Consider the following 144,179-nt stretch of genomic DNA (forward strand, 5'->3'; position numbering starts at 1 on the left):
TCGACTTCACAAGTTTCCAAATCTTCCCTTCTCCCACTTCAACTCAGATCCAATCCTCCAACTCAGCACTACCCTCTTAACCTGTCCATCTTCCTTCCCTTTATCTGCTTCACCCTCCCCACTGACCTTTCACAATCATCTCCCATCTGCATCTATCTATTACCTTCCCAGTTACCTTCCACCTACCCCCACTCCCACCTTCACCCTCCTATTAGTCCCTCAGCCCCCTTTCCCCCGCCCCACACTTTCCTTATGAAAGATTCATGCCCAAAACGTCAACTCTCCTGCTCCTCACATGATGTCTGACCTGCTGTGCTTTTCCAGCGCCGCACTTTTCAACTCTTGTGATAACACTACTCTGACCTATCACCAACACATTAACATCCTTCCTTAAACAAAGTGACCAACACTGTGCATAATACTCCAGATTCAGTCTCACCAGTGTCCTGTATAATCAATACCCAACTCATATACAAGGACACCTAGATCCCTCTGCATCTCAGAGGTCTGAAAACTCTCAGCAGTTTGATAGTATGCCTTTTCTTGTTCGTTTTGCAAAAATACCAAATTTCACAATTTCCCAGTATACCCTATTTGCAACAACTTTTCCCACTGACTTAACTTTCCTGTTTTTTTTTATAGCTTACTTATATTTTGTCACAATTTGCTTTCATGCCTCTCTTTGTGTCATCAGCACATTTGGCAACCTTCTGTCCCTTTATCCATGTTATTCGTGCCAACAGTCAGGACCCAGCACCAATTCCTGTGGCACACTAATTGTTACATGCTTCCAATCTGAAGAAGACCCACCTCTTCCTACACTCTGCTTCCTGTTAGCCAGCCAATCTTCTATTCATGCCAATTTGCTACTCACTACACCATTAGCCTTTACTCTCCATGTACTGCTTCCTCAAATAGCTCCAATAGATTAATCGAGCATGATTTCTCTTTCACAAAGGCATGTTGACTCTGCCTGATTACCTTGAAATTTTCTAAGTCTCCTTCTATAATGCATTTGATAATAGCTTCTAAACATCTTCTGCCTGATAGTTAATCATCCTGGTGTCTTGCTTTTCGAATAATGTTTTGAATATTTGCTATTTTCCAATCTGAAGCATTCTTTCCCTAATCTAAAAAGCTTTGGAAACTTAAAACTAATGCATTGCATAGATCACTAGCCACTTCTTTTACAATTCAATGATGACTTGCGTCAGGACCCAGGGCTGTGTCAGTTCATACCTCCTAAAATTTGCCGAGTCCCACTTTGCGGGTGATTGCAATTTTCTTGAATTCCACCTCCCCTTCCATTTCTTGATTTATTTGATGCTATTTTTATTTGCTAAACTAAATACAAATGCAAAGTATCTGGTCAATTCACCAGCCACCTTGTTATTTTCCATATTAATTCCCCAAACTCACTTTCTATTAGACCAAGGCCTTCCTTGTTATTTCTTTTCCTTTTCAAAATATCCATAGAAACTCTGGTTCCCTCAATTTTTATATTTCTAGCAAGCATTGTCTCACTTTATTTTCCCTTTGCTATTCTTCACCATTTTCTATACCCTGCTCAATTATCTGACCTGCCATTCGTCTTTGTGAAATTATATGCTTTTTCTTTAAGTTATATTTTTTAGGTAACATGTTTGTTAAATGAAAGCAGCAGTCAGAAGATTAATAATACTATATAAAGATGATATATAACGGACATCATAATTGCTGGACAAGATAAATAGTCAAAGCAATGGTTTTATCTATATTGTGACTCCTGCATTATCTTCTAAATTAGTCATTAATTTAATTTTGGTCCCCAAAGTGATCTCCTAATGGGAAATATCATCGGTATATTTCACAGATGTTATAATTTAATTGATGATAACCATTGCCTCGGGTTGAGCTGTGTGCCATTTTCTGATTAGATAGTGTTGTGACCAGTCAGTGAAACAAAGTAGTTTTAAAGCAAATAATCATCTGATATTTCTCTTTTGATTAAGCAGCAGAAGCTTCGTCAAGACTGCCTCTAAGCAGCAATTAAGATTCAAAATATGCAGAGATACATAAGATATCCATAGAACAAGCGTAAAAACTAAAGCAAATAAGAAAGACTGAGAGTAAAATGCCTCTTTTCTGGTATTTTCAAGGGAAAATGTAAAGACCTGGCAGGCAAACTTTAACTATCTTTTTGAAACCTTAAATTTAAAATAATCCTGTTTAATCTTCCCTTGAAAAGCTGAATCTCGTCAGATATCCTGAACCTTTCTGCAAGTAGGAAAGTACAGCTTGGCTTTGCTCAAGGATTTGACACCACCATGCAATTTTAACACTGTTTTGGTAAATAGTGTGAAGTTCATTAATATTCAATTTCCATGACTGTGAAAACAAAATGAGAAGAATTTGAAGTGTGTAGTAATCTCCCCCCATTTTTAAGCAATGTAAAATGGTTTGTAGACAGTGAAAAGGTTAATCTGCAATTTGGCAAAGTAAATTAGGGAGTCATAGAGATGTACAGCACGGAAACAGACCCTTTGGTCCAACTCATCCATGCTGACCAGATACACCAACTCAATCTAGCAGTCGGCACCTGCCAGCACCTGGCCCATAATCCTCCAAATCCTTCCTATTCATATGCCCATCCAGATGCCTTTTAAATATTGCAATTGTACTAGCCTCCATCACTTCCTCTGGCAACTCATTCCATACACGTACCACTATCAGCGGGAAAAAGTTGCCCCTTAGTGTCTTATATCTTTCCCCTCTCACCCTAAACCTATGCCCTCTAGTTCTGGACTCCTCCACGCCAGGAAAAAGACCTTGTCTATTTACCCTATCCATGCACTTCATGTATTTATAAACCTCTATAAGGTCACCCCTCAGCCTCAGATGCTCCAGGGAAAACAGCCCCAGCCTATTCAGCCTCTCCCTATAGCTCAAATCCTCCAACCCAGGCAACATCCTTGTAAATCCTTTCTGAACTCTTTCAAGTTTTAGAACATCTTTCCGATAGGAAGGAGACCCGAATTGCGTACAAATTTAACAAGTTTAAAACTGTTCCATAGAAATGACATTTTTTGCATTATGCATCTAGATTGAATTTGGTTTGTAATGTTTGCCTTAGACTAATAGTTCAAGCGTGCACGGAACAACTTGTAAACACCTATTCGCAATTTCTGGGGCAAAAGCAGTTTAAGTTTTTGTGAACCATACACTTTTCTGAAGCAGTCTGCTCTTTCATAAACATCTAGTTATGACGAAGAGAAATTTTCTCTAGTCAATTGAATCTTTTTTGTCCTGTTCCTTTTCTGGTTTTCAGCACCTTTTAGAACAGCACCGCTCTCAACCTAACTTTGTGCACATATCTTAAAATAGACAGAAAACAAAGAAAAAAAAATTGTTCATTAATAACTTGACATAAGAATGATATTTATAGCAACAATATTATTCATTCATATTTGGAACATTTGTGTTGCTCGGTTTGTGTTTTTTGATGTTTTTTCTTTACGCACCAATGCCTGCCGTACTGATATGAACAAGAATACTTAGCATCTCAACTTTGTTCTGTTCATTGAATGAGATCATGGCTGCCCTGCAACCAAACTCCATATAACTATTCCTTTTCTCTATTACTAAATGATCAATTGACCAATTTGTTGGTGTAAAATAGGCTCCAAAGGGTTTAATGGTGAGATATGCACAAGCTGATTCTGCACCACAAGTGCATTTAGTCACCATAGAGTCACAGAGATGTACAGCACAGAAACAGACCCTTCAGTCCAACTTGTTCATGCTGACCAGATATCTTAGGTAAATCTAGTCACATTTCCCAGCAGTCGGCCTATATTCCTCTAAACCCTTCTTATTCATATACCCATCCAGATGCCTTTTAAATGTTGTAATTGTACCAGCCTCCACCACTTCCTCTGGCAGCTCATTTTATATACACAACACACTTTGCATGAAAAAGTTGCCCCTTAGGTCCCTTTTAAATATTTCCCTTCTCACTTTCAACCTATCCTCTGTAGTTTTGGACTCCCCACCCAGGGAAAACACCTTGGCTATTCACCCTGTCCATGCCCCTCATGATTTTATTAACATCTCTCACGTCACCCCTCAGTCTCAGCTGCTTCAGGGAAAACAGTGCCAGCTGTTCAGCTTCTCCATAAAGCTCAACCCTACAATCCTGGCAATGTCCTTGTAAATATTTTCTGAAGCCTTTAGAGTTTGACAACATCTTTCCTTTAGCAGGGAGACCAGAATTGCACATAGTATTCCAAAATTAGCCTGACTAATGTTCTGTACAGCCTCAACATGACCTCCCAACTCCTGTACTCAATGCACTGACCAATAAAGGCAAGCATACTAAATGCCTTCTTCACCACCTTGTCTACCTGTGAGTCCACTTTCAAGAAACTATGAACCTACACTCCACGGTCTGTGTGTTCAGGAATACTCCCCAGGACCTTACTGCCCCGATTTGCCTTTCCAAAATGCAGCACTTCACATTTATCTGAATTAAACTCCATCTGCCATTCCTCAGCCCATTGACTCATCTCATCAAGATCCCATTGTACTCTGAGGTAATCTTGTTGGATGGGGTTTATCCATGGGTACCCAGAGCATTGCTGATAGCATTGAAAAGGCTCATTACACTATTTAAATTGGAAAACAATCTGCCTCATTAATTGCACCTGGTAAAAGTGCTCAGCAACACGCAGGACGGACTTTTCGCTGTGTTAGTTGAAGGGATACAACAAACGCTGTTTTGATCATTTAGGTTGGAAAAATGAGAGGGTGGATTCTGTCAGGTTGTTTCCCTGAGCAGACTGCCAAAGTAATTTGTTAGAATGCCTCATCACCAGAACTTTCCAATAAACACCACGATGCAGCTCGACTGATGATGGGAAGGGCAGTACCTGTAAGATGCTTTGTGTATGCCCGGAATCTCTCTGCCACTGCACACTGCCCTCAAAGCAGCTGCAGTGTGAAGGTTGAGTAAAAGACTGTCACACATTTTCTTCTGGAATGAGCCTTTGCAAAGGATGTCTGGAGAGAGATGCAGTAGTTTTTGCCAAGGTTTGTCCCAAGAAGCTCCGTGTTGCAAGATTCTGTGCTCTAAGAGCTGCTCCCTGGGACCCAAACTGAGACAAACATTGACTATGCGTGGAGGACCAACAACTTGGTGAAAGATGCTCTTTGGTCTGCCTGAAACTTGTTAGTCTTCTAGTGCAAATAATTAGCCTCGACCAATGTTGCAGACTGAGACTTTCCCAGGTCCAGGACTATGTGCTGAGGGATGCACTAAGGTTTGGGACAGCTTCCGCCACGGCGCAATGGAGAAAGACTACTGTCTAAGGTTTTCTGTAAAGGTACAATGACAGCACTTTCAGTTATCAGACCCTTTCTTTGCTTCAATATATGTAAATAGTGTCCCACATGACTTTGTTTTTTGACAATTGCAGGGAATGTCCAATTCCAATATTCCTTTCTTCTTTATATAGAAAGACTCTACAGAAGTACACGTACATAATTTTTTATGAATAAAGAATATTGTTGAATTTAAAACAATTGAGTTGTCGTTTAATGCCTGGACGTTTTTATTTTGCCTATTTTCTGTCCTTTTTTAAGTGATTTGTGAATTGTGCTATCATGTTTTGCTGTTCTATTGTCATGGAGAAAGTGAGGATTGCAGATGCTGGAGATCAGAGCTGAAAATGTATTGCTATTGTCATGGGTGATTTGGTTTGTCATTGTCTAAGACTGCTGAAAGCAAGAGATCACTCAGGAAGAACTGGGAGAGGAGACTGTAAAGGAGACCAGGGATATTTTTACTTGCTTTCAAATGAAGACAAAAAAAAAATGGTGGAGGGTAAAACGGTAACATATCCACAATCTTTTTATTCGGCAACAAAAATATGGACCAGCCACTTTATATTATCTTTACCTATTCAAGCACAGAACAATAATAGATCTTGCTAATAGTAGCCAGATTCAATGTATATCATTGGTAGTGTTGATGCTTTTAATGAAAATGAGAATCTGACTAATTATCTAATCACTATCACATTTCTGTCTGTAGGAGTTTACTACACAATTTACAGCCCTACTTCATACATTACAACAGTGATGACAATTTAAAGCTCTCCATTGTCTGCATAATACATGTGCAAGTCATTTTCTTCTGTAAAAACAAAAAAAACCCCGAAAAACTGCGGATGTTGGAAACCAGAAATAGAATCAGATGCTGCCAGACCTGCTGAGTTTTTCCAGCAACTTCTGTTTCTGTTCCATTTTTCTCTTTCTCTTTAATTAGGCTGTTTTATTAGTACAATAAACACTGAATTATAGGGGGTATATTTTTAACAACCTGTAACTCTATTTTTCTTTCATTCATTTCATAGCCCTCTGATAGAGATAACAGGATAAAGGAGATCAAAGCAAACTGCATAATCCTGAGCAATGCTGCTTTATGTATCAGCCTGCAGCAGATCTCCTGTCAAGGATGAAATGTTCAGGATGTCAAGTTTTCCCTGGGTGGCTGGACCCTTACCAGCTAAGCACTGACAAAATCAACTGTGAATGAAGCAACTGGGTTTCAGTGTTACTTAGCAACAAAACATAGCTGTCCGAAAACGTTCAGTGTATCACAGGCCCATGCCACAATGTGGACAATATCTTTCATAAATATGTAATCATTTAAAATCTAAAGTTCAAAGCATCAAGCACTTTATCTATTATTGACTGGGAACGTATAGGTTTCTCTCTACAGAACTAAATTTGCAGATACAAAATGTAGATTGATATTAATAAAATAATAATGTAGATTAAAAGAGTAGATATTTGAGTTTTAGATCAGACATCATTTATATTTCTACATTAACTGGATATATTAACTAATGTTCCATTTTCACAATGTATTTAAAATCCCAATCATCCATCCTTTCCTCTCCAAAGTCTTTGAGTGAGTGTTGTTACCTCCCAAATCCATTTCCATCCTTCCGAGAATTCCTTGCAATCAAGTTTCTGACCCTGCACCAGCACCAAAACAACTCTTACCAAAGTCACAAATGACTGGTGTCTCTCTGCTCCTGCACTATTACTTTTGCTTTCCTAAGCCCCAAAATTCTACATCTCTCCTCCTCTTCACTTTCCTTTTTTAAGACAATCCTTCAAACCTGCTTCTGTGGTGAAGCTTTTGGTCATCTGCCCCAATATCCCGTTATTTGATTCATATTAAATTTTGCCTTATAAAACTCCTGTGAAATGCTTGGGAACTTTCTATTCTGCGAACGGTGCTTAATGAATACAAGTTTCAATACATCATCCATTATTCTGTTATCCATTACTACACAAAACCCGATCTATAATCAGATATGAATATTTACAACACTTTTGTCCAGACATTAAGCCTAAGATGTCCAAACAATATGGATTTTGACAGCATTAATGTATAATGGATTAATTATAAAACTCCATTAAACTAGGCAAGCAATGGCTTGTTGTTGTTGACTACTGAGGTCTGAAAGTTTATGCTGCATATAGCTTCATTCGTAATGATGTTTCATAATTCATCTTAGTTTTCATACTGAATTTGTCAGCAACAAAGAAAAGATTCCCATAGAAGTAGAAAAGTTCCTCAGCAACCTTGTGTTATTTTGTTTCATGGTTTAATCTGCATTTGTCATTCAATCAGGGAGTGAACATTTCGTGTTTGTTCCAAGTCACTTATAGCAGCACTTTCAAACTCCTGACTATATTGCCTATAGGCATCCATTTACCACAATTCCTCTGTCTCTCTCCATCTGCTCAAACACCCCCTCACATCCTCTTTAAGGGTGCCTTTATCTTCAGTAAAACCTTAATCTCTCCAATCTATTTGTGCCCATTTTCAACAGACTCCGTTCTCACCCCCTTAACTCCAAACATCACAGATACAAATGTATAAAGCCCAACTGATTTAGCCATTGATCACTGCATTTGTTTAAACAGTAATAATGGATCCAATTCTCTCTGTCTCCTATCAAAACTGAGTACTAGTGCAAGATGATCCTGGAACACAAAGACAAGGCCAGATTATTTTCTTCAGTGCCAATCATTTCTGTAAACCATTCCTTCCTTGCCCCACCAAAATCATCTCCAACAAGTGCAGGGAACCCTCTCATTTCTTTGTCACACAGATTGAGACCATTCATTCATTTGCCTTCATCACATCTCCTGTTCCTTTAGCTCACTAAGCCAAACCTTGGCTAAATTTTTTCCTGCTAAGCTCCAAATCCACATCTATCTTTAGTTTCTCATCTAAACTGCATCATGCCTTCTGGAACCATATCCTCTCTTTGAGGCCTACTTCTACTAAACTGCTGATCACGGTATGTCTTTTTGGTTTTCATGATGAATGGAATGTAAATACCTGACATGTTACAACAGCCAGAATAGTAACAGCAAAGCATGGGCCAGCCCATGAAACTGAATTGGGGGTTGGCAGAATTTGGAGGAGATTTTACTGGCAGCAGTCAATTAAGAAATTGATGCCAAGCCCATTATTCCATTAAGGATGGGAATCTATTTCTCTGAATTGCTGGTCCTATGTGAAAGCTTGCAGCCTTGGGCCACAGTGATCTGTGGGGAGAGCTTTTGTAATAAGCTTAGATTTTAGATTTGACACTTACTTTGCTTAATCTGATAATGTTTACAGGCTTTTTATAAAAAACTGTCAAGATGCCATTTTGAACTAATACTGGAACCATTTTGATATTAATCAGTCAGCAGCAATATTAGAAGAAGCTTTTCAATTGTACTATAATTGAAGAATAGTTAACTAGTGATTAGCAGTGAAATAAGGTGGCCATTTTATTATTTTCTACTAATTAAGTTATCAGAATTCTGGGCTAAATGTTACTTTTTTGGGCTAAGTCCAACTTGCTTTAAGTTTTATGAAGGGTTTCTGCCTTCAGGCCGAGTATATTTTCTTGCCCTATCTTATCATTACCTACACTGTCCCATGGCCTTCCTCACATCTGATTTCCATCCTGTTTTACCATGCACAATTCACAGAACAACTTACCCATCATAGACAGCCTGGAATATACAAACCTCCTTTCTGCCAGCTTTAAGGCCTATTGTGCACAGCTGTATTGCATGGTTTCTGACATATGGCCCCAGACTTGACAAACAGGGAAATCGGTGCCCTGTGGGTAAGGTCCTGCTGGACGAGGTACTACAGAGGCTGGACTCCTTCTTCCTCCAGGACCAGCAGTGGAGGCCACGACACCAGACCATGCCAGCATGGCCTGAGATTGCCACCTGACTTACAGTAGTCAAAGCCATCTGGAGGAGTGACAGCATGTAGAAAGAAGGTCAAAGTCTTTCTGCATCCTGTCGATGTAAGTACCACCATCTTCTCTCTGATACCTCACACTCACTGTATTCTCTTTGACTATATCCACCTCAAAGACCAGCTGGTATATGACTATAAGAACTTCCACCATAAGCGTGATAGCTTTCCTGGCAACTGCCATAATTCCCACAGCTTTGAGCAGTCCAGGTCTTCACTCAGATCTTCAGCAAACCTCCAAAAAGAAAAACTGTGCAATGCATCCTAGGGAACAATGAGTATCTCTCACAAACGTGGCTACTCACTGATCTACCAAAGAGCCATTGGTAGACACTGAGGCAATACAACTGATGCCACCTTCTCAGTAGAACAACCATTGAGTAGTGCTTTGGGCTTATGAAGATGCGCTTCCAGCACTTGGAGCAGTCAGATACTGGACAGTATGCTCATTCGAAGACCTCAGTCATTATGGTGATCTGCTGTAGTCTCTGTAACATGGCTGTCCATAGATCTGTATACCTATAGGACCATGAGACCCTGGAGACTGACAGTTCATTGGGGGAGGAGCAGGAGAAGGCAGTGAAAGACAGAAAGCAATTGGAGGTGAGGAAGATGATACAAATTGAGAGGTTTGTTGCACAGCGAGATGCCTGGTTCATGAAGGTGCCACAAATATTAGTGACCTCGTAACTCAAATATTTCAACTGAATTCCTCTCACCCAGACTAAGGACATGACACAGAGGGTTCTTGGAGGATCCTGGGTTAGCACATGCAGGGAAAATACAGCTTGAGCATCAGTTAAAGAAACAAATCTACCCCAGAGACTTTTTTGTCCACATCCTGGAGGCTCATATCACTCTTCATCCCCTCATATCACTTAAACCTGCACAGGCTAACTTAGAGACTAACGCAGCAGACAGAGACAACAAGACCCATACTTCCAACTGCTAGCTTCTGGGAGGAGGACTCCCTCCCTTCTCTCATGCTCTCCAATACTCCATCTAGATCTGACACTGGATTTGGCTGATCTTGTTGCTTCCAGACCATGACCAGTACCTATGGATGCAGTTGGTATTTACAGCTTGCTCATCGTAAGTAAAATGATGTCAGTGGACCAAACTAATATCCCCAATGCTGTCAGCCTCTTTGGTGATAGGCACAGACTGAAGCAGGACTGTGCTCCAACTTAGACACAATCCTCAATTCCCCCCATCTACATATTTCTAATTATTCATCTATAAATCATTCTATCATGGGTTCTCTTTATGGAGATTTTCACCATTTCAGTGTTGTGAATACTGCACACAGCAGACAGAATGATAAGAAGGAAGAAAAGATAAATACTTTAACATTGGATGTTTTATGCTTGACAACTCATGAATATATCTTATGGCATTCAATTTGTAAAATAGATTTGAGTCTTATTTTAGTGGATTATAGGACTGTGTCAGATCATATTAGACCCATCACTAATGAGCCTAAATGTCAGTGAATTTATTATGATTGCAGAACCAAAAATATAGAGCAATTTTAGCAAAATTGCTTTCAAAATTGATCTTAGGTTTTATCTCTGCAACTATCAAACAAGGATATTGAAGACACTATCACTGTAAACCATATTGCTTTTGCTCACGATAATGTGAACGATCACACTGGTAGAATACAGTCGTTGCGTTATTCTAATTAAATTTTGGGAAATAGGTGAGGCTGCAAAGGCAGACATTTGTTTTGGATGTAGGCTTGCTCACTGAGTTGCAAGGAAATAACATCACCACAGGAAATGACATCACCAACCCAAAGAAACCCAAATATATAAATAGAAAGGTGGGATTTTCAGCATTGCTTCACCTGAGGCCCACTGAAGATGTTACCTAGTAGGGTAATGAAATGTCTGGAAATGAACCTTGCAGCTCAGTGAGCAAACCTACATCCAAAACCTCAACCTGAGCTACAAATCTTCTCAAAACTCACAGACATTTGTTGTCAATCCCTAATTTTGTGATGAGGTGGTTATAGAACCTATACCCATAACCCTGTTACGTAGAGAGTTCTAGCATTTTGATCCAACAATGACGAGGAAACTGTGATACATCCAGACAGTGTACATCTTGGAGGGGAACTTGGAGCACTGATGTTACTAATCACCAAATGTCCTTAGAACATAGAACATAAAACAATACAGCACAGAACAGGCCCTTCAGCCCACGATGTTGTGCCGAACATTTGTCCTAGCTTAAGCACCCATCCATGTACCTATCCAATTTCCGCTTAAAGGTCACCAAAGATTCTGACTCTACCACTCCCACAGGCAGCGCATTCCATGCCCCCACCACTCTCTGGGTAAAGGACCCACCCCTGAAATCTCCCCTATACCTTCCACCCTTCACCTTAAATTTATATCCCCTTGTAACACTCTGATGTCCCCTTGTAACACTCTGTCCTTGTCCTTCTAAGTGGCAGAGGTAAAGGGTTTGGAATGTGCTGCCAAAGAAGTTGTAGCAAGTAGATAGACTGCATCCTGTAAATAGCAACACTGCAGTGCTTATCATTTTCTCAGACAGTCCCTTGGGACTGGAGGTAATGGCCTTCCATTTGTGTTGTGGGTCCTGAGATGGTGAAACAGTTCATTTGCTGGACCTGCACACTCTGCCACAGCTGGGGTGGATGGTGTTTGAAGTGGCAGGTCAGTGGGATACGTAGGATTTTTCTCCTCCTTCCACTGTTTATATTTAACCATCACAGCTGATGGATACTTCCACAGACTCCTCTTCCCCAGACTGGGCAGCTTTGGGCTAGAGAGTCCCATTGGGGTTATTACATGCTCTCAGGTACTTCCTGTTCCCTCCTGGTAGTGGCTTATTGTAACAGATCCTGGTTTTGGAAGTCTTCTGTCAGGCATGTAGGCAATGTGGCCTGCCTGATGCAGCTGATTGACAGGAAATAGTGCCACACTGTTGGGGATGTTGGCCTGACAGAGGACATGGATATTGCAGTGCCAATCATGCCAGAGATTTGCAGGATTTTTTGAAGGCATCACTGGTAACATTCCTCAATGTATTGTCTGCTGTATTGTATCCATACAAGAGGGCTGGTAATACTGCTGATCTATAAGCGAGGACCTTTGATTGGAGAATGGATTTAGGGTTGGGGCAGTCAGTGATGGAGGAGGTGGATGTTTAGGCTGGTGGATATGGTTCTGGCAAAGTTGGCATTGGGTATACCAAACTAACATAACTGGTCTTCAGGTGGGCCAAAAATCCCACTTTTCAGCAGTCCAATGTTCCTTACAACTATTTTAAGGGCCCAGTCATCTGAGATATTGAGAATGGGCCGATCTAGAACAGAATCCAGGAGCTTAGCTCAAGAAACATTACAGTAGGAGTTCCTCAGGATAGTGTCCTTGGTACAAACATATTCAGCTGCATCATCCATGATTTTCCCTCCGTTATAAGGTTTGAAGTGGGGACGTTCACTAGTGTTTGCACAATGGTCATGCCTCAGATATTGAAGAATCCTGTGCTCAAATGCAGCAGGATCTGGACAAAATCTAGGTTTGGGCTGATAGGTTACAAACAACATTTGCACCACATTAATGCCAGGCAATGACAATCTCCAACAAAACAGAATTGAACTATTGCCTCTTGACATTCAATGGCTTTACCATTGTAGAATCTTCCACTATCAACATCCTGGGGTTACTGCTGACCGCAAACTGAAATGAATTTTACACACTTTGTGACAAGAGCAGGTCAGTATCTCAGAAACCTGCAGTGGGTAAATTACCTCCTGACTCTCCAAAGCTTGTCCAACATCTACAAGTGAAAAGCTTTACACCACTGAATTGGTGCACCACCCACAAACACTCACCTGCTCCATGATTAACTCTCAATATCAGCAATGAGTACCATCAGAAAATGCACTGCAGAAATTAGCAAGACTCTTTCGATATGGGACTGCCAGGGTGTTTGTATGTGTGTGTGTGGTGGGTCGGGGGCTCGGCGGGAAGGCCCGAAGATAGTCTCCTGTACCTAAACAAACCAGAGAGGAGTTTCTTGGCACGGTCATCTAAACCTAAATGAACATGAAAGAGAGGAGTGGACATCAGATAAATCAATGTGAGAAGCAGAGAAAATGTCTAAATTGACAAATGGAAAGAAAGAATGTATAGGCACAACAGAGGAGCTGATTTGTTGAAAAACTTCTACATTTAGGTATAATTTAAGGTATAGCAGGGCAGGGCAGCCCATCCAAGCAGACCATCCTGTGGTCTGTGGGGAGTTGCATACTCTTCAAGAATAATCAATTGATGAAGAGAGGGCTTTAACTGACCAAGAATGGGCTGGGTTGGACTGACTTGAACCAAAGTTTTCTAGTAAAGCCAATAGCTGAATAATGGACTACTTGTAAAGAGTCGATGGTTTCGGTACAGTCAAAGTACATACTCTGAAAAGGGAAAGACAGGACAAATGAATCCAGAGCTCCATGGATGTCAGAGGAGATATAAATTCAGTTTAAAAGAAAATGTGCCTATGACAAGTGTCATTTAGTAAATACCGTTGATAACCAAGCTGAAAACAGAAGGTTCAGAGGGGAGGGGAAAAGCAAATACAAGAAGAAAAGAGGGATTATGAAAAAAAGACATGCAGCTAACGTAAAAAGAAATCCTAAAATTTCTGATCAGCACATCAGTCATAAAAAGGGTGGTGAAAAGAGGTGTAGGGATGTTTCGGGACCAAAATATTGAATTAAACTTCTAGGCGAGAGGCATGATGAAGTGCTAACTTAATACAGGGCATCGCACGCTACCTAAAAGATAGCTGCTACCCTGGTCATGTTGACTTTGAGTTCCCCCCATCACTAAAAGGGTTTAAAATTGTATGGGAGAAGTTTTTGGATAGGCTGGCTATTTAAAGTTGAGATGGAACCGGAAACAAATGAGACGTATCAAGGATGTTGAAGGAGGTAAGAGTGGAACAAGAACTGAAATTGATAGCAAAACTCAGCAGGTCTAGCAGCACCTGTGAAGAGAAAACAGAGTTCCGAGTCCAGTGACCCTTCTTCAGAGGTGATAGCAGCTGGGAAAAAAGTGGTATTTATGTTGAAGATGAAGTTGGGGAATGGGTGAAATAGGTGGAGTTGGAGCACATAGAGAGAGATAGGGAGAGAGAGATGAAAGAGGTAGGCAATCAAGGGGATTATTAATCGTAAGCAAATTGCAAAGGCACTGATTTGCAATAATATTTTAATCTTCCTTGGGCTTAGGGATTTGCAAATATTATGGCCTTTTTGAAAGAAAAAGGTTGTGAAGATTATTCAGTCAATTACAGGCCAGTTAGTTTAGTTTTGATGGGAATTAATTGCCATAGAATTAGTAACATGGAAAAACATGCATTGATTTGGAACAGTAAGCATGAATTTGTTAAGGGAAATTTGGCTCTAACCAAATTGCTGGGGGTTTTGAAAAGGTATTAGAGAGGGCTAATAAGGGAAAGACTTTTGATGTGCTGTACATGGACTTCAGTATAGTGTCATTCAATAAACTCCTGAGGAAAGTGAGAGGTCAAGATCTAAAAGAGTCAGGAGCAACTTGGATACAAAATAGTCTGAGTGATAGGAACCAGAGTATTGCTTAATGGAATAAAGTGGAGGTCTTTAAGAATTGGGACCCTCGTATATTCTGATATGTATAAACGATTGAGTTCTTGGGGAGAGTTTGTGGATTATACATAACTTAGGAGAATTGTGAATTGTAGAACTTCAAAAAAGAACATTTGCGAGGTAAAATTGGCCAAGAGGTGGCCCATGCAGAGTTCAATGGAGATAAGTGTGACCTGATGTACTTTGTTTTCAAGGATATGGAAGGACAGTATAAAGTCATGGGTTTATTTTCAAGGGTGTGCTGGAATAGAGAGACCTGGGTATAAAACTGGCAGGACAGTTAGAAAGAATTACTGGTAGAATGGTTTTCTCCATTTCATGAGCAGGGGCAGAGAGTACAAGAGGTGGTGATGATGAACTTATATAAGATACTGGTTAGACCCCAATTGGAGATCCAACCAATGTGCAGAAGAGGTTTATGGGAATAGTTCCAGGAATGAAATCTTTCAGTTATGAGACAAGATTTAAAAAGCTGGAAGTATTTTTCTTGGAGAAAAGACTCAGACATTGATTGATGCTTTCATATCATAAAGAGGTGTAGATAGAGTGGATAAGGAAAATTGTTTTCACTGGCAAACAGATTGAAAGTCAGGGGGCACTGTTTTAAAGTGTTTTGCAAAAGAAGCAAATGTGAATCGAGAACTCCCTTCTCAATCAGCGAGAAGTTAGGGTCTAGAATGTACTGGCTGTAAATGCATTGAACACAGGTTCAACTGAGGCATTCAAGAGGCCAGTAGATGATTGTTTAATTCTAAGTAAATCATGTGCAGAGTTAAAGGGAAAAGCCAGGAAATTGGCACTAAGTTAAAACACTTAGAAAGAGAGTGCAGACACAGTGATACTCTTCCTACCAACATGGTGAAGGTTCACTCAATGGAATGCATGACTTGAGAAGGCAGCTCATTATTACCTTCTCAAGAAAAACTAATAATGCTGGCCCAGCCCGTATCGTTCATGCCTCATGAATGAAAAGTACTGGGACCCAGATTGGGTCCTAAAAATAAGACAGCCTACAGGATCCAGGGGATGTTTCAGGGTGGTGGGGAATAGTGAAAGGTTTATTCAAAACTCATCTAAAACAAAAAAGTATTTGAGGCAGTGATGAGGAATCTAGAAGTTCTGAAGGAAGTAACAGCTTCCAGGGATGTGGGAAGCATTCCAAAACACTCCCTCCTTGAGCTGTGTACCTAATGACCAGGGTTTGAATGATCAGGAGCTGAGACTTTGCTGCAGACTACCCAACTTTTGACCTGTTCTGGCTGCATAATACCTGGATGGCTGATCAATGGTGACTTTGAATATTAATAGTAGGGAACTACAGTGGAGTAGATTACGGTGCAACCAGAGATCCAACCTAGTTCTGTTGGAAGACACGTGAGCCTAAGCCCAGTTGCTGTACTTATAAAATTACATATAGAATTCCTAAAGTATGGAAGCTGGCCATTTGGCCCAATGAGTCCACACTGCCCTAAGGAAGAAAATCTCACCCTAACCACCTTACATTGTAGGTTGTACTGTAACCCAACATTTCCTATGGCTAACCCACCTAGCTTGCACAACCCTGGACACTACGGGCAATTTAGCATGGCCAATCCTGCCCTTTTTCAGTCAATGGGAGGAAAATCAGAGTACTCAGAGGAAACCCACACAGACACAGTGAGAATGTGCAAACTCCACAGTCGGGCAGTCGCCTGAGGCTGGAATCGAACCCAGGTCACTGGCACTGTGAGGCAGCAGTGCTAACCACTGGGCCATCATGCCACCCAAATCTTGAGAGCTGGTGAATTTTGAGAACAAAGAAGAGCAGAAAGGGAAAACTACACAACAAGAGCAGCTGTCTGAAGAGGGAGGCGATCACTGCATAGGGGACACATCTTCATGGCATATACAGGGAGCACTGCAGGAAGCAACCTTCTCCTCCTGCTGGAGCTAGCTGTCTTCTAGCATGAGCAGTGTTGCTTTGGTTGTCAAGGTCACTGTTCCCAAATTTTACCATGAACTCCTTTCACGTTGCAACAAAGAGCATGAACACATCTCATGATTTGCAGTAGACTGATGCAGCTGGTAAATCACAGTGGTTCTCTGTACCAGGAGGAACATTTTCCTACAAAAAGGAAAAGAGAAAAAGGAAAGAACAAAAGTAGTGACCACCAATGCTTCTACCTGCCATGTTCTCAACTCAAAGATCCAGATTTAAAATCCTGAAGGACCTTTGCCTCCCATTCTCCATCTTCAAGAATTCCTGAATCCTTATCACTCTCATTAGAACCACATCCACTTGTCATCTTCATTCCAGATCCACAAGTTTTGCCCTGACTTCATTATAAAGATAAATATCAAACAAAATCCAGAAGATAAAACAATTCATCAGACAAATATTCTAATAGCTATGCACAAAATGATCCACAGTAAATGCAAGAGATTACTCTTCACCCTTTCAGCTCTATGTTGTTCTTCTAGCTATGACTCTATTAGGGATTTAATTAGCACTATGTTTTTGAAGAGATGATTGAATTAACTGCAAAGAGGAGAAACAAACATATTTAAGACACCTGAGGATGTTCAATCAGCATGTACTAGAGCGTCTCAATTAAGATAATCACAGTTTTCCTTGGTGGCAAGTCATGGTAATATTAAAACAGACATCAATTATCATGCTCTATCAAAATCTATTTATTAGAACATTATTGTCACTGGCTCCATGTTAAAATTCTGTTTTTGACCTGGGGCATCATTTCAAGTATCAAACTGGACATCATTCAAATATTACTTCTTTATTTTGAAATTTTCCAAGTGCATTTATTTGTGAGATATGTAAGATATAAAGAAAAAGATGTTCCAGTGTAGTTAGCACTTGCAGTGAAATAAATCTTGTCAGCAATTTTGATCATCACTTCGAGTTTACTATTAATGCCTATAGCACCTGTGCAGTGTTATTTATAACGTGAAAGTACTTTCAAACAATTACTTATTTTGAAGATGTTGTTCTTAGTAATTATTCATGACAGAGATAATTGTATTATTTTAGTCCCATATGATTTGAGGTTAAACATTGATCATTGCATTCCACTTCACAGAGTGCCCACAATAACCTGTTCATTGAAGTGAATGGGTAGAAACCACGAGATTGCTGAACTCAGGACGGGAAAACTCCAGCTATTTCCTGAATACAAAGACACACATTTTTGACATAACAACAAGGAGAAAACTCTTCTGAAGCATTCTAGTAACCAGACCTACCCCATTGCAATTTTATTTTGCACTTTGGCTTTCGTCCATGAGCACTCGATAGGCCTTCCCTCCTTTGCCGCATCACATTGTAAAGAGTTTCCACGTGGCTGTCACTAAAATGTTATGCTGTTCATTTATACCTCAGTTCAATGTATCACTTCCTTCTTTTAGGGGTTCCTGCTAAAGTTTCCCAATGAAGACATGGTATGCAGCAAAATCTCCCATGAACCTTCAACCTCATAGATGCCACTGACATAACTCATTACTGCAAAGTCTTTAATATTTATACGTTGCATTTCCCTCCATTCCGGGCAACATCTGTCCTCAGCGCTCTCACCTTGCTCCATCCCCAGCCACTCTAACCCCAAGCAACAAGGGGGTTGTCTTTATTCATTTTCTAAAGGATTGGCAAATGAGCAGACCACACATTTTATGAGAAGATTAGCTCTCAAGATGATTGTCTGGTAGAAGGTGTCCTTTGGGACTGATATCAGTTTGCATCATGCATTTTATGTATTACTGTCCTGAGTGTCATGGCATTGTGTTTTACAGGTGTTGAAAATAAAGACAAGATTTTAAATTAATCAACTTCAAAATAATCAGACACTGATGAAACCAGATCTGCCATGCACTGATTTTCCACATTGCCTTAACAACCAAATAGCATTTTAATTCATATCTAATTAATGCTATTGCTAACGTTCTTTTAACTTCTCTTTATTTTTATTCCATTTGTGGTACAGCTTTAAACTACTAAGCTGGTTCCAGCTGTAAACAGCTCATTATGCGGGGAGTGCACCAAAACAAGTTGGTGTATTTAGTGTTGAACCTCTGGCCACATGTTGGTGCTGAGCAGTACACAAGCTAATCCAAAACCTGCCTGTGCTCAATTTAAGAAGTATAATGAATCACAGAAGTTGTTTTTTTCTCTGCATCTGCTCTGCATACACAGAACAGCCACAAGAGTTCAAGTTTTCAATGATTGGTTTAATGACCACCATGTTCCCCATTTACCTGGCAACTCAACATGATCCAGTTAAAAGGATCAGTGTTGTGCAGCTTAGAGGTATGAAGCCACTAAAAATTCAGATCAAAAGTGAAAATCAATCATTTTACTAAACTGTGTAGTCCACTTGCACTGCAATTAATTCATATTTTTATAATTGCTCTAAACTAAAGAAATCTTACGTTAATAACCATCATTCTTGCTCACAGAAACTTTTTTCACATGAAATAGCAATTTATCATCACTTGTATTTATGAAAATACAGTGAGATGTGTATATGGCACCACAATTTGGCCACCAGCTTAATTACAGAAATTTTAAAGAGAAGTTAGGACAAAGTTCATCTTTTGTTCTGTCCGCAGCCAATCAGTGTTTGCGAAATGGCTATGGGACTCCATCACCGAAGCCACCTGAGGATGCCGAAGCAAGGATTTCCAGGCCATACCCGTCACACCGCCACCACTGAAGCTGACACTGAAGACATCGCATTGCTGCCATGAACAGGAGGGACAGAAAGGACCTACCGATGCTGAAGCTGTTGCTCAAACCATTGCCACTTCAGTGGCCGCCCGAAGCTGACACATTGCCGCCATAGCCAGAGGAAGGAACTGGAACCACCACGCTGTCACTGCAATAGCCATCGTTGAAACCGCCGCACCACCACGAACATGAATGGGCCAGACCCACCAATGATAAAGCCTTCAATAAAGCCATGGGCACTATGACCACAAGGAATGGACATCCTGATCCACCATGTGACAGGCCCTCCCAACCACCTTCCTCCACCACAGCCGTAGAAAAGAAGAAAACATTGATACAAAAGAGAAATGAAGAAACAAACAAATAAGAAAAACAACAAAGAAGAATGCGGCCACACGGGTGAGTGAGAGCAACAGCATATGAGCACACAGCCCAAACACTTCTGCCGCTGCTGCCAGATTTAGAAGCTGCATTTGCAAGGCATATGTTTGGGTTAGGCTGCTGTAACTTCCAATGTACCTCAATTTTCATTAACTTTATCGTATGGTTTTTACTTTATTACAATTTAATAGACTTTTGATTCTTACTGCTGCTTCTGGGTGCTGTGATAATAATGAAAATGGTCTCAATCATTTGCATGACTGAGATTAGTTAACTCAGAGTTGGTTTATTTAAAACAAAACATTTTATAAGTTGTGAAGCAGGCATTACACCAACTGATTTGTTTGTGTGTGTGTGTGTAGTTTGTAGACTCACAGTAGACTAACTGCCAAACAGAGTTGCAACATTATAACACATGGAGTCCCGAAAGGCAAGCGCTTAAACAGAAGGTGCACGTACAAAGTTCTTCTTTCCAAAATAAATGTAATAATTCGCAATGACAATGAACATACAAGTCTCAATAACATTTTGGTAAGTTGCTGGTATATTCAGATCTTGTAAAGATAACGTTATCTGGAGGTCACTCATTCTCACTGGTCAGTGATATGGTCTGTCTTCCTTGTTTGTAGTTGTTATTATTTGCTTTTCCATAATTTGCTTATCCTAATACACCACAGCCACATTTTCTATTCCAGATTAGCATATAACTTGAAAAGCTGTTTGAAGTGATTCAAATCTTCATGGCATTTACTGCTTTCTTCCTTAGGAGCTTTCAACTAATTTTAAAGTTTTTTGGTTTTGCTACCCTGGGTTCTTCTAATGGTCCTATATATTTTCACATTCAAAACTTGCTTTAATAACCTTCAAATCTCTATTTTCCCCTCCTTTTTGCCTTTTGGAAACCCGGACTCTTCCATTTGCTCCTTCTGTGGTTGTTGGTTTTCTTTAACTTTTGGTTTGAGCTTTTTCACTAGAGAATCATTGCTGGAACTTATTTCTGAAAAGCCTATTTCATGAGTGATTTTCAGCTCCCTGTTGTGTGCATTTGCATCTCCACTGGTTTTTACAGATGTGATACTTTCTAAAGCAACACTTTGAATTGAAATTGCTGTTTCTACAGCTGCTCCTGCGGAGTCTGGTCTGTTATACATGCAAATTGCTACACATCTTCCTGGAAACATGTAAATCACCCTTTTTCAATGATTTGACGATATAAAATTCGTAGCCATCCTGATTCTTTATATCCCTTTCAGATCCTCATTCATCTTTAGAATCGAGGCAAAGGAACACCTACAAACTTATCATATTGTCAAGTTTCTATGTATTCTAAGTTTAACTGTTCAGGCATTTCTTCTTGAACTTTCATTTTCATCTCCACAGCAAAGAACTGATTTTGGCTCCACTAATTCAGAAATCTGAAACTCCCTATCTAATTGGTACATCAACACTACATGGCTTGTAGAAGACAGCTCACCACCTTATGCAGGGCAATTCAGGATGGGAAATAAATGCCAACTTTTCCCACAATGCTTATGTTTGAACGGCATATTAAGAGGAGGAATAAATGCAAAGGTTGTCTGCCAAGTCTCAATACAATACATAAATTCCACTGTTCTCCCAATGATATGGTGTGGCTGGTAATTAATGACCACAGACTTTCTATACATGTCAATGGCTTTATTGAGAAGGAGTTTCTGCTTTCTTGGTAGACATGTTTTCATGATTGTCAAAGACAATCCCATCTCTGATGAGGTTATCTTTCAGTTCTCCCAATTCAAAGCATTTAGTTATATGTGTCCATGGTATCACAAGCTGATCAACAGATTATTTCCCCGAGTTCTGATGTTGAATGCATACCATTTATAAGTAACAATAATATGGGTCCCATGTATATCTTCAAAGGATCTACTGTCTGGATGTCCACTGCTCCGGCGCAATATAGCTTGCAGCACTTCCACCTGCGCTGATAATCAGGTCAGTACTCCTGTTTACTCTGCTATTTTACTTAATTTTATAGTTATTTCATAAATTTGCCATTAAATTTTTTTTTAAAAATCCAATTCCATCCTACATCTTCAACCGACCATAATTCGGTTACATTTACAATAGCAATGGGCAGGGATAGGTATATATCACAGGGAAAGAGGTATAACTGGGGGAAAGGCATTTATGATGCAATTGGCAAGATTTAGAATGCATATGATGAGGAAGACAACTGCAGGAGATGGACACACTTGAAATGTGGAGCTCATTCAAGGAATGGCTACTGCAGGTCCTTGATAAGGGGGCTTATCAAGGCAGGTCCCCCAACCCAACCACCCTGTGGCTCAACACTTCAACTCCCCCTCCCACTCCACCAAGGATATGCAGGTCTTTGGACTCCTCCATCGCCAGACCATAACACGACGGTTGGAGGAAGAGCGCCTCATCTTCCGCCTAGGAACCCTCCAACCACAAGGGATGAACTCGGATTTCACCAGTTTCCTCATTTCCCTTCCCCCCACCTTGTCTTAGTCAAATCCCTCGAACTCAGCACCGCCTTCCTAACCTGCAATCTTCTTCCTGACCTCTCCGCCCCCACCCCACTCTGACCTATCACCCTCACTTGACCTCTTTCCACCTATCGCATTTCCAACGCCCCTCCCCCAAGTCCCTCCTCCCTACCTTTTATCTTAACCTGCTGGACACACTTTCCTCATTCCTGAGGAAGGGCTTATGCCCGAAACGTCGATTCTCCTGTTCCCTGGATGGTGCCTGACCTGCTGCGCTGTTCCAGCAACACATTTTCAGCTTGATAAGGATATACCTATCAGGCAGGGAAGTAGTTGTCGAGAGAGGGAGCCATGGTTTACCAAAGAAAGTTGAAGCTCTTGACAAGAGGATGAGGCGTGAAAGCTCAGATAGGGGGCTGGAGGTTCTAAGTTACCCAGAAAAGTTCAAAAGAGAGGGCTAAGAAGAGCCAGGAATGGACATGAGAAGTTGTTGGCGGATAGAATTAAGGAAAACCCTAAGGCCTTCTCTAGGTATATCAGGAATAAAAGAATGACCACAGTAAGATTAGGGCCAATCAAAGATAGTAGTGGAAAGTTGTGTAGAATCTGAGGACACAGGGGAAGCGCTTAATGAATACTTTTCATCAATATTCACATTGGAAAAGGGCAATGTTAGTGAGAATACAGAGGTACAGGCTACAAGATTAGATGGGATTGAGGTTTTCAAAGAGGAGATTTTAGCAATTTTGGAAGATCTGAAAATAGGTAAGACCCCTGGGCTGGATGGGATTTATCCTCAGATTCTCTGGGAAGCCACGGAGGAGATTGCAGAGCCTTTGGTTTTGATCTTTATATCATCATTGTCGACAGGAGTAGTGCCAGAAGACTGGAGGACAGGAAACGTTATTCCCTTGTTTAAGAAGGGGAGTTGGGACAGCCTTGGTAATTATAGACCAGTGAGCCTTACTTCGGTTGTGAGTAAGGTATTGGAAAAGGTTATAAGAGGTAGGATTTATGACCATCTGGAAAGGAATAATTTAATTAGGGAAAGTCAACGTGGTTTTGTGAAGGGTAGGTCGTGCCTTACAAACCTTGTTGAGTTCTTTGAGAAGGTGACAAAACAGGTGGATGAAGGTAAAGCAGTTGACGTAGTGCATATGGACTTCAGTAAGGCGTTTGATAAGGTTTCACATGGTAGGCTATTGCACACAATACGGAGGTTTGGGATCGAATGTGATTTAGTGGTTTGGATCAGAAATTGGCTAGCTGAAAGAAGACAGAGGGTGGTGATTGATGGGAAATGTTCATCCTGGAGTTCAGTTACCAGTGGTGTGTCGCAAGGACCTGTTTTGGGGCCACTGCTGTTTGTCATTTTTATAACTGATCTGAATGTGGGCATAGAAGGTTGGGTTAGTAAAGTTGTGGATGACACTAAAGGTAGGCAGAGTTGTGGATAGTGCCGAAGGATGTTGTGGTTTACAGAGGGACATAGATAAGATGCAGAGTTGGGTTGAGAAGTGGAAAATGGAGGTTAATATGGAAAAAAGTGTGGGGTAGTTCACTTTGGAAGAAATAACAGGAATGCAGAGTACTGGGCTAATGAAAATGAACAGAGAGATCTCAGTGTCCTGTGCAGAAGTCCTTTGAAAGGTGCCACCCAGGTTGATAGGGTTGTTAAGAAGGCATATGGTGTGTTGGCGTTTATTGGTACAGGGATTGAGTTTCAAAGCCATGAGGTCATGCTTCAGCTGTACAAGACACTGGTAAGGCCGCACCTGGAATATTGCATGCAGTTCTGGTCACCGCATTATAGGAAGGATGTGGAAGCTTTGGAAAGAGTTCAGAGAAGATATATTAGGACATTGCCTGGTATGGAAGGAAGGTCTTACAAAGAAAGGCTGAGGGAAATGAGACTGTTTTCATTGGAGAGAAGAAGGTTGAGAGGTAACTTAATCAAGACGTATAAGATAATCAGATGGTTAGATAGGGTGGACAATAAGAGCCTTTTTCCTTGGATGGTGAAGGCTAACACGAGGGGACATAGCTTTAAATTGAGGAATGATAGATTTAGGACAGATATTAGGCATAGTTTCTTCACTCAGAGAGTAGTAGGGGCGTGGAACAGCCTGCCTGCAACAGTAGTAAACTCTCTGATGTTAAGGGCATTTAACTGGGCATTGGACATACATATGGATAATAATGGAACAGTATAGCTTAGATGGACATCAGATTATTCTCACAGGTCGCGCAACATTGAGGACCGAAGGGCCTGTACTGCGCTATAACGTTCTATGTTCTATCTCCTTTCTTTTCCACTGCAAAATCAACCTGATTCACACAGTACTTCAAAGTGACATACTGTTCTTTTTAGTAAATTAGTCTTTCTTTCTTACAGAAGCTGCTGCTCTTACAGCTTTGAAAAAATGATGCCTTTTTTTAAGTATTGAATGTAACGGCTGTCACAACTAATATGGAAGTAAGTTCCAGCAAAGGCAGAGGTCAGATGACTATGGTGAGTTAGCAAATATACTATGTATGAAAAGACTTCTACAAACATATATCCTAGTGCATTACTAGCCAGTTGCCCATTCACATACTGGGAGTATTCCTTTCTTTCAAAATATATTTTCACAAGAAACAGCCAGAATTTGGACACAATTTAGACAATAATAATGGAAATGTCACATTCACAGGTCAAAAGTAAAGACTTCAGTTGACGAGAAGTATTTTTCTTTTCTATCAAATTATTTACACTTTTCGCAATTGCTGCATCAATATACACAATCTGAACAAACCTGAAACGGAAATCAAGAGGATTACCAAAAGTAATTGCAACACAGGCAAGGACATTTATTTTTACCGTTGAAGCTGGATAAGATTAGAACAACTCCTTACTCAAAATATTGACTACAAAGCTATGAAAGCAAAGTCACATTGCGCCTTTTGCACCAAAACATTAATAATTTCCATCTCATCTGTTGGAATTTCCCAATTCTCCAAGGTACACAAAATAAAAATGTATTCCATGTCAGTTGTATCATTATACTGTCAGATGGGTTATGGAGCATTAACATGAAATTTTTGAAATGAGCTTGATTTGGTGTTAATCAGTTACTATGTCCCTTGGTGATAATTAAAATAAAAATCCCCAAAATGGAGATGAACAGGAGGAATTTTAGAGTGAACAATTGGACCTTTTCAAATTGCACTCAGTACTATGCAGAAGTGCACTTCTATCCTGTCAGCATGACAAATTTACTCTGCAGCGAAACAAACAACAGAAAATCAGAGTTAGACATTGTAGCATAAATTCTCTGTATGAATAATCTTAGCACAATAGCAGTGATGGATCAAGAATATATTTGACTGCAATATAATGGCATTTATCTTTCATTGCAGTTAGATTATCGCTAAATGGAAACTAGCCTGCATGGATAACCAGCAACAATCTGCCTATACGAGTCTCGACGTAACTAGAGAAAGGATAGACTGTGCCTCATGAAAATATAAGCAGCTCCTATTTAATGGTCTTTCATTTGCATTATGATTTTCAGTGATAAAACACTTGGATACAAACTTAACTTTGAATTGATTAGATTACTTACAGTGTGGAAACAGGACCTTCGGCCCAACAAGTCCACACCGACCCATTCCCCTACATTTACCCTTTAACTAACACTACGGCAATTTAGCATGGCCAATTCACCTAATCTGCACATCTTTGGACTGTGGGAGGAAACCGGAGCACCCGAAGGAAACCCACGCAGACACGGGAAGAATGTGCAAACTCCACACAGTCAGTTGCCTGAGTTGGGAATTGAACCCGGGTCTCTGGCGCTGTGAGGCAGCAGTGCTAACCACTGTGCCACCGTGCCACCCACTAGAAGCAATGTCTGTTCATATAGAGAGTGATATTAATGTGGTCACATTAATGATGGTCACGTGCATAGCATTTCTCCAGTTAAGATTTATTCAACTAATGCCTTCTTTCTGTCAGAAATAGTGTTGCAGATAGGAATGAAAACAAGGCCTTGGCTTGATTGGTTGTTTACTGTGGATTGGTTGTTTACTGTAGGAAGAGTTGTTGAGATTGATGAATGTGATTTATGGAGTACTAAAAGAAGTGTGGACATGGAAGTACTTGGAACTCTATTAACATCTCTATTGCTTTTCCAACAGTCTGGAGCACTAAGCAAATTTCCAAAGGAATAACCATCCTTCGCATTTTATTGGCTACAATATCAAACAACAGCAGGTGAGAAAGTATGTGAAAATAGTGTCATTCACAACAACAGAAATGAATTCAAGAAGTAATAGATGCCTTAACATGATGGCCTTTTTTGTGTTATGCAATAGAACATAAACTGCTCAGTAGACGGGTGACAGGGTTGATGCTCCTAACCTTAGTGAGTATTCAGCAGCAGCAGCAGGCCACTCAAAAATTTGCATTTATATAGTGCCCTTAACATGATCAAACTTTCCAATATGTTTCCCAGGAGCATTAATCAGACGAAAGGACATATGCCAAGTCATATACTGAGATGTTGGGACAGGTGTCAAAAAGGAGATGTGGCTCGAAGGGCTCATGCCTGAAACATCGATTCTCCTGCTCCTTGGATGCTGCCTGACCTGCTGGGCTTTTCCAGCAACACATTTTCAGCACAGGTATCAAAAAGCTTGGTCAAAGAGATAGGTAATAAAGAATGTCTCAAAGGAGGAGACAGAGAGAGAAAGGTTTAAGGAAGAAATTTCTGAGCTTAAATGATTCAGGTAGCTGAAAGTGTGACCACCAACATTCCCTCAAAGCTGCATGGCTACACAGCCATGCCAAGATTGCATGCACACCAACTGCTAGGCCAATGCATTAACTTTCAGAAGCTGACACCAGGCAAGGACATCAGAGGTCTAGGCACCAAAAAGGAAAACTAGAGACACTACTGGTGACTAACAATGGTCGTGTAATGAAAATCCTAATTAATAAAGTAGCAAGCTATTTGCCCTAAGCGGGCACATCTTAGAGTTATATGACTTACACCAGGCATATAACACTGACCCTAAAACTCAGCATATGGCCCGATTCCCATAACAAGAATGTTACATTGAGACTGACACTCTGTGGAGTTATCACCTTTGGGGTGATATGCAAATGAGCCAAGTACCCAGATGTTGTGACATGACCGTAGGCTGTAGGTGTTCTGCTCTGCAGTATTCTGGGCACAGGCTATTTCTGGAGATTTCTCTGTGCTACATATATTAGTTTAGCTGTTAATAAACCCATCAGAGGTCTTCAAATAAGCAGAATTCACGTACGTCATTTACATTACATTTTGGTCACACATAACAATATCATTATATTGTCCTTACTACCAGAGCAAGCTTCCTCAACCTTATAGTTTTCCAAGCTGTGGTCTTATGGAGTATAACACTGCCAAGCTCATTTCTCAAGCTAAATCACTAGACTAAGGGCCGTTATCTCTGCACTATCAATCAGTCAGTGAGCACAACAGTGACAAATTTGTCACTAATATGTCCTTACTGAGGGGCACTTCAGGCTGAGACGTCATTGCTGCTACTTACATGGAACCATGCAGATGGCGAAGGTGAAATCACACACTTTTAAGCATCAACTCAAAGCACGTTTTGGACAAATTGACAGACTGTGAAGCTCTGCCATGATCAGGGTTATTGTTGTCACCGAGTGAAGAGAAAATGGTATTCATCACAAGTAAAGGCTGTCAGCCAAATGGCGTGAGAATAGTGAAACCTGTCTTGGCATAATCAACAACGGCCCGTGACAGGACTTCAGCAGCATTGACAAAATGAGGTTCGATGTATTCAGTAGTATATCCTTTCTTGCAATGACATATGTCATCCTTTGTGCGCTCCAGAGATTACTGTTGGCTCTGGCTGACCCTCTATTACTTCATGATATTTGGCAAGCCAGTATGACAGGAAACAGGAGATCAGATTTCATCACCTTCAGGCAGCTTCAGCTTCCTGAGCAGCCAAGCTCATGAAATGGAAGCATTCGTGTGCTACATACTGTCCACCGTGGAATGATTAGCTACTGACAGGCTCAGACCTTAGATTACTTCTCTGAAAGCATTGAAAGTATTTCTGACAGTAATGTCTGTACATGGTGTCAGCACTATGACCATGTTATCTGTATACTTCTGAATTTAACAGAAAAAGTGATATCCATTGGATATACTGCTTGGATTCTAACTGCATTTACTGAGAATGCTACATTTATTCAGTTATGAACAACATTTTTGTTTTGTTGAACATGAGATGAGTTATTGACACTTTTGGTGCAGAGCGGCTGTTACAGAAATCATTAGCGAGATTTTCTGCCCATTAATTTAACAGATAGAAAATAAGATATTCAGAATGCGTAGACTTCCTAGCCTGTGTATCCTGCAAGTGCTGTTTCACTTTAGATTGTAATTACCCCAGTGACAGAATTGGCTATTGGAATTTAAAGGAATAGAGGCTGGAAAATCCTCCAGGGTGGTTACAGAACCATACATCCATTCACCATCCCAAACTCACCATGACCCTGATCTATTTTCTTGGGTCAGGACTTTGTTTAGATGCAGTAGAATTCTTGCTCTAGAGAGGGTAGTGCAACTGTAACTAAGATAATCACACAACACCAGGTTATAGTCCAACGGGTTTAATTGGAAGCACTAGTTTTTGGAGCGCTGCTCCTTCATCAGGTGGTTGTGGAGTACACAATTGTAAGACACAGAATTTATAGCAAAAGTTTACACTATGATGTAACTGAAATTATACATTGAAAAATACCTTGATTGTTTGTTAAGTCTCTCATCTGTTAGAATGACCATGTTAGTTTCACTTCTTTCATATGTAAATCACAAAACTTTTTTTAAAGTTATATTCGCAGGTTAACATGGTCATTCTAACAGATAAGAGACTTAACAAACAAACAAGGTATTTTTCAATGTATAATTTCAGTTACATCACACTGTAAACTTTTGCTATAAATTCTGTGTCTTACAACTGTGTACTCCACAACCACCTGATGAAGGAACAGCGCTCCAAAAACTAGTGCTTCCAATTAAACCCGTTGGACTATAACCTGGTGTTGTGTGATTTTTAACTTTGTACACCCCAGTCCAACACAAGTGTCTCCAAATCATAAGATAATTGTAGCTGCATAAGCAATAGCAGTTCAACTTGAAGGAGACTGAAGCCTCCTGAAGATACCAACAGTATTTGTCTGAAATTTCTTGGATACTGCCAGATCCTGGAAAGGGACAGTTGACCAGAAATATTTCCTCTCTCTCATTCTGTTCCTTAATCAAAATATTATGCCAAGTAATATATTTGTTTTGTAAAAACAACAGTGTTTTAAACACTCAGCAACCCTGACAGTATCTATGAGAGATAGAGTTCTGATGGAAAGTTATTGACTTGAAACATTAACTGTTCCTTTCTCCACAGATGCAGTCAGAGCTGCTGAATATTTCCAACATACTCAGTTTATGTTTTAGATTTTCAATTTCCACAGTATTTTGATTTTGTCCTGGTGTGGGTTTACTCAGACATTGGTACAAGGTCAGATGATAGAGAAACAACAGGCCCAGCATCATTTAAGCCTTATTATTGTAACATGATAGGTATGCTATAAGCACCACAATGAAAGAAGTCAATCTTTCAAAAGGATGCACAGAATTCCATGATCGTGCTGCTGTTGTAAATATTAAGTGTTGGTCTATCCAATGAGGAGCCTCATCTTTCAGATATTTGGGCTGTAATTGAGAAGTCTTCATTATGTTAAAGCATTATGTAAAGATAAAATTATTATTATAGTCTGTGATTTACATTAGATGACTCTATGCACAGATATTAATGACTAATCAGGAAACTATAAATATGAAACTTTTAGAATTGGATGCGTTAGAGAGGTTCAAAATGTTCAGTTGGATTAGATCAAACTGAACCCAAATGAATCACTATAATTGACAGGGTTAGTCTACCTATCTTGGAAACCCTTTTCCCTGTGTTTTAGCTTGAAGAAACTGCAAGTGGGTCACAGTGTTATTTACTGAAATGAAAAATTAACATAGTGCAGCCCTTCATGTCTGTGCCAGCTGTTAAAGACATCATTTTCACTTACTGCCATATGCAGTAAGTGTCTTTTCCCTGTAACCCTGTGCATTGCTCCTTTTCAAATAATAGTATCTTTTGAATGAAAAGGGATGCAACTGGACCTGCCTCCCCCACACTCTTAGGTATTCAGGATACTTGTTGCTTCTTTGATCAATGACCTTACCCTCAATCCTTCATGGGAAGAAACTTACCCTTCTGTCCAGCCCCCTCATCATTTGAATAGTGCAATCAAATTTGCTCTCATCCTTCTTAAAACAGTCCTATCTTCTCAAATCTATGGATTCTGTATGAAAGGAGAACTCACTTAGATGGAAATTGCTTTTTAATTTCAGGGAATTACTAATTTACATCAAACAAAGCTACATTAAGAGTTCATCTAATCCCAAGCATGAAATTTCTACCTTTATGAAATATGTACTTTGCACTTATAACTGGAATGCAACCATGAAACTGGCCATTTCTGCAAAAACAAATTAGTTAAGAAAGGAAAAGATGCAATGTAAATCAATGAAAACAGGCCTGCAGTATTCATCCTTTTTTAATATAGAGTCATAGAGATGTATAGCATGGAAACAGACGCTTCGGTCCAACCCATCCATGCTGACCAAATATCCCAACCTAATCTAGTCCTACTTGTCAGCACTTTGCACATATCCCTCTTAACTCTTCCTATTCATATAGCCATCCAGATGTATTTCAAATGCTGTACCAGCCTCCACTACCCATTTCCATACACGCACCACCCTCTACGTGAAAAAGTTGCTCCTTAGATCCTTTTATATCATTCCTCTCATCCTAAACCTATGCCCTCTAGTTCTGGACTCATCCATCCCAGGCAAAAGACCTTCACTGTTTATCCCATCCATGCCCCTCATTTTTAAAAAATAAACCTCTGTAAAGGTCATCCCTCAGCCTCCAACGCTCCAGGGAAAACAGCCCCAGCCTATTCAGCCTCTCCCTACAGCTCTAATCCGGGCAATATCCTTGTCAATCTTTTCTGAACCCTTTCAAGTTTCATAACATCCTTCCAATAGGAAGGAGACCAGAATTGCACACAATATTCCAAAAGTGGCCTAACCAATGTCCTGTACAACTGCAACATGACCTCCCAACTCCTCAGAGAACATGCTTCAGCCTCTTGCCACCTTCAGGACTGTCCATAAGGGTCCTGACATTCTAGGTCCCAAGTTACATCCTGTGTGAATTCTTTTAATGTGGGGAAACTATTGCACACTGGTTACCACACAGGCTTAGTGGTGCAATGTCTTGGTCCAGTGGCGAGAGGGGATTCCAAGGCAATTAGAGACCAGCCCTTACTCTTTGGCCCGAGATTATCTGTGCTGGAGATTAGATAAACAGTTTGGTACTGGGCAGCACCTCATGTTGGGTTAGTGCAAGATCTGAGGTGTCTCAGGAAGTTATCTCAATAACTAAGCTCTTCACAATCATAACACTGATATGTGATTTGGATTTTTGTTTGGAATATGTATCAGTTTGTTTTTTCCCAAAAAGCATTTGTTGCCTACACACCTATGCAATCAAATGGAAAAGCAACCCCCAAATCCAAAATCCGAAAAAAAATCTCAAGAGAAAACCTCAAAACAAATTATTATTTTGTCCTAGGGTTATGTGAATACGTACAGTACTGATAATAGGCTGACTGACTTTGGAGAGGGTTGAGGATGCAGAACAGGTATATTGCATAGGAGGTCCGTTGGCTGGCTGGCTGGCTCGTTTACAAAGTAAAATGACAACAACAGCACGGGTTTAATTCCCGCACTGGTTATGGTTACTGTGAGAGACTCTCTTTCTCAACCTGACTCCTCACCTGAAGCATGGTGACCTTCAGATTAAATTACCACCAGTTGTCTCTGCAATGAGAGAGCAGCTCTGTGCTGGCTTTACCTTGATGTGGAGAAGCAACCTTTTAGCGCTGATATGCCTTCTATTTTAGCAGCTAATGATTAATGTGTTCATTTAACATTTCTATTTGCAATCTTTTCACAAAATCATTCACTAATCAAACAATTTGATGGCATTAATATTTGAACTACATAAGATGTGTGAATCTACCATGAGTGTTAAATAAGTCAGCAAGACTCAAAGCACAAGCTGCCTGTACAAGACATGAAGAATTTTACTATGTAAAGGATTAATGATTAAAGCAGTGACTTATATTGGATCACAATCTGTACTTATTACTCTGTTCAAGCATTCCCTGTGAAATGGAAGCTGAGAAATGACAGTTGAGTATCATTGGTAGATGTTTAAAGAAGGAATATGACATTTTGCTGGCTGCTGTTTTATCACTAGAAGTGACTCATTTATCTTAAACAGTTTAATGTTTCAGGTAAATAGTATAAAGGAATGTTGCATGTGCATTAAACTTCTGTTGGCTGTGATCTCCAAGGATAAGTTTTGGTCTCGAGACTCTTTTCCAACATTCCATGTTGACAAAAAAGGATTCTAAATCTTGAGTTTTTAATAGATCAAAATATTCAATAAGTGTTTTGCACATCTCCATTAAGGTTTCGCCCCTCACCTTAAACCTATACCCCCCCCTTATATTTGACATTTTCACCCTGTGAAAAAGACTATCCACTCCATCTATGCCTTATAATTTTATATACTTCTATCAGGTCACCCCTCAGCCTCCGACCTTTCTACTTGTGTAATTTCTTTTCTTTATGACTTGTAGTTCACTTATTAGCCAAACAGTAGTTTCTTGTAGTACAGTATATAAAATATAGTTTTTGCTTTACAGAGGTATTTGAAAATTATCTTGATAAGCCTAATACAAAAAGCTTTGACGCATGAACTTTTTTTTTCAGCAATGCTAATATAATTTAAAATGTGAGCTGCAAATGCTTTCCTTGTTTGCTTTTCAATTTATGTTCATCATTATGGGTATTTATTTCCCTCCGACCATTAGGATTAACGGTTTTCTCTAGGAGTGATTTCCTTTCTGAATCTCTACATGTTACAATAACATTTGCATAATGTTTTTAAATTAATGGGGCTGTGTTTGAAATGAAATGTGACTTTCCTTTTCAGTAGATGAGGTTACGATAGCTTGAATCATACAACAGATTTACAACATCTGGTCTTGACTCTTTGTAGTGAAAACTGGAATAGGCACACATGCATCAAATGAGCTTTGTTTCACCATTTTGTTCCTTTAATTTTAATGTTGTACCAGGTGAAATAGGAACAACTTTTTTCTTAATGCAAAAGATGCTCTGTTGGGGTAGATTGTTGAGGAACACAGGTGTTTTGGCATTTTATTTCACATGAACTGCCATTTCCTGAGTTGAATTGTATCTGTACTAAAAGATTGCTCCATTAGCAAAGGTAAGTGAATCAGCACATACAGAACAATGGACTTGTGTTTTTATTGTAAAGGATTTGAATTGGATTATTGTAATGTTGACCACCTACCATCATGCTTTGAAAGTTTTATTTAAGGGAAGAAGCACACCATAGAAAGCTTTAATGAATTTGCATAGTTACTCAAATATTGGGTTCATCATAACCACCTATAGTTTCAGTTCAGCTCTCAGCTGTTGAATTATTCCAAATTGATATTCAGCAAGGATGTCAGAACTCTCTGCTTAAAAGAAAATAAGGCCATAGGAAATATGAAGAGTAGGCTGTTAAGCCAATCGAGCGTCAACATTTCTTACATCCACTTTTCTACGTTTTCCTATAATCCTTGATTCCCCTACTGATGAAAATTTTATCTATCTCAACTTTAAATATAAGCAAGGACTTTGCCGCCACTGCTTTCTGTGGCAAGGAATTCCAAAGATTTAACGCTCGTCATTTACATTAATGATTTCGATAGGAGCATAGGAGATATAGTTAGTAAGTTTGCAAGTGACACCAAAATTGGATGTGCAGTGGACAGTGAAGAAGGTTACCTCAGAATACAATGGGATCTTGACTAGATGGGCCAATGGGCTGAGAGGTAGCAGATGGAGATTAATTTAGATAAATGCAAGATGCTGCATTTTGGGAAAGCAAATCAGAGCAGGACTTATACACTTAATGGTAAGGTCCTGGAGATTGTTGCTGAACAAAGAGACCTTGGAGTGCAGGTTCATAGCTCCTTGAAAGTAGAGTCGCAGGTAGATAGGATAGTGAAGAGGGTGTTTGGTATGCTTTCCTTTATCAGTCAGAGTATTGAGTATAGGAGTTGGGAGGTCATGTTGCGGCTGTACATTGGTTAGGCCACTGTTGGAATATTGTGTGCAATTCTGGTCTCCCTCCCGTCGGAAAGATGTTGTGAAACTTGAAAGGGTTCAGAAAAGATATACAAGGATGTTGCCAGGGTTGGAGGATTTGAGCTACAGGGAGAGGTTGAATAGGCTGGGACTGTTTTGTCTGGGACGTTGGAGGTTGAGGGTGACCTTATAGAAGTTTACAAAATCATGAGGGGCATGCATAGGATACATAGACAAAGTCTTTTCCCTGAGATGGGAGAGTTCAGAACTAGAGGGCTTAAGTTCAGGGGAAAGATATAAAAGAGATAATGGGCAACTTTTTCACGCAGAGGATGGTGCATGTGTGGAATGGGCTGCCAGAGGAAGTGGTGGAGGCTAGTACAATTACAACATTTAAAAGGGTATATGAATCGGAAGGGGTTAGAGGGATATGGGCCAGGTGCTGGCAAGTGGGACTAGAGTAGGTTGGGATATCTGGTCGGCATGGACAAGTTGGACCAAAGGGTCTGTTTCCGTACTATACATCTCTATGACTCTATGTTGTTACACAATTTTTAATGTGAGAGGACAGAGATTTTAAAAAGGCATGAGAGGCAATTTTGTTTTTACACTGAGGGTGGTTCACGTGTGGAATGAACTTCCTGAGGAATTTGTGGATTTGGAAACAATTATAAAATTTAAAAGACATTTGGATAAGTACAAGAATAGGAAAGGTTTGGACGGACATGGGCCAGGAGCAGGAAGGTGGGACTAGTTTAGTTTGGGATTATTTTCTACATGGAATGGTTGGACTGAAGGGTCTGTTTCTGTATGACTCCATGACCTCCAGAGCAGGTTGGACTTGAACCTGAGTCTATTGGTTCAGTGGTTAGGAACATTACCACTGTACCACAAGACGGCCTCCTAATTCACACATGTAGATCCAGTATCTAATGAGTAAAAGGGATAAATCGCTCCTGAATCAACCTGCTCAGAGTTGTCACTACACATCATTAGAGCAGGTGGGATCCAAACCCAAGTCTGTAATGAGTAATAGGGCTAAATCACTCCTAAAGAGTGTAATCCAATTGATATTTAAAGAACTCATCTAAATATCTGGGTTCTGCCTTATTAACATACTTATCAAATTGCATTCTAACCAAGAACTCTAGGTGCCAGGAAAAAGACACATCAATTAATCATGGGTCTTTTCCCAAAGTTATTTATAATAAAAGGACATTATGCCATATTTTCCCCACTTTTCATGAAATGCACTCCATACTAAGGGAGTGTATTTAGAAAATGTATGAGAGCTGTTGACAGGAATTGCACGTCAGATGAGATTGTGGATATCTTTAGAATTACTTTGAATTTTCCCAGAAATAATATTCAGCAAAAATGCTTTTAAGAGCCATTAAGGAAATGAGTTTGAATTAACTTGAAGACATAACATTAGCTCAAATCAGCAGGCAATTTGCTATTCCTGTAGAACTGTGGAAGCAAATACACAAACTACCAGATATTTTTGAATCAATCTATTTAGGGATGTTATGACACATCAGTGGGACAGGTGGGACTTGAACTGAGGCCTCCTGATCCAGAGGCAGGGACACTACCACTGCACCACAAGTGCCCCACACAAATGACTCAATCAACCTGATAAATCTGATGTTTCATAAACTAAATGGGGTGATCAATAGGATTATTGGGCGGGGGGGGCATGAAAAAATGCTTTGTAGATATTTTCTAAAGAACCTACTAGGAGGTGTTATGGCATATCCCTGGAGCAGGTGGGACTTGAACCAAGGCCTCCTGATCCAGAGGCAGGGACACTGTCACTGTACTACAAGGTATCATTTGTTTTAGATCTGCTTTACCATCACACATTGCAAGTTTTTAAAAATTTGTCTTATGAAGGGAGATTGAGCAGTTTAGGCTTATACTTGCTATAGTTGAGAAGAGTGAGAAAGATCTAATTAAGGTACATTAGATGCTCAAGAGGATTGACAAAGTGAACATACAGATGATGTTTCTTTTTGTAGGGCAATCAAGAATGAGGGGTCATAGTTTTAGGACAAGGAGTAGCAGATTTAAAACAGAAATGAGAGGACATTACTTATTTGTGAAATTCACTTCCCTAGAGTGTGATAGATGTTAGAATATTGAGTAAATTTAAGGAGGAGGCAGACAGATTTTTAATTAGTTATGGATTAAAGAGTTATGAAGGGAAGGCAGGAAAGTGGAGCCGAGATCATCTGCCAACTTATTGAACAGTGGAGCAGGCTCAAGGCCTTGAATTGCCTACTCCAACTCGTTACGTTCTTTGACCCCTTTTATCAAGACATTTACCATTTTCCCTATTTTAGGTACTATGCATATTTTTAATTAACACGTTCATCTGTGTTCTGATACACCATTGGAGCAGGTGGGACTTGAACCCAAGGCACCACTGCACCACAAGAGCCCCTGGAAAAGCTTTGGGCCCATTAGTGGACAGGAGGGAAATACAGGCCAGCTGCCATACCTGCAGGTCCTGTTTCCACGGTCCCAATTACTCGTGGTTTACCGTGGCCTGAACATATTACAGGAAACATTTCAGAACTAGGGACCAGGGGGCTGCTGGGAAGAAAGTGAGGACTGCAGATGCTGGAGATCAGAGCTGAAAAGTGTGTATGCCCGAAACGTCGATTCTCCTGCTCCTTGGATGCTGCCTGACCTGCTGCGCTTTTCCAGCAACACATTTTCGGCTGCTGGGAAGGTAAATTTTCCGTTTAAATGAATGGTTTTGCAATGATCTGTGGTTTTGGGCTTCCATAGTAGGTCTTGGAACATATCCCCCATGGCTTGAAATTCTCAGCAGGTCTGGCAGCATCTGACAAAGGGTCAGTTAGACTCGAAATGTCAGTTATTTTCTCTCCTTACAGATGCTGCCAGACCTGCTGAGATTTTCCAGCATTTTCTCTTTTGGTTTCAGATTTCAGCATCTGCAGTAATTTGTTTTTAGCCAATAAAGGGAGCAGGGCAATGCACACAGACACAGGAAAATACTGCATTATTCTGATCAGACTCCTCTGGGTGGCTGCCAAGTTACCTAGCAGGAATATCACTTGGACGCCACTTGGAAGGTAATGAGATTGGCACAGAGAGCCAATTCTCTGTCCCAGGACTCTGCTCAATCCTCGACGTGGGCAGTCCTCGAGAAAAGGTGGAAGTCTGATAAGTAAATTAAAAATCAAATTAAATGCGTACAATATTTGTCTAAACAGAAGAAGCTTTTTGCTCCTGACAACAGCTGTTCCATTCACATCTATAATATTTTGGAAGATTTTCCCAATGTTTTACTGACATAGTATACACAGCAGGAAGATTTGCTCTGATCCCTGTAGAGATCAATAACACTTTGAAAGAAATTTGAACTTTCAGAGGATGACTGATAGCAAGATTTCAAGTTTTAAGACATTTACTCTAATACTCAAAACTAAAAGCTCACATGAACTAAACATTATTCATTTTAAAGTCCAGGAGGTCTGTCAAGGGTCACTGCTGTGGTAGGGAAAATGGGAAAGTCAGTTCTGGGAGTTGGAGGCAGTATGATGGGATATAGACAGACAATAATTGTGATGAGCAGGGAATCTCAACATACAAAAGCGTCAACAATGGAGCATTGGAGGATATGGCTAGCCATTGGAGGAGTACTGAGCAACCTCGATTATCTGAACATTGATTATCCAAACAAGACCTCAAGGTCCCAATGGTTGAGTAAACTGAATTATCCGAGGATTCGATTATCAGAGAATTTGATTACCCAAACAAAATTCTCCCCACCAGTGTCATTCGGATAAGCAAGGTTGCCCTGGAGTTAGTAATGGTCACAACCACACTGGCCTTGACAGAGGGGCATTGAGGCACCATGGTTGGTTTTTACTAAGCTGCAGGGCCTGGACTCAGGGGATAATGTTAGGAAACTGGGTTGCACTTCAAAGAGGTATATGGAAATGTGCAAGTACTGATGTACTTGATGGAGAGCGTTAGAAAGAAACGTGGAGATTTGTTTAGGGAGGCGGGTGGAGAGGGAAACTTGATTAGCAGGCTGAGCCTGCGACTCCTGCTGTCAAGCATAAATTGGGTTGCCTTATACATTCTTGCAATTCATAAATGTTTGCTGGCAATGAAAAATGGCTATGACCACAACTCCTAAATTTTCTCATAAAATGGCAAAATACTGCAGTCACTGGAAATCTGAAATAAAAACAGGAATTGCTGGAGGTACTCAAGCCTAGCAGCACCTGTGGACAGAGAAACAAAGTTAACATCGAGTCCCATGTCAGAACTGTCATTCTCAAGAAGAGTCATACCAGGTTTGAAAGTTAACTTGCCCCCTCTCTCTCACCACAGTGCTGTCAGACCTGCTAAGCATTTTGTGTTTTTATACCTGAATTTTCACATGACATCTATCCATGCAAATGTAGAAGAGATAGGTTTGACTTGTCTCTCCTTTCCACCTAAGGCCCTGGGGCACTCCTACTAGTGAGAAAAGTGATTTATGCGCATTGCTTTCAATTTGGTATGGTGTATTGGCTGCTCAAAGCACAGGTAGCTCTGCAATAGGGAGACTAGATATAGATTGTGGACCACTATACAGAAGACCTCCATTCAGTCCATGAGCCTCCCATTCTGGTTCAGCTTGTCCTCATGCTGACCTGTTCAAGAAGAAAGCCAGAAGATAGAAAATTATAGACCAGTTAGCCCAACCTCATTCGGTGGTAAGATTTTAAGAGTCCATTATGAAGGATGAGATTACAGAATACTTGGAAGCGCATGGTAAAACAGAGCTGAGTCAGCACCATTTCATCACGGGGAGAACATGCCTGAGAATTATTTGAGGACATAATGACAAAGGAGAGCCAGTGGACATGGTCCATTTGGATTTCTAGAAGGCCTTTGACAAGATGCAGCACAGGAAGCTGCTAAATAAGAGCGCATAGTATTAGGCGCGAGGCATTCCAGTCTAAGATAATGGTGGAATAGGGCACCTGTGCCAGAGCTCGTCCGCTATGTCTACTTTTCTTCTTTCACTCTCTCTTTTTCTCATATGTACCTTGTCCTGAGCTTGGATAGAGCCTGAGGATGGGCGACTTTGTTGCTGGTTGAGTCTAGCGATGGTGGAAGGCCATCACAGCAACATTGTTGAAGTGGGCCCAGTGGTGAGAGATGGGACGCTGACATTAGTTTGTCTGGTGCAGGCAGCAGCGAGGTGGTGCTGGAGGAGTGTCGGCCCAGCGGCAAAGATTGCCCCTGAGGATCGATGTTGGTTGGGTCCGGTGTAGACGGCAGCGTAGGTGATCAGCTGGCTCAGGACTGATGGACTGTCTTCAAGCGATATCTTTCTTTTTTATTCTTATTGTTAAACCATTCAAAATGGCATCATTTCAAGGCAACAAATGAAAGTCTTTCAGTATACTGTATATTATTGTATACTTACTGTAATATACATGTGACAATAATATCAAAATCAAATCAAAAGTACTGGAATGAATAGAGGATTGTCTGACTGGCAGAAGGCATACTGTGGGGTTAAAGGGTGACTTTCTCAGGATGGCAGCTGGAGACTCGTGGAGTTCTTCAGGGGTCAGTGAGGGGTCCACAACTAGTCACATTATACACTTACAATCTGGACAAAGGAACTGAGGATCTTGATGTTAAATTGGCAGATGACACAAAATTAGAGTCATTGAGCAGTACAGCATGGACACAGACCATGCTGACCAGATATCCTAAATTAATCTAGTCCCTGTGGGATCGTGTTCAAATAATGACCAAATATCAGTGAGTGGCAAAAATAGGCTCTTTTATTCAGCAATCACAGCACAAGTTTGAGGCAGCAATAAAATCCCTAAATATATTAAAATTCCATTACTGGGGTGTTATATTTTTTGTCTATAGTTGACAAAGGTTCGAAGAGCTTCTGTCCTGGGAGACAGAAGATGGGTTAAAGCATGTTAAATGCTGGCTGCTTCTTCTGGTGAGATGTCTGTCCCGTCTGCTTGCATAATTCAGAGGTGTTAGTCCTTTTGTCTTTTAAGTTAGTAAATGTTAGTAAAAAATACTCTGTCTATATGCTCTAAATAAGTTAGAAGTTGTACCTATACTTAATAAAAGAATGAAGGATATTAAACGGATTAGTGCAGCTGGGTTGTGAGATTTATTTAGTATTTGCCAGTATGAGTTTCATTCATACATGCAATTTCATGGAAGTGCTGTTTTGTCAATTTGTTTCTTAAAGGGGTGGCACAGCGGCTCAGTGGTAAGCACTGCTGTCTCACAGCGCAAGGGTCACAGGTTCGATTCCAGCCTCGGGCGACTGTCTGTGTGGAGTTTGCACATTCTCCCTGCATCTGCATTGGTTTCCTCCAGGTGCTCCGGTTTCCTCCCACAGTCCAAAGATGTGCAGATCAGGTGAAGTGGCCATGCTAAATTGCCCGTAGTGTTAGGTGCATCATTCAGGGGGAAATTGGTCTGGGTGGCTTACTCTTTGGAGGGTCGGTGTGGACTGGTTGGGCAGAAGGGCCTGTTTCCACACTGTAGGGAACCTAATCACTAATCAACAGGCACTTACTAATTGGGGAATCTATTCAGGTCCAGAGGATGGTTGGTAAGAGCTGATTAATATTAAGTTAAAAATCACTTTTGATATAGCATCAGTCTGAGTCAAGATTGAGATACAGACAGTCTCCGACCTCACACCTTTAATGCATTGTCTGAACTGAGATGTCACCCTTTTTTTATAAATCCTTAAGTTATCTCATGAATGTGACTTAAAAGAAGTTCTGGGATTTACATTTTAATGAACAGACACCTGCAGCCCATTCTAAAAGATGGAAAACTTAACAACAATTGAGGTTTGTTAAATACATCATTTACTTGCATGACACTATCATCTTTTGCTATAAATAACCACCTGATGAAGAAGCAGCACTCTGAAACCAATACTTCCAATTAAACCTGTTGGACTATAACCTGTTGTTGTGTGATTTTTAACTTTGTACACCCCAGTCCAACACCGGCATCTCCAAATCATGGCTATAAATTCTGTCCTGCTTCACAGCCACCTGATGAAGGAGCCGCGGTCCAAAAACTAGTGCTTCCAAATAAAACTGTTGGGTTATAACCTGGTGTTGTGTGATTTTTAACTTTGTCCACCCCTGTCCAACACCGGTTCCTCCACATCCTGATTAATATATAATATTTTGTGGAGACCTGTTAGGGATGTTATTGTTCTGTCTGCTACTCTTATTAAGAGGTAAACACTGCTTGTAGCAATGGCGGATAAGGTGTGAAAATGCAATAAAACATAGCGAGCTGGTGAGTGAGTTAATAAAAATAACCTATAACAAAATATCTCAGAACACAATATCTCACATCGCATTTGCCAGGATTTGGCCCATATCCCTCTTCCTATTCATATACACATCCAGATGCCTTTTAAATGTTGTAATTGTACCAGCCTCCACCATTTCCTCTGGCAGCTCAATCCATACATGCACCACTCTCTGTGAAAATGTTGCTACTTATGCCCCTTTTAAATCCTCCCCCAACATCTTAAACCTATGCCCGCTAGTTTTGGATTTCCCCACACCAGGAAAAAGACCTTGTCTATTTACCCTCATGATTTTATAAACCTCTGTAAGGTCACCCTTCAGCCTCAGACGCTCCAGGGAAAACAGCCCTAAGCTATTCAGCCTCTCCCAATCGCTCAAACCCTCCAACCCTGGCAGCGTCCTTGTAAATCTTTTCCTGACTTTTTCAAGTTTTGCAACATCCTTCCTATAGGAGGGAAACCAGCAGTGAACGCAGTATTCCAAAACTGGCCTAACCAATAAAGGAAAGCATACCAAACACCTCCTTCACTGTCCTGTCTACCTGTGACTCCATTTTCAAGGAACTATGAACCTGCACTCCAAGGCTCTCTGTTCAGCAACCCAGCCCAGAACCTTACCATTCAGTGTCTAAGTTCTGCCTGATTTGCCTTTCCAAAATGCATCACCTCACATTTATCTAAATTAAACTCCATCTGCTACTCCTCAGACCATTGGCCCATCTAATCAAGATACTTCTGAGGTAACCTTCTTGACTGTCCACTATACTTCCAATTTGGTGTCATCTACAAACTTACTAATATTACCTCCTACGTTCACATCCAAGTAATTTATATAAATGACAAAAAGCAGTTGACTCAGCACTGATCATTGCGGCATACCACTGGTCACAGGCCTTCAGGATGAAAAGCAACCCACCACCATCACATATGTCTTCTACTTTTGAGCCAGTTCTGTATTCAAATGGCTAGTTTGGTGGATAGGCAGGTAGTGTTGGGGAGACAGGAAGACTGCAGAAGAATTTGGACAAGCTAGGAGATAGGCAAAGAAGTGTCTGATAGAGCATAAGGTACAATGTGAGGTTATGCACTTTGGTAAGAAGAATAGTGGCATAAACTATTTTCCAGATGGGGAAAGGGTTTGGGAATCTTAAACACACAGGGACTTAGGAGTGTTAGTTTAGGATTCTCTTATGGTTAACATGCAGGTTCATTTGGCAGTTACGAAGGCAAATGCAATGTTAGTATTCATTTCTTGAGAGGCAGAATACAAGAGCAGGGATGTACTACTAGGGTTACATAAGGCTCTGGTCAGACTGGAGTTTTGCTCCCTGTATCTAAGAAAGAATGTGCTGGCCTTGGAAACGGTCCAGAGAAGCTTCACAGGAATGATCCCGGGGATGAAGGGCTCGTCATATGACCAGCAGTTGAGGACTCTGGGTCTGTACTCGATGAAGTTTAGAAGGTTGAGGGGGGAATCTCATTGAAACTTACAGAATACGGAGAGGCCTGGATAGACTGGATGTGGAGAAAATGTTTCCACTAGTAGGGGAGACTAGGACCTCAGGGCACATCCTCAGGGTTAAGGGACGACCAGTTAGAACTGAGATAAGGAGGAATTTAACTGTACAAATGCAAAAACCAGAATTTGCTGTCAGTTTTACATTAGCGAACATTAACTGTCTCATTGTCATTTCAAAGCAACTTTGTTAAGATCCCTGGGTAGTTTATAGCTTAGGATCTCTTATTGTACGCATCATTAACAGGAGACCTTCTCCATGCTATGAAGATAACTTCCAGCTCCTAGCCAACTCTCAAATCAATCACTAGCCTAACGGAAGCCAAGAACCGTCAGGCCTAGTTGATGACTGTATCAAACCGTCACCCTCTACTGGTAGAATTAAAAATTGGGTCTGGGCATGACAGCAGAACAAGAATGATTGCATAATCTTCTTCCCCGAAATTCCCTGTTCATTTATATTTGTACAGCATATCAAAACGATATACAGAGATTGTTGTGATTTTATCTGTGGTGTGTGAGTAGCACAGTTTATACTGTGGGCCTGGAAACAGAAGACAGGAGCAATCAGGAAAAATCTCTGAGCACATATCTAACACCACATCTGCTGGGAAAATAGTGTCCCTAGGCTTTCATGGTTTGAATTGAGCCTTAGTTTGAATTTTGGGAGCAGCAACTTAAAAGATCTCAGCAGTCTACAGTCCTGTACTGCCACCTGCTGTCCAAAGCTCTGGTGTAAAGTTTTATTATCAACTTAATTCAAATACACAGTCATAGAGATGTACAGCATGGAAACAGACCCTTTGTCCAACTCGTCCATGCCAACCAGATATCCCAACCCAATCTAGTCCCACCTGACAGCATCCGGCCTATATCCCTCCAAACCCTTCCTATTCAAATACCCATCCAGATGCCTTTTAAATGTTGCAATTGTACTAGCCTCCACCACTTCCTCTGGCAGCTCATTCCATTATTAAGGAGCCATAGAATCAAACAGCATGGAAATAGACCCTTCGGTGCAATTCATCTGCACCGACCAGATGTCCTAATTTGACAGTCCCATTTGCTAACATTTGGCCCATACCCTCTAAACCCTTCCTATTCATATACCCATCCAGATGCCTTTTCAAATGTTGTACTTTATTTGACATAAATTGTCTCCTGCATAATGCAAATACAACTGAACATGTAATTTTACCACCTCACTTATGTTCTAACTGGCAATAACTCCCAGCATGCATCTGAAAATGCCATTCCAACATTGACATGAACATCACTGAGAATCAGAAATTGATCAGTGAAGAGTTAAGACAAATGGAATGGACTTTTGGGAGAACTCAGTGGAAATTGAGGATTTTAAAGCAAGTCAGGGAATTGAAACCAGGTGATGAAATAGACAAGCTGCTTCTTGATGATGTTGGCAACACTGTCTCTGGAGGAGCTTGAACAGGGCAGATGCCAGACAATATAACCAGGCAGTTTAGTTTCAATAATTGGCAAGAAATTGCCACTTATGCTCAACTTTCAGTCAAAGCTTTTGTATACGGGCCTGAAAGGGTTATTGCTGAAGGGTGCAATAAACATCACCCACCATAATGATGCCATATGGACTTGATGACAGAATAGTTTTGAATCTCAAAGGAATGAGAGCTAACATCTGGAACTTCCTCAAAGTCTCTGTGATATCAACATAATTTGTAACCACCCTTTAAACTGTGAGCCCACACAGCCACTGGAAAGCTCAGCATACACCAACTGGCATAACTGCTGCTGCACAGAGGGAATATTGCCAGTAAATTAAGATATCTAAGTTACTTTAACTTCAGCCAGGCTGAAAAGCATGAAGTTAAAGAATGCTTTTGCAATGGGGAGGATTTTGGGTGTAAGGGTGGAGAAGGATCCTATCTCTCTCCTTTTGGGCCTGCCCACTGTATTTCCTGCAGACGCACATAAGAAAAACGTTTTAAAATTCTCATGTTCTGTGCAAGAAAGAATATCTTGCTAGGTTGGATATCCAGAAAACCCCCAGGCCTGTCGGGTTGGCAGAATATTGCTATGGAGCATATTTCGTCAGATTTTCTCACAAATATGGTACACCACAAAACTGAAAGTTTTTACAAGACATGGCAGCCCTTTTTGGAATACCTTGATACAGATTTATCTGCCACACTAACAAGGGCTTTTATATAGCCGCAATGATTGGGTTTTAAGAGTCCAATATCCAGGGAGGAGGAACTGTGGACGTATGAGCATTTTGTTTGGCTGGGCTGAATTATTACTATTTATTAGTTTGTTGTTGGTTATTTATTTATCTTGTTAAATAGCCAGTTTGGGGTTTTCTTTTATTCTGTATTTTTCTATATACGTTTATACATTTATAGAACAAAGAACAAAGAAAATTTATAGCCCAGGAACAGGCCCTTCAGCCCTCTAAGCCTGAGCTGATCCAAGTGTACTGTCTAAGCCTGTCGGTCAATTCCTAAGCATCTGTATCCCTCTGCTCCCCACCTACTCATGCATCTGTCCAGGCGCATCTTAAATGAATCTACCGTGCCTACCTCTACCACCTCTGCTGACAATGCATTCCGGACGCACACCACCCTCTGTGTGAAGTACTTGCCATGTGTATCCCCCTTAAACTTTTCACCTCTCACCTTGAAAGCGTGACCTCTCGTTGTTGAACCCTCCACCCTGGGAAATAGCTTGTCTCTATCTACCCTGTCTATACGCTTCATGATTTTGTAAACCTCAATCAGGTCGCCCTTCAATCTCCTTTTTTCTAATGAAAATAAACCTAACTTACTAAACCTCGCTTCATAGCTAGCACCTTCCTTACCAGGCAACATCCTCATAAACCTTCTCTGCACCCTCTCCAAAGCGTCTACATCCTTTTGGTAATGTGGCGACCAGAACTGTACACAGTATTCTAAATACAGTCGAACCAATGTCCTGTACAATTTTAACATGACTTGCCAGCTCTATCCTCAATACCCCGTCTGATGAAGGCAAGCATGCTATATGCCTTCTTGGCCATTCTATCCACCTGTGCAGCAACCTTCAGGGTACAATGGACCTGCACTCCCAGATCTCTCTGCCCATCAACTTTTCCCAAGGCTCTTCCATTCATTGTATAATTCACTCTAGAATTAGTCTTGCCTAAATGCATCACCTCACATTTGTCTGGATTGAAATCCAAATGCCAGTTTTCCATCCAACTCTCCAGTTTATGTTTATCCTCCTGTATTCTCTGACAGTCCCTTAATCTTTCTGTTACTCCACCAATCTTCGTGGAGTTTATACATGAGGGTGGGTTGGGGATTTTTAAATTTTTTTTGTACTGTTTTGAATTGCATTGTTTTGTACATGCTTTAATATTTTAAAAATCTATTTTTTAATAGAAATAGAAATCATTTAAAAAATGATTTTGAGCTCAGGTCAAACATTGCCAACTTAGTAAGTGAGCACCATGAAGGACAGCTACATAAACAGAGGTTCCAAACACAGATCCACACCAATAAGATCACCTGTTTATGTAACTTTAGCTGATTCCACCCCTCCTTGCCCAAATCCACATGCAGCTCTCATCCATGCTCTTGTTACCTCCAGACGTAACTTTTCCAACATAAACCAGTGAATAGATCTGGCTAAAGGAAATGTTTACACCATCCAAAACTCTTCTGCTTATGTCATTAGTCGAGCCTGGTTGAGCTCACCCTGCTCCCTTGTATTTCTAAAAAAGCAGTTCTTCAATGTTCGAATTTTGATCCTTGATTTCAAATCCCTCCATAGCCTTGCCTAATTCCCACAACAGTTTGTGCCAAGGCAGTAATCAGTAGCAAAACAAAAGTGCTTGTTTTGAAAAGTTTTCTCAGGGTATTCAGTTTACTGTTTTTGCTATTTTAAGTTTTTATCAACGTAGATGAGCTTGTATCTCATTTATCTGATTACTGTTCTGACAATTAATGGAACTGCAGCCCTGTTGGAAACAGTCTTGATGGGACTTATCACTTCTAACTTCCAGGGATTAGGATTGTGTTTACTGTCAATTCCATAGGAAAACATGTATAAAAATGAAAGTTGAAGAAATCCCACTTTTTCTCTTCAGTGATTATTTTGGAATCTCCCCATGCATTCAGGCAGGAACCATGGAAATCCTGGCTTCAGTGTGTTTCAAGGATCCACAATAGAACACTTGGTAATCTTGATAGTGAAGGAGTAATGAATGATTGGGAAATCTACAGATATCAATAAGTGGCCAAGTAATCTATAGGGAAAAGATGCCTGTTGACTGCATGGATGATAAATTGCTTTGGTTGAGTAATTGGAAAAGTGGAAAATGAAATTCAGTCTGGAGAATTGCAAGATTATACATTTGGGAAATGCAAACAAAGCAAGAGATTACATATAAACAGGAGATTATTGAGAACAGAGACATCATAAGAGACATTGGAAATGCATGTTCACAGATTCCTTAAAGGTGACAGGACATTCAACTAAAATGGAAAGGACGACATGTAGCATGCATTCCTTCATTGAGCAAGGCACGGAATACATAAACAGACACATAATGCTGGATATAAGATCCAGGTTCGGCCACAGCTGGGAGTTTTGGTTACAAAGCCCTGATCATCACATTACAGGAAGGACATAGCTGTTCTACAGAAAGTACAGAGGTAATTTACAAGAATGTTGCCAGAGTTTGAAAACTGCAGATATGGGAAAGATAGGGTTGTTTTCCTTAGAACAGAGGGCCCAAGGGTTTTTTTTAAAAGTCTAACCTAACAATCTTTAATGCTTCCAAATCAGAAAAATGAAAAATACTGGACAAAGTAAGCAGTAGAAGTCAATGGAGAAAAAGAATGAACAAACAAGAATCAATTGGGGGCGGGAATTGTGAGCTGTTCACTTCGGGAATGTGCAAATTAACCAATTAAAGGTTCATCCTACCATTGGTGTGACGGTCCTTACAGAAGGAGGAATCTTGGGAAAGGAATTCGCATTACCGTCCTTACAGCTACATCTCATCCGCTCAAATTAGGTCACATTTACAATCGGGTCCAGCGTTATGTGGAACAAAACCTTCCCCCCACCCCGAGAGCAGATCCGTCGCTTAAACATACCATTATTCAAATTTTACTCTTTACATAACGCAGCTTTCCTATTTGCATCAGCTCAAATAACACGTGTTCAATCCCAGTTAATAAAAAAAACCCACCTGCTAACGAGGAGAGGCTGTTTGTAATCAATGGGGTCATCAGTATTTGAAGTGTTAGGAGTGACCTAAAGATGACTTTTCAATTTATCAGACTGCTGGAAAATTCTTTTTGTTTTTGAAAGGGTTTTGGTTTCAATGACTTTAGTCTTGAAAGCTTTGCCAGGGATGTCTCTTTGTAACAAAGTGTTGGTGAATCTCTCCTGGCCTGCGCTCTCTGAGAATGAGCATGGGAATGGGAGTGGGATTGAGATTGCTAATCTCTCTGGTACTGGCCGAGCCAGCTCTGTGGGAGAGGCAGGAGGGGACATCCTGAAACAGTGTATCATTGCTGTTCTGTGTGTTCTGATCATCCTGGGCAATACGGCCGTGTTATTGGTGATCTCCTCGCCAGTTTCTGGCTGGTCCAAAAACAGCCGCCTGGTCCTGATTTCACTGACCGGGGCTGATGCTGCCCTCGCTCTGATAGTCATCCCTCTGAATTTATATGGTAGCAGTGTACCCCAGCTCCGAAACCAGGCCGACTCCCCCTTCTGTCACATTGTGGTCTTTCTAGATGCCAGCATCCTAACTTCCTCCATCTATTCCCTGGCTACTATCAGTATTGAGCGCTACATCGCTGTATTCTTCCCACTCAGGTACAGCATGGTGATGACCAACTGCAGGATCAAAGCTCTCATTGCACTGGTCTGGCTTTTGCCACCCATCCTCTCGTTTCCCCTCTCCATCCCTCGGGGAATTGTCAAAGTTTACTTCTCCAGAGCATCTTTGATTTGTAATCTGGATTTCTCCAGCAATGTCACCTATTCTCTCCTGCTGACTGCATTCATCTTCTTCCCCTGCTCACTCATCATGACGTTTGCCAATTTCCGTCTCTGGTTTGTAGCCAGGAGTCAGAGGAATCGCTTTAAACTGTCGAAGGCGAACAGGAGACACGATGCTGCTTCCAGAATCCTTGTGCCTGTAGTTATCGTCTATTATATCTGCTGGTGCCCTTGTGTTTGCAACATGATCTACCAGGGTGAGTATTCTGAGAAGCAAAACACAACATTGACCAGAGTTTAATTTCAAGATATTCTTCAACATGTTATTGCTGAATGGTCTGGTTACCCTGCACCCTTTCCCCCACCCCCCTTTAAATAAGCAGAAATAGTCCCACTTCTGTCAGCTTTCCCCACCCTCTGCCCCTGGGAAGACCACAATAGAATATCTTTTATGGTGGATCTGTTCTGGGGCCTTCATCAATCCCCTTCATGACAAAAGAAGGTCTGTTTAGAAGTTTGGAGTCATGGTTTGTGCCAGGTCATTGAACGCCAATTCCCTCACTGCACTTGACGGTTGAACAACCGTCTTTCTTTTGACTGCCCTGAATTTATTTTTATATTTAATTTTTAGTTGTTACTTCAAAGAAACTTTAAGTATCAAACCATAGTAAACATCACGTCTTTAAGACAAAAAGCTTGAAGCTCCCACCATTCATTGAGTTCTCCAGTATGTTCCCACCACTTCCAGTCATTTCAAGCATCCCTATGTGAGAAATCAACAAATTCCGTACAGACGATGGGTAAAATCTGGAACAGTCGTGAACTTTAATGACAAGATTTTGTCCACAATGATTTCAGTCCAGGAACTCTCAAAATTTCCACTCATGGTAATGTCAGAAGAAATCAACTGCATGCTTATTATTCCCTACTCTCTCTGGAATAACTTTCCGAAAATCATTCTTTTAGGGGAAAAAGATTAACAGCTGACTTTGCAAATTCTCTTTAAAAGAATTTGTAATGTGTATTTTTAACAATGGTGTGATTTTTGCAGAATATTGAGCCTTCAGGAAACCAATATAGAGTTCAATACTTTTAGCGCCTGAACACCACCTTCTATGTCCTTTACCCATCCCATACCCAAATATTATTGTCACTTGCGTTGCTTTCAGCACAGAAAACTCATTTTCACTTACAGTCCTTATTGTTCTTCTCAGTTTTATTCCTCTCCCCCCAGACTCTGCCTCCACTGATCCCCTTCACTCCTTTACCCACCCCTGCTCTTCACCAGCTTTTCTCAGCTGCCACTGGTTCTGGATCACAGGATCCAAAACATTGACTCTCCACAACTGCTGCCAGACTTGCTGCGTTTCTACAACAACTTGTTTTTGTTTTGGAATATTGTGTAATTTTGTTTACAGATAATTGTCCAAGCTGTGACAAGTAAATACCTTCTTTTTAAGTAAAGTAAGATCTTTATTAAAAATCATTCCAGTTTACATTTATTAAAATAATTTTTCCAGTCAAAAGTTAATGCACTTTGTTTTGCGAAAACCAATTACACATTTGTGACAAAATTAGTATTTTTATTGCAAATTGTACTCTTAAGTATAAGATTTCTAACTGTTTTTCACCAAAAGTTTCAAAGTTTTTGAAACCTGTCAATCTGACAACGGGGGGGAGTTAGGTGCTGGTGAGAGAAACATTAAGGTGTCCATGTAGGAAAGTAGGCTGAGGAACAGCAGAGACAAAAGGAAAATGTCAGAAGTCTGACATTGTCTTTATGTAATTCAGTATGAAAGTCCAATTAGGAACTGTTTCTTTCCTTGGTTGTATTGCATCTGAAGACCTAACCTTATTTAACCACAAAATATACACACACTCTTGTTTCCTTTTGAAAACTACCTTTTTTTTAAGAATTTCAGCATCTATAATGGAGAAAATGGCTTCCTAAGCACTAGCCACTGTTAACTTCATTACACAATTTTTCTTTTAAATTGCAATTAGCAACCACTTCCCCAAAACAGTGCTTGAAAGTTTGTCCTCAGTGTAGTGATTCTGTTTATTGCTATTCATTTGTTCATGGGATGTAAGCATTACTGACTAGACCAACAGATTGTGCCCATCCCAAATTAACATTGAGAATGTGACAATAATCTGCTGTCTTGAACCGTTGCTGTCAAGGTGAAATAGGTACATCCACAGTGCTGTTAGGGAGTTGGGGCTTTGACCCAACAACAGTAAAGAAATTGTGATATTGTTCCACCTCTGGACAATATCTGACTTGGAGAGGAATTAGCAGAGCAGGTATTATTCCCAAGCATCCGCTGTCCTTGTTCTTTAAGGAGGTGGATGTTGCAGGGTAAGTTTACCTAAATATTGCTGTGTAAGTTTACCTAAATATTGTTATTTTTTTTAAAAACATCAGTCTATGAATTATTTAGTTGAGTCCATGTAACATTTGACTCCAATGTTGTCATCTTCCACCCTGAACTGACCTCTCAACTCCATGTCCATCCATCTGCGAGACTATTTCCTTCATTAAATTGACTGTCACTAATATTCAAAAGTCATCTACATGTGCCGTCATAACTCAAGACTTGACTACTGTAATACTCCTTGATTGCCTCCTAACCTATCCAAGTCTACCATTTGTACAATGGTCAGTGAGCCATTGCCCTTGGTCTGATTGACAGTGATTTTTCATTTCTCAACACATTGAATTCAAAATTCTTATCCTAGTTTATAAGTTCATCCATTGTCATTTACCATCATTATCTCTACAGTTCTCCAGCCTGTGTTTTAATTTCACTTTAACTCTAACATGAGCATGAGGAAAATACTGGTTTACAATGATATTTCAAAAAAGTAATTTGTTTGGAATTGATTTGCAGATTACTTGAATCACCACTAGTTTAAAATTCAGATAGTGTTTTATTGATAGTATTATAACATGAATTGGTCATTTATTTCAAGCAAACGCTCCTCTGTTAATTCTGTCTTAAATTCAGCTCTAACACAGCAGGGGGCATCAGAGTGGTTGGAATTCGTTGCCCTGTGGTTACCGTGTGGAAATGGTTTCTTCAACTGCATTGTGTACTTCTGGTTAAACCGAAGTTTCAGAAAAAAGTTTCAGGAAATGGGGCAAAATCTCTGCTTGTCCGAATGGTTTGTTACCCGAGATGCTGCAATTTCTCAAGTTCCAAATGGAAAGCTACTCGTGAAAGTTCAGAAACAGCATGGTGATGCAACAGCAAGGGATAGCAGCATCTCCTCTATGTGTAATTTGGTGTCTTTCAGCAGTGAAACCATTTTGTCAAATACGTAGTCTGTAAGTATGAAAAGATGACATCAGATTGTAAAAAGACCTGTACAGGTACAAAACTCTTGTGACAGGAACGTTTATGGTGGCGGTTGAGCAGGAAGCTGTGCACACCCACTGGAATGGGGAAATCTATCTTTTGATATTGATGTAACAGTTACCATTAATGCAATAGATACTAGAATTAAAATATGCACATTTAGTCTGGGCTTGATATCTTGCTCAAATGCAGCTCAGTGATAAAATACATTGTATAAGGTAACTCGGAATTGTTTCTAAAGCATTTTGTTTCTGTGTTTTGATCTTCTAATTGGCTAACTTAATACATTCCTGTTTTACACCATGTTAGATCTGTGTAGTGCAGCAAATCTGCTTGTCTTATTTATTAGATTAGGTTGATTCCTAGTTGTGCTCTGAAAATAATCATAAAGTAGCTCTTGTACTAGGGCAAGTCTCGGATCAGTGAAATTAGGCCGTCTATGAATATTCACACACATAATTGGTGGGTTTCTAGTTGAGACTAAATTAGACCAAATCAATATCACTGCCCTATATTCTCATTTTCTATGATAGCATAATACCAATGGTAAAAGAACCAGTGCAATTTAGAATGGTGCTTTACAGCAGTCTAGATATCCAGTATAAGGACGGGAATTCCTTGAGTTTTAACAAAGGCCATCAGCTTACAGTTTGCATTTTAAAGAAAACTTGTGGAATTCATCTCCTAACCTCACTCCCAAAGCATTGGTTGAAATTCCAAAGTTCTACATAATAGAAATGGATTTTTCTAACTGTAAATCAGAGGACCATTTACAATGCTGTTTCTTCAATTTACGTATTTAATGTAGTTAAGTAGTTATGGTTAGAACCACCTGAGGTGTTGCCATGAAAGTGATCAAGTGAGTAAAGCTCACAAAGTAAACACTTGTGAATTTTGAACAAAAGCAAAGTACACAAGTTAGAAGGCTTGCAGAGTTTTTTCCCTGATTTTAAAGATTTATCAGAATTAACATTACACCATCTTCAACCATTCATTGGTGAACTGAAGTCCCTTTGTTCTCCTCTGAAACAAGCTTTTGCTATAATATTGACACAAAGCTTTTTTTGTATGTGTGGTTCAGAACAGCCTATATGATATAGCACTAGTGAATGGATAACTCTCAAATTAACACAATTTTAAAACAATTTGATATTACTAATTATCCTGATGATTTTCATAAGTTGGTACTAAATGAACAAGAATGACATTTTGGAAGAAGTTTTAATAAAAGTAACTTTTTTAAAAATAATTTTTAATCAGTCTACATATGGCCACTGAAAAGTTACTTTCTTTTAAAGTGAAAGTTAAAATGTAAGTTTTTTTCATAATTACCCTTCTGACTGATACAAACATTAGAATTTTTGGGTCTTGCATTGTTTGAGTGCCCAGTGTCAAATTTAAATCCTTAAAATCAACTTGAGGTTGCCTTTTTGAAAAGATTTCTGCAACTTCCAAATAAAGAGACCAATTGCGCAAGCTAAAAATTGAGCTTTGAAATCACATTCAATGGTGTTATCTTGATATGTACAAATAAGGCATGTAATCGTTAACTAAAGTTTAGAAGTTTCTGCTTAGTACAGAAGCATCACTATCTCATGACTGGAAAAGCTTGAAAGAAAGCCTATTTCAATTCTCTTGATGGATGTCACATTTAAAAAAAATATTTTTGGGTAGTTAGGAAATCCTTAACATTGTGTAATGTGACCACTTGTTGCTGTTCACTTAGTCTTATGCCATATTGAATAGTTTTACATGTATAGTTGTCTTCGGTCAATAATATGTATAATACTACAGTTAAACATTTTTTTTCTTTGTGGATTATCTGAAAAGTTCTTAGTTTGTGATTAATAACACAATTAATTTATCAGAAAATAAAGCTATCATGCCTTGTGAATATCTTGTCATTCACCTTCCATTTTAACAATTTTCAACTTTAATTATGGTCTTGCTCACTTACATTCAAGGGAAGGTAATACACCAAAGCCTCTGTGATTCATAACCACTTGGCATTAAATAATCAACCTTTTGGTTAATATTATTGTCTAATACAATTATATTATCAAGTAAAAGAGCATTGGTATCAAGTTACCAGTTAATGAAGAATGCACGTTTTTGACAATTTCTAGTGATAAACATAAAAATGTATGCTTGCTCTTTATAAAGGAAATGTTAGCATTTTTTAAAATCTTGGTAAAATTTTAAGTTCTGGATTTTAGTTGATATTTTTCAATCTTCCAGTGTAGTGACAAGTTTTTTTTCAAAATCTACCATTTTCAAATGCAAAGGGGGTTTTAATCATTTTTATGGCATTCAACCATCCTAAAAAAAAATTCATACCCACTCTTCATTTATAAACTATATGCAATATTTTGAACAATCTAGCCACACTTGCGTTTGAGAATTTATTAAAATAAATCTGATTATACAATAAGCAGATTCATATAGTGATTGCATCACCAACTCCTAAAGCCCTTCAGCATTAAACAATAATTTCAACAAGCTTGTTTATACTGTTTTTAAAAAGTAAATTGTCCTGGTATTTAAAAATAAAGCTTGACTTTTATAGTTGTAAACTGAATCCTTAACATTCTGTAAATATGCATGGTAGCTAAAGGAACTTTTATTTATCTCCCCTTGTTCCTCTGTTATTTTACAGTCTGTCTCCAATTGATTCTCTTTTTGGTCACTATCAATCCCTTTCAATTCCATTTTCCAAAAATTCCTTCTCTTTCTCCCCATTTTGAAGTTGGTATTTTGACAGTTGTCCCAGTGGTACTTACAAGTAGCCGTTCTTTGAGTGCAGATTGTCAAATGGAAGTCTGGTATTTTTAAAGCAACCTATCTAGATGTGTATGGCACACCTCTGCAGGTAAAGGGGCTTGAACCCAGGACTTCTGGCTCAGGGAGGGACATAACCACTATGCCACAACAGTCCTCAACTGTCAGATGTATTGATTTAAGACCAAATGTTCATTCATCATCAGAGATGACTGGCAACTAACAGGCAGGAAACCCAGGGTTTATTTCCTCACCAGTAGAGGTAACAGACTGAGAAATTAATTCAGCTGAGAGTAAAATGTAAGCTAGATATTTGTCATCTCTTGCATACCATCTTGTACAACCTATCCCAGGGCAACTTCTGGTCTTTCACTCCATTAAGATCAGTAGAGAAATGGTCTCAAATGTAGAATGGTTCCCCTGCCTGGGAAGCCAGCTCTCATCTAAAGCTGACATGATATAGAGACTTAATGCTATATCCAATCCACAAGCCTCATCATCTGATGACTAAGGATGAACATCTCTAATTGTGACATCAACACTAATGCAAGCTTTTTGTGTATAAGGCAGTTGTCCTTGTCATCTTATATGGCTCCAGCACATGTCTAAACCACCTCTACTCGGCCAGCCATGTGTTTCAGATGCCTAAGTTCTGACTCTGAAAGCAAATCCTCTTTGCTCAGCTCAAGGAAGTCAATAAAATGAGAGGAGGACAAAGGAAGGCTTCCCTCAAAAAATGTAACACAGATGCCACTACCTGGGAGACCCTCACTGAGAGGGGAAAAAAGATACTGACTCAGAGGAATCTTCTGTAAAAAGGGAAACAATTCTTTGAGAACACTGGCAAAAGGAAATAATAAATAGGATCACTGCCATTCCTCCTCCAGGTTTCAAAGGCAAAAAGGACCAATTCTATCCTCCCAGAAACATCTGCGAAATGTGTCATCAGAGACGTGACTCTAGGCTCACACTGATCAGCCGCACAAGGACCCCAGAACCTGCGACTAGTGATGTGAAGTTTATTAGGTGGATAATCATACTTGTCAGAATGATTACTGATGATCATATGGTGTGTTTACCTATTAATGTTAATGACCCATGAACTCCAATATCTGCTAAAGTCACTCTTAATGATGACTATTGGAATAAACAGAAACATCTGTTAATCAGTAACTGCACATTGTAAAAAACATCTGCAAAATAAAACTAAGTTGGATAGCTATTTAAATTCACTTGTGACTACAGTAATTTAGGCCTCCAGTTTGCCCTTGAGTTCGGCTCACTAAGATGTTGCTGATTTGCAACATCTTGCTCTTTGCCAATGGTGGTATTTCCAGAGGAGTGTAGTCATTTTTTGTACTGATTAAATATTACTTTGCTCCATTACGTTGAGAGAAAAGTACATTAGGCCTCAATGACATTAAATGCTTCCTTAACTACTGATTTTTGATTCTCTCATTAATGCATATTTAAGAGAACATCAAATTGAATTAAAATACCTTAATCTGTATGCATTGTCAGTGCAATGCATTGTTACATGTTTTCCAAACAGCTGAAATGGTTCACTGGAGCCTTTTCAACACACACAAAGGAACTATAAATGAGTGTTATGGTTACTTATTAAGCTATTTAAATAACAATTGTCTGTCCTGATTATAGGAGTTATAAACTCCAGATAAACCGAATGTCCATATCCCTCATTTTCTCCTGGAAAACCTTCTCGAAGTGTTGCTTCTGTTCTTCTGTGAAATATTCCTTCCAGTCTCCGACTTTACCTAAATAACAAAACAAATCAGAAGACCATCACACCAACAGCAAAGGGAATAGTAATATTCTAGGTTATTTTAGTATCATTTTAACTAACCTTTTCTCATGAATTTGCCTCTTTGATGATCCATAATTTCATTAGGAACAAGTGTGTAGTTAATCATTTGATTATCTTTCATGTTTGTGAAACTGCAGTGCCATACAATTGTGTCCACAACATCTGGCAAAAGAGAATGTTCCAAAAATTTGCAGAGCTTTTCGACAGAGCATCTAAGATCCTGTGAACAATTACAAATGAAAACAAAGGCTTTTAGAAAATGCACTCTTTCTAAAATGGGAAACCTAAAATAGGAAATTAAGTCCTCAAGTTAATTTCATACATTTCTCTAATCCATCATTAAAACAAAAAACAGCAAAGCAACTTCCTTCTTTGTGGGTTTATGTTCCAGTAAGGGTGTCATGCAATATTTCCTTATTATGCTTTAAACTCTTATTTGGTTATAAATAAAACTATTCAGGCTTTGGCCTGTTTATTACTTTATTTCAGAAACATTTTGTGTGGCAATATTTGTCATCCCAAAAGGGTTGGGAAAAGTAAATTGTTATTTGAAATAATTATCTTACTGCTGCTTAAGGTCTGTTGGATTTCAGATGGGCAGCTGTGGAAAATATGATAAAATATTTAAATCAAAGGTGATATATTCTGCTTATGGGATAACCATCAGACCATTGAAAGCAAACAGTAAGAACCATGAAACTAACCATTTTAACCTCTCAGTTTAAAGATAACAGAATTTGTAAGTAATTTGAAAAGAAAATGGAGAGGGCGTAGAACTGGCTGAGGCATTAGAGATATATACAACATGGAAACAGACACATCAGTCCAACTCATCAATGCTGACCAGATATCCGAAATAAATCTAGTCCTATTTGCCAGCATTTGGCCCATATCCCTCTAAACCCTTCCTATTCATATACCCATTCAAATGTCTTTAAATGCTGTAATTGCATCTGGCTCCACCACTTCTTCTGGCAGCTCACTCCATCATGAACCACCCTCTGAATCCAGCACCTTCAGTAGTTTGCTCCCAAATCTTACCTTCTTTAGCTCCTCATAGGTTATGAACAAGAAGTTGAATTCTTCTCTGTGACTTAGCCAGTCTTTTATGTGTTCAAACCATGATCCAAAATGTACTGGAAAAGGTAGGAAAAAATTAAGATTTTATTCTGAAATTTTAACTGTTTTATTTAGCTGTTAGTGTTTTATTCTCTTTTTCAACAAATTTGAAAATAAAAGTAACTGAAAATTATTTTGAAATTCTGTCATAGTTATAGCATTGTTGTTCTTAAAAGTTACATTGCACTGTTATGCATATGTTTTGGACTGGAATTTTAATCCCAAGTTGTCATGTTAAAGAATTGAGTTATTAATTGTTTTTCACATTTATATTGACTCTGGAAATAATATATCCCAGGTAAGTTCCCGTCTGTCTATGCATTTTTCAAAATATTGGCTAATTGACAATACAACACTTTCCCTGCCTCCAAGTCTGAGAGCAGGAGTTTGATTATCCAGAGGAACACTAAAGTATTTCATACAAAGCTGGTTTTAATTATTAATTGCACATATGTTGTTTAATTCATTGGATGTCGTTGTCAGTTATTTTAAATAAAACTATCTCTATAGAAATAAGAATACTAAAGATTCTGGAAATATGTTAAAGTACTTTGATATCAAAATTCATTAGGTGCACTGTTCTTTATGAAAGCAAACCTGAATATTCACAGCAGGATTCTACAAGCCACTATTTGACTGCCTGCTTTTTAAAAATTATTCATTCACGGAATGAGAACATCCCTTCTCCATCTTAGAGGGCAGTTAAAGGCAACTGATGGTCTGGAGTCACATGTAGTCCAAACCAGGTAAGGAAGGCAGTTTTCTTCCATAAGGGGTATTAGTGAACCAGATGGGTTTTTCCCGACAATTGACTCACAGTCATCATTAGCCTTTTGATGCCAGATTTTTATTGAATTCAAATCCCACCATCGTGGGATTCAAACCCAGGTTTCCCAGAACATTACATGGGTTTCTGGATTCACAGTCCAGTGATAATACCACAGCACCATCACTTCTCCTCCTGGTCATGGATCAGTGGTGTGGGGACATTAACTAAGGAGATATCTGTAAGTAAGTATTGTGTTAGACTATGCATTTAATTTTACTGGCCCCAGGATGACAGGCTGTCTATTAAAATAGTGGGACTCTAATCTAGACTGTTAATTAAGTACTCAATTGTTTTAATTCTGCCAGGAACATGAGTATCGCTGGCTTTGCCAGCATTTGTTGTCCCGATCCTAATTGCCCAGAGGACAGTTGAGAATCGACCACATTTTGTAGGTCTGGAGTCATATATTTGCCAGACTAGATGAGGATAGCAGATCTCCTTCCCTAAAGAACATTAGTGAACCCATGTGGGTTTTTGCAACAATCAACATGATTGCCATTAGTCTAGCTTTCCATTCCAGATGTTTATGATTTCAGACTTTGCCATCTACCATCATGGAATTCAAATTCCATGCCCCCAGAACATGAACCTGGTGCTCTGGATTTCTAGTGATGCTACCACACCACTGGACTCTTCTTCTCATCCACTCCTCTCGCCTGAGGTATGGTGACTCTTGGGGTGAACCGCCACTCATCATCTCTCAGTAAATTGGCACTATGACAACTTTACTGCCTCCCCCATTGTATGGGACTGCTGGCACAGTGCCAGTGATATACTGGTGCCTTCTCTATGAATGGGATACTGCCAGTTTCAATTTCTGTGATAGCTTGTATGTGGGGGAGAGTTGTGGAACCAAATACTCCATTGTCCAAAGTGAGGGTAGCAGGAAAATGGAGGGCAGCTCCTCCAGCCCCAACAAACTCCCCTCACTCCCTTCATCAAACCTCCACTCAGAGGTTTCCCTCATCAATTCTTGATACCCTGATTTTTTTTTTAATACACAAATGTATATAGCCCCCAGGTTTCCTGTCTGTCACAGCAATGGCCACATCTGTTAGCAGCACCTCTATTCTGAAGAGCCCAACTAATCTCTTTAACTTAACAATGGACCTGTTATCAACCAGTCCCACAGTTGATGAATGTCGCTTCTGGTCTTACTTTGCACTGTGACATCAGGGTCCCAAACCCAGAGAGGTGCAGCCCAATAATTGTGCTCAAGTCAGAAAGGGGAGCTTCTGAATGCACCATCCTTCAAAGGTGAGCTTAGCAATAATGAATAAACTGAACCAACTTCAATAAGAAATTTGAATAAGAAAATCGTTAACAACTTGATACAATCCCTGGCATAAGAACTTTTAAAAATCTGTAAAACCTCAGCAGGTGAATAAGCATCTGTGGAGAAAAAACAATTTTGACAATTCATCTTCCAAATCCCTTCTATTCCTGATAGTGTTCTAGGAATCGCTTACAATATAGCTGTGGCTTTACAAGAATTTCTGTTATGGTATGAGTTGTTATTGCGTTGAAGGGACAGAAATTTGTAATTTTTGGCCAAGTCCTCATTTCTGTGGGCACATGAGGTATGCCAAGTGATTTTATTAAACAGTAACACGTCAGAATTCTGCTCCTCCCATTGTTTGATTCCTATTCTACAAAGACAGCTGTACAGATGATATTGCTTATGTGGTTATGAGGAAATGTACAGATCATTGTGGATGTAGTCCTCACTGGTGATTGCCTAACAGCTTGGTTTAAACAAGGACAGAAATCTTATTAGATTGGTGAAATTTGATGTACCAGCAATGGAAATCTCCAAATAGACACCATTAGAGTTTAAGTAGTAAATTAGAAGATCCAAATACGCACCTTTTCCAAGTAGAAATTTTTCCAGAAATTCCCCAAAAGTTCCAGGCTCTGGCAGGAATTTTGCCATTTTGTGGAAATGATAAAATGAAACAACTACGTCCATTGGATTTCTTGCAACATAAATTACCTGCGTAATGGGGAGAGAATGCGATGTTTAGCAATTTATAAGCCATTTGTTACAGCAGATATAAGTGGTGAAATGTTTTGAAATTTCTATTACATTATACAGGTAAAATGGAGACTGCTTTTTAAAGATATGGTTGCCTTCAATTCTGCTTTGTACAGATTGGATGGTTCACATGCTGATTAAATTTACTCCAACCCTCTATTGCCTAGGTGTTTTGTTTGAAATGTACTTGGCAAATATCCATTAGTCCTTATGGTATATAGTATAAAACCCATGCTTATCAACACTGAAGCTCTGGGGATGGTTGGTATAAGAAATGGAAATATTCACGTGTTTCAGTAACACTATTGGAGCTGGATAACAATCTAAAATTGCATCATAAAATAGCTGTCATGGCAAGTTGTCTGTACTAAGTTCAGTTTTGATTTTGGAACTTTTCTCTCTGCGATAAGACTAAAAATATGTTTGATATTACTTTTAAGACTCACAAGAAATATTCACTTCTCTGTAGAAGCTGGATCCAATTTTGCAAACCTAAAACAGAATAACTAAGAAGTTGTTTCATTTTGAGACTAACATTTACTGACTGCAGCATTTTTGCATTAAGGTTATTCAAGCAAAACCCAGCTGCAAAGATAAGTGTCATGAAACTTAACTGAATTCCACTAGATTAACTCCTATGCACAAGTTGCTTAATCTTTCATATTGTGAAAACTTGACCCAAGATGCAAATTTCTACTTAAACAGGATGTGCTTCTGTTCCTCTCTGTTGCATTGCATTCTGACCATGACAATGTTGCATTTGCTTTCTGTCCTGAATTTGTATTCTAGAAAATTCAGCCTCAAATACAAATGACTTTTTAATTACTGTAAAGGAGTGTTTTAAGCTATTGTCTCTAAAACAAAAGTTGGCTATAGTCTTATCTCACACGTGCAACAGGAAGTGCAGAAGTGCAAAGTGAGGCTGGGTATAGCAATAATGACATTTCTGGCAGATTTTTATTTTTAAATACATTGTCAACTTACAGTTTTCATACAATCATTAACATAGACTTAACTGTCATGTATTTACATACCTTTGCATTAGATTGTTTGAGGGACTTGGAGAGGATGTGAAAAGGTAGGTGGGTGGTAATAATTCGATTATCTAGCTTGTCCTGCAGAATGTCCTCACAATAATAATGTTCAATCCATGGTGTTCGAATCCAGTTAGGGATGGTTTTAGCAGGGACCTGGTTTCCATCACTACAAATAAGTGTGAGAATTTCCTGCATCCATGTTGTACCTATGAAAGCCAAACCAGATAGGATATTGTAGTCCAGCAGTTTTAGAGGACAAAGCAAACTTGGACCACATTTAAATGAAATGATTGCAGCAGCTAAACCTGTTGCTATAATGCAACGTTGTGGTATTGGGTGTAGGAAATCACCACTAACAAAGTAGACTTCACATTCCTGAAGTGGCATGGTAGCTCGATGATTAGCACTGCTGCCTCACAGCGCGAAGGACCTGGGTTTGATTCCAGCATCAGTTGACTGCCTGACTGTGGAGTTTGAACATTCCCCCTGTGTCTGCGTGGGTTTCCTTCGAGTCCTCTGGTTTTCTCCCAAAATCCAAAGATGTGCAGATTATGGTGAATTGGTTGTGCTAAATTGTCCACCTGTTCAGGGATGTGCATTAGTCAGGGGGTTAAATGTAGAGGTTACTCTTCGGAAGGCTGGTGTGGACTTGTTGGGCCGAAGGGCCTGTTTCCATCATGTAGGGTTTCTATGATTCCTGGTTTAATTTCAAATTTAGCCTATGAATTCTAAATTTATAACAATTGAAATGAACAGCAGATGAACTCGATCTCTGTTTTACCTTGTAAATTCTTATCTACACAGGAGATATCACACTTACAAGGTACTCCTTATCTGTATACTACATTTCTACAGGTCATATTATGTGCAGCATGACATAATCATGATTCATTCCTTATTCCACAAAACTACCATTCACCATTTTCCTTTTAAAAGCCTGGATCTCTGATTATTAATTCAGAGCTGTTCTGAAATAATGGAGATCTGGTTTTTTAAACAAATTGCCTGCCCTTGACCATATTTAAATCTTCAATATCTCTGAACAGCAGAATCCTAGGAGATAATTGGGAATGCAATCAGTTCAGAGCACTTGCTTTCCCACTGCCTGGAAACTTTGAAATGATGTTTGGAGTGCCAAACAAAATTGGGTTAAAGAGACGAATACAAAACTGTACCTTTACCCTCCCAATGCACAGATTTCATACTAAATAAAAACAAGGTGTAAAAACTTCTTGGCAAAAATATTATTTGTGGCAATAGAAAGTTGTATAATAAAAACTCACATTGTAAAAGATACATAAATAATTTCACATATATGTTTGATACCATAATTCAGAAATTATCACTTTTACAGTAACTAATACATAAAGTAAACACAAGCATTGAGGTACTGGAATATACTGGAGCTCCTACCTGATTTGGGGTACGTAACAATCAGAATATCTGTGTCATGAAACTTGAACTCCTCAGCATAGTGCATAGACTGCAGCGTATGCAGGTGTCCTGGGAAGTTGATGCCTGAGTACTGCAATGCAGTATTGAGATTAGCCATGACTTGTACTGCTGCAGTGAATGAACTGCTGCTGTGTGCTCCCCTCAGCTTTTAATCTCTTGTTAACAGGAAATCAAATTGGTTCCCACTATGGAGGCTGACGAAACAAAGTTGTGGTTCCATTGAAATCGTTCTCTTTGTTGTACTTTCCTAGTCTGCTTGACGATAGTGATTCACACACTCAAACTATAACTGAGTGCAGTTCCTCAACTCAGCGACTATTCTTAATTTGAATACTTGTCAAATGTTTCATTATTATGTCATGGAAATCATCAGGGAGATGTCATTTTTGTGTTTTCAACCATACAAATTTCCAGCAGAGGTCACACTGCAGTCATCAGGAGGTGCCTTGCTGACTTTTCTCTTGAACAAATGAAAATGAAATCACCTGCTTGAACTAATTAAACTAACACCAAATGACAGGCGTCCTTATTGGCTATTAAAATTAACTGACCTGATCGATATCTTCTGGTAAAGTTGATTGTTGATTGGCTGTTGCCTGTTTTGCATGACAGTCCGATATCACTGTCATTTCTGGAATTTATTAAGAACATAAGAACCAGGAGCAGGAGTAGGCCATCTGGCCCTTTGAGCCTGCTCTGCCATTCAATAAGATAATGGCTGATCTTTTTGTGGCCTCAACTCCACTTACACACCCTCTCACCATAACTCTTAATTCCTTTAGTGTTCAAAAAATTATCTATCTTAGCTTTAAAAACATTTGCTGAGGAAGCTTCAACCACTTCACTGGGCAAAGAATTCCAGAGATTCACAACCCTCTGGGTAAAGAAGTTCCTTCTCAATTCAGTCCAAAATCTGCAACCCCTAATTTTGAAGCTACGCCCTCTTGTCCTAGTTTCACCCACCAGTGGAAACATCTTCTCTACTTCTTTCTTACCTAATCCCTTCATAATTTTATGTGTTTCTATAACAGCGTCCCCATTCTTCTAAATTCCAGTGAATATAATCCCAGTCTACTCATAGACCGACCCCCTCAACTCCGGAAGTAACCTAATGAACCTCCTCTGCACCCCCTCTAGTATATCCTTTCTCAAGTAAGGAGACCAAAACTGCACACCGTCCTTCAGGTGTGGCCTCACCAATACTCTATACAGCTGCAATATAGCCTCTCTGCTTTTAAATTCAATCCCTATAGCAATGAAGGACAAAATTCCATTTGCCTTCCTAATTACCTGTTGCACCTGCAGACTAACCTTCTGTCATTCATGCACAAGGACACCCAGGTCCGTCTGCACAGCAGTGTGCTGCAATTTCTTACCATTCAAGTAATGATCCTGTTATTCATACCAAAATGGACGACTTCACATTTATTAGCATTGTACTCCATCTGCCAGACCTTTGCCTACTCACATAAACTATCTCTGTCCCTTTGCAAAGTTTCACAGTCCTCTGCACACATTGCTGTACCACTCAGCTTAGTGTCATCCGCAAGCTTCGACACACTACACATGGTCCCCAACTCCAAATCGTCTATGTAAATTGAGAATAATTGCGGTCCTAACACTAATCCCTGAGGCATATCACTAGTCACTGATTGCCAGCCAGAAAAGCACTCATTTATCCCCACTCTTTGCTTCCTGTTGGTTAACCAATCCTGTATCCATGCTAATACATTGCCCATAACGCCATATATCTTTATCTTATGCTACAGTCTTTTGTGCAGCACGTTGTCGAATGCCTGTTGGCAATCTAGATACACCACATCAATTGGGTCTCTGCTATCCACTGTGTTTGTAATGTCTTTATAGAATTCTAGTAGATTAGGTAAGTATGATCTACCTTTCATGAAACCATGCTGCATGTACCCAACGGGGCAACTTCAATCGAGATGCCTTGCTATTTCTTCCTTGATAATAGACTCAAGTATTTTCCCCAATACAGAAATTAAGCTAACTGGTCTATAATTCCCCATCTTTTATTACCTACTTTTTTAAACATTGGCATCACACTTGCTGTTTTCCAATCTGCTGGAACTGTCCCAGAGTCTAGTGAATTTTGGAAAATTACCACAAGTGTATTTGTTATTTCTTCCGCCATCTCTTTTAGCACCCTGGGATGCATTCCATCAGAGCCAGGAAACTTGTCTATCCTTAGCTCCATTAGCTTGCCCAACACTACCTCTTCTGTGATAATGATTGTTTCCAGGCCCTCACCTACCTTCGTCTCTTTGTCAATTACTGGCATGTTAATAGTGTCCTCCACTGTGAAGGACTATTAATGGACACAAAATGCTTCGACCATTTCCTCATATCCCATTACTCAATCCCCCTTCTCATCGTTGAAAGAGCCAATGTTTACTTTAGTCACTCTTTTTTGTTTTATATATTTATAGAATCTTTGGTATCTATCTTTAATTTAATTAGTGTAATTAATACAATTAATAACATGGGTGACTGTTGTTGGTTTTTTTTTGTAAAAACAATCCTCCTCCTGATTTTACAAAGATTCTGGCCAGGATTTTCAGATCCCACCGAGAGAAGGGAGACTGGGTAAAAATAATGAAACCTATTAGCAACATGCCAATTTCCTCTCCCCCTTGGGTATTCTGGCTCAACCATTTTAGTCTAGGCAAGACTACTCATGTCCAGGAGGGCAGGAAGCCAATTTGACTCATGAGATTGTTAAAGTCACATTTGCCTGGGATTTTCTACATCAGTTTCTTAACACGAATGTGTCAGGGAGAGGGGCCTTAAGGTGGGCACCCTGTGCTTCAGGCAATCTACAGGTGTCCTCACCCAAATGGGCATTGGTCGACAAAGGTTGCCCACAGAGGGATTGTAATGCGTATCATTTAGACTGATGGCCAAGCTGCTTTCTCTGATTTATCATTGTATGTTTAATCCTCTCTGCTATTCAATACTATTGAAGTTGTGAGGCCTCAGACTCTGCAGCTGTAAGGGCTTGTCTATTGCCCTTAATTAGATTAGATTAGATTACTTACAGTGTGGAAATGGGCCCTTTGGCCCAACAAGTCCACACCGACCCACCGAAGCGCAACCCACCCAGACCCATTCCCCTACATTTACCCCTGTACCTAACACTACGGGCAATTTAGCATGGCCAATTCACCTAACCTGCACATTTTTTTTGGATTGTGGGAGGAAACCGGAGCACCCGGAGGAAACTGGGAGAATGTGCAAACTCCACACAGAGAGTCGCCTGAGGCTTTCTTTCTCCCTCATGTACGTAACTAACTTCCCCTTATACATATCCATGGTACTCAACTCAATCATTCCATGTAGCAGTAAGTTTCTCTTAAACTGTTCTAGTTTCACAAGTGACAATCTTTAATTTATCATCCTTAATTTTGGCACCTCTGACAAGCAGAACATCTTCTCTGTCAGCACCCTATTGACCAATTAATAATTTTAAAGTGCTCTATCAGATCGTATCTCAGCCTTCACTTTACAGGAGAAAAGTGCCATTGGTCTAATCTTCCAAAACTAATACAGTAATTTCTCCGTTCTGCTGTATGATTAGATTAGATTACTCACAGTGTGGAAACAGGCCCTTCGGCCCAACAAGTCCACACTGACCCGCCGAAGCATAACCCACCCAGACCCATTCCCCTACATTTATCCCTTCACCTAACACTATGGGCAATTTAGCACTTTTGGATTCTGGGAGGAAACCCACACAGACATGGGGAGAATGTACAAACTCCACACAGAAAGTCGCCTGAATTGAACCCGGGTCTCTGGCGCTGTGACGCAGCAGTGCTAACCACTGTGCCACCATGCCACCCACTTAGACAGAGAACAAAAAAGGCTCCAGGCCAATTAAAGGGTCATTCTGGTCAAAACCTGTTGCTTACCTCATGGGCAGGCTCAGGAGCTGGAAACAAGACCAGCTCCTGCTTCTTGGCCCTAAAGTGAAAATTCAGCCCATCTTATTTTGCCATCCTTCATGTTGCCAAAACGTTGGACTGTCATGTTCATTTTTAATGAAGTGACTGGTTAATCATGTGACATGCATGAGCTAATCGTCCCTGGTGCCGGTGACAAGGTTGATGTGTTCATGCCCCGGGATAAGTTTTGATTCTGATTTTATATGAAACTTGACTGGCTGGACATGTACAATGGCTGTAAATGGCTGAGTAGAATACATCAAAAGTCATACATTGGACTGGGTTTAGCATGCTAGGAGTTCCTCAACTTCCCTGACAACAAGGTTTCAATTTGGCCAGCACAGTGTGGAGGCAACATGGTGGCTCAGTGGTTAGCACTGCTGCCTTGCAATGCCAGGAACCTGGATTCAATTCCACCCTTAGGCAACTATCTGTGTAGAGTTTGCACATTCTCCCTGTGTCTGTATGAGTTTTCTCTGGGTGCTCTGATTTCTTCCCATAGTGCAGGCCAGATAGATTGGCTGTGCTAAATTACCCGTGGTGTCCAAGGATGTGCGAGCTAGGCGGAATAGCCATGGGAAATGCAGAGTTAAAGGATAGTGTAGGCAAATGGGTCTGGGTGGGATGGTCTTCGAATGGTCATTGTGGACTTGGTGAGCTGAATGACCTGCTCCTTCACATTCTATCTGTGGTCTCAGCATTGCCAGATTTCAGAGGTGGCTACCATTAGGACTACAGCCAATCCCTCAAGAAGAGAAGGAAACTGGACAGAAGCTAACCCTGAGATACTGATAGTGCTGGCTGCTAGGCCCCAGCATTGTGGGTGAGGGGGGTGGGAGCTGAGAGCTGGAGGTGGCTTAAGGAGGGATGTATGACTTTGAGAGGGGGATGGAGTTGAATGCTCCTGATAGACATAGGGGATCCCCAAAAGGAAGTCCTTTCCAACACTGGTCCTTCTTGGAAAAGCTGCCAAGGTACTCATTTGGCTTAGGTTTTCCATTGCCATCGATGAAATGGGATGTGGCATTTGAGAGTTTCTATGATTCCAAGGGTGAATGGGCTTCCTAATAATTCCCTATCATATAGTCTGAGTGAGAAGCCAGAAGACAGGTTCCATGCTACATTTTAAGGGCCCCCTCACCTAGACCAGTGGAGGGCTGCAAAACCCAGCCCTGTACTGGGTCTAAGTGAAACAAAATGTTAGTATAGGTACACCTGGTCTCCACCATTCTTCTGGTTTTTGCATTGCCTTGAGAGGGCTGATGCTGTGAATAGACATTTTCTTTCCTGTGACATGGTCCATTGCTGGCCAAGCCAGCATTTATTTCCTTTCCTTGACTACACTCCGTGAAATTAAATGGCAACCACATTCCTGGTTGGAGTCACATGTGGGCCAGACCTGGTAAGAATGACAATTTTTTTTTCCCTCAGGATACCACTGAACTTGATAGGTTTTAATGATAAGGGGGCACAGTTTCAAGGTTTTTCACACAGAGAGTGGAAGGAGACTGGAATGCAGTGCTGGAAGAGGTGTGAAAGTAGGCATGTTGACAACATTTAGTGGCACCTGGATGGTTACATGAATAGGGAGGGAATAGAGGGATACGGACCAAATAAGAGCAAAAGGTTTGTTTTTTAGTTTAATTAGGGAATGATGATCAGCACACACGTGGAGAGTCAAAAGGCCAGTTCCTGTGCTGTACTTCTCTTTTGTTCTTTTGTTGTTATTTTTGACAATCAAGGTTCACCATTGGGCTAGTTTTATTAATTCTAGATATTTATTGGTTTCAAATTTCATCCTGTGCCAAGGTGGGATTCAAAACCAGAATATTAGCCTGGGTTTCTGGTTTGCTAGTTGAGTGACATTATCACAATGCTACCACCTCCTTTACTGTGTCAAAGCTTGGCTGCTAAATTTCTGCTTTGATTAACTTGATGGGACACAGATTGGAGAAGTGTTATGGTCAGGGTAGGACAGCCTGGAATGCCCTGCCTCAACCATGAGTAAGTTGGACTTTTTTCTAACATGGAGCAGTTGAGATATCAAGAAAGCACCTCAAATGACCCATTGGGCTCAGTATTAATGAGGAACTTTATACTTACCCATTAATTCCGATGCCTTTTGTGTGTGGAGGTCACTGGAAACTACAATGCCACTGTGAAAATATAAAACCGATTATCGTGCTTGGCTTATTATACTGTAAGGTCAATGTGGTTTCAACCCCGACCTCAGACTAAACAAATTCAAACTGTGTCATGATTAATAGTTTTCAAAACCATTACCACTGGAAATTCTCTAAACTCTTGTCTCTGTCATCATGAACTAATTTCTCTCACGGAACAAAGTGTGGGCTTTTAAGCACAGTGATCCCAGTACCTGCAGATTCAAAAACAATTCTTCCATTTCACATCTTCTGTGGGTGATAAGACCCTCATCAAAGATCACTGGGCATTTCTTATCGTCTTTTTCATTTATAATTCTGAAAAGTGGGTTAAATAAAACCATACAAAATGTACATTAATCAAGAATACAACACCTTCAGCCAGATTTCAAATATGGTCAGTTTTTCCAGCACTGGGCCAACTCCACCTCGTAATAAAAGCAGTAAAAAGAAAGTGACCTTTCTTATAGGTTGCTGAGAAGTTTTGAAATTTTCACTGAATTCAATGCTGCTATTTTTGCAAAAAATGTATTTGCCACTAATTTTAATTCTGAGCACCACACATAGAAAGCAGACATCAAATTTCTGGAATTTTTACTAAATTTTGAAGTCCTTCCTTTTTTCATTCTGCAGGTGGTTTGTCCCTATAATATGTCTATTGTCTTGCTGTGCCATACCAGGTACTTTTGCCACTAATAATGTGATGAATCAAATGTCTCGCAGCAGAACATGTCTGTCAGGTTTGTGTCAGTGAAACAACAGCAGTTACGCATAAACATATTAGAATTGTCCAACTTTGCTATCCTTTGTGCTAACACTTCCAGATTAGCACCATATGGAACCAGAAATGTCGTCTTAATTTATTTAAATCAACTAAGGTTTCATTGGAGTCTTTAATGTTTCCAAGAAATTTGTATTTATATTCCTAATTTTTTGTTTTCCTAATTTTCTTAACATCTTGGAATTTCTAGCTCTTTATATTCTCTCTGTAGTAACTTTAGGTTAGCCTCAAAAGACAGCTTTGATTAATTGTACATCAGTTTACACTCCTTTCTTGTATATAAACTAATTTGCAGGCAGTACCTGTTAGTTTTCTCTTTCTGAAAATACTTAGCTCATCAATACTGCCAATCTTTACTCATATTACCTGGAATTTTCTGAAAATTGGTTCTGATAAACGAATAAAACTTCAATATGAACCTATCTCCTGCAAAACATTTCTGGTCACATCAGTATCTTTTTCTTAATTGTAAACTATGTGCTGGATATCCAACTATTTCACAAGACTTGTAAACAATCAAAACATCCCAAGCAAGACAGAGCTATGTAAAGCTGTCTATTTGTGAAATCCTGCCAGTGAATATGAATACACATTTCATGAATCAATGATTTTGTGACTTGCTTATAGTTAAAGAACTTTAAAATCTAATCAAACTGTTTTCTCCTCTGTTGGAGAAAAAGATTTGCAAGTGAGAATCACAACATCATTCAAATAATAAACACTCTGTTTTCCTGAAATCTGATTCTAGAGTTTAATCAGGGATAACTGATGGTGAATTTAATGATGGTGAATTTAATGATGGTCACTATGTCTCAGATGAGGTTGAGAAATCAGGGTCTTCATGGTGACCCTGGCTGGTACGGGAATTGAGCCTGCGCGGTCAGCATTGATCTGCTTTGCAAACCAGCTGTCCAGCCAACTGAGCCTCCTATCCCTGTTTTAGTTTTTTTAATAGAAATGATTAGATATGTAACAAGTTATAAAGAAGTACAGTGGTGAGGACAGGGAGGATGCAAATAAAGAAAGAAGTGGAAGATCTCTGATAAGATTCTAAGCAGGTGTAACTTAATAACAGATGGGATGATGATGCAAAAGGAGATAGCGATGCAATAAGTAAAGAAATAGGAGATGGACCTGTTTGGAAATGGCAACAGCAAAAGTCTTACCAGCAGCTGTTGCCTAAATGTCATGGTGTGAAATTGTTGAGAGCCTCATCAAGAGACAGGGTGTGTGCCTCATACTTCCATAGAGGGGTTAAGCAGCAGGATTCCTCTCCATTTCCAAAGACCGCAGCAATAGTGTCACTACATGGGAAACTACTGGAAATTCTCAGCCAGTTACACAGTGGGTGGGGGGTGGCGGGGGCCGGGGGGGGGGGGGGGGGGGGGGGGGGGGTGGAGGTGCTGACAAATAAAGAAGTGGCTACGACGAGTTAAAGTTGAGACTTAAATTATCGTGGGGATAAGCTTCCTTTGTCTTTGGTGATGCCAGAGCAGAACTCTGGTTGTTCCAGCAGGACTACACTCCTGAGGTCAGACTACTGCATCTGTAGAGACTGATCATCTTTCTTCAATTCTGACACAAGATCATGGACCTGAAACATTGGTGTAATCTTTTCCTCGTTGAATCCTGAGCATCAGTAGAGATCATTTCTGGGTGTAGCTGTTAGGGTGGCCTAGTCTGTGAGATCTCTCAGCAATCACCGTTATTTCTGGGAGTACCATCTCATTAATGGTAGGGTCTGGGTTGCTGAAGCTGTTTCTTCAATACAGCTCTGACTAATAGCAGCTGTCACTCTGGGAAATGCTATCTTGGGGTAAGAATCTAAATTAAAATAAATGGTAGCTACACCTGCCAGGCTGTCCTTTTGGATTCCTCCTGATCTCACCTCGAAGTCTGTCCCCTCAGGTTTGGTAGGATTCTATCAATTTCCACGGTTCACAGATAAACTGATTGGCTAAATATTTCTGCCACTTTTGGGTAATATTGCAGATCTCTGGAATTAAGGATTTTGCTTTTGTTATAGTTATATCTGAACTATTTTACACATTAGTGTAGAATCTAAAGTATAAATGCTTGGAAATCATTCTAACAGAGCCTAAAAATAATTATTTCTTTTTAAATCTAATCACAACTGTTGTTTAGCTCCTCCTTAAAACAAGTTCGACAACCCCAACCGGAATGTTATCAATGCATTTGCCCAGGTGTCCCACGATATCACAACAGTCAAACCACTATTGAATGCAAGCCAGTACCAAAGCAAAACAATCCCAACTTTATTAGGAAACGAGTTATCAAAACCTTTAACATTAAACATACTATCTTTAATCCTATTTCACCTCTTAAGCTTACAATACTTCCTGAGTATCTTGTAGATTTACGCAGTCAACTTCTCCCTGAATCTGTGAAGTTACTTGCTTACCATCTCTCTCTCTCTCTCTCTCTCTCTGGATCGTCAGCTTCTACAGCCTCGTGCCATGCTGCCCTCCTTAAAAGGCCTCCAAAGATTCAAATAATTCAAGAGTGTTCAAGAGATCAGTCAGCAGATGAACCCTGTTTCCATACCTTTTTAGATGGTTTTCTAGAACTTTATATAGTTCTGACCAATTAGGGAGACACACTTAACAGTTTGAAACATTGTTGATCGTTTGGATGACGTATAACTGTGAGTCTTTTTGTGTAGCAGGACCCGGTGCCTTTCTGGCTGGGCCCTCCTGTGTTTGGTGGATAAATTGTTGGGGTTATGTCTGTCCAGAATAACTGTTGATTTTTACATTATTTAAATGTTATTAGCATCTGGCTGCTTTGTTTGCACTGTCTGGTGTGTGGTTTTGTGATTTCAGCATTTTACTTGTCAATGTACCCAGCATCCCTTGCTGTTTGGCCAAGTTAGTAATTTACCTGTGTTTTAGTGGTCTGAAGGCTGCTACACAAGGTAGAAAACAGACTGATTTGTTGCAGAAAAAGAAATTGCAAAAGAAATTCAGAGGGTCTGGCAGCATTTGTGGAGACCTCCACCTACTGACGCTTTGACCACGACCTCACCTCCCATCAACAAACCATCATCTCCAAAACCATGCACAACCTCATCACCTCAGGGGATTGCCCATCCACAGCCTCCAACCTTATAGTCTGGAACCCCGCACTGCCCAGTTCTAACTCTTACTCAAAGTTCAGAAACCCGACTGCCCCGATCGACCCATCGTCTCCGCCGAACTTATCTCCACATACCTGGAAACTGTCCTGTTTCCCCTTGGTCCAGGATCTCCCACATACATTCGGGACACCTCTTCCATGACTTTCAGTTCCCTGGCCCCCAACACCTCATCTTCATATGGATATCCAGTCCCTGTACATGTCCATTTGCCAAGACAAAGGCCTTCAAGCCCTCCGTTTCTTCCTCACCCACTGACCCAACTTCCACTGACATTCTCATTCGATTGGCTGAACCGGTCCTAACCCGCATCAACTTCTCCTTCAAATCTTCCCACTTTATCCAGACCAAAGGAGTAGCTATGGGCACCCGCATGGGCCCCAGCTATGCCTGCCTCTTCGTCTGGCACATGGAACAGTCCATCTTCCACAGCAACACTGGCACCATTCCCCACCTTTTCCTTTGCTACATTGATGACTGTATTGGCTCCCGCGAGGAGGTTGAACAGTTTATCAACTTCACAAACACATTCCACCCTGACCTCAAGTTCACCTGGACCATCTCGGACACCTCGCTCCACATCCTGGACCTCTCCCTCTCCATCTCTATCTCTGGGGACTGACTCAATATGGACATCTACTTCAAGCCCACTGACTCCCACAGCTACCTGGATTACACCTCCTCCCACTCCCCCTCCTGTAAAAACATTATCCGTTACTCCCAATTCCTCCACCTCCACCACATCTGCACCCAGGAGGACTTATTCCATTCCAAAACATCCCACACGGTCTCTGTCATGGAGAAAATGTAGAGAATCACCAGGAGATGCAGAGAGTTCTTCAAGATGTAGGTCTTTTATTTGCAAACAAAAAATCGTGACACGAAGAAAGCAGATTCTCAAATGCCCCGAACCTCAGGGTGCGTGGTTTTTTTTTCATGTTTCTGTTAGCTTATTAGCATGTCTAACTATATTAATCAAAGTACCTCACTCTAGCTACAAAATAAACAAGTGATGTTAGTTCCCATTATCTCTTTAGTTGTACATTCTATTTAATGTTATTCTAATGTCATGGCTAGATATTTAGTGCTAACATTTGCAACAATGGTCTTTCATCCCAGACCCTAATTAATATTTTCCTAATGTCATGATTAGATATTTATTATCATCTCTGCTACAGTAATCTTCCATTCCAGATTAAACTGTCATGATTAGATATTTAGATCAGAGTGGTGCTGGAAAAGCACAGCAGGTCAGGCAGCATCCAAGGAGCAGGAAAATCAATGATTAGATATTTAGCTATTCCATCTACTACAATAGTTTCCTGTCTCAAGCTGACTCTACTAACTATTAATTAGATACTTAATGTCATGTCCGAAATATTTATGGTCCCAATCTTGTCATAACGACACTTAACAGGGAAACTACCTCTAACTGTTATCTCATCTTGCCATAGTGACCTTTCAGCCTCAACCTTACTCTGCTAATTGGTGTAAGAGCATTCCACTATTCTTATCCCACCTTGCCTTCTACAGATCACAGATTGCCAGTGGTCTTCATGCTTTAACCCTTCCCATGCTTTCATGCTCTTTATGTTCCATAATTCCCCCATTTGAGACCTACTGGTCTCACCTAGAAAAAGAAGACAATAAGCTCAGCCCCTCTTATACCCAATACAAACAATTAAGGTCCCAACATGGACTAAATAATTTTTGGAGTCTGAGACTTAAAGGGTTCTTCCTCCATTCCTGTGGTCCCTTGGGCCAAAAACCTGTCCTCCAATAACTAGAACAGGAAAAAAGACCCAAGATCCTTCACAATCTAGGACCCTTGCATTATTCAGAAGTATCATTGACGTCCCCAAGTGGACGTACTCCTTGCACCGTGGTGGTTGTCAGATCATAATAGTAGAGCAGTGGGGTTCCATCAGAGGAGTAAGCACTTCCTGGTGTAGCTGAAATGACCACAAGTTGCCGTGTAGTGATGCAAACTAAAAAGGACTTAATAAAAGGTAAAGCACAACAAAAGATGAAGGCAACAACAAGTAAAACCACACCTACAATAAGACCAATCTTGACAAATCATGCTCCCCAAGACCCTAATATACTTTTCAATCAATCAAAAGCCTGATGACCAAACCCCGCATTGTCTTTTAGCTCCCGTCTTAAATTCTTTAGTTTTTCCATTGCTTTAGTAAAAGATCACCCAAGGCTAGTGTTGTTAGGTATAAAGGTACAGCAATGCTCCCCAAATATCACACAAACCCTACCTTTTTCTGCCAGTATCCAATCTAAGGCCTGTCTGTTTTGCCATATCATTTTGGAAGAAGCATCCAATTGTTCTCCCAAGGCCACAAGGGCATTGTCAGTATAATTGGTAAATCTCTGTTCATTGTAATAAATGTAATTAATCCATTCAGCATTCTTGCTAACCCCTATCACTGGGATGACAGCCTCCCAGCCTGAGTGACCCTGGCATTACCAGTCCAGGTCTGCCAAGTTAATATCTCCAAGTCTGAATCAGAGATGGGGAGTATCGGTGTATCCCCCATGTCTCCCCCATCCCTGCTGCCAGGAGAACTATGGTCCACATCTCCATCACTATCATTTCTGAAATGATCGGTATCCCCAAGAACTACGCCTGTATCTTGTTCGGAACCCTGCTGAGGGGTACTAGCCTCCTGTGTGTCCTGCCATGTCCAAGTTCCACAGCCTCAACTCCACCTACCTCAGTGTTAGAGTTAGTTTGTGCCAGTGGGAGAGCTTTAGTACAATGATTAAGGTGGTACCATATGTGTCGTCCTTCCACTTGGATGGCGGTAGGTGATGCTTTAGTCACTACGAAAGGTCCCTCTCTCCTCGGCTCATTCCAGCATCTTTGAAAAACCCATACGTACACCCAATCCCCAGACTTAATAGGTCCTTCCCCGTTGCCAGGTGTCTGTACCCTTTGTGTTTCCTGCAGGTGGATAGTCTCATGTATCATAGTTAGTTGCTGCATATATTGCTTAAGTCCTAAGCTTAACTGCTCCAAGACTTTTGTATGGGCCTCTCCACTTGGGCGCTGGCATAGTTCTATCTGTGAGCATCTCATGCGGTGTTAGATTGGTCATGCGGTTAGTCTGCATGCGATAATTTATTAGCGTCAGCGGCAATGCATCAAACCAATTAAGGTTGGTGCTTGTGCAGATCTTGTTTAATTTGGCTTTCACTGTCCCATTAATCCTTTCCATCACACCGTGTGACTGGGGATGACACATGCACCCAAACCTCTGTTTGATTCTCAAAAACTGCAGCACTAACTTTACTTTCTAAATGAAGGCAGACCCATTGTCTGAACTAATTTCCGACGGTTTTCCAAACCTTAGGATAACGTCATTCATCAGAAATTTCACTACTGTCTCAGCTCCTGGTTTCAACCTTATTTCACTGGGCCAGCTGATTTCATTCTCCTCACATCTGTATCATGCTGTGACCACAAAGTGGCTGGTAATGTATTCACTTCATCATTTTCCTTCACTGATACTGGCATGCTCCGCTGGGGTGTTACTTTGACTTCCTTCAGATTCCCTGTCAAGTTGCAGCATGCTAGGATTTTAATATAGCTGCCATCCATGGATTCCCAAACTCCTGTCGTGAGCATATGCCATTCCCTGACTGTTTCTACATGCCTGGCCATAGGTCCTAAGTCTTTCGATTGATATCCCTTATTTACCAGTAAGGTTACATGTGGTGCGGCGCCTGATACACTATACCACTTTTCCAGGATCGCATTTCTCTCTAATTGCAGGATCACTCCCTGCTCCCCTAATGCTATTGCTTCAATTCTCAAATGTTGTGGAGCAGTGACTTCCTGCTGCCACTGCCTCTCTAACACCTCATCCTGAGACTCATCAAATATCACTGTACAGTGCAGCTCAGACTTAGGTGGTCTTGATTTAGTCAACATCGTCAACACTTCTGCTTCCCACATCCCCCAAATGTCTTGAATATCACTTGCTATATCCCCTATCCAATAAACATTAACATCTTTAATTTCTTGCATCACTAATTATGTATTGGCCTTTTCTATGACCAAGCCCTGCTGTATGTACTCCAATCTTACCTCTAACTGTAGTAAAGCATCCCTACCAAACAAGTTAATTGGCATCTCTTTAGACGCTAATATTCCCTATCTTCCCTATCTTCCATTTGTAAGCTTGCTTGAGCTGTAAATCAAGTTAACTGTGATTTCCCCGAGAACCCTACAGTCTTAACAAATTTACTTGACATGGGAAGGTGAGAGGCATACTGCAGCTGTACACAAGTGTATGTAGCTCCAGTATCTATCATCACCAGTGTCTGCCGCCCTTCTATATTAAAGTGTATTTCTTGTTCTTGATTAGCCTCCCATAATACAGGGTAGTGCCCCTCCCCACCCAGGTTCTCAGGGCATCCCTAGCACATCCCTTACGGGTTAATAGGTCTTGCTGGGCCTGTAAGCATCTCAGAAGTGGCCATTGGGGACTCTCACCATCTAGGCCTGCTGTGGGCAGAGAGGGCCCAGTAAGGACAATTCCCCCTAAAGTGGCCAGGTTGATGGCATCCCCAGCACATCATTTCTCACCCTCCTTGAGCCCTGATTATTTATCATGTACCTTAGTCCCCCCTTCCTACGTCTGTGTCCTTGGGGACTCCAGTTCTGTTTAGGCTGTTGTTTAAATCTGTCCTGCCCCGGATACATCACCTCCAGGAAAGCTTCATTAAAACCTCCATTGCTGGCATGGGACTTTCTGGCCCCTGTCTGGCTACCTGATAGGACCCCCCCCCCCGCCTTGCACCGGCACTTGTTCCACTCCAGTGTTGGTTATTGTGTCGGTTCTGACTGGCAACACCTTTTTAGCCTTCTCTTTTTCTTTCTTTGTAAGCTCTTTGAGCTGCATTTGCGCCAGCTCCCTTTGTACCTCCTCCTACTGTTCAGACAGTTTCTCTTTGTCTTTTTGAAACCTTTCAACTGCATGAGCTACATGATCTCTAGATTCCTGGTGGCTTATTGATGATGTCAGACCTACCACCACCTCCAGTCTTGACCTGACTTGGGAGGGTATTGCCTCAATGATGGAATTTTGGAACATTGTGGTCAGCAACTGATTAGTCCCTATGTCTTGCTCTGTTTCCAGCTCTGCTTTTTAAACTGTTTCTCCAAATAGGCAGCCAGGTTTTCATTTTCTCCCAGTGGATCCCCTCTCAAGGCCTGGGGGTCCAATTTGGGTGGATAACAGTCTCTTAAGGCCTGCCATCGATCAAACCCGACCCCATCAATCATTGGATTGTCTGCCGCATTTTGCTAACAGGCTTTGACCATTATTTCCTTTAACTTTGGGAGCCCTACAAACCTCATCAGCAATGCTTTCAAGTCTCCTATAGCCAGCAATTGCTCTGTGGTTTCATCTTCAAAAGCCCTGATCCACTTTCCCGCTCCCTCATGTAAACTGGGCAGCGCATTCTTCGGCCCTTCCAGATCCTAAGTTCCCCAAGGAATGTATTGTAGGTTTCTCCTCTCTTCTATAAGCAGTGGTAGCATCCTTCCCTGTTGGCCCTTTTTCCCTTTACCTGCGCTTCTTCTCAATAAATCCTCCTCAGGCTCTGAATCCAGTGCTATTTTTAATTCCTCCCATCCTTTAGCTACTAGGGCCTTTTTCTTTCCTTGTCTCTCATCATCCCTTTCTGCTTGCTCTGCGTCACTTTCACTGCTTTTCTCTTCAGCCCTCCTTTCATATCGCCATGAGTTTTCCTCAATTGCTTTTTGTTCCCTTTGCCCACGCAGCACACTAATCTCATGTTTCAACTTTTCTTGCTCTCCTTGTATGGCTTCTATTTGCTCCTGCCTTTCCCTTTTCTCTTTGTCTTCTTTCCCTCAGTTCATTTTTGTCTTCCGCACTTTCACCCCATTCTAACTGTCCCTCTATTTCTACTGTTCCCTTTATTACTGGACACTGCTTCAATGCCTCTTCATTCGAGTAGGGAGGAGGTCTATTCAACTCCTCCACATCTGGGTATAGAGGGAGGTCTGATTCCTGCTTTTCTGTTTCCCGTAACTGCTCAGCTTGTTCTTTTGCAGCTTTCCTAGTTGCAGCTTTCCTAGTCACCACAGGTGCCTGACAAGCTAACTTCAGTTCCTCACCCTCTTTCCTGAAAAGTTTCAATATTTCCATCTCCTGATCCCTCTTTTGGTTTCTATAGATTTATCTTTTGGCTTACAGTTCTTAATTAGTCCTTCTATCTCATTGCACATATGCATATCAAAGGTACCTTCTTTTGGCCATTTAGTCAATAAATCCTTAGTTCTTTTTTCCCATTTCTCAGAAATGTTTACATTATCATTTCTTGCCACTGGAAAGTTCTTACTCAGTATCTCAACTGCAGTCCCTTTATCCATCCTAACATATATTTCAGTCCAGCTAATGTATTATCGCTGCTCTCACAAGTCACTTCCTCAAACCATTCAAGTGCTTTGTCAACAATATAAGCAATCTCTAAGTTTATAACTTGCAATTGGTAAGGGACAATCTATCAATTCCTGAATGTCCTCAATTGCAGCTAGTTAATACAAACAAACTATTCTAATTCATTCAGCCTAAACCAATCTAGCACTGCACTTTCAAAATGCACCAATCATTAACGGCTTCTTGAAAAATGACTCTCTCAAACAAAAAACTATCTTAAATTCTTACAGTGCAAAATAAAATCAAAATCCCCCTCAATCTCAAGCTCAAGGGAAACAAAACACAAATATTTAACCACCAACAAACAATTATGCATACAAACCAGATCACAATGATTAAACTATAAAATCTCCCTATCTCTCACACACACACAAACAAACATTCTACAAACTAGAGCTGCTCACTTTCTCTCTCTCTCTGTCTCTGTCTCTCTCACATTCAGAGTCTTGCTGCAAACAGCCAAGAACTCAGCCATAAATCAATCTCTCTCTCTCAGCCAGAACCTTACTTAAACAGACCCTTTGTTCATTTCCAAAAGTCTAATTATCCCACAGGCCTTATCTAAAATATTTAACAGTCTAGTAGCACTTTAAGACTATGACTATTCTCTGCTATTTTACTTTTAATCATCCACTGCCAATCTGCCGGCTTTCTAAGCACGTCTATCAGCGCTTTTAGTAAAACAATTTCCCCTTATTTATTCTGCCCTATCAATTCAGGCCCTCATTTCCTGCGAGGTGATATCTGTAGGGTCTTAAATTCACCACAAGGAATTTTATTATCACCATGTGGAATTTTATTATCACCACATGGAATTTTTGTATCACCACGTGGACTTTTACTCAGACAATTGTTATGTTCTATTCTTACTCACCCCTTACCCCACTGCACAGTTTTCTTGACTACTTCTCTACGTCTCCTTCAGCTGCAATTTACTCCTCGCCTTTGGATCTTGGATCAGAGAGACCCTTCAGCAGGTTCCCGCACCTCCGAGTCCCCAAGGACCATTCCAAGCCAACAGAATATAGTCCGAATTCACAGCAAAAATGCTAACTTTTTTTTGAGTACCCTTATTCTGTCGGTCTCAGGAGTGATCCGGTGGACCAAGAAGCGCCCTGTTACTGCCGCCCTCTGTCTAGGTGAGTCTCTGCACGACTCTGCTCGCAGCACCAAATTTGTCGTGGAGAAAATGTAGAAAGTCACCAGGTGACGCAGAGAGTTCTTCAAGAAGTAGGTCTTTTATTTGCAAACAAAAAACCGTGAGGCTGAGGGAAAGCAGATTCTTGAATGTCCCTGAATCTCGGTGTCCGTGGTTTTTAAAATTTTTTTATCATGTTTCTGTTGCTTATCAGCATGTCCAACTATATTAATCAAAGTACATCACTCTAGCTACACAATAAACAAGTGATTACATTAGATTAGATTCCCTCCAGTGTGGAAACAGGCCCTTTGGCCCAACAAGTCCATACCGACCCTCCAAAGAGCAACCCACCCAGACCCATTCCCCAACATTTACCCCTGAATAATGCTCCTAATACTACAGGCAGTTTAGCATGGCCAGTTCACCTGACCTGCACATCTTTGGACCGTGGGAGGAAACTGGAACACCTGGAGGAAACCCACGCAGACACAAGGAGAATGTGCAAACTCCACACAGACAGTCGCCCAAGGCTGGAATCGAACCTGGGTCCCTGGCGCTATGAGGCAGCAGTGCAATCGTTAGTTCCCATTATCTCTTTCTACTTAATGTTATTCTAATGTCACGGTTAGATATTTAGTGCTAACGTTTGCAACAATGGTCTTTCAATCCAGGTCCTCTTAATATTTTCCTAATGTCATGATTAGATATTTATTATCACCTCTGCTACAGTGATCTTCCATTCGAGACTAAACTGTCATGATTAGATATTTAGCTATTCCATCTATTACAATAGTCTCCTGTTTCAAGCTGACTCTACGAACAATTAATTAGATATTTAATGTCATGTCCCAAATAGTTATGGTCCCAATCTTGTCATAATGACACTTAACAGAGAAACTATATCTACTAACTGTTATCTCATCTCACCATAGTGACCTTTTAGCCTCAACCTAACTCTGCTAATTGGTGTAAGAGCATTCCACTATTCTTATCCCATCCTGCCTTCCACAGATCACAGATTGCCAGATTGGTCTTCATGCTTTAATTCTTCCCATGCTTTCATGCTCTTTATTTTCCATACCTCCTATTTCAAGGACTGCAATTTCCCCTCCCATGTGGTCAACAATGCCCTCCAGCACATCTCAACCACTTCCCACACTCTGCCCTTGAAACCCACCCTTCCAACCGCAACAAGGTAAGAAACCCCATAGTCCTCACCTTCCACCCCACCAACCTCTGGATACAACGCATCATTCGCCATCATTTCCATCACCTACAGTCAGACCCCACCACAGGAGATATATTTCGCTCCCTGTCCCTTTCAGCATTCTTCAGAGACCATTCTCTCCATGACTTCCTTGTTAGGTCCACACCCTCCACTCTTGGCACCTTCCCTTGCAGCTGCAAGACATGTAAAACCTGTACCCACACCTCCATCCAAGGCCCCAAAGGATCCTTCCACATCCAGCAGAGATATTCCTGCACCTCCAAACACCTCATCTACTGTATCTGTTGCTCTCGATGTGGTCTCCTCTACATTGGGGAGACAGGAAGCCAACTAATGGAACATTTCAGAGATCACCGGTGGGACACATGTACCTACTAACCCCACCATCCCGTGGCCAAACACTTCAACTGCCCCTCCCGGTGCACCAAGGACATGCAAGTCCTGGGCCTCCTCCACTGCCAAATCCTAGCCACCCGATGCCTGGATGAAGAGCACCTAATCTTCCACTTTGGGACCCTCCAACCACATGGAATCAATGTTAGATTTCACCAGTTTCCTCATCTACCCTCCCTCTACCTTATCCCAGCTCCAACCCTCCAACTTGGCACCACCCTCTTGAATTGTCCTACCTGCCCATCTTCCTTCCCACCTATCCACTCCACCCTCCACTCCGACCTATCACCATCACCTCCCACCTTCATCTACCTATCACATTCCCAGCCACCTTGCTCCCAGCCCCATTCCTCTCCCATTTATCTGTCTGCCCCCTTGGCCACCTCCCACATTCCTGATGAAGGGCTTATGCTCAAAACATTGATTTTCCTGCTCCCCAGATGCTGCTTGACTGGCTGTGATTTTCCAGTGCCACACTTTTTGACTCTGATCTCCAGCATCTGCAGTCATCACTTTCTCCTTTTGTGGAGAGAAAACAGAGTTAACATTTCAAATCCAATTACACTTCTTCAGGACTAATGGTAGGCAGGAAAAAGTGGTAGATATTGCTGAAAACAGGACATGGGCTGGGGTAAATGATAGCTGGATAGATAGATTGAGCTTAGAGCAATAGAGAATAGCAGTTAGGCAGAGAAAGGAATGGATAATGGGGTGCTGGGGAAAAAGCAAAGCTGATAATAGTACCATTCGTAGGTGAAAATAGGTTGTTGTGATAAATGCAGTCCATGTGAAGACAAGCCTAGGGTGTGGTTAAGGACATGGACGAAGGTGATCATGCTCAAAAGGTATTGACTCGCTATTGAAGACTGCAGGGTCCCCAAGTGGAAAATGAGGTGGTATTCTTCCACCTTGTGCTGTGGCTCACTGGAGCACTGCAGCAAGCCTGAGACAGAGAAGTTGGCCAGGGAACAGGGTGGTGTGTTAAAGTGGCAGGCAATTGGAAGCTCAGGGTCATTTTTGCAGATAGAATGTAGATATTCTGCAAAGCTGTTGCCCAATCTGCGTTTTGTCTCCCCAGTGTAGAGGAATCCACATTGTCAACAGTGAATACAGTAGGCTAGTTTGAGTGAAGTGTACTTAAATTGCTGCTTCACCTGGAAAGTGTGTGGGACTATGAATAATGAAGAGGAAGGCAGTAAACAGGCCTTGTGAGACCTTCTGCGATTGTAAGGAAAAGTGGCCGTGTGGCAGTGGGGAGTGAAGGAGAAGTGGTCCTAAGGTGTCCTTGAGGGTACATTGCCCAAAGCTGACAAAGGATAGGATGGCAATACGTGTCTGGTGGTGGCAGAAATGGTGGCTAATGATCCTTTGAATGTGGATGTTCATGGAATAGTAAATGAAGACAAGAGGGACTCTATCTGCATTGTGGAGGAAAGAGAACGGGTGAGGGCAGAAATGTGGGAGATGGGTTGAAAATGGCTGAAGGTGCCATCCACAGTAGTGGGGTATCGTCTGTTGAGAAGAAAGGTGAGCATATCTCAGGCTACCTGTGGAAGGTGATATCATTGGAACAGATGTGGGAGAGACAGAGAAACTAGGAGAATAGAAAAGACGTTTAAAAGGAAGTAGGGTGTGAGGATGTGTAGGCCAAGTAACTGTGGCAGTAGGTGGGTTTGTAGTGGATACTGGGGACCAGCCTATCCCCTGAAATAGAAACAGAGATGCTGAGGAGGGGAAGAAAAGAGTCAAAAAAGGAATGTTCAAGATTTGTTTGTTTGGTTATAAGGGGAGCTTCTTTATCTTCTCTTGTTGCTACTTGAAGTGAAGTTGGAAAGGTGTTTTTCATATAAATGTTTACAGTTTGATAACCATCTGGAGCAGAGGAAATCACACCCTGTGCCTGGCTTCCTGTTTCAACAACCTGAAAATGCTATTCATCACATATTGTCATGTAATGAATATATTACAACAACCTAGATTTATACAACACCTTTAGGATGATTGCACATCCCATGACTGTGCACAGAATGCCAAAGGGTCAGGGAATGCCAGGAGTTTGAAATGTGTCACCATAAACAAATGAAAAAAACTCACCAAATTTGTAATTCATTGAGATCTGACATTTCTTCCCATTTGTATCAAGCATTTGTAACAGGAGCATGCACTTGATCTGCACTTTCACTGCTCCATTCAAAGCAGGAGGAAATGATGGAGCTTTAGTGTCATTTACTCCATTTGTTCTCATGAAATCTGAAAATTTTTCAGACAAAACTGAGGTCCATTGTCAGACACAATATCCTTTGCGAACCCACGAGCTGCAACAAAAGTACAAAAAAATCTAGAAATTTAATAGTTGCTAGTTCCAATTCAATCGAAACTCTTTGACCCATTTTGAATGGCTGTCTATCACAACAAACAGCTGCTGTCCTTCAAAATCTCCAAAATCAATCTACAGCTTCTCGAGCCGGCCATTTCCACGTTTGCTACTGACTGCAGATCTATTCCAACAGAAGAAGAATTAATCTGCATAGAAGGTGATATCACATTATACTCCTGGAATTCTCAGATGTTTTCAACTGTCACAACCAGGGCTTGAAGCAGAAATTTCTGGTTGGAAATATTCACATCTTATTTGTGGAAAGGCTAACATTTGTCTCAATTTTGACTCCCCATTTCATTTATTAACCTATGAATCTTGTCTAATATTCAGTTGCCATGCATTTCTGAAATCTGGGTGACAGCCTGTCTCAATTGGCAGTACTACCTCATTTCGGACTGAATGTTGGATTATGAACATTCCTCCCTGGCCTCAGCTGTAGCAGATGCAGCATTCTGAAGTTATGCTGCAGCCCTGAGAAAGGGATTTGTGGTTTCCATGGCCCATGTAATTTGCACTGGAGATGTTCAGTCCCACCATCTGACGACCTTTCTTGACCTTTCTGTTGCTTCATTGCTGTCAGGCCGCACATTACCCAATCTTGAATAAACTATAACTTTCTCCAGTAATTCATTGGATTGATGCAAATCATTGCCACCACCTCGTTCTTCATATGTCATACACTTGCTATCAATTTAATCACTTGCCCAACCACTATATCAGGTTGGAAGAGACTGTTCAAAATTATATTATCCACGCCAAGCTGATCTTTCTCAACCCGTATTGTCTTTCATTGCAGATTAGACATTAACTCAATGCAATAAATTTGTATTGAATTATATTGAGCATTGATTTATTCTGAGGAAGGGTCACTGGACCCAAAACATTAATTCTGATTTCTCTTCACAGATGGTGCCAGACCTGCAGAGCTTTTCCAGCAGTTTGTGTTTTTGTGTGTGCAATATATTTGTACTTCCCCATTTTCCGGCTAACTTTAATTCCTTGGTCTGAGCTGACTTCCTCCTCGTTTCTTTTGTATCGTGGATCAGTGGAGCCTAGAACTGCGTTGCTCTTTTTCCTTATTTTAAGAAACCATTTTACGTACATGTTAAAATCTCACCAGATGTAGCTATGAATTCCCTTTATATTTGTGATACTAAAGGATGGTGACTCATTTTACTCAATAATTGTACATTTCAAAGATGTGCATCCCCACTATTTTATTAGTAGGTCATAAATGATCTGCGAGGGATCTGCCTATCATTGAGAAAAGACTGAAGTATTGTTCTATAAATATGTATATTCCCCCACCCACTTCACCTCTATTTTACCTATAAACCTCATCACTTTAGCAATCTGCAATGTAAAGGTTCCATTTTGTGGTTCCTGGGAACCCCCGTTAAATTCAACGAAAGTTTTTGATGTGGTGTAAGCTTTAGATGAGGAGTTCAACTAAAATTTCCATCCACATTGACGCTGGTCATTTCTGACAATTGAATATGATTTCTATCAACATTGTTACTTAAAGATCGACAGCACAAAAATATTGGAAAAAATGTTATTTTACTTCTGCATTATACATGGATTCCAGTCATTGCTTTATTTACAGCTTAATGACAGTTACCCAGTATTTTCAAAGTGGCTGGGTGTGAATTTCAAGGAGTTTCACAGAAGGTTTCTTTCCATGTAGCATGTTTTCTCACACACTTGTATGGTGGTCACTTCATTACACATGTCACATCAGGGATATTACTTTCCAGAGGTTCACTTCACAGTGCCATATTTAAAGCCCAGCTACACACCAGCTCAAATGCTGCAAACCAGAAATTGCCCTTCACAATCGTACTGGGTAAGGATCCCAATAGGATTTGACCAATTCCTACTCCCAATCAGGGTCCTGGAGATGCTGGTCACCAGAGTGGTGGTGAGGAGAACTATTCTCTTTCCTCAGGACTGCAATAGAAGACCCTGGCATTGGGGACTCCTGGTATGAAAGTGCCACCTGGTGAGGACAGCGACCACTAATGTTGCGATGCTGAGATCACCATATCCAAGAAACCAGATATGAATTATTGCATTGTGTTGATCTCCTATTACCATCTCTGTGAACACATTCTTAACATGCCCATCTATTCCCTGTCTTATCTTCTGCAGCGATAAGTGGCATCCACACAGTCTCCATACAAGAAACACCAGCCCCTCCTCCATGTTGAAGCTACACATTGCCTAGATGAAGCATTGGCCAGGCTTCCACCCCTCTCTCCACCCCCCCTCCACCCTCCAGCCCCCAGCACAGCAGTTCAGATACTGACCCCCTCACCGGGTATTTTAGCTAGATTAAAATCAGGAGCATGTTCTGGTGAGTGTTATTATTAACATGACTTCATAGTTGGTCAAGGAAGAAACACTTTGTCACTCTTAGACCTGATAGCAACCTAACACCTATTCAATTCCAGATAGGAGAGGACCCTGTGCTGTCAACCATCAATTATCTCATGCAAATACTGGAGAAGCAAGTCAAGTTGTCAAAGAAACTTGGGAAACGTGATCAAACATTGGAGGAGTCCATCAGCGCCCTCTGTACTGTGCTGTCCACAGCGTGTGTATGTCTGGTTGTTTCCATGGATAGGCTGCTGGCTACTGGCCCGGTCCAGCTGAAGACTCACTGGCTTCCAGAGACTCCTTTGCTGTAGCCATTGGTGGTTACATTAATGGGATGGTGCTGGGTCAAAGGACCTGACCCACACTGCAGGTAGTCCTCATTTACAGGGAATTCAGATGATTGGGTGGGGGGGAGGTGGGAGGGGAGTGTGCAGGCAGCAATCACCCAATCAGAGGCAGCGCTCCATACAGAACCCTCAGAGTATCTTCTCAGGATTCTCCAAAAGTGCCTGGCCCCTCCATCTCCACTCTGCCTGTGACCCTCAATAGTGTGGAAGTTCGCCAAGGAGGATGAGCCTGAGTCTGATCAAGACCTTTTCAACATGTCTCAGCTCTCTAACCACAAACACCCTTGGGGTGTCAACCATCCAGGCTCCAAGGCCAATAGCTTCCATTAGAAGACAGGTTACCTCCACCTCACTGCACACCACAGGACTGCACTCAGATTGAGCTGGGGGACAAGGAAAGAGAAAATGGTCTGATGAGCCACTTCATTGTACGTGAAATCTCACATTTGTAAACATTTTCTCACTTTATCCTTCCTTTGTGCCACATGATGTTAGAATCCTGCCTGGAATGCCACTCTTTCTCTGATGCCCAGCGTAATGTGAAACATTGGTGTGGATGTAGGTTTGCTTGCTGAGCTGGAAGGTTGAAAATAAACCTTTCAGCTCAGTATGCAAACCTACATCCAGAACCTCAACCTGAGCTACAAATCTTCTCGAAACTCGAAACCTTGTTGTCTTTGAAAGTAGGGGCATCAGATCTTGTGAAACCTTCTGAAAGCTTATAACGTTATCTTTCATTGCACAACAAGAGAAGCAAAGAATTAAAAAGCTGCATTTGCATTTTAGAATTAACAGGTAGTGCTTAAATTTCCTCTATCAACACATATACAATCAATAAACCATGACTTCACACAACCCCATTCCAATGGGAGCAGTTTCCATTAAATACTGTCTGGCCTATTGTGCTCTAACATGGTAAAACAGATATTTCTCCTGATCAATACCATTATCTTCCTCCTGAGAAGAATGTTGCCACTTCCACAGCTCCTCACTGTCCACCACATAACCTCTACTTGCTCCATCAGTTGAGATCACATCACACAAGAATTATGTAGCACACTCTGTCTTTTGAGTACTGCAGCAAGCCCCCAGAGCTGTGCAAGCATGAAAACCTCATGTTGAGAAAGTCTATGATTTGTCCCTTGATGACCCCAGTGGAAGAATGCCTTGCTTTGTATCTGCACTCGGCCTCAGTCTGGGGGGTAATGTGACTGAGTCATCATACACAGTTGGAGAGGGTGGTCCTTGTTTCCCAGCAGCCATTCTGGTGGGGTATGCACCTCTTGGCATGAAACAGAAACCTGAGAGTTCTCAAGGAGATAGGGATTATTGAAGCTTTAGGGGAGCTGGCGCAGACCTCTAAGATGTCGTAAGAAGGATTACATTGACTGAATAAAATCCTTTCCTATTAATGAAGTTAGTTGTGATACTCTGATTGCTATATGTGTACAGTCTATAACACCCTGAACCCAAATGCTCCAACGGATGATACTGTCCTGTACCAGTGAATCGATAGGTGGCACTCTTCTGGAGGACGTTTCATCAAAAACTAAGGACTGTAGACCTTTCCTGTTGTACTTTCCTCACATACTAAGGGAACCCTGTGCTGAAACCTCTCCATTTGGATACTGTTCATCGTCTGCTAGAGGTTGATGCTGGTCTTGAGTTTCCACATGCATGTGTTCCTCATTAGTTCCTGTGGCCACTAATATTTCCATGGCCACAGACAGGGTAACAGGTGCTATGCCTGGTTCTTTGGTGACTGATCCAATGAGCCAATGTGGGGAATATCAGAAACAATGTGAAAAGCCACAGCCACAATGCATACAAATTCCAGTCTACCATCATCCTCCGTAATTGGGACATGGAGACATCTGACAAGGAGGACTATTGGATGGTTCTACTTGGACCTTTAACATAGTATATGCAGATATATGCTGCACAAGCCATGTCGCACCCATATAGTCGGAGGTTGAAAATTGTTAATAATAGCATCTTTTCCCTTCATACTTGCCCTCACATGACCCAAAAAAGCAGCACTACTTTGAAGAGCATGTTGTGAAATGCTGACAGTACAACGTGTGAGGGAAGCAGCTCCAGCACCTTGCACAGTGTTTCTTTTTGAATATGTTAAAGAGTTGTGGACCGCAAATGACACCTTATGTATTATCTGTGGTTACTTCTCCTTCTCAGAGAGTATTAGGATTCATTTGTGAAGATCAATGTCATCGTCAAGATTGTTTATGCGCAGGATTTGTAATTGATACAATTGGTCAAGTTGTTTTCTAAAAATGCTTGTTTTGTTTTTAACAACACAGAACTATCTGAACTATTTGTAAATGCTATAAATTAAGGATAAACAGTGAAGGGCATTCGTTAGTTGGACCCATATATAGCAATATTATTGACACTGAGATGGAATACAGATATGCTACTTTGAGTTTTAAATAATACAAAACTGTATAAAGATTTGCATCTTATCTCTTCCTTCATCAGATAGATAGTTATTTGAGGTTAAACACAGTTTAATGTGCAAAATCATCTTCAATTCTGTATCAGTCCATTTAACAAAGTTATGTATAAGTGTGACGATATTGACTTTTAAATAAAAGGAAGGCAATGTTACCATGTGATAAGGATAAAAATATCTGGACCAATAAAGTTTGCATGACCAGAAAGTGTAGAATTTGAATTTCTGGCCACAACTTATGATGTACTCTGATGAATTTTAGATATTTAATGAAGTTCACAGGATAACTTAACCAAGTCTCAAATTGTCACAGGTTGGTCGCATTAACATTAACAGCACAAATAGCATAAAAAAAAGAATCCTGAATGAGCTGTTCTATGAAATCAGAAAACAATTTGGTATTGCTTTATTGTGAAACAATCACCAGCTCTCGCAACTCAATCTGTGAGGCACTGTGAGTCAACAGCAGCAGCAGAATTGTACTTCAACACAATCTGCAACCTCATGGCCCAGAATATCCCCATCTCAACTATTACCATCAACCTAGGGGATCTACTCTGGTTCATTGGAAAGTTTACGAGGATAAACTGAGGACTGTAGATGCTGGAGATCAGAGCTGAAAATGTGTTGCTGGAAAAGCGCAGCAGGTCAGGCAGCATCCAAGGAACAGGAGAATCGACATTTCGGGCATTCCTGAAGAAGGGCTTATGCCCGAAACGTCGATTCTCCTGTTCCTTGGATGCTGCCTGACCTGCTGCGCTTTTCCAGCAACACATTTTCAGCTCATTGGAAAGTTTAGGAGGGCATGCCAGGAGCAGCACAAGGCAAACCTAAAAATGAGTTACCAACCTGGTAAGACTCCAAACAGGATTATTTTTCTGCCAAACAACATGAGGAGCAGGTGTTAGACATAGCTAAGCGATCCCACAACCAAAGAATGAGGAGTGTTAGAGATACTGCCACTCTGAGAGCTGATTCTGAAAAGGCAGTACAGGGTACTAAAATCACGTGTAAATAAAGGGTGACTTGGTGACAGGATATGTTACATGTGATTACTTCTCCTTCACAGAGACTTCTAGGATTAATTTGTATTTCAGTCCTATACACAAAAACCAGGACAAATCCAACCCAGCCCCATAATCTCGATTATCAGTAAAATAATGGAATGTGTCATAAACAGTGCTGTAAAGCAGCACCTGCTCAGCAATAACCTGCTCAGTTTGGGTTCCACCAGGGCCACTCAGCTCCTGGCATCATAAAAGCCTTACTTCAAACATGGACAAAAGAGGTAAATTCCAGAGGTGAGGCGAGAGTGCCAGCCCTTGCCATCAGGGCTGTATTCAACCGAGTGTGGCATCAAGGAGCCCGAGTAAAACCGGAATCAATGGGTACCTGGGGCAAACTCTCTGCTGGTTGGAGTCATACCTGGCACACAGGAAGATGGTTGTAGTTGTTGGAGATCAGTCATCTCAGCTCAAGGACATCTCTGCAGGAGTTCCTCAGAGTAGTGTCCTTGGCCCAACCATCTCTAGCTGCTTCATCAATAATCTTCCCCCCATTATGAGGTCAGAAGTGGGGATGTTTGTTTACCGCATAATGTTTGCAACACCTCAGACACTGAAGCAGTCCATGTTCAAGTGCAACATGGTCTGGACAATATCCAGACCTGTGCTGACAAGTGGTAAGTAATGTTCACATCACACAAATGCCAGAAAATGACCACCTCCAATGAGAGACAGTCTAGCCACTGCCTCTTGACATACAACAGTGTTATCACCATTGAATACCCCACCATCAACATCCTGGAGGTTACCATTGACCAGAACTTCAACTGGACTCACCCCATAAACACAGTGTCTACAAGAGCAGGTCAGAGGCTAGGAATACTGTGACAAGTAACTCACTTCCTGACTCCCCAAAGCCTGTCTACCATCTACAAGGTACAAGTCAGGAGTACAATTGAATGCTCCCCATTTGCCTGGATGGGTGCAGCTCCAACAACACTCAAGACGCTTGACACTATCCAGGACAAAGCAACCCAGTTGACTGACACCATATCCACAAACATCCACTCCCTCCACCACTGATACTCAATAGCAGCAGTGTATACTACATGGGAATGTGACAGCTTGCAAGTTCCTTTCCAAGCCACTCACTACCCTGGCTTGGAAATGTATCGTCATTCCTTCAATGTTGCTTGGTCAAAATTCAGAAATTTGCTCCCGAAGAGCATATTAGGTCTACCTGCAGCACATGGACTGAAGCGGTTGAAGAAAGCAGATCACCATCACCTTCTCAAAGGCAACTAAGGACGAGCAATAAATGCCGGCCAGCCAGAGATACCCATGTCCCACAAGTTAGTTTTAAAAAAGCTAATTAAAGCTAAAGAGGACTTGACTGGAACAGGAACACTGAGTAATAGAATGGACAGCCATTCAATTGAGTTCACAGCCATTTTCGCATCTCCTTCCAATGAATGGAGCCAGTTCTGCCATCATGATGTTGGACTTTTCATTTTTTATCATTGCCACCACTTTCGTATAGGATGTAATTCAGCTCCATGTAAATAGAGTCTTGCATCAGTGCCACAAAAAAAATCATTAAATGTCTTTTTTCTGAATTATTTTAAAATGAAAATATGTTTTGCTCACTGTAAATTGTTGCTTTACAGTTAATCTTTATGTTTTCTAGTATGTAGTTATAATTAGGTTCGCCCCTCCATTTATTAAGTGAGTTTGACGAAAGAGAGAAGGTGCAAAGGAGAAAGGCAAGGTGGATGATAACGATCCAGCAGTTCTTACTCTCCATGAAAGAGGATATAGATTGGTCCAGTCCTAATTTCACTTGACCACAGCCTCAGTTTTAAGTAAAAGTGAATGTTTTGATCCATTTACAATTCCATCACAGTTTCAAAGTGCCCTCTTTTTAACATTGCATAATACCATACGATATAGTAGCAAAATTAGGTCATTCAGCCCATCGAGTCTGCTCCACCATTCGAACATGGCTAATATGTTTCTCAACCCCATTCTCCTCCCTTTATCCGTAACTCTTAATCCCTTTACTATTCAATAATCTATCAATTTGTCTTAAATATGCTCAATGATTTGGCTTGTACAGTCCTCTGCAGCAATGAGTTCCACAGATTCACTCTAGCTGAATAAATTCATTCTCATCTCAGATCTAAAGAGTCATCCCTTCACTCTGAGGCTGTGCCCTCAGGTCTTAGTCTCTCCTACTAGTGGAAACATCTCCACGTCCACTCTGTCCAGGCCTTTTAGTATTCTGTAAGGCTCAATGAGATGCCCCCGTCATCCTTCTAAACTCCAATGTGTACAGATCCAGAATCCTCAATCACTCATCATAGGACAAGCCCTTCAACCCTGAAATTATTCTTGTAAGCCTCCTCTGGACCCCTTTCAACATCCACACCTCCTTTCCGAGGCACTAGGCTCAAGATTGCTCGCAATATTCCAAATATGATCTGACCAGAGCCTTACACAGCCTCAGCAATACATCCCTGCTCTTGTATTCTAGCCCTCTTGAATTGAATGCTAACGTTGCATTTGGCTTCCTAACTGACAACTGAACCTGTATGTTAACCTTAAGAGAATCCCATTTATGCTTCAATGTTCCAAAGCCTTTCCCCATTTAGAAAATAGTCTACACCTCTATGCTTCCAACCAAAATGCGTAACTTCACACTTTCCCACTGTATTTTTCATCTGCCACTTATTTGTCTAATCTCCTCGCCTGTCTAAATCCTTCTGCAGCCTCCCTGTCATCTCAACGCTATCTATCCCTCCATCTCCATGTCATCTGCCAACATAGCAAGAAGATTCTCAATTTCTTTGTCCAAAGTGTAATTGAAAAAATGATGAGTTATGGTCTCAATACCCACCCCTATGGAACTCCACAAATCACCAACTATCATCCTGAAAAATATCCCTTTATCCCTCCTCTCTGCCTTCTGCCTGTCAGCCAATCCTCTATCCTAGTCCCTAACACAATGAGCTCTGCTCTTATTTAGCAGCCTCCTGTGTGGCACCTTGTCAAAGGCCTTTTGGAAATCTAAATAGATCATGTCCACTGACTCCCCTTTGTCTAATTTGCTAGTTACATCCTCAAAGAATTCAAGCAGATTTGTCAGTCATCCCCTTGATGAAACCGCAGTAATTCATTCCTTTTTTACTTCCCGCTCTCCTTGCACTTCTAAGTACTACACAATTTCATCCTCAATAATGGTCCTTAAAATCTTACCAATGACTGAGGTCAGGCTAACCAGCCTATAGTTTCCTGTCTTCTGCCCTCGCTGCCTGCTTTAACAGGAGTGTTGCATTTGCCATTTTCCAATCCTTTACAACCCTCCCTGACTCCAGTGATTCCCGAAAGATCACCAGCCATGTCTCTGCATTTTCCTCACCATTTTCCTTTAGAACTCTGCAGTCTAGTCCATCTGCTCTGAGTTATTTATCCAATTCAGACCCTTCAACTTTCCCAGCACCTGCTGTTTTGTGATGGCCATTACATTCACCTCTGCTTCCTGACTCCCTTGAAGTTCGGGTATGCTGCTGGCATCTTCCACTGAAAAAACAATCAGGATCTAGAAGATTTCAGTAATTGTTGAAAGCACGTATGTAAAAGGTTAGACATAATCAGTTTCATAATGAGATCAGTAGGAAGTGAGAGCTCTAAGACAGACGGCATCACAAGCTGTATGCAAATAGCCCAGCCTGACGATAGTCCTAATCATGTTTCCAAAATAACTTCAGTCATCAAAATACAGGTAACTATAACTCTTATTATGTCTGCAGTTATTTCAATTCAAGGTCAAGTATCACTAAAGTCAGCTCTTTCCACTGATTATAAGAACACACAGTTAACCACATCTTAGAAGTTACAGTAATGATAGAATATTTTTTTTTAAAAAACCGTTCTGTGGTTTATGTTTTCACTAGTAACATAAACAAGATTTTTCTCACAACTATCTTGACTCATCCCTTGTCCTCACCAGAAAACATGCAGATTTCCTTTCCTACTGCTCCTGGTATTTCTTTGGGCTTAACTCACCTGGTTTTAAGCAGAAACACGAGACCTTACTCCATTATTAAGGTTGGGTTTTATAACCTCAAGGTCTACAGATACTCCCTTACTTCCAGATATCAAAAAGAACTTCAAATTTATTTTTGTCTACAACAACTATTAGTTTTAGCTCATGGTATACAATGGGTGATGTCCAATTTTAATATATGGCCTGGCAGATTTTCTTTTTCATTTGAGGTCAGTGAAAGGAAAATCATATGGGCCGTAAAATGTAACTATATTATTGGTAGTCAGGAGTATGCCACTGACAAGTTGTTGTTAATAATTGTGTAGTTGCCAACCCAAGGCTTACAGAGTGAAATACAAAATATAACTTAGCTAAAACGCAGCAGCAACACACAAATCATGTATTTCTATGGAGATCACAGAAAGGGAAGTAAATTTGAGAAAAAAATTAAATATCTTGCATTTGTTCCTACATCTATTAAACAATGCTATAACTTTATTACCATATAAAATGTCAAGTAAAAATTTAGAATGACTGTTTATTCTGTTTTTGTTGTAACTTAATTTTATTTTCCTACTGTTTACTTCAAGTTAAGAAGATCAAAGGACCAATGTGTGAAAACGAAATCACTATTTATGTCAAGAATTTTTTAAAAAAGATGAGAAATTTCTGTCTAACTCAAAAAATAAATTGAATTAATAATTGCAAAAGCACTCAGTTCCTAGCTCTGACCCTAGAATATTGAATTGAATTGAATTGAATTGAATTGATTAATACGTGTACTGAGGCACAGTGAAAAGCTTTGTCTTGCAAACAATACAAACAGATTGCAGAGTTAAGTAGGTCAGATAAGTAAATAATAGGTAAACAGCGGCAAAAACAAAAACACAGGTACAGGCGAATGTTAAGAGTTTGTGAGTCCATTCAGTATTCTAACAACAGTAGGGTAGAAACTGTTTCAAAACCGTCTGCTGCATTTGTTCAAGCTTCTGTACCTTCTCCCCGATAGTAGAGGTTGTAGAAAAACATTGCCAGGGTGGGATGGATCATTGAGAATGCTGGTGGCCTTTTCTTGACAGCAGGCCTGGTAGCTGGATTCTTTCGATGGGAGGTTTGCTTTTGTGATTGTTTGGGCCAAGTTCACCACTCTGTAACTGTCTCTGGTCTTGATTGGTACAGTTGCCATACCTAGTAGTGATACATCCAGACAGAGTGCTCTCGATGGCGCACCTATAAAAGCTGGCAAGGGTATTCGCTGTCATGCCAAATTTCCTCACCTGCCTGAGGAAGAAGAGACATTGTTGGGCCTTTGTAACCAGTGCATCCACATGAAGAGTCCAAGAAAGCTTGTTGTGGATGACCACTCCCAGGAGCTCGACACTCTCCACTTGTTCATTATGTAGGAGGGGCATGAGTAACATTCAACCAAAAGTCAATAATGAGTTCCTTGGTTTTGCCTGCATTGAGAGCTAGGTTGCTCTTAGCGCACCATTTTTCCAGGTCTTTCACCTCCAGTCTGTACTCTGTTTCGTCGCCATCTGAGATTTGACGTGGTATCATCAGCGAACTTGTAAATGGCATTCATCTAGTATTTGGCGACACAGTCATGGGTATACAGTGAGTACAGTAGGAGGCTGAGTGTGCACCCCTGGGGGGCAAGTGACATGGCATCTGACATGGATCTGTTGGTCCAATAGGCAAATTGGAGTGGGTCAAGAGTAGTGGTGAGGCTCGAGTTGATTAATGCCATGGCCAGCCTTTCAAAGCACTAATATCTTCAAATTTTGAATTTAAGGGATTCTGCATGTTCATTTTTCAAATAGAGTGCTCTGAATTTGTGTTTCCTACTCCTGGTCTGAAATCGTAGAATCTCTACAGTGCAGATAGAGACAATTCAGATCATTATGTCTATACTGACCCTCTGAAGAGCATCCCTCCCAGATCCTACCCCGGTAATCCTACTTTTTTTCCCATAGCTAATCCACCTAGCTTGCACATCCCTGGACACTATGGAGCAATTTATATGACTGATTCACCTAATCTACACATCTTTAACTGTGGGAGGAAACCAGAGCACACAGACTCGGGGAGAACATGTAAACTCCACACAGACAATTGCCCAAGGCTGGAATTGAACCTGGGTCCCTGGTGCTGTGAGAGAGTCGTACTAACCACAGAGCCATCATGACAGGTTGGGAACTCAGAAGTGTTTTTGACAAAAGCTGACAGAGAATTTGAAGAAGACATATGCAATTAATTGGCTTCTCCAGGTCCAATTAAGGACAGGGAGTGGCTTCTGAAAGGCCATTAGAGGGCCATCTGTTATGTTATGTCTCACAGCTAGTTTACAGCATAACTTTAAGAAACTTTCTCATGATATCAGTATATCATCATTAGTATGACTTGATGGCATTACTTATTGCTTGTGACCAGATGGTAGAAAGGCTTTGGACTCCATGTAAACTGAGGCCACTTGAGGCATGACATAGTAATAGAGGCATACTATTTTCTGTAACCAAAAAGCTTAGTATTAGCATAAGCATTAAAATGCTTGTGAATGCAATACATGTCCATATAATGAGCTAGATTATACATCTATTGAATCTTTTAGTTACCCATGTTGAGAGTGTAGTGCTGGAAAAGAACAGCAGGTCAGGCAGCATCTGAGGAGCAGGAGAATTGACATTTCGGGCATAAGCCCTTCATCGGGATTGAGGATCCCCTCAGATCCCTGCTCCTCGGATGCTGCCTGACTTGATGTGCTTTTCCAGCACCACGCTCTTGACTGATCTCCAGCATCTGCAGTCGTCACTTTGTCCTTTTAGTTCCCCATGTCTAGTTGATATGTTGCAGGACCTACCTTAAGATTTGTCCGTTTGGGTAGAAATACCCTGCTGGAAACAAAAGCCCAAAACATAATGGCTAATCATGATGGGTTCAAAGCGGTAGGTAGTAGTTGCCAGTTATAAAAGAATCCCAGTTCTCAGTGGCAGACATATAGAATCCTCACTGAAGATCAGTTAAATGAGATCTTTGAAATTCAAAACATTAGAAATATCAACACCAATTCTTGTGTATAGTTCTGCAAATTAAAAAAATCCAGGAAGTGGATTTAGCTTAAAGTTTAAGTTTAATCAAGTCAGAAGTAAATTTAAACCACAAGCTGGCTTTTTTATTTAAAAACGAAAGGCTTCTCAAAGCATTAAAAGAGCAGTAGTTACTCTTAATTTGAATACAGAGTCTGTCTAATCAAGCTTACAGCTTCTAACATACTAACAAATGATTTTCTCAACTAAGACAGCTTACCTGTGTGCAAAGATTGACAGGTTCCACCATTTTGACTCTTGAGTTTGTTGCCACATCAGAGGGAGTCATGTGTGGCATCATCATTCGTTATTTAGTGTGAATACTGACCCAATACTGTCGAAAGCTGCTGCTTTCTAACGAAGTATTTAGCGTTGCATATTTTCATTTTTGGGGCAGCACAGTGGCTCAGTGGTTAGCACTGCTGCTTCACAGCGCCAGGTTTGATTCCAGCCTCAGGCAACTAGTTGTGTAGAGTTTGCACATTCTCCCCGTGTCTGCGTGGGTTTCCTCTGGATGCTCCAGTTTCCTCCCACAATCTAAAGATGTGCAGATTAGATGGATTGACTAAGTTGCCCACAGTGTCCAAGGATGTGTACGCTCTCCGGAGTTTGGTGGGCCAAATGGCCTATCTCTGCACTGTAGGGATTCTATGAATGTTGTCTAGTGGCTGAAATCTGCTCCTCCAGGTCTGTGTTTTTTAAAGGAAAATTGTTTAGAAGTGAATAATATTCAATAAAGAGGCTGGATCTGTGCCACATTTTATGAAAAAGAGAAAAATATGAGAATTGATAAAAAGAAAGAAAGAAGCCATGCACTTTATTGCAATAAAGAAAAAGACAGATCTTCAATGAAGAATAGAAGTTGCACATTTAGTTCTGGTTATTGTGTGAATCATATCTTTAGTGATTTACGGCTCTTTAAGTAACAAATGTGACTATAATTTGTGGATCAAGCAATAAATGATCCTGAGACGAGATCTCTCTGCTATGACAGAATGATTATATTATCTTTCTGTGAATTATAAGGAAGATCCAGCAACCTTCTGCAGAGTTACTTAAAGACCAGTTTACAGTATGATTTAACTGCAGGATTAATAGACTTGAACTCATAGAATCCCTACAGTGTGGAAACAGGCCATTTGACCCATCGAGTCCACTCTGCTCCTCTGAAGAGAATCCCATCCCCACCCCTAAACCTTATGCCTGTAACGCTGCATTTCCCAGGGCTGATCCAACTAATCTCTACATCCTTGGACACCAAGGGCAATTTAGCATGCTGAAAATGTGTTGCTGGAACAGCGCAGCAGGTCAGGCAGCATCCAGGGAACAGGAGAATCGACGTTTTGGGCATAAGCCCTTCTTGGCCAACTAATCTGCACTTCCTTGGACTGGAGAGAACTGAAGCACCCAGAGGAAACCCACACAGACACAGGGAGAATGTGCAAACTCCACATAGACAATCGTCCAAGACAGGAATCAAACCTGGGTTCCTGGTGCTGTGAGGTATCAGTGCCAACCACTGAGCTCTTCTGATACAGACAGAAATTCCAATCATCTATTAACGGGTTTGTTGAAGATGCCACAGCAAATGGCGTTAAGTGTGATTTCTCCAAAACAGAATTCTCAGAAAGCTAATCAAATTAGTAATCCCCTCAACACCAATAACAGCCTTCCGCAAGGATCTTCTAGGCAAGGAAAAGGGCAATGCCATTGACACCATGCTTAAAGATGGACATCAGTGTGAATCCATGGTAGCAGGCCAACAACTACATACTTCAAATGTAGCCAACACTATTGTTACTTTAAAAAAATGCAACAGGCTAATAAAAATGCCCTTCAATGCAGTTTGCACCAACAAAAAAAATGGCCATTATCTCTTCACATCTGCAAAACATGTAGCACCAAAGGGCAAGCATTTGCAGGAAATCTGGTTGATAACATTCAAAGGATATACTTTGGCTTTAGCATCATCAGCCCTGTGCTAAAAGCAAACTGTGATAAATACACAAGCTCGGGTCCAAATTGCTTACACCCGTATCATGACATTAATCTTGATAATCATGTTATCTTGATATTGATATATGCCTGAATTGCAATCTCTAATGTAGAGTGGGTGGCTAATCTAATCTCACAGAGCTTGTGACATTGTCTTCTGACAAAGAACTGCTGACTTCAAAAATTATCAGTAAGTAATGCCTATACTACCTACTCATTTTCAAATGACTTTGGACTATTTTTCTCTTACTAAGCGCATGTCTGCCATGCACTACCTTACAACACCAGGTTATGGTCCAACAGGTTTATTTGGAAGCACTAGCTTTTGGAGCACTGTTCCTTCATCAGGTAGTTGTGGAATAGAATCATAAGACACAGAATTTATAGCAAAAGATTAGTGTCTCGCAACTGATATATTGAACAAACCTAGATTGTTGCGTCTTTCATCTTTTAGAATGGGTTACAGGTTTCAGTTCATTAATGTGTAAATCCCAGAACTTCTTTTAAGTTACATTCTCAGTGGCCCCCTTCCACAAATTCTCAGTACATCGATGGCTGCTTAATGCTGCTTCATGCTCCCACAGGACCTTGAAAAGGTGGTTATTTTGTCCCCAATTTCTACCCCTCTATACCTTCCATATCATCTATTTCAGACACTTACCTTCCTTTTCTTTATCTCTCTGTCTCCATTTCGGGGAATAAGCTGTCCAGTGCCATCCACTACAAAGCCAATAACTCACAGTTCTACCTTCTTGACAGCTCATCACAACCCACGTCCTGCAAGAAGTCCATCCCATTCTCCCAGTTCCTTCACCTACGTTACATCTGTTCAGATGATGCCACCTTCCAAAACTGCTGACATAGCTTGCTTCTTCCAAAAACATGGTCTCCTGCCCACTGTGGTTGACAGTGCATTCAACTAACCTATCATCCGTGCTACCACCCTTGCTCCTTCCCATCACTCACAACAGCGTGATCAGGTCCCCTTTGTCCTCACTGTTCATCCCATCAGCCTCCACATTCAAAGGATCATTCTCCACTTTATCAAACAACTCTAGTAGAATACCACCACTAAACACATCTTCCCCCCACAGCCTCTGTCTGTATTTCACAGGGATCATTCCCTCTGGGACACCCTTGCTCATTCCACAACCATCAACACGACCTCCCCACCACCTTCCCATGTAACTGCAGAAGGTGCAACACCTACCCCTTCACCTCCTCCCTGCAAACCATCCAAGGGCCCAAATAGTCTTTCCAGGTGAAGCAACATTTTACCTATAGCTCCTCCAATCTTGTGTATTGTATTCATTGCACCCAATATGGCCTACTCTACGCTGAAGAAGCCAAACACACGCTGACTGACCACTTTGCGGTCTGTGCACAAGCAGCACCCTGACCTTTCTTTTAACATACCATGCTGTCCTCCGCATGCTGCAGTGCTCCAATGAATCACAGCACAAACTGAAGGAACAACATCTCATCTTCAGACTAGACACTTTACACCCTTCTGGACTTAATATTGAGTTCAACACCTTCAATTGTGAAGCTTTACTTGTTACATTCTGTCACCATGTCCTCTCTCCCCTCCCCCCATCCTAATGGGACTGTCTGTCCTTTCAAGTCTGGCTGGAGACACACCATTGTTCTGCCAATCTTACATTCCAATCATTTTATTTGATCTATTAACATCCTTTTTCCACCAGCACCCTACATATGCTACCCCACAATCCTCCCCACCCAAACTGTAGCACAAATGCTGCCCCCTGCACACTTCACTTCAGCTCTGATGAAGAGTCATCTAGATTCTAAACGTTAGCTTGCTCTCTCTCCATGGATGCTGCCTGACCCATTGTGATCTCCAGCCATTGTTGTTTTCAGTGCAGATTCCAACATTTCCAGTAATTTGCTCCTTCATGCTGAAGCTCACTGCCTCCATTTGCAACAAGACCTGGACAACATTTAGACATAGGTCAATCAGTGACAAGTAGCATTCATGCCTTCTTTTTCCCACAATGACCATTTCCAACAAAGACAACCCAATTATATCCCTTTTTCAATCATTTGGGTTACATGCTGTCCTGAATCCCCAGTATGAACATCCTACAGTTACCTTTAAACAATGAATGAACTGGACCAGTTGTGTAAATATGGTGACTACAAGAGCAGTTCAGAGGCTAGAAATTCTGCAGTGAGTAACTCACTTCCTGTCTTCAAAAACTCTACCCAGAATCTACAAAGGACATGTCAGGAGTGTAAGGGAACATTCCATGCACCTGAATGAGTGCAGCTCCAACAACACTATAAACACTTCAACGCTATTCAGAATAAAGCAGTCCACTTAATCACACCCTATCTACAATATTTACTTTCCATCATTGACACGTAGAGATGCCAGTGTGTACTGAATACAGGATACACTGAGTGATAAAAGTTTGTATATATTGTTGTTTGGAAACTTGCATTCTGAGTAGAGATAAATGAGATGAACTTGTATCTAGTTCTATGAAGGTGACAGCTTTTCTTAAGTGCCAGAAACACATATTTTTAATATTATGTCAAAACTACATTTCTAAAAAAAAGTGACTTAAGCTGAATGACTAGATAAGCTACCTGTGGAGATAGTTGTTGAAGAGTTTACTAAGTTGATTTCTTAAAAACCTACACAAAAGGAAGTCAGAGGCCATGAGAAAATTCAGTTCTGAAAATGAAATGATCAATACCAAAAGGAGGGGAGCTTAGTTTGGCAATCTCTGGGACTTCAGAACTAGAAGGAAGGCTTAACTGTTTCAGCTGTCCAAGAGACAGAACCAAAAAAAAAGCCCTGAGATTTTCTTAGACCTCAGTGAGAAAAGACCGATGAGGATGTCTCTGAGAGAGAGAGACAGAAGATCTCATCTGATGAATGTTCAAAAATTTTAAAGTGAAAGTGGGAGTGATGTTTCCCGTTGGTTGTCAGAAGCCTCACACGGACTAGTGAACTTTGGGTGTTCCCATACCAAGGACATTTGAACATGGACAGGTGAGCAGGTGTAGGGCAGGTGCTTGGCATTCAAAGATGATAACAACCTTATTTAACAGCCATCTTCGCATCAGCCATTGTCCTCTTCACCTGAAAGCAAGTTCCCCAGATCCTGCATACTTTATTTACCAGGTTAGTAGCCTCTTCCCATGAAGTAGTCACTTTTGGTAAAGGTAGCTATTTTATTTTATGTTCATGGGGTTTTGATGTCACTGGCTAGGCCAGGATCTTTTGTGCATCACTAACTGCCTGCAAAGATTAGTGGGGTGCTGCCTTATTGAACCATTGCAATCTAGAGTGTTTTGATTAGATTAGATTACTTACAGTGTGGAAAGAGGCCCTTCGGCCCAACAAGTCCACACCACCCTGCCGAAGCGCAACCCACCCATACCCCTACCCCTACATTTACCCCTTACCTAACACTACGGGCAATTTAGCATGGCCAATTTACCTGACCTGCACATCTTTGGACTGTGGGAGGAAACCGGAGCACCCGAAGGAAACCCACGCAGACCCGGGGAGAATGTGCAAACTCCACACAGTCAGTCGCCTGAGGCGGGAATTGAACCCGGGTCTCTGGCGCTGTGAGGCAGCAGTGCTAATCACTGTGCCACCATGCTGCCCACACTCACAGTTAGAAAGAAAGTCCAGGACTTTGACCCAACAACATTGTATGAATGGTGATATATTTCCAAGTCAGTATAGTGCGTGGTTTGCAGGGAATTTACAGATTGTGGTCTCCCCATACATCCAGATGGTAATGGTCATGTGTTTGCAAGATGCTGTCAGACAAGCCTTGATGAGTTCCTGCAGTCCATACTGCCGTCACAACACTAGGAGAAAAAGGAGTAAATGTTGAAGGTGGTGCCAGTCAAATGATCTGCTTTATTCTGGATGGTGCCAAGCTTCTCGAGTATTGATGGAGCTGCACTTATGCAGGCAACAAGGGAGAATTCCACTGCATTCCTGACATGCGCCTTATTGATGATTGACAACCATTCAAGGGACTGAAGATGAGTTACTCACTGCAGAATTCCTAGCCTGTGACCTCTTGTAGCCACAGTTTTTATGTGGCTGGTTCAGTTCCAGTTCTGGGGTCAATGTAACTCAGACCTGGCCCATACAAGTCAACAGCTTTCTCTGAACTTCATGAATAAGCGTTGACTTGATGATCAAGTTTTATTTGATCAGTTTCCATTCAAACAAACTGTATTTATGAAAACATCTGACCTGCTCTCCCCAACAGAGCAAGTGGTTTATATTCCTGCTTAAGAATTGAACTTCTGCCCAAAATGATAAGAATTTGCAAAGCTCAGCTGGGACATCCTATTAGTGGAAGGTCTCATAACTGTTATCTGCACCTAACCCACTCAAATTTAGGGATGAAGAGTCAGCTAAGAATTATTTCAGTAACTTTTATTAGGCCACAGTTAACCTTGAAAATAATGCATCCACAGCAATTTCAATATAATCTTGGCAATCTACTGGAACAAGCTAAATTCACACTATCAGCTGATGTGTTATTTCATTTGCCTGATAAGGTTTGAACCTATTGGTTGCTACCTTAACAAGTGTTATTACTCACAGAAATAATAAAGATGTGCACTTTAGACATATGGGGAAAGATTTTGGTATTTAATGCTTGGACGTTAAGCATAATTTGATAGAGAATAGGGAAGCAAATAAGGCAACCCAATACCAGGGCCCACTGACTTTCCTTTCATCAGATTGGGATCATAGTTTGGGTTCATTTCCAGGATACGTGGGATGTTGTGCTCAACATCATCCAACGAATGATTCCTATTGCTGCTGGAAAAAAAAAGTGTGAAATGTGAGGATCCCTGTAAGTCTATTCAGGACCTAAATATATGAATGAATAACAGAAATGGGGCTCAAGGTGAAATAGGATTTTCTACAAACTCACTTTGGCATGACCATGTTTCAAAGGTACTGATTATAAGTGCTGGCCAACACTTATCTGAAAGCCTCCTGGTTTCTCGGGACTACTGCAAATTCCTGCTGCTCCAGTAAACTGGAACCACTACTGAGCCATTACTGGTATTATAACCTCCCTGGTTAGTCAAGTCAATTCTATACCACGGTTTTGGATAAGATCATAAAGATTGCTGAAGTCTCCTGTTTTCATCTCAAATGCCATTTGTAAAATTTATTTTGTGGTAAAATACAAAATGATTTGGCATAAAACTACAAAAACACATAAGGGCATTAGATTAAAAACTAGATTTCATTAAAAGGTCACATAAACTAAATCTAACATCTCTCTGACGAAGCGGATCGATTTTTTATGTGTGAGAACATTATATCTTTCTTTGCCAGCAATAGATATAAAACAAAAAGGGGATATTTCTGGAAAGTGCAGAATGGATGCATACCAACAAATAAGGACAATTTTAAGGGATGGACCAGCCATCTGTGGTTAACTAGAAAAGTTATCAAATTCGAAGAAAAAACATATAATTGTGCAAGGATAGGTGACAGGGTAGAACTTGGACAGATAAGAGAAACAGCAAGGAACTATAAAAGATAAACAAGGAGGGAAGTCTTCACTAAACAAAATTAAAGTAACATGCCATAAAAACCTGTAACCGGGAAGTGAAAAGGAAAGATGAACTTAAGAAAATCACAATGATCAGTGAAGAAGTACAGAGTAAATTGTAGGAACTGCAAGTTATCAAACCTCAGGTCCTGATAGATTTCATCCTAAAATTTTAAATTAGTGAGATAGTTGATGCATTGGTTTTAATTCTCCAAAGAGTAAGTTCTTTTAGACTGGAAAAAACAAAGTAACTCCTTCATTCAAAAGGGAAGGAAAGCCTGAAATAGGAAAACTACAGGCCAGTTAGCTTAACATCTGTCATAGGGAAAATGGTAAAAGCTATTATTAAAGACATAATGATTGGGGCATTGAGATAGGTTAAAGGTAATCAAGCAGAGATGATGTGGTTTTGTCAAAGAGAAATTTTGTGTAACTAATTTATTGGAATTCTTTGAAGAAATAGCTTATGCAGTGAATAAAGGTGAACCAACGGATGCATTGTACTTAGATTTCCAGAAAGTATTTTATAAGGTACCACATCAAAGGTTATTGCAGAAACTAAAAGCTTCAGGTACTTGGGTCATGGCTTAAAAATAGAGGGTCATTCATTTTAGACAAGAATGAAGAAAAAAGTACTCTAGAAGATTATGTGGCTTTGGAATTCCCCTTCTCAAAACACAATGGATGCTGAATCTTAAAATATTTTTAAGGCAGAAGAATATAAGAATGAAAGTCTACCAAAGGTCTGCAGAAATATCGAGTTGAAGTTAAAATCAGATCAGCCATGATCCTATTCAATGGGTGAACAAGTTAGAAGGGCTGAGTGGCCTACAATTTATTCTTTGTTCATATGTTTGTCCATTTGTAAGAAAGAATTTGCGGCTAGAATTGTGGGTTGTTATTGTGTAGATAAAGACAATGATCAATTGCTATACAAGTTCTCACTAACAGCAATGGGAGAAATAATTGGATAATAGAGATTTTATGAGGTCTTTAAAGGGAGATTTTGATCGGGACATAAAGTTCAATGATATCTTTATTATTTATGTGAACTATGGTAGTAAACAGACAGAACCTGCAATTCCAGCAATGCAGTGCTCTGTCAATACAAACTTTAGGGCTGCACGGTAGCTCAGTGGTTAGCGCCTGGGTTCAATTCCCACGTCGGGTGACTGTCTGTGTGGAGTTTGCACATTCTCCCAGTGTCTGTATGGCTTTCCTCCAGGTGTTCCAGTTTCCTCCCACATTCCAAAAGATGTGCAGGTCAGGTGAATTGGCCATGCTAAATTGCCCATAGTATTAGGTGCATTAGTCAGGGGTAAATGTAGGAAATGAGTCTGGGTGGGTTACTCTTCAGAGGGTCGGTGTGAACTTGTTGGGCTGAAAGGCCTGTTTCTACATTGTAGGAAATCTAATCTTAGCAATTAGTCTGGATTATATGTATAAGTCTTGCAGTAAGGCTTAAATCTACAATATTTTGACTGAAGGAAGAGTGTCACTATCTGAAGTAAGCTATTATTCTTATGCCAACCTTTTAAAAATACTAACAAAATAGCAGATTTACTCTGAGTTCCTTCAGCAGAGAAAGATTAAAGACGTGACATAATGAGAATATGAGGTCTTTGGACAAACATCAATAATAGTACAGAGGAGGCCAAGTGTCACAGAAATGTTAGGAGAGATGCCCAGAGGTGTGGTCACAGAAATGTAAAGGTGTGGGGAAGTACATTTGGCAGGGATTTTCAGAAAGCACTTCATTTGAGTGGAGTGGAGAGGAATAACATACAAGATCAATGTCAGAGCCAGTGGATTAATGGCCAAGGAGGGGAATAACATTGAAGAAGGTTGAACACTTTAACTCCCCTTCCCACTCCGCCAAGGACATGCAGGTCCTTGGCCTCCTCCATCGCCAGACTATGGCAACACGACGCCTGGAGGAAGAGCGACTCATCTTCCGCCTAGGAACTCTCCAACCACAAGGGATGAATGCAGATTTCTCCAGCTTCCTCATTTCCCCTCCCCCCACCTTTTCTCAGTCCCAACCCTCAGACTTAGCACCGCCTTCTTGACCTGCAATCTTCTTCCCGACCTCTCCGCCCCCACCCCCTCTCCGGCCTATCACCCTCACCTTAACCTCCTTCTACCTATCGCATTCCCAACGCCACTCCCCCAAGTCCCTCTTCCCTACCTTTTATCTTAGCCTGCTTGGCACACCTTCCTCATTCCTGAAGAAGGGCTTATGCCCGAAACGTCGATTCTCCTTCTCTTTTGATGCTGCCTGACCTGCTGTGCTTTTCCAGCAACACATTTTTAAGCTCTGATCCCCAGCATCTGCAGTCCTCACTTTCTCCTTAGGTTGTGGAAGGATTGTAATGAAAATCAAGGGTTTTGAAGTTCAATCATCTGAATAAGCCAAATCTAGATCAGTCAAGAAGATGGAAGTGAGGGAAGATATATTCGGTGAGACAGAAAATGCTTGAGTATACTGATACTTTAGAAATATATACTTGAGGCAAGAATGTATCCATTTTCACCAATGCATAATCTTGAGTTTCTCATACATATAATATATTTATGTTTTACAATTGGATACTAAAATCCTTACTCCAAAAGAAGAAAGATGTCAAATGGCATAGAATCAAGATTAAATTAATAACAAAGATATCAAGGGTTGTGTGCCTCATACTGTAACCCAGAATCATTTTATATTCTATTACTACTGTTAGCACTGTTGCCTCACAGCGCCAGAGACCCGGGTTCACTTCCCGCCTCAGGCGACTGACTGTGTGGAGTTTGCACGTTCTCCCCGTGTCTGCGTGGGTTTCCTCCGGGTGCTCCGGTTTCCTCCCACAGTCCAAAAATGTGCAGGGTCAGGTGAATTGGCCATGCTAAATTGCCCGTAGTGTTAGGTAAGGGGTAAATGTAGGGGTATGGGTGGGTTCGCTTCGGCGGGTCGGTGTGGACTTGTTGGGCCGAAGGGCCTGTTTCCACACTGTAATGTAATCTAATCTAATCTACTATCATGCCAGAGGATTATAGATGAACATCTATAAATTATAATGCCATTATGAACTTAATAATTAAGAGGGCAGGAGGCAGTTAAAGAATAAGTCACATTGCTGATGTCTGATGTCACAATTAGTCCAGACAATGATGACAACGTTCCTTCCTAAAAGGGTTTCAGTGAATTATATAGGTTTTATTACTACAGCTATATGGTTTCCATTAGACTAGCTTTTTATTTGAATTTTTCATTGAATTCAAATTTCACTGACAGAATCTGAAAGATATCCCTCGAAGATTAGCCGAGTATCCTGGATTAATAATCCTATGACATTTCCACCAATCCGATGCTTCTGCCTCCATTGTGCAAAGTTGTGAAGTATGAAGTACCCATTTAACTTAACTCTCTATCGCTAATATAAACAACAGTTGATCAAAGTTATGTTGTGAGGTATTAGTGTACAAATATTCATTTTGTACTTGTAAGTGTCTCTTTTACTATGGTAGAGAGAAATGTTCCACACAAACATAGGTTTGAACATAATTTCATATGAAGTGAACTGCTGAACACGTCACAAACAATAGAGAATTTAATAAGTTGAAAAGTTAAACAGCTACACAAATAAACTTGATTAGTTTTTTTGTTTAATAGCAAATTACATACCTACTGGGACTTTTTAAAGGAACTAAATACAGAAAATACCTTGCACAAATGGACTGGAAACTCCCAGAATGTAAACAGTGGGGAAGAGCAAAATGAGATTTCAATAGAACCTAACCTTACTACTGAGCAATAACAATGCGTCACCTGAAATGTGATCTTTCTATGTATCTTCAGGACATTATCTGATTGTTGTTGCCATGAAATTGTCAGTAATTATTTCTTTATCATTTTACTCAGGGAAATCTTTGATATAAACAGCTTGGATACCAGTTATCCCAGATAACTCACAAGTGGATTTGGGGTCTATCTTGAGAAAGAATGGAGTCCTAGTCAAGGCAGGGCTTGAGTCTTGATTTAGTCTCAGATTTTGTCATGATTTTCTTGAGCCCAGCAAACACATATGTATCACACCTATTCCCTCAACCCCCAATTTCAGCCATCTATTTTATTTCTGCTATTTGATCAGTATTCTACCAAATCATCCCTTTCAAGGCCAAATACATTTCTTTCCTCAATAACTGTATCCACTATACCTACTTTTTTCCCCTTGTCCAGTCTCTGTTGAACTATAATTGTGACACTCTTGTAGGACTCTGTCACTTTAACAGTTTCCAATCTCCTTGGCCCAATAGTTTTCTTCTCACTATGGGTGTCCACTACTCCTCCACCCTCCACCAGAAAGGTCTGAGGTGTCTACAGAAGAACCTCGATTATCCAAATGACACACGCAGGGAGAGTATTTTGTTTGGATAATCAAATGTTCGGATAATCAGATGCTGGATGACACAGTTTTTCCAAGCATTGGGACCTCGCAATCTTGCCGGATAATCCGAAATTTGGATAATCAAATGTTGGATAATCGAGGTTCCTCTGTATATTTCTTCCTTAAACAAGAGTGTAACCAATCCCCATCCACTACCTTCTTCCCTCAAAATAGCTGAACTAGTTCTTACATCGATCAACTTCTCCTTTAACTCCATTTCCTCTAAATAAAAGGTGCTTTATGATGGGAATGTGTACAAATAACATTCAGGGCTATTTTTCTGTGAGATATGTAAAACATTCTTTGTTCCAGTTCCACTCATGTCCCCTCCCTCATTCTTTTTCCATGATGATTGTGTTGATGCTGTTTAGAATTATAGAATCCCTACAGTGTGGAAGCAGGCCTTTCAGCCCAGTGAGGCCACACCAACCCTCCAGAGACCATTCTCCCCGAACTCACATCCCTACCCTATCCTATCCATGTAATTCTGTATTTCTTATCGCTGACCCACCTAGCCTGCACACTATGACAAATTTAGTGTGGCCAAACCACTCAACCTGCACATCTTTCGACTGTGGGAGGAAATTGAAGCATCTAAAGGAAATGGGGATAGTGTGCAAACTCCACACGGACAGTTGCCCGAAGGTGAAATTGAACCTGGGTTCCTGGTACAGTGAGGCAACCACTGAGCCGCCATGTCACTCACTTCCTCATTCTGAAGTGGAAAATATTTAATTTAATGGCTTCCAATTTTTATTTTTTCCTTGCACACATGGTGCATATCCAATTCTTCTCTTCCTTTTCTCAGCTTCACTAACTCAATTCCTCAAATTAGGCTATCAACCAATATCCACACTGACCCGACTGACTGTCCCAGCACCTCAACTGCAGTTTCTCACATCCCATTTTTAGTAAGAGTTCTGTTCCATTCCCCTCATTTCTCTATCACGGTCACATCTTTGACACTGCCATTTTTGTACCGGCACTTCCAACATGTCTTCCCTTTCCTCAACCAAGAATTATCCCCATTGTGGTTGAGAAGCCCTCACACTGTTTGGTCGGTTTTCCATATTCTGTTCTCACCTCTTCCTCACCCTCCCAGTGCTATATTTTGGTTCTCATTGTCCAGCATCCTGATTTAACATAACAATCTCCAGTATTCTTGCATTGCCTCCAGCATAATGACACCACCAAACCCATCTTCCTCTTTGCAACTTTCAGAACAGAGCGTTCCCTCTGCTATGGCGTATCTACTTTTCAATCATCCCCAGGACTTTGTTGCATTCCATGACACTTTCCCAAGTAAGGAGATGTTATACTTGATCTTTTCATTTCCCCCTTTCCACAATCCAAGTCTCCAAACATTCCTTTCAACTGAAAGAGTGATTTCCTTGTCCTTCTTTCAATTTATATTGTTTATTTATTGCTCACAACATGGGCAGGATTAACATGCATTCGATGAATTCTCTGAAAAGCATCTTGTTCAGTTTGAAACATGATCATGAGGTTCCAGTTGTCTGTCATTTTAATTCCTTGTCCCACTTCCTCTCTGGTCTTTCTGTCCTCAAGCTTCTCCATACTACTTAAGTCAGTCTCAAAAGGTAGTTTTAAGAAATAGCCCCTCATCTTTTGTTTGGATACTTTGCAGCCTTCTGAACTTAATATTGAATTCCACAATTTCAGATTATCTGCTCTGCTCCTTTTTTTGATTGCGTCTCCGGACACACCAGAGTCACTGAGTATCTTCGGCATTTTCTATTTTTATTTCACATTTCCCCATGCCCTGCCCCCACCAATCACAGTTACTTGACCAAAACTCTTCAGTTAAAATTTCCAACCTTGTTACTGGAAAGTCGTGGGGGTGTCCCGATGTACTCCTAGTTAGTTATAGAGAAGGGAGAGTACAGGGAAAACACATCTCTTCACAAACCAAGATGAGATAGTCCAAGGAATTCTGGGCTAATGTTTGCTCATTCATCTCATTTACTCCATGGGTAACTTTGTCCAGTTGGCAATAATGGCTTTAATTTAAACACAGTTCTTTGGTTGTGAAGAATGTCACGAAAGCCCTGAAGATTTACTACACAAATGTCATTCAAATCTCTTTAGGTGCAATGAGAAAATTAAGCCTGCCAACTATAATATAGAGTCAAAAAGCACAGTGCTGGAAAAAGCACAGCAGGTCAGGCAATATCTGAGGAGCAGGAGAGTCAACGTTTCAGACATTAGGATTCCTGAAACATTGACTCTCCTGATTCTCGAGTGCTGCCTGACCTGCTGTGCTTTTTACAGTGCCACGCTTTTCGGCTCTGATTTTCCCATATCTGCAGTTCTCACTTTCTCCTAACTATAATATATAGATTTAAAGCATTCACTCAGCAGACAAGTAGAGCATCCTGCCCGATTGCTTCATGTTGGTGTTGTGTTCCATGAGTTTCCTCCCACCCAACTTCACCTAACCCAATCAACAAAGCATTCGATCTAATAAAATAAAGAACTGCAGATGCTGGAAATCTGAAACAAAAACAGTAATTGCTGGATGAACTCTGCAAGTATGGCGGCATCTGTAGAGAGAACGTAAAGTTTATATTTCAAGTCCAATAACCCTGAGTCACAAAGGTGACAAACTCTGTTTCTCTCTTCACAGATACTGCCAGACCTGCAGAGTTTCTTTAACAATTTTGTTTTGGTTTCAAAGCATTCTATGTCTTTCCCCCTCATGTACGTAACTAACTTCCCCTTATACATATCCATGGTACTCAACTCAATCATTCCATGTAGCAGTAAGTTTCTCTTAAACTCTTCTAGTTTCACAAGTGACAATCTTTAACTTATCATCCTTAATTTTGGCACCTCTGACAAGCAGAACAGCTTCTCTGTCAGCACCCTATTGACCAATTAATAATTTTAAAGTGCTCTATCAGATCGTATCTCAGCCTTCACTTTACAAGAGAAAAGTGCCATTGGTCTAATCTTCCAAAACTAATACAGTAATTTCTCCATTCTGATGTATGATTAGATTACTTACAGTGTGGAAACAGGCCCTTCAGTCTAACAAGTCCACACCGACCTGCTGAAGCACAACCAACCCAGACCCATTCCCCTACACCTAACACTACAGGCAATTTAGCATGGCCAATTCACCTACCCTGCATATTTTTGGATTGTGGGAGGAAACCGGAGCACCTGGAGGAAACCCACACAGACACGGGGAGAATGTGCAAACTCCACACAGTCAGTCGCCTGAGGCGAGAATTGAATGTGGGTCTCTGGCGCTGTGAGGCAGCAGTGCTAACCACTGTGCCACCGTGCCGCCCATCAACTGGGCAGCACGTATGTGTTCATCAATTTTCATTAGAGTGAAATTTGTCTTAGGAATTGTATGAAATGGATGGTATTAGACTAAATGTCTATTATACACAGTACCTGACAATCAGTCATTCGTTGGCAATGGAATTAAATGTCAGGCACTGCATATAACCAACATAGATATTATACCACTGCTTGGGATAAAATGTTATTCTGGCGTTTTTTGCAAATCTCTCACTTTCTTCATAATCATCCTAGTTGAAGAACTTAAGAAATAGGAGCAGAAACTTAAACACATTGAGCCTCCTCCTGTCAATAGGATTATGACTGATATTTGGCCTTAACTCTACCTCCTTAACCTCTCCTCTCTGCACCCAGACCATTGATGCTTGCTAGTAATTGGAACAGTGATTTTAGCCCACTCCCTGACAACTATCTGAGGCTATTTGTCACCCTTGTGTCATGTTTGACTCTGAAATAATCTTCCAATAGTATTGCTAAGGCCACAATTTCATTTTCAGAGCATCATGCACTACTTTGTCCCAAACATGGCTCATTTTCTTTTGAAACACTCAGTTATGTTTCTCTTTAATTTGGACAATTAATTTAATACACATCAAAGACATCTTGGAAATGACTGCCAGACTACTCAGACCCCTTGGCATCATGGTAGCCCACAAACCCACCAACACAAAAACAGCAGCTAATGAACTTGAAAGACCCTCTACAGACAACAAGCAAAACTAATGTAATTTACAAAATACCTTGCAAGAATTGTAACAAACACTACATTGGACAAACAGGCAGAAAACTAGCCACCGGGATACATAAACATCTAATAGCCACAAAAAAGACCTGACCCAATTTCACTAGTATTCTTACATACAGATGAGGAAGGGCACCACTTTGATTGGGACAACACATCCATCCTAGGACAAGCCAAACAGAGACATGTATGAGAATTCCTATAAGCATGGCATTCCAACCAGAACTCTATAAACAAACACATTGACTTGGATCCCATTTACCACCCCCGAGAAAAAGAACTGGCAATGGCATCACCATAGGAAATGACATCACTATGGGAAATGACATCACCAACCCAAGGAAACCTAAATACGTAAATAGAAAGCAGGCTATACCACCAGTGCTTCATCTGGAGGCTCACTGAAGATGTTATCTAGTATGGTGATGAAACGTCTGAAAATGAAACTTCTAGCTCAGAGCGCAAACTACACTCCTGTGCCTGAACTTCCATGTCCTGGCCACTGTAATAGGGACAGTGAAAAGAAATTAAGATGGAAGGAAAGAGTATGGGAAGATGTTACATTCAAATAGATCTCCAATGACAAGTGTGGTGCTGGAAAACCTTAGCAGGTCAGGCAGCATCTGAGGAGCAGGAGAACTGATACTTGATCCACTTGACCCATCTCACCATCCACTATTGGATCCAGCAATGTTTTCTTCCTCATAGGGGCAGTAAGGTAGAACCAAAAAAATTCTCCTGATCAGGCTTGAAAACCTCCTTCCCTTGTATCCTAGTGAATTGCAGGAAAATAAATCCCCCACTATCACAACTATATAGTTTTGCACCTCTCTGTAATTTCATGGCAATGCAACAGAATCTCTATTGTTTATAAATTCTAATCAAATATCAAATTCATGATATTTTACTCAGCCTGGAAAGTGCCACTCCAAGGATTGTTCACTATATGCAACAGATTTGATTAAGTTAAAGCAAAAGAAAAAACATAAAGAATTCAAAATGAAAATATTAAGACACAAGGACAAATAAGGAAAAGAGCAATGATAATCAGTTAAAACCAAAAATTATAAAATAACTAAAAAAAGTTATAATTAAAACTGAACATATTGAACAGGCATTACAACAGACAGATGCAAGACAACTTTGTCATATGATTCTCAAAACTTTATATTAAATTTATTCAGCTATTCTGAGGTAAAATTATGTGGTCATGAGACTTGTTAAAGGTTACACAAAAATGACAGGGAGTTACCTCATCCTACATCACCTTCACTTCCTTAATGCAACTACCTCAACTCCTTAGAGGTTAAGTCTTTGCGTAACATTTGTGTGAAGAAGTAGCAATGGAAATAGAAAATATACTCTGACAAGTAATATACCACATTCACATGACATCACTCAAAGGTTTCCTTTTTTTCTCCTTCTCTAAACCTTATAAAATTTCTGAGCTACTTTCCTTTTCCTTCCTGGACTTCATCATAAGAGAAGCAGTGCTCACCATTATTAAAATTAAATGGATAGCAAATTTCATAGTTAAAGTGAAATCCAGAGACATTGTTGTAACTGAACTTTGCTGAGATATTTAGCACTTTATTACATGGGAGCCTGTTAATTTATCATACTTGTGTGATTAGTACCAGACTGAAAATGTTAAGACCAGTCTGTCCAAGTATAAATTAATTTTTATTGGCATCAAAAATTCTAATTACTGCTAGAACCTCTCTTTTGTACTGAATTCAATTTTTAATATGCATGCAATCTTAGACGTTCAGATTTGAATTATTATTGGAGATTTTTAAAGGTTAAAGAACTTAAATTATTTTTAAACTTCTTTCTTACTGGTTCTTTTATCTCATTGTTGAGAGGCAAGGAGAGGACATGGGAAGAGATTGACAATGATGTTAAAAGGGAGTTCAAAAGTCTTTTATAAGCATAGAAATAATAAAAAGGTAGCCAGATGAAGAGACAAATCCATTAGTTAATGGTGCAAGGACTGGGGCACAAGAACTTTAGAGTTTGGACCAATGTTGCATGGCAGACGTAGGAAGAACTTTTTTACACATGAGTGGCAACTAACCTGGAACCTGCTGCCTATGAGAATGGTGGATTAGAGGCAGTCAATGATTTCAAAAATAAAGAGGATGAGCATGAAAGAAATAAACTCTAAGGATTACAGGGACAGAGCAGGAAAATGAGACTGATTGGATTTATCTACAGGAAGGTATCATGGACTAGATGGCTGACAAGTCTCCTTCTCTTATAACTCAACGAGTCTAAAGGAAGAATGGATACTTTTCATTTTAGAACAAATGCTTTAATATTTTGATATGTTTAAATAGACTGTTTTCACAGGAGATGAAAGCTTGGCCAAATTTGAACGATGAACAATTTGAAGTGGCCCAAATCAGCTGAATTGTTAAATACACATTTTTGGCCTAATCAATAAAGAAAGCGATTGGGTTGGCCAGCTCGTTTGCTGAATGCGTCAACTGCTATTTTGTTCAGGATGATTCAAGAAAACACCATGAGCTGAAATTCCACAAGGGTTTGAAGGGGGGTGGGGGAGTGGGAGTTGTTTGGGGAGGTCAGTTGGAATTCTTAAATATTCTCTGTAACCATGTGGAAACCCTGGTGAAGTAGTATAAATATAATTTATCCCTCTGGTCCCGAGTTTCTACAGATCTTCAGCAAAGTATATGCAGGAAATCAGCAGCGTCCTCTCTAAATGACTCTCAGTTCTAACAGTGATCCTGTGACAGCAACGATCCAAACAAAAATCCAAATTGACATTGTTTGGGATCCATTGCCCATGGTTAACACATGCAAGGGTGTAGTATCCAAACATTTCAAACCTAAAACGGCCTTCTGAACCCAAAACTCTGGTTTAATTTGTGGAGGAGTCCTGTCAATCAAGCAGCTGGTTCTTTAGGCACCCAATGGTTAACAATTCAAAACGACATCAGCCACACTCACCATGAAGATCCTACCTTTTCAATTTCACTCCTCACCTAAGGCGTGATGACCCTTGGGTTGAATCACCACGGTCATCTCTATCTAACTAGAGAGCATTCCAATGATCCTCTGGGACTGTGGCAACTTTAGGGTCTTAACTTTATTAATGGGGTTGGATGGTGACTTACCCTAATTGGAGACTCTTAGAACCCCATTAACACCAGGCACAACATGTGTAAATCAAAAACAGTGGTTCTTTAAATAGATTGTTTTCAATAATCTGTTTGGCATCCAGCCAAATAATGTATTAAAAAGGTACATGCATAGCATACATCAATTCAGGTTGTTTGAAGATATGTTGTAATCATCTATGTTTGGAAATACCCTCCAGGTCTGTGTTCCAACAGATGGTAATAACTTTTAAAAGTCTGCATCTGGGAACTGTGTATTACTGTTTAAATGCAATACTTTAATGTAATGTGCTTTGGTGTCATAGGAAGTGGATTCATTCCTCCTGTGCTAAATTACTAATTTTGTTTGTTACTTAAGGGTTAGCTCTCAATATAAACACAAAAGGAAAATAGTTAACTTGTATGATGTTTTCATAGAAACTGCACAACAGAAACAGACATGGTCTGAATTGATTGACTTATTAAATAAAATTCTTCATCTCTAGCTCTGCTATTACCCGATATTTTTCATAAAGGTTCTAGATTCCATTCCACTATGATTATTAACTAGTCTATAGTTCCCTAAATTATTTCTGCTGATCTTCTTGAACAGGTACACTTTGTGTTTATGAGCCTTCTGGCACTTTTCATCGGTCTTTTAATTTTTACATCTGGATAGTGCCTCTGCCATGTCCAGTTTACTTTCTTTGAAGAACAATGGATATAATTCATCAGGAACTGAAATTCTGACGTCCTTAACTTTGGTTAGATTGGCTAGTATCTCACTTCTATTTTAAACATTGTAATATCCACCTTCTCTTATTGTTATTTCCTCTTTGGAAGCCTTGTCAATGAAAACTAATGAAAAGTATCTATTCAGCACCCCTGCTATTTCACTTCCATCTTATGTGAAGTAATCTTGCCCATCCCTTACTGGTCCTATTCTTCACTTAATTGTCTTTTTTATTATTCATCTGCCTGTAGAATATAGCACTTTTTAACAAATCTCTTTTAGTGTTTTAATTTACATTTCCTCTTTATTTTTTAATTGTTTGTTTAACTTCTTTCCTCTGTCCATCATATTCCATTTGACTACTTTTTAAATTATTTATGTACAGTGCAAGTGTCATTACTGTTAGATTCAATTTTATATTGTTTCTTTATCTTCTCATGGTGACTCTTCTTTCAGTAGTTGAACCCATTCTTAAGTGGAATAAAATTCTTCTGAATTCTAGTCATCTGTACACTGTAGTCTGTCAATATTTTGTGAAGTTTATATCTCTTATCTCTATTAATACTTCCTCAAAGTTGCCCTTTTCTTATCTGTTATTTTGGTTTTTATACTGTATATATCTCTCTGAATTATCACCTAACCTTGCTGATAATATATCCCATCTTTGGCAGCACTTTAGTGAATTCTGACTGCAACCTATTGAGAACCTAAAGTGATTGCTCATGAAGTGTGGTGATCAGAACGGGATGCAATATCTAGTTGTTGTCTAACCAGAGCTTTATAAAGATTCAGCATTACTACCTTGTATTTGTACTCAAAACCTCCATTTATAAAGTCCAAGATCATAAGTGCTTTGAAGTCTGCTGTATCAGCTTCCAACACCGGTGACATCCAGTTCTCTTTATCCCTGTGCACTCTTTGGAACTGTGCCATTAAAAGCCAAAGTTGCATCTCACCATTCTTCCAATTCAAGCACATAGCCACACACGTTTTTGTAATAAATTCCATTTGCCACTTGTCTGCCTCACTATCTATGTCTTGTTAGAGTAAATTAGAATTATACTCTTGCTTGCTATTTCTTGTAATTCACTGGCTTTTTTCACTAGTATTGTGTATTTACATGCAGTAGATATTGTAAAACTGGTTTTGCATCCTCACAGTCATTCCTAGACTGCTTCTATCTAATATGTTCTCTCATATTTTCTTCTTTTACATACTCTGATCTATTTCCCATTCTTAACTAAAGCTGTTCTTCTCACTTTGGACTTCTTGACGCTTGGTTTGAAAGAATTTCTTACATACACTATTAAAATTCCAACTTCTTCTCACTATACATCCATATCTCAAACCATTTCTATCAGGTTGTTGAAACTGGGTTCACGTTTGTGATTTTATGATTTTTGCTGATTTCATATGTTTGCCAATACTTATTCTTCTTTGATTTCCTTTAGCCCCTGTTTCTACATCCTTAATAAGATAAGTAACCACTTCCTCCTTTATCTCAACCCACTTGCTTATTGTTTGTATCTCCTTTCTTGTTTCTTCCATTATATTCTTTCTGATAAATATAACTACTCCACACCCCTCCTCCTTCTCTCATTTCTATAGCCAGTGATATTTACATGTCAAATCTTTTGTGTCTACAGCCATTTTTCCATTTTGGACATTGCATTTCTTTTCTCAATACCACCATTTAATTTCCAACACACTGTATTTTGCTGAACATGCATTTTTAAAAAAAAATTTTTATCAACGCAGCTTTATTTTTAACAAATGTTACTTCATGTAACCATTTCTTTTCTCTGATTATTAATGTTATCATTCTGTCTTTTAATATAACTATCATTGCTGTCATGACTTACTTTCCATATCTTTAGGTTATCATTATTTGCAACCAAACTCCCTACCCAAACTAAATGTAAGGTCCATTTACATTGCTTCTGATAGGGGTGGTATTATCACTGGGCTGTTAATCCAGGGAATGTTCTGGGTTTGAATCCTGCCACAGCAGATAATGGAAATTAAATTCAGCAGATGGTGGAATTTGAATTCAATGAAAATCTGGAATTAAGAGTCTCATGATGACTATGAATTTGTTGTCAACATTTGGAAAAACTCATCTGGTTCACTAATGTCCTTTAGTATATGATCCTGCCATCCTTACCTGGTCTGGCCTACATGGGACTCCAGACCCATAGCAACTCTCAACTGTCCTCTGGCTAGCCTAGCCAGAGATGCCCTCACCCCATGGCTGATTAAAAAAAAGACTCATTATAGATGCTAAAGCGCAGTCCACTCCAGCTGTCCAACTCTTCCCTATCCCAATACTGATGCCTGCCCCATAAACTGTCGTTCTGCCAGATATTCAATGTCATCTGCTTATTTCTCTGTCAGGAGGACAGAGGATTTCCTCATTTCCCCTCCCCCGACATTATCCCAGTCCCAAGCCTCCAACTCAACATAACCCTCCTGACCTGTTTATCACCTTTCCCATCTTTCCGCTCCACCCTCCTCTTGACCTATCACTTTCTCCCACCCCTTCATCTTCCTATCGCATTCTTTTTTCATTTTTCTATTTATCAACTAGACATTAAACAGATATTGTGCATCAGCTGCCTGCCATAGAAGCCACCCAGTTGTAATAAATATTGAATTTAATATCATAAAAAACCATGACTGTCTAAAGAGCTGTCAATCCACAATGCTTGACATATATGCAGAAGCAAATTAAAAATAGGTCTAATAGTATTAAATTTGAAACAGTTGACTGAAGATGGCTCTTTACTAGAGAAGATTAAAGTGATTTTTATTCTACTCAGACGCGAGATGAATGAATAATTAACACTAACCTGAGTGACTAACCTGGACCCTTAATATGCAACCTAGTGCACAAGGCAAGGGAGGCCCATCTGATGTCAACAGAAGCCTTTTTTAACTATGTAGATTCAGATCTAATGTCATCAGCAGCCCCAAATGCATGTTTAACAGTGGATTGAGCAGGGAACTGAGTGCTTTATTTCCAAGGAAGAATCAGTGGGAACAGAAGAGGTTCAAACTGCTGAGTAGTTTTATGTTCTTCATGGGCCAGGATGCACAGGAGAGCTGATTACTGGTAACTGTTCTTTCGGTGCCAGCTGTTGTTATATAAGATAATGGTTCTGCAGGGATTACTGGTAAAACTCTATCTTGATAATGTCACACAGCCTTTGTGTGGAGAATAAGGCAGTCTAGTGCAAAGTCCTAGTTGAGACAGACATGTTTTTTCTGGCTCCTGGTCAGTGTAAATAATTATTTCTATTAATCAATGTATATTGTATTTATTGGTACCATTCAATAAACTGCCTTTTTGATATATATTTCAAATGTCTCTTCTGTTGAGACCCACTGGTAGTCTACCTTCTACCACTGATGTTTAGACTGGCCCTTAGACTCTGTATGGAAAGGAGAATGGATGACAGCTCTATGTCCAAGCCGCAAGGTACTGAATGGAAACACAGAATGCGTTTGAAATCTTGATCAGCAATGACGCTGTTGCGGCAAAACTCAACGTAACAACAGTAATGGGAATCCATTCATCCCTGGGGACAAACAAGTCTGAAGAAAGGTCAGCTTACCACATTAAAAACAACACTACTTTAAGAAGACCCTAATATTAAGTCAGTCAGTAGCTGTAACATGAAAATTGATGGACAATCAGTAGCACTTATAGGAGAAGCAACAGGGTTTAAAGCAGTAGTGCAAAATGAAGTATTCACCTCAGAACTTGCAAAAGATGCAGGAAATTCAGAATGGGCTAGTTAGAGAGTAAACATCAACTACATTGGAATGTGGCACCATTGTTAGGGAAGACTCTGGGAGTGACTGAAATTTCCAATTTAAAAATTTAAACACAAGAATCGTTCAACATCTATCAATTCCCACACACTGTCAATATGTCATCAACACATTGAACTCTATGCAAATTGCAACAAGTGATTTTGCTGTTATAGGAGTTTTATCCTTAGGCATTGGCAGGCGAATCTATAACTGATGCTGAAAATACTGGAAGCTCACATGAGGTCAGGCAGCAGCTGTGTTGAGAGTAGAGAAATTGTTGTTCTTAATCTTTGTTAAACCTTTAAATAATCATTCTAATTTGCACAGAAGGAAACTTGCAACAGATGGTAAGTAAGTCACAAAAATGACAAAGAGGAAAAGAATCGTGTCATCTTCTCAATCTCCAAAAAGTTATGACACAATAAGTACACTCCCCAACATACCCAAAACCCATATCATCTCCTAGCAGAGGCAAAACAATGATAAAAACCCAGGACAAATTATGAAGGCATAGAGGCATGTCGGGGAAATCTTGGAACTTTCTTAGGAGATCAAAACAAATCCAGAAAATCACTCTAACCATGAGAATGTTTTACCTTTTTTAAAGCTGTCTACTCCAGAAAGATCCACTTCTCAATTGAAGAGCATAAGAGGTAGAATCAGGAGTAAGCCATTCAGGTCATTGAGTCTATTGCGCAATGCAATATAATGGTGGCTATGTATAACCCGAACTCTATTGTCCTGCCTATCACCAATGACCCTTGACTCCTATCTGTAGATCAAGCATCTAACTCAGTTGCAAATGTATTTACTGTCAAGCCTCCACTGCTATCTGCAGAAGGGAAGGCCAAAAACTCAAACTCGTAAATTGGAGATGTTTTTAACACGTGCCCTGTAGATTCCCCTTAGATTCAGAGAATTGAATAAAAGCAAAATATTGCAGATGCTAAAGATCTACAACAAACATAGAGAATTGAAGCACATGGAAGTTCAAGGAACAACACCTAATTTTCCACTTAGGTATTCTACTGCCTTGAGGTCCCAGTACTGAATTCTTTAACTGTTGAAACTGACTACGTTATGTTGGTTCTTCATTTTTCTTACGTTGTCTCCGCTCATGCCCTTTGACTCATAGCCTTGATTTATTTGTGTTTGTTTACTTTGCTCTCAGTCAGAAATCACACAACACCAGGTAATAGTCCAACAGCTTTGTTTGAAATCACAAGCTTTTGGAGCACTGCTCCTTCATAGATGAAGTGGAGGGAACGCACAGTTTGTCCATCACAGTCCAACACCAGCACCTCCATGTCATGACTACTTTGCTATCAGCAGACAGGATCCATTTACACCTGAATTTATACCCATTTTCTATCTCTTTTGTTTGATCACCACTAACGACCTGATCCTCTTTTATAATAGGTGCCTGCAGTGTCCAACCCCTCATTCTATGCCTCTGTCAAACCATTTTCTAAAACTCCTTTAAGTTCTGAAGAAGAGTCATATTAGACTTGAAAGCATTATATCATGGTGATCTAGAACACCCACTTTTGCAAGAATCAGTGTTCATTGAAACAATGAACTCAGCAACTCATAGAGCCATACAACACAGAAACAGACTCTTCAGTCCAAATTGTCCATACCAACCAAATTTCCCAAACTAAATTGGCCCCACTTGCCTGCATTTGGCCACTATCCCTCTAAACCTTTCCTATTCATATACCTATCCAAAAGTCTTTTAAAAGTTCTTACTGAACTTGTATCTACCACTTCAGCTGACAGTTCATTCCACATACAATCCACTCTCTGTTTGAAAATGTTTTAAGTCTATCTTCTCTAACCTTAAAAATATGACCCCCAGTTTTGAACTCACCCATCCTAGAGAAAAGACCTTTGCTATTCATTTTATCTGTGTCCTTCATGATTTTATAAATCGCTATAAAGTGACCCCTCAACCTCTTATGCTCCAGCAAAAAAAAGTTCCAGTCCATCCAGCTTCTCTTAATAACTCAAACACTTCCAGCAACATCCTGGTAAATCTTTCCTGAATCCTATCCAACTTAATAGTATCCTTCCTATAGCAAGGCAATCAGAACTGTACACAGTACTCCAATCAAGGCCTCACCAATGTCCTGTACAACCTCAATATGACATCCCTATTCCTATACCAGAGGTCTCAGCATTGAAGCAAGTGTGCCAAAGACCTTAACTGCTCTGTCAACCTGTGATGCAGCTATGTACCAGAACCCCAAGGTCTCGCTGTTCGACAAACCTACCCAGGGCCCTACCATTAATTGTATAAATCCCGCCCTTTTGGTTTACTAAAATGTAATGCCATGCATTTATCCAAATTAAACTCCATCTTCCACTCCTCAGCCCATTTGAATTCAACTTTAACAGACAAGACTGTATACTGGAGACAGAGCAAGCAGATTAACATTCTTGTGCATTTGAACATCCTCTCTGGGGGGCAGGTACCAGCTGTTCAAAGATAGGATCATAGAGTATGACATTACAGAAAGAGCCCCTTCAGTCAATCAGGTCCATACTGCTCATTAGGTGCCTACCTAATCGAATGAAAACAGAAACTCAGCAGGTCTGACAGCATTTGTGGTAAGAAGGCAGTATTAACATTTTGAGTCTGGTGATTTTTCATCATAAGTGGAACAAAAACTGATGAAGGCCCATGTTTTCAAATTCCTGAAAGGGCAACTGAGCTTTGGAAGGTCTTGTATAAGTCTTCAGATACTCACCCACTATCCTTCATTGGAAGGCAGGCCAGTCCTTTAGCCAGTGTTTGGCTAATTCAGCAAAGTTCACTGTCAAATGACTGCTCCCGTGATTAAATAAGGTTGTGGCCTTTATTTGACACATATGGAGGGCATTGACAGAAAACCCAAATGTCACAACAGAAACACAAATGTTACAAGAAATGGAGAGAGGCTGCATAGACTGGGGCTATTTCCCCTGCAGCATCAGAGATAGAGGGGTGACCCTATAGAGGTTTATAAAATCATGAGGGGCATGGATAGGGTGAATAGCCAAGGTCTTTTCCCCAGGGTAGCAGAATCCAAAATTAGAGGGCAAAACTAAGATGAGAGGGGAAAGATTTAAAAGGGGCATAAGGAACAACTTTTCCATGCAGAGGGTAGTGTGTGAATAAGCTGCCAGAGGAAATGGTGGAGGCTGGTACAATTATAACATTTAAAATACATCTAGATGGGTACATGAATAGGAAGAGTTACAGAGATATGGGCCAAATGCTGGCAGATGGGACTAGATTTATTTAGAATATCTGGTCGGCATGGATGAGTTGGATTAAAGGGTCTGTTTCCATGCTGTATATCTCTATGACTATGACTCTAAATGAACCAAATGGTGTACCACTTAAGGTCAATAGTTCATTCTCCAATTGAGGGAATAATGTACAGAGCAAGAATCTAAAAGAATGGATTGTAGGAAGTAAAGTTAAAAGGTTAAGTTGTAAAATATTCAGCTCCTCTTAGAACAAACAAACAAAATATTTCTGATTTTCTAATCAGAAATCAGTCAGATGTGGTGACCGATGTCAATGACAGAAGCAAGCACTAATGAACCATGTGTACTTTATAGTCTGAAGAAAGCATTTTCTTCCTCTTTTCACAATGTAGAAGTAGGAATTTCAATGTTAAACAATTCCCAGCTGCCTTTCATGCTTTCCAAGCAAGAAGCCAAAATCATGTAAAAAGACAAATTTCTTTTAGGCATGAGTCATACCTCTGTAAACTGTTGAATTTTGTGGTTTTGTGGGGAGTTTGGAAATCTATTGAGACTGAAAAAGCGTTCAGGTCTGGAGTACAGATTTGGAGGTGGTCACCTCCACACATTGGGAGGGGGAGATGGCTTTTCTCACGCAATTCCAAAATTGTCAGCCCAATGGTTCTGCATGATCAGTGTGGCAGGCAGTGTTGGAAGCTGATGCCTTCAAAGGGTTGAAGATTTTGGTGCCAAATTGAAAAGATTGGCACAAAATTTAAGCACTTGATGTGCAGTGAACATTCTGATCCTTCTATCCTTTCCTGGTCAGCCTTCTTCAGATAGACATCCACTCTTAGCCAGCACCTGTTAAACCCCAACATCCCACCTTGGTTATCCTCCATTTCCCATGCAAATTCACCCCATAGGATGAGACCATCACAGGCTAGGCCAGCATTTATCGGCCAACCCAGAAGGCAGTTAAGAGACAACTACATTGCTGTAGGTCTGGAGTCACATGTAGTCCAGACAAGACAAGGATTGCCATTTCCTTCAGTGGACTAGATTGCTTTTTCCTAACAATTGAAAATGGATTCAAGGTTGCCATTAGACTCTTAATTCCAGATTTTTATTGAATTCAAATTCCACCATTGCCATGGTGGGATTTGAAGCCAGTTCCCAAACCATTATCTGGGTCTCTGGATTTGCAGTTAAATGATAATAACACTTGGCCATCTCCTCCCCATTGCTTCTGCAAAGAGGACACAACAACAACTATTTACTCCAGCACGCATCTTGGTGCCTTGTATGCAGTTGGAAATCAGAAGGCATGTGCTCATGAAGAATTTCAGTGGGAAGGGAAATGTAATTCTGATAGACTGGCCTTTCACAGAGCATGCATGGCATGCAAACATCCAACAGGTGCTTTCCCACATCTGCCTTCAGGAAGCTCAAACCACATGTAAAGGTCTGAGATCGTAATTGCTAACCTTCATCTTTCACTCAGGAACCTGACATTTGGCTTCTCACACAATTAAGCTCTGCCACCCACCTTGCTTTCCATTTCCCATAATCCCCAATCATAAGACAAAGATGCTTTGAAAGAGAGACTGCCTCAGTCAAATCTAACAATTGGATGGTCAATTTTCTTTTCATTTGTTCATGAGATATGGATGTCACGAACTAGGCTAGAATTTATTACCCATCCCCAATTGTCCAGGGATCAATTAAGAGTCAACCATATTTCTGTGTGGATCTGGAGTCACATGTAAGCCAGAAAAGGTCAGAAAGGCAGATTTCCTTCCCTAAAGGACATTAGTAAACCAGATGGGTTTTTCCTGACAATCAACAATGGTTTCATGATCATCATTAATCTCTTAAATCCAGATTTTGTATTGAATTCAAATTCCATCATCTGCAGGATTTGAACCCAGATTGCTAGAACATTACCTGGGTCTCTGGATTAATAGTCTAACAATAATACCATAATTCTACAATCATAATTCTTCAGTTATGATGTAGTCATTACATTTCATGTTTCAACGCTTTATGCTGTGTAGTAGCTTTGAGACATGCCCAAAAGCACGGTATGAAGTCCAATCCAGTGCAGAAGTGGAATTTGGAGAAGTCAAGAAGTGACTAGGATGAATTCACAATTCCAGTACAGCATCGTATTCAATGGTGCTTCTCTTGAATTATTGCTGGATGCATTCAGGAATAAAAGGGACATATTTTCCCAAGAATGGAAGGTACATTCCACTGCTGTCACAGGAAGCATCATTACAGTTGGCCAAGGAAGCAAGCATCAGGAAAACTGCTTTGGACTCAGTTTAGCAAGTGGTTTATAACCACTTTCTGCAGTGAGTGATATAATTCCTGATTCCACAAATCCTGCAAGGCACAAGTCAAGATATGATGGAATAGTCCCCATTTGTCTGGATGGGTGCAGCTCTAACAACACTCAAGAAGCTTGACACCATCCAGGACAAAGTAGTCACTTGATTGTCACCGCCTCCACAAACATTCACTCCTTTCACCACTGATACTCAGCGACAGCAATACTATTTATCAGATGCTCTGAAGTAAACTTACCAAGGCTCGTCTAAACAGCAACTTCCAAACCTTTACCTCCACCACCTACAAGGACAAGAGCAGCAGATACGTGCAACAACTCCTCTTGTAAGTTTCCCTCCAAGTCACTCACTATTCTGACTTGGAATTATATCCTTGTTTCTTCACTGTCACTGGGTCAAATTCATGGAACTACCTTCCTATTAGCACTGTGGGTGTTCCTATACCCCAAGGACTGCAATGATTCAAGAATCTAGCTCACCACCACCCCCTCAGGGCATTCAGGATGGAAAATAAATGCCAACCCAGCCAGTGATGCCCACAGCCATGAGCAAACAAAAACACAGTTCGCTGATTGACTTACATTGTGTGTGTATATTACACTGATGGCCACTTCTAGCATCTCCTCATATCTACCACCTCTGCCAAAGTAAGGATTGTTTAAGATAAACAATCTGTTGCTTATCATACTGGGTGGCATGGTGGCTCAGTGATTAGCACTGCTGCCTCATAGTGCCAGGGACTCAGGTTCAATTCCATGCTCAGGCAACTGTCTATGTGGGCTTTTGCACATTCTCTCCATATCTGCGTGGGTTTCCTCTGGGTGCTCTAGTTTCTTCCCACAGTCCAAAGATTTGCAGGTTCAGTGAATTGCCCATAGTGTCCAAGGATGTGTAGGTTAGGTGCATTAGTCAGGGGAAATGTTCAGTAATAGGGTAGGGGAAGGGGTCTGGGTGTGATACTCTTCGAAGGGTCAGTGTGGACTTGTTGGACCAAAGAGCCTGTTTCCATTCTGTAGGGTTTCTATGAAATGTCTAAGATACATCCTTACCGCCAAACCTCTTTTGGCTGTACGATACCTAAGATCTATCTAATGATCAATTAGAGGATACACCATTATAGATTCTTTACAGACGGGGAATTTAGTTCATAGGAGGTTCATTGCATGGTAACTACATTACTAATCAGGCAAAATTACTAGGACTCTCAGGAATTGTATAAAATACATGTACTCCCTGCAAAGGTTCATGTGAATTCCTTGTTTGCCCTCAAAGACTATGTGTGACATCAGAAAATTGGGTGGAGCTAATGCATCTTCAACAGTAACACTTTCAGCAATGACAGTGTGATTTGTACACAACTTGTATGCTACTCACACCCACTTCAATTTCAGCAGCACCATCCAACATTTTCTTTGCATTTCTTCACCTCCTCACATTTCTGCATGATCCTAGTCCATTTACAATGTACATTTGGGTTAGTCACCTTCACTAAATACTGTGCGTCTATATGGTGAATTTTTTACTTTATTCACGCAGAGATTTATTCCCAGCTGCAGAGGTGCAAGCCAAGGAGATAATTAGTACATCTATGTCCTTCCTAGTCAGAGATGGAGAGACTGGGAATTCACAGTTTAAAATATCTCTGAGATAGCTCCTGACTTTATTTCATCAAAGATTGAACTTGAAATGTGGGGGTTGTCAAAACTTTGTCTTTATCAGAATGCAGATCAAAGTCAATGGAGATGTGAAGGCAATGCCTCAGAGTGGTTCATACTTTCTGATGGTGTACATTCATATAGTCACCCAGCTGAGGAAATGCTTGCACCTCACTAGGTCCAGTTTCAGGTTGGTGAGTCAGCATTGCACTCGAGATTCAGGTCAGGGTACAATCCTCTACAAAAGGTTGCTGACCTAGATATGAATGCTGAAATCTGGGAAGCTATATTTGAGAAAGGAAATGCTAAAGATGCTGCAGCAACATTGAAAAATAAAGGTGAGCATTACACACAAAGAGAATAGAGCAGATTCATTGAATAGCTATGTCTTGGCAAGATTGTCTGTCATGGAAAAGTGACAACATCGATCGAGTTACCAGTGCCACTCACTGAAGTTCATAAAATGTGCTCAATAAATGGTGGTCTTTATTTTCTTTGCTTCCCATTCTCAGCTCACTGAAAAAAATGTTTAAACTATTAATCCTTCATACATCAATCTGCTCGAGATCACCAGCAATTCCTTATTCATGCGACAAATACCATTCACCCCAAACACCAAGCAACTGCCATACACAACTCAATGAAAATATTGGGAAGTCAGAAATTGAAAAATAAAATTCCAGAAATTCTCAGCAGGTTGAAGTCCATTCACAGAAAGAGGTAGAATGAGTATTTCATGCCTTACGCCAGAAGTGGAAAAAGTTAGAGATCCAACAGTTTTTGAGGAGAACTGAGCGTGTGAAGAGGAGCAGGTAAGTAAGACCAAAAATGACGGCTATTAGGCACAGACTATTCAGAAACACGGGGGCCATAGTTCTGAACATGGCCAGCGAGAGAAATTACAGCCTCTGGTGCTTTCCTGTTTCCAGCCCTTCTTTCACCCTTGTCACCTTAAGCCTCCCCCACACTGCCGTGATTGTAAGGCGTGATAGCTGATGATTTGCAATTATCACTTTGTGATATTGATAGTAGCTTCCAAAGCGTAAATGTGAGATACAAGGACACAGTTTTTTATAGCTCCTGGTGTTTGTATTTGCACATTAAAATCACAGGCCATTGCATGTCTCAGCTGAAGCTAAGCAATTTGAATGTATTCCAGCAAACTTCTCTCATGAATCATGCTGTAAGGGGACAGAGCTCAGTAAGATGAAAATTGAGAACATTACAACATGAAGTCACACGCCTATTACACATCGGACCATAAAAGCTAGGAACAGGCATATGCAATTCAGCTCCTTGAGCCTACCCCAGTGATGACATCATGAGCATGTTCTTTAAGAGTTTTTCACATATCTGCTGTTTAAGAGTACACCCACCTTCTTGCAAAGAAAATAAATCCCAATCAGACAACATTGCACATAAGCGCATATTGTCCAGTCAAGAACTAACCAGACATATATAAACAGAGCTAACAGATTAATAATTCAAACTTTGATATAGTGTTTTGGAAACTTGACAGCTCATGCTGACCCAATATTCATATACCCATCTGCAGAGGTATGTGTTATTCTTGATTGCTCTTGGCTGACAATTTGGTTGTTTTGCCTTTAGTTACTGTCCCTCAGCATCCTCGCACAGTCATTATCATCAGAGCTCTCTTCTTCATTGCCTGCATGAGTGATTGGTGAATTGTACACTGATCTGAGCTGCCTTCTATTTAATTGCAATGTAACCTTATGACCTGAGCTGATGGTACATTTTAGGAACTTTTACTGGCAACCAGGTACGTGTGACTGGATTTTTGATTATCTCACTATCAGGTGTATAATTGTGGTAGATGGTTGATTGTGTATCTGTTTCATTCTTCTCTGTTACAGAAGGGGGAAGTCCTGTAGCTGTTTCATTCTCACTACTGTGGGTGTGGTTTTAACCTCATGAATGGTTACAATGCTGAGATCTGAGATCTGTAGAGGTGGTCCTGCTACTGTTGGACTATTGGTATCTATCAGTTAGAAGATTTCATATTGGCGCTGCTGTATGATTGCGCCACTGAACAGAAATGATGATCCATGACATGCCAAGAGAAAAGTGGCAATCTCATGCAGTTGCCACTGTGCCCTTTCTGTTTTACTAAAGAATTCAGCTGTGCTTTCCTGAGAGAAGATTCTAGTCAGGGCTCCCTCAGAATGTGGAACCATGCTTCCATTCTGACTGTACTTTTGCTGTGCAGATTTGTCAGAAGAAGATGAGCCATGTTTCCTTTTGACAGCTGTCAGTTTTATTGTCCATGTCCATCTCCCACCTTGCGAATGTGGTGGTGAGCTTCCTTCTTTAATCCATTTGCTCGAGGTAGACCCACAATGCCCTTAGGGAGGAAATTCCAGGATTTTTACCCAGCAACAGGGAAGGAATAGAGATATATTTTCAAGTCAGGCTGGTGCGGGGCTTGGAGGTACTTGCGGGTGGTGGTGTTCCCATGTACCTGTTGCCCTTATCCTTCTTATATTGAATATTTCTGCACTAATGGAGGGTAGAGTGAAATGCCTTGATGGTGTTTCTTCAGATGGTCCAGACTCTGACATTGCAGAGGTGTGCTCTGTGGTGTTGGGAAAGATAGCATAGGCCTGAAGGCATTTTCTCTTCTGGCTTGGACTATGAATGGGATCTGGAAACTGCAGAGAAGAACCTAAAGATTTGTTAGTGTCACAAAGTACTACCCTAACCCAAGACTCTGGTGCTTGCTATGTAATTGGGAGTAGCTGCTTTGGAGAGTTTTCATGAGATGACTGCAGATATCCCACCTCCCTTCCACACATGCACCAATTCCCTTATTGTACAGTCGGCTCAGCAAACTGCTCTTCAAATACCATGGACACCCTAGTTCCAGGCATACCGCTCCCTTCTTGTTGTGATGAAAGGCGAATGACTGGTGGTGTGTGAGCTGCTGACTCTTGGTGCTTTTTCTCTGTTTAAAATGTGACGGTTGGCAGATGGCACTGTGTTGCAAATACAAAATGGGTACGCACAGTGAAGAGGGATGAGGTTTGTGATAGAGGTGCCCGGCAGCCAATATTGTGAATAACATTCCTGTGCAGTGGCAATGCCTTACAATGCCAACTTGTACTCATAACAGCATGATGCATTGAGTAGACAATGGCAATTACTCTGCCAGTATACAAGAGATCCCTTTGTGGCATTGCCCACCTCCGAGTGCCATGGGCACTGATTGCCACATCAATCTTAATCTAGGCCACCTTGGTGATGTGGGACAGCCTCCTGGTCCCATCCCTTAAAACGATGACATCCCTTTGTTCATGAACTGAGCTGTGGCACTGCTTTTTGCAGGTTATGTGACATGTTGAGAAGTGGCGGGGTTGATAAACAAAGACAAAAATAGTTCTGAGGAAGGGTCACCGGAACCAAAACGTTAACTCTGATTTCTCTCCACAGATGCTGCCAGGTCTGCTGAGCTTTTTCAGCAATTTCTATTTTTGTCTTGGATTTCCAGCATCCACAGTCCTTTCGGTTTTGATAAGCAAAGTTTAGGTGAATGCTCTTAGATTCAGACAGTGAAATGGTGAGCATTTTAAATAGTGTGTCTGGAAGTTGGAGCATGGAAGTTTCCAGTAGGAGAAAGAACTTCCTATTCACCCCTACTGAAATGTGGCGTTTTCCCATGTGTGTATATGTAACGTGTTTAAAAGAATGTAATCTTCTGAGGAAACCTGCATTACCCCAACTCCCCCAAGCAGAAGTCCCTTCCACCTTTTGTGCTTACTTCCATAATTAGCTGAGAAATGAAAATTGCACCCAGTCTCTCCCTCTCACACACATGCACACGCACTTTCTCACACATTCTCTCTTTCATTTATCTGCAGAGATCTGATCCTGTAACCAAAACACTCGAAACCCTGACATGCAGAGGCTCAGTAAAGCTACAGCTGAGGCTGAGGCTTGTGGTAGCTCTTGCTTCATGTGTCTCGAATTTAAGCAGAATGCCGCTCAAGCGTGTAAATTCTGGTGCTGATCACCAATAAAAAATCTTCACCTTTTTGCTATTTAGGTCTATGTGGTTTGTTCGCGTCGATTCTCAAATTGACTGTTAGATCTAGAACCTTTAGTGCAATAACAACGCATCAGCAGCTTAATGCTCTGAAATGCAAGTTTTTCATATTTGTGGTTACAAATGTCACAGGACTAATAATCTGATCAAGATCATTCCTTGTATTTTCACTTCCAGATGGCATAAATTGCCATGATTACCTTTGAACAGAATTTATAGTTACTGTGTCAAAAGATAATGAATTTAAAAGCTGAGAGGTTAAAGGTTCATCTTATCTTACAGATATAAAATGTAAGAAAGAAAACAGGAAGTTCAACTAAAATCATGTCTGAGCCACAGGTATCAGCAGTAAAGAAAATGTGGGTTTTTCTTTTCCTTTTGTGTGTTGATACATTCTGTTCTGCAGATCAATATAGACAACGGGCAGAGACATTAATGAAAGAAACTCCTCTCATAGATGGGTGAGTGCAGTGAAATTTAACATGAAATTTTAAAAGTTTCAAATGTAAACTTCCTCAAAAGTCATCAAGCTGTCATATATGAAGATAATGAGATGCATTTGGTTGGCTGTAGCTTTCAAGAAATGTTTTGGTCATCTGACATAGCGCTGTCTTTCTTTCTTGATATATATGCTTGAAATGGATGAGGAAAAATTCCAGTACCAATTAGTTACACCTTTGAGTGTCCTCACCTATCTTCAATGGTCAGTGCTTTATTAGGAGAGGTTTTATGTCCGCTCTCCTCTGTGCTTGGAGAAGCTGTGATCTATATGGTGGAAATGCAGATCTCACTGGCTGAATTTTTCAAGGCCAAGCTTGGTTTGATTTTGGTTTTATTGATACATGTACTCAAATATAAAAGTACAGGTGTACAATAAAAAGTATATAATGTTGCCACACTGTTGTTACAGAATATTAAGAACAAGATAGAAAGAAGGAACAAAGTTAGAAGTTGAACATTGCAGTAACTTTAGAGTAAAACATGCAAAATAAGTTGAAAATTACGCATTGCAGACCTTAGCCTTAAGTAGAAAATAAAGAAATAAAGCTGAAAGTTCAAAAATCAGTGTTTCTTAAGTGCTTATCCACGGTGGGACCACATTTTGAAGAATCACCCCGAGATTGGAAGTCCACACCGGGCCGAGAGACCGCCACACCGGGCTGAGACTGCAATGTACTGCCGAGAGACCGCTGCACTGGACCGACAGACTGCACACCGCGCCAAGAGGCCGAAACACCAGGCCAAGAGATCACCACACTGGGTTGAGAGACTGCCACACCGGGCTGTGACTGCAATGTACTACCAAGAGACTGCTACACTGGACAGACTGCCACAGCGTGCTGAAAGGCCAAAACACCAGGCCAAGAGACCACCACACGGGGCCGAGAGACCGCCACATTGGGCTGAGAGACTGCCACACCGGCCGAGAGTCTGCCATGTACTGCCGAGAGACTGCCACACCGGGCCGAGAGTCTGCCATGTACTGCCGAGAGACTGCCACACTAGGCCTAGAGACTACCACACCAGGCTGAGAGACTACCACACCGGGCTGAGAGACCGCCACGCTGGGCCGAGAGACTGCCACACCAGGCCAAGAGTCTGCCATGTACTGCCGAGACACCGCCGCACCGGACCGAGAGACCACAGCAGGCTGAGAGACCACCACACCAGGCTGAGAGACAACTACACTGGGCCTAGAGACCGCCACACCAGGGTGAGAGAGCACTTCACTGGGCCAAGAGACTGCCACACCAGGGTGAGAGACCACTTCACTGCGCCTAGGGATCACCACATCAGGCCGAGAGTCTGCCATAAACAGCTGAGAGACTCCCACACTGGGCCGAGACCACCAATGGGCCAAGAGACCGCAACACCAGGCTAAGAGTCTGCCATATTCTTCCAAGACACTGCCGAGAAACTGCCACACCGGGCTGAGAGATCGGCAAGTACTGCCGAGAGACTGCCACACTGGGCCACAAGACAACCACACTGGGCTGAAAGACTGCCATGCTCGGAACGAGAGACCATCACGCTGGGCTGAGAGACTGCCACACCAGGCTGACAGATTGCCATGTACCACCGAAAGACCACCATACCAAGCTGAGAGTCCACGCTGAGATATTGCTACACCAGGCCGAGAGTCCGCCATGTACCGTTGGAAGCCCACCATGCCACACCGGCTGAGAGTTTGCCATGCTGGGCCAAGAGACCACCACACCAGCTGACAGTTTGCTGGGCCAGGTCGAAAGCCCTGGGCCGGGAGGCTGCCATGCCAGACTGAGAGACCGCCATGCCATGGAAAATCATTTATAATTCAGATAACACGAATGCCTTTGTCTATTGGGATTATTTTTGCTCCAGGTAGAGAATTTCCAATTCATTTTTCTGTCTCTTCCAGATGTTAAGAAGCATAAGATTGGTGTGATCAAAATCAAGAGGTGCCACTGATTTGTTTTTGCCTTGCTGTCCAGCTTGATTTTTGAGATTACTTCAATCCAGGAGGCTGTATTAGACATTTAGGGTCATGGAATGTAGATAAAACCCCATTTGTATTTTTGTCTCGGTCTCTCTGACTATCACTTGCTCCTGCTGGCATTCACCAAACAAAGACAGTAGGAATTGGTGCAAGTCACTTCCAGCAACAATTAGAAGGATCTGCAACTGCAGTCAGGGCGACGTGGATTCTGTTTTGGGAGATATTATCACAGAAGTGTTATTGGGAGTTGCATGTTGTAGGCTTTCAAATGTATGGATTTTGGTGCCACAAGTCAGCACACATGTTGCTTTCTGCTCCTATACCCTGCCTGTTTTCTGCTGAGGATGCTGACACGTCTCCCCTTAATGCAGCTGCTCCAGACTCTTCAAAATCAAAAATAAACACACAAGATTCTGCTGCTGAAGATATAAAACCAAAACAGAAACTGTAGGAGAAACGCAGCAAGCCTAGCAATATCTGTGCAGAGAGAGGAATAGTATTAAAGTTTCAAGTCCAACATGATTCTTCTGAGCTGAACAGAGGTGGAAAAGTGATGAGACTGCTGTGGTTGGTGAACGGCTGGAGGCAAGTGGAACAAAAGTGAAAGACAGTGGTTAGAGGGTGAGGGAGATTAAAGGTCACGGGGACGTAGAGGTTTCTCTGTCCTGCCTCCCTCATGTTTCTCCTGCTCACACAGGTCTCTCTCATTCTCTCACTCTCTCTCCTGCTACCTCAGTGTTCCTCCCTGCTCACACAGACCTCTCTCTCTCTCTCTCCCCTTCCACCTCAGTGTCCCTCCCTGCTCTCACAAGCTTCTCTCTCCCCTTCCACCTCAGTGTCCCTCCCTGCTCACACAGGCTTTTCTCTCCCCTGCTACCTCAGTGTCCCTCCCTGCTCACACAGGCTTCTCTCTCCCCTTCCACCTCAGTGTCCCTCCCTGCTCACACAGGCTTCTCTCTCCCCTTCCACCTCAGTGTCCCTCCCTGCTCACACAGGCTTCTCTCTCCCCTTCCACCTCAGTGTTCCTCCCTGCTCACACAGGTTTCTCTCTCCCCTTCCACCTCAGTATTCCTCCCTGCTCACACAGGCTTCTCTCTCTCTCCTACCACCTCAGTGTTCCTCCCTGCTCACACAGGCTTCTCTCTCTCTCCTACCACCTCAGTGTCCCTCCCTGCTCACACAGGCTTCTCTCTCTCTCCCCTTCCACCTCAGTGTCCCTCCCTGCTCACACAGGCTTCTCTCTCCCCTTCCACCTCAGTATTCCTCCCTGCTCACACAGGCTTCTCTCTCCCCTTCCACCTCAGTGTTCCTCCCTGCTCACACAGGCTTCTCTCTCCCCTTCCACCTCAGTGTTCCTCCCTGCTCACACAGGTTTCTCTCTCCCCTTCCACCTCAGTATTCCTCCCTGCTCACACAGGCTTCTCTCTCCCCTTCCACCTCAGCGTTCCTCCCTGCTCACACAGGCTTCTCTCTCTCTCCTACCACCTCAATGTTCCTCCTTGCTTGCATGTTCAGCATTTTTGGTTTGTCATTTAACAACTCCTTGCTTGACATTTTGATGAAAGTGTTGACTTTTTTCTACCTGTTCATTGGTGAATTGATGTCTTACTTCCTCTTGGTCATTTGTATCCTGATTACCTGAGTTGTCTTGTATTTTCTGCCATTAAGTAGCTCTGCAGGTAATTTCATTGCCAGCCCTGAGAGTAGCTCAGAGCAACAATAAGACAATGTCCAGGTTTTCCTTTGCCTCTTGGGACTATATGAGGACCCTCTATTTTTGTTGAGTAGACAGTCACAGAATCCCTACAGTGCTGGAACAAGACATTCACCCCCAATAAGTCCACACTAACTCTCCAAAGAACATCCCACCCAGACACACACCCCTACCTGTCCCTACATTTCCCATGACTAACCCACCGAACCTGATCCACCTAACCGGTGCATCTTTGGATTGTGGGAGGAAACCCATGCAGACACAGGGAGAATGTGCAAATTCCACTCACACAGTCACCCGAGGCTGGATTCAAACCCAGGTCCCTAGTGCTGTGAGGCAGCAGTGCTAACCACTGAGCCACCATATCATGTACTTCTATGAAGATGTAGCCTCTTGGGTAATGTGGGAATGAGGTTATAATGGTAAACTCATACCGTTCAGAAAATTCTTAAACTCTCTAGAGATTAATTTGGTTCTACTGTTACATACATTTTCAGGAATCCTTCCTCAGCAATCAGAACTTATACTACAGATTGTAGTAGCTGTTAACTTTCAAATTTTTAATGCATGGGAACTTTGAATAACACTCAATACTGCCATTCAAAACCATTCTTGATTATTTTGAGAATTGGTCAGCATTAACCATGGACTAGGTGATTCTTTCTGCTGTGTATTTCTACACATTCAACAACACTGCACAGAAAGAATATTTCTCTGATGTGATGCATGTCCAGTACAGAGTTGATGTGCCTTTCCATTCCCATGCAGACTTCATGTATCTACTGAAGAAGTTCTTCCTACATTATTTTAGGTACAGTGATTCTGGATTAGACCAACACAATATCATCTTCAAGCAAGGTGCCACCTCTGATTGAGCAATATTGTAGTATTACTGGTTGTGTTAGTTGCACCTAATCAGGCCATCTGTGGATCTCAAGCTGAGAGTACACCAGTAACTCTATGCCCTTGTTGGTCTCATTACCTTGCTAAGTGATGGATCTTTACAGTTCGATCTTTTATTTCCTGGTTTTCTCGTGATGACAGATAGAGATATGGCTTGCGTTTCAGAGTCAGATCATAGCTTTGAATGCCACAGAAGTAACCTGTATAATCTTGCTGATGCTTTCCACCAATTTTTGTTTTAGAACGATCCCAGTCAATAATAGTTGCTGTCCACCATGAAATTCTCCCATAGACTTTTCTCACATCTGTACACCACTGCCCAAAGTTCTCTTTCTAAATTGGCACATTTGGTTTAAACTGCTTTACAGCCAACAGCCACAAGAATCAATTGACTAGTTTTATCAGTAAGTGCTGTGAGAAGAGCAAAGACTGTGAGTTCTCAGTGGCTGAACCACCTGAGTCGTAATGGGAGCAGTCTTATGTTCAACCCTATCAAAGTTTTTCAAGAAGACCTCTTGGAGAAAAAGAAAGAGAGATCACAACATTTGTACACTGCTAAGGAAAACGGAAAAAAGATGAAGACATAATAGCCAGATATCAACATCTGCAAGCATTGGATACTTTACCTATACTTGTGCTCTGTAGTCAGGACCCTGAAAGCAAGCAAATTGTGTAGCGTGTGAGCTCCTGCACCCATCTGAAGCTGTCCTGTGTTCAAAGATCACTGCAAATCACAGTATGTTAGGACACTGGGAGGAATCGCCAGCACAAGAAATCTATTTCCAGAGATGCAACCAGAGGCTATGATAGGAGGTAACAAACAAGAAGCATGTATAGCATGCTAGTAGCAGTAACAGGAAGTGTGTCCGAGACCTGCATTGGTGCAAGCAAGAATATGAGGTTCGCAATAAGAGAGACCAGGGCAAAGGTTCAGAGTGTGTACTGTGAGCTATACAGGTTCATTGCGAACGTGACACAGCGTGTGGACAAAATGAAACAGTTAGAAGCCTGTGCAGTTATTAATACCATATGACTGAAGAAAGCTGGCAAAGACACGTAAAACCAAAGTCAACACATGCCAGCCAGCTGGGTCAACATTCTGGAATAGCTCTGTGAGTCTACCTATAGCATATGGTCCACAGTGTTTCAAGAAGGCAGTTCACACCACCTTCTCAAAGTCAACAAGTTAACAAAAGTGCTGGCCAGAAAGTGACACCCACATCCCAGTTGTGAATAAAAAAATCCAAGCAGTCTCTAGATTGTGAATGGATCCTACTCTGGAGTTTGTTCACAAGTTGATTTGTACACAAGTCAGAAGACAATGCAGGGTGATGTAAAGCTGCTGTTCATAAGTACAGGAAATGTTCATACGTCAAGCCTTCATGGGATCGCATTCAAAAAGTATGAGTGTTTGTAATAAATGCTGGCCTAGCCAGAGCCACCCACATCTGTGAGTGAATATAATTGTACCAGTCAGAATGCTGAAGGACATGTATCTGGATAATTGACATTAGTACAATATAGAATTGCAAAAATTGGATGCATATATTGGCATTAGAACATTGAAAATGAAATGTAGCTATGGTAATTCTGCATGAAATTTATTTTACCTGGTGAGCATGAACAGACCAGCAATTACAAGATTACCATTATGTACAAAGTCATAAGATCACAAATGTACCAAACACAACAGCACAGGCCAAGAGTAATCACATGAGTCAATCCAGAACTTACAACAAATATATACAGACAGATTCAACATCACAGGAAACCTCAAAGTCGATTTATTTGCACTTCAGAGAAGTGCAATTCCATCAATTGGAAAGTGCAGTGTTCACATACAAGATAGGCTTAAGAGTTAGCTGAATGATACAGAGGATTATTCATCATGTCCATCAGCACACAGACTGGTGCAGTTTAATTACATATGTGCTACAGAAAAATGGCAAAATCGTTTGGACCCAAAACATCTAAATCTTTCTTTAATGATATGTCTGCACAAAATTCCAACATTAGAGGAATTGAGTCCCAAATTAGTCAGCTCACTTGACAAAGGAATCTCAATAAATCATTATTTTGGAATACTATTGGAAGATATTGCTTCCAGCCCCCATTTTTCTGTCTACCCATTAGCCAGGATTTGCTCTAGCAGTCTGTGATAGAATTACAGAAGGTATGTCTGGATGTGTCTGTTTTGCTGATGATGTTGCCATGATGGGCATAACTCAAAAAGAGCACAACTAAAATCTATACTCAGTAATGCAGCAGCTCATCATGAAGGACTCAGCTTCAACAGCAGCAAGTGATGGGTGGATATCGGTCAGAACAACCTCCTTTGATCTTTTGTCCAAATTACAAGATCCATCCTGACAAAACTGAAGAGTGCAACACATGCCTAGTGCTCGAAGACAAAGATGATCTGAGGAGATACCTTGCATTTTTGACTCCAGCACTTTACACACCAATTGTTTTTGATAAAGTGTCATTGTTAGGAGACCTCTTAAGGAAAGGCATCTCATATGTATGGGCAGAAGGACCATCAATATGTATTTGATTCACTCAAACAAGCTTTGTCAGCTCAGACTTGCATACTACACACATCTTACTATGACTGAAGGAACAAGATTCTTGAAGTTGATGCATCACAGAAAAGGTCAGGAATGTGTATCATACAAGATGGCAAGCTAATTGGTTTCAGACCCAAAGGTCCACACTCCAATTGTTCCAATATAGAGTATCACATATTTGCTTTGGTATTTGTAATTGCATGCATCCATATGCATCTGTCTGGCAAACAGTTCCATTTGGAAACCAATCATGAACCATTGGAAGTGATAGAGTGTAAACCACTGACAAATGCACCATATAGATTAAAATGGTTTCTGGTAAAGGTACAGAGAAACAACTTCAATATATTCTACAAGCCTGATATTTGACCAAGATAACTACTTTGGACACACTGAGCAGATTCCCAAATCTGACTAAGAATGCAAGACGTTTCACCAAACTTACAACTAAACAGTTAGCTTATCATAGTGGGATGGTCTGACATTGCATGAGAGGGGCCAGATACTGGTTTTGACTATATACAGTAGCTATGAACTAGGTTCCTCAAGAAGCATATCTTTTAAAGAGAATCAGGTGCTTGAACTCACAGCTCTTCACCAAGATATGTTATCACAGTTACATGAGGGGCACATGGTGTAGAGCAAACAAGGCACCTGGATGAGAATGCTGTATATTGGTCAGCATTCAACAAGTACATCACAAATACAGTAAGATGTGAGGAATGTGAGAGTCACCTAACACATCAATACAAGGAACCTCTACATCCTCATGAAATTCTGTCATTCCCTCAATCTAAAATTGCAACATATTTATTTACCATACATAGTGGAAAATTTTCTGCTAATCATTGATTAGCCTATTTCCGACTCTGACCAACTTTAAAAAAACCTGTTTACTTGAGATGCTTTCTGTGCTAGAGATTCCTGGACAGGGGCCTTCTGTTATAAATCTGTCTTAGGAATTCACAAAACCAGCAGTGAAGCAAATTAACCTGGAAACGCCACCTCTTCAGCTGCACTCAGCGGGCTTTGCTTTCAGATTTAAATGTCCAGCCACGCAGCCAGTCATTTTGACAGCTTTTGTGAAAGGGTAAATAGGTGTGTGCAGTTGAAGGTGCTAGGTGGGTAAGGGTGTTTGTACCAAGTGGGTAAGGAGTGTTTGTGCCTGGTGGGTGAGGGCGGTTATGTTCCAGGTGGGTAAGGGGTGTTTATGCCAGGTAGATAAGAGCTGTTTTGTGTACCAACTCCAAATACAAAAGATCTTCTTTGACTTCAAGTGGGTGAGGGGTGTTTGTGCCAGGTGGGTGAGGAGTGTTTATGCTAGATAGGTGAGGGTGGTTGTGTGTCAGGTGGGTAAAGGTGGTTGTGTGCCAGATGGGTGAGGATGGCTGTGTGCCAGGTGAGTTAGGGGTGTTGTGTGCCTGGTGGGTGAGAGGTGTTTGTACTAGGTGGGTAAGGGGTGCTGTGTGCCTGGTAGATGAAAGGTGTTTGTGCCTGGTGGGTGAGGGGTGTTTGTGCCAGATGGGTGAGGGGTGCTTATGTCAGGTGGGTGCTGAGTAAATGAATGAGCACCTATGAGATTGTCAGGTAGGAGGGTCTTGAGGATTGGTCCAGAAAATAGGGTAGGTCTCAGGGTGGCTTGGATTGGGGTGTGAAAAAGAAGGGAGGGTCCAGGGGCTGCTTCTAGCAGTTGGCCTTGTGTATGTTTCCAAGTGCAGCAATGTCAGGGACGTGAAATGCCACATTCTCTGCTGCCTGGAATTCTGGAACACAGCTGCACATAAACAGAATGGAAACCCCACCGTTTATCACCACTCCATGTTGACCCTGTGTTGATCTATAAATTGCCACATATCAGCCAACGTGTGAGATGTCAGACAGAGATACGAACTTGAGAACCCACGCAGTCTCATTAGTGTTGTTAAGAAAGGCTAAATTCATATAGTTATTAGTCAGTCACTTGGCTTATGTATTGGTGAGGTGTCAAATGAAATATAGAAAATAGGAGCAGGAGTAGGTCATTCAGCCCATCAAATCTGCTATGTTATTCAGTATGTTCATGGCTGATCATCCAACTGTGTAACACGTTCTTGTTTTCTCCCGCTACCCTATGATCCCTTTAGCCCTACAAACTATATCTAACTCCTGTTTGAAAACATTCAATGGTTTGAATTTAGCTGCTTTCTGTGGAAGAGAATTCCTCAGGCTCACCACTTTGTGGGTAAAGAAA

The 144,179-nt window shown here is 40.8% G+C and overlaps 3 protein-coding genes across 4 annotated transcripts in view; 2 read left to right on the plus strand and 1 right to left on the minus strand.

The window, feature by feature from the left end:
* The first annotated feature begins 49,186 nt into the window (after positions 1–49,186).
* LOC122558726 (histamine H2 receptor) lies at positions 49,187–50,083 on the plus strand. Its single transcript, XM_043707519.2, has one exon. The coding sequence runs from the start codon at positions 49,187–49,189 to the stop codon at positions 50,081–50,083; it is 897 nt and encodes a 298-aa protein (XP_043563454.2).
* Positions 50,084–51,229: 1,146 nt separating this feature from the next.
* Positions 51,230–95,607, minus strand: sult5a1 (sulfotransferase family 5A, member 1). 2 transcript variants are annotated; one of them, XM_087995812.1, is made up of 6 exons: positions 95,524–95,607; positions 62,762–62,970; positions 61,559–61,685; positions 58,786–58,880; positions 57,784–57,964; positions 51,230–57,694 (listed from the first exon to the last, which is right to left on the minus strand). In XM_087995812.1, exons 2-6 carry the CDS (start codon positions 62,957–62,959, stop codon positions 57,582–57,584), a joined length of 714 nt encoding a protein of 237 aa, XP_087851938.1. In that variant the 5' UTR covers positions 62,960–62,970; positions 95,524–95,607; the 3' UTR covers positions 51,230–57,581. The 2 variants fall into 2 exon arrangements, with proteins under 2 accessions (XP_087851938.1, XP_043562722.1); XM_043706787.2 differs by lacking the exon at positions 95,524–95,607 and adding an exon at positions 64,178–64,517.
* Positions 95,608–134,613: 39,006 nt separating this feature from the next.
* Positions 134,614–144,179, plus strand: part of dpep1 (dipeptidase 1) — a 58,915-nt gene continuing 49,349 nt past the window's right edge. The window contains exon 1 of the mRNA XM_043706798.2: positions 134,614–134,750. Coding sequence (XP_043562733.2) covers positions 134,614–134,750 — 137 coding nt within the window. The remainder of the gene's footprint in view (positions 134,751–144,179) is intronic.

Source organism: Chiloscyllium plagiosum, unplaced genomic scaffold (assembly GCF_037043375.1).
Source record: "Chiloscyllium plagiosum isolate Xiang-an unplaced genomic scaffold, Cpla_swu_hap1 HiC_scaffold_17, whole genome shotgun sequence".
Taxonomy (NCBI): domain Eukaryota; kingdom Metazoa; phylum Chordata; class Chondrichthyes; order Orectolobiformes; family Hemiscylliidae; genus Chiloscyllium; species Chiloscyllium plagiosum.

Coding starts and splice junctions, on each gene's coding strand:
- LOC122558726 (XM_043707519.2), top strand. CDS start 49,187: ATGTCTCTTTGTAACAAAGTGTTGGTGAATCTCTCCTGGCCTGCGCTC.
- sult5a1 (XM_043706787.2), bottom strand. CDS start 64,316: ATGGCTAATCTCAATACTGCATTGCAGTACTCAGGCATCAACTTCCCA. Junction 62,971..64,177: donor TGTTACGTACCCCAAATCAG/GTAGGAGCTCCA, acceptor TGGCTTTCATAG/GTACAACATGGATGCAGGAA. Junction 57,965..58,785: donor CCTATGAGGAGCTAAAGAAG/GTAAGATTTGGG, acceptor AATTGTTCACAG/GATCTTAGATGCTCTGTCGA.